General features: G+C 37.5%; 16 protein-coding genes, 1 long non-coding RNA gene and 1 pseudogene across 22 annotated transcripts in view; 7 read left to right on the forward strand and 11 right to left on the reverse strand.

The window, feature by feature from the left end:
- Positions 1–4,550: 4,550 nt before the first annotated feature.
- Positions 4,551–14,139, forward strand: LOC129360057 (inhibitor of nuclear factor kappa-B kinase subunit alpha-like; annotated as a pseudogene).
- Positions 14,140–15,034: 895 nt separating this feature from the next.
- erlin1 (ER lipid raft associated 1) lies at positions 15,035–22,241 on the forward strand. Of its 2 annotated transcripts, none has more exons than XM_055030171.1 (12): positions 15,035–15,105; positions 15,942–16,070; positions 16,743–16,824; positions 17,116–17,162; positions 17,274–17,335; positions 17,432–17,557; positions 17,676–17,749; positions 17,917–17,975; positions 18,098–18,189; positions 18,273–18,362; positions 18,437–18,516; positions 19,449–22,241. In XM_055030171.1, the coding sequence occupies exons 2-12, from the start codon at positions 15,958–15,960 to the stop codon at positions 19,626–19,628; spliced, it is 1,005 nt and encodes a 334-aa protein (XP_054886146.1). In that variant the 5' UTR covers positions 15,035–15,105; positions 15,942–15,957; the 3' UTR covers positions 19,629–22,241. The 2 variants fall into 2 exon arrangements, with proteins under 2 accessions (XP_054886146.1, XP_054886145.1); XM_055030170.1 differs by having other exon boundaries at positions 15,040–15,127.
- A 611-nt stretch (positions 22,242–22,852) lies between these two features.
- Positions 22,853–25,976, reverse strand: LOC129360096 (sperm flagellar protein 1-like). Its single transcript, XM_055030190.1, has 6 exons — positions 25,794–25,976; positions 25,576–25,687; positions 24,434–24,567; positions 23,536–23,608; positions 23,314–23,419; positions 22,853–23,014 (listed from the first exon to the last, which is right to left on the reverse strand). Exons 1-6 carry the CDS (start codon positions 25,918–25,920, stop codon positions 22,895–22,897), a joined length of 672 nt encoding a protein of 223 aa, XP_054886165.1. The 5' UTR covers positions 25,921–25,976; the 3' UTR covers positions 22,853–22,894.
- A 10,519-nt stretch (positions 25,977–36,495) lies between these two features.
- LOC129360094 (sperm flagellar protein 1-like) lies at positions 36,496–40,722 on the reverse strand. The gene is made up of 7 exons (XM_055030188.1): positions 40,542–40,722; positions 40,310–40,421; positions 39,516–39,660; positions 39,381–39,414; positions 37,427–37,505; positions 37,205–37,310; positions 36,496–36,812 (listed from the first exon to the last, which is right to left on the reverse strand). The coding sequence occupies exons 1-7, from the start codon at positions 40,666–40,668 to the stop codon at positions 36,696–36,698; spliced, it is 720 nt and encodes a 239-aa protein (XP_054886163.1). The 5' UTR covers positions 40,669–40,722; the 3' UTR covers positions 36,496–36,695.
- A 74-nt stretch (positions 40,723–40,796) lies between these two features.
- On the reverse strand, positions 40,797–50,816 carry adam8a (ADAM metallopeptidase domain 8a). The gene is made up of 25 exons (XM_055030127.1): positions 50,752–50,816; positions 50,459–50,571; positions 50,289–50,362; positions 50,081–50,159; positions 49,495–49,571; positions 48,588–48,804; positions 48,153–48,230; positions 47,982–48,050; positions 47,494–47,663; positions 47,314–47,395; positions 47,037–47,179; positions 46,657–46,834; positions 46,483–46,572; positions 46,116–46,311; positions 45,938–46,019; positions 45,674–45,854; positions 45,503–45,589; positions 44,619–44,703; positions 44,211–44,322; positions 43,929–44,127; positions 43,694–43,741; positions 42,897–42,953; positions 42,727–42,777; positions 42,552–42,638; positions 40,797–42,232 (listed from the first exon to the last, which is right to left on the reverse strand). The coding sequence occupies exons 1-25, from the start codon at positions 50,795–50,797 to the stop codon at positions 42,188–42,190; spliced, it is 2,646 nt and encodes an 881-aa protein (XP_054886102.1). The 5' UTR covers positions 50,798–50,816; the 3' UTR covers positions 40,797–42,187.
- An 829-nt stretch (positions 50,817–51,645) lies between these two features.
- On the forward strand, positions 51,646–54,980 carry znf511 (zinc finger protein 511). Its single transcript, XM_055030183.1, has 6 exons — positions 51,646–51,923; positions 52,002–52,075; positions 52,701–52,902; positions 53,001–53,125; positions 54,394–54,606; positions 54,795–54,980. Exons 1-6 carry the CDS (start codon positions 51,747–51,749, stop codon positions 54,865–54,867), a joined length of 864 nt encoding a protein of 287 aa, XP_054886158.1. The 5' UTR covers positions 51,646–51,746; the 3' UTR covers positions 54,868–54,980.
- Positions 54,981–57,336: 2,356 nt separating this feature from the next.
- msx3 (muscle segment homeobox 3) lies at positions 57,337–58,993 on the reverse strand. Its single transcript, XM_055030186.1, has 2 exons — positions 58,539–58,993; positions 57,337–57,891 (listed from the first exon to the last, which is right to left on the reverse strand). Exons 1-2 carry the CDS (start codon positions 58,885–58,887, stop codon positions 57,497–57,499), a joined length of 744 nt encoding a protein of 247 aa, XP_054886161.1. The 5' UTR covers positions 58,888–58,993; the 3' UTR covers positions 57,337–57,496.
- A 16,096-nt stretch (positions 58,994–75,089) lies between these two features.
- Positions 75,090–76,177, forward strand: si:ch211-217g15.3 (uncharacterized protein LOC368914 homolog). Its single transcript, XM_055030191.1, has 4 exons — positions 75,090–75,187; positions 75,279–75,333; positions 75,431–75,468; positions 75,551–76,177. Exons 1-4 carry the CDS (start codon positions 75,180–75,182, stop codon positions 76,098–76,100), a joined length of 651 nt encoding a protein of 216 aa, XP_054886166.1. The 5' UTR covers positions 75,090–75,179; the 3' UTR covers positions 76,101–76,177.
- A 247-nt stretch (positions 76,178–76,424) lies between these two features.
- fuom (fucose mutarotase) lies at positions 76,425–78,050 on the reverse strand. Of its 2 annotated transcripts, XM_055030197.1 has the most exons (6): positions 77,899–78,050; positions 77,699–77,767; positions 77,548–77,618; positions 77,069–77,167; positions 76,924–76,997; positions 76,425–76,573 (listed from the first exon to the last, which is right to left on the reverse strand). In XM_055030197.1, exons 1-6 carry the CDS (start codon positions 77,981–77,983, stop codon positions 76,507–76,509), a joined length of 465 nt encoding a protein of 154 aa, XP_054886172.1. In that variant the 5' UTR covers positions 77,984–78,050; the 3' UTR covers positions 76,425–76,506. The 2 variants fall into 2 exon arrangements, with proteins under 2 accessions (XP_054886172.1, XP_054886173.1); XM_055030198.1 differs by lacking the exons at positions 76,425–76,573; positions 77,069–77,167 and having other exon boundaries at positions 76,613–76,997.
- Positions 78,051–80,447: 2,397 nt separating this feature from the next.
- echs1 (enoyl CoA hydratase, short chain, 1, mitochondrial) lies at positions 80,448–84,657 on the reverse strand. The gene is made up of 8 exons (XM_055030182.1): positions 84,503–84,657; positions 83,496–83,693; positions 83,278–83,405; positions 82,709–82,808; positions 82,529–82,633; positions 81,107–81,226; positions 80,960–81,027; positions 80,448–80,871 (listed from the first exon to the last, which is right to left on the reverse strand). The coding sequence occupies exons 1-8, from the start codon at positions 84,591–84,593 to the stop codon at positions 80,806–80,808; spliced, it is 876 nt and encodes a 291-aa protein (XP_054886157.1). The 5' UTR covers positions 84,594–84,657; the 3' UTR covers positions 80,448–80,805.
- An 814-nt stretch (positions 84,658–85,471) lies between these two features.
- On the forward strand, positions 85,472–87,531 carry sprn (shadow of prion protein). The gene is made up of 2 exons (XM_055030196.1): positions 85,472–85,640; positions 86,274–87,531. The coding sequence occupies exon 2, from the start codon at positions 86,274–86,276 to the stop codon at positions 86,739–86,741; it is 468 nt and encodes a 155-aa protein (XP_054886171.1). The 5' UTR covers positions 85,472–85,640; the 3' UTR covers positions 86,742–87,531.
- A 38-nt stretch (positions 87,532–87,569) lies between these two features.
- mtg1 (mitochondrial ribosome-associated GTPase 1) lies at positions 87,570–91,455 on the reverse strand. 2 transcript variants are annotated; one of them, XM_055030178.1, is made up of 11 exons: positions 91,239–91,455; positions 91,025–91,091; positions 90,503–90,605; positions 90,313–90,399; positions 90,168–90,224; positions 89,491–89,581; positions 89,336–89,397; positions 89,150–89,246; positions 88,996–89,077; positions 88,805–88,917; positions 87,570–87,793 (listed from the first exon to the last, which is right to left on the reverse strand). In XM_055030178.1, the coding sequence occupies exons 1-11, from the start codon at positions 91,339–91,341 to the stop codon at positions 87,696–87,698; spliced, it is 960 nt and encodes a 319-aa protein (XP_054886153.1). In that variant the 5' UTR covers positions 91,342–91,455; the 3' UTR covers positions 87,570–87,695. The 2 variants fall into 2 exon arrangements, with proteins under 2 accessions (XP_054886153.1, XP_054886154.1); XM_055030179.1 differs by having other exon boundaries at positions 91,192–91,293.
- A 337-nt stretch (positions 91,456–91,792) lies between these two features.
- On the reverse strand, positions 91,793–98,675 carry LOC129360064 (peroxisomal N(1)-acetyl-spermine/spermidine oxidase-like). Its single transcript, XM_055030140.1, has 10 exons — positions 98,456–98,675; positions 95,850–96,026; positions 95,523–95,653; positions 95,207–95,394; positions 94,623–94,801; positions 94,314–94,483; positions 94,103–94,188; positions 93,901–94,013; positions 93,503–93,657; positions 91,793–92,847 (listed from the first exon to the last, which is right to left on the reverse strand). The coding sequence occupies exons 1-10, from the start codon at positions 98,607–98,609 to the stop codon at positions 92,695–92,697; spliced, it is 1,506 nt and encodes a 501-aa protein (XP_054886115.1). The 5' UTR covers positions 98,610–98,675; the 3' UTR covers positions 91,793–92,694.
- A 1,159-nt stretch (positions 98,676–99,834) lies between these two features.
- Positions 99,835–103,931, reverse strand: LOC129360065 (peroxisomal N(1)-acetyl-spermine/spermidine oxidase-like). Its single transcript, XM_055030142.1, has 10 exons — positions 103,477–103,931; positions 103,011–103,187; positions 102,760–102,890; positions 102,441–102,628; positions 101,815–101,996; positions 101,352–101,521; positions 101,107–101,192; positions 100,885–100,997; positions 100,250–100,401; positions 99,835–100,124 (listed from the first exon to the last, which is right to left on the reverse strand). Exons 1-10 carry the CDS (start codon positions 103,628–103,630, stop codon positions 99,975–99,977), a joined length of 1,503 nt encoding a protein of 500 aa, XP_054886117.1. The 5' UTR covers positions 103,631–103,931; the 3' UTR covers positions 99,835–99,974.
- Positions 103,932–105,735: 1,804 nt separating this feature from the next.
- On the reverse strand, positions 105,736–135,420 carry rassf4a (Ras association domain family member 4a). 3 transcript variants are annotated; one of them, XM_055030174.1, is made up of 11 exons: positions 135,402–135,420; positions 118,813–118,870; positions 118,601–118,676; positions 110,133–110,239; positions 109,451–109,530; positions 108,389–108,558; positions 107,882–107,983; positions 107,756–107,807; positions 107,550–107,671; positions 106,340–106,437; positions 105,736–106,132 (listed from the first exon to the last, which is right to left on the reverse strand). In XM_055030174.1, the coding sequence occupies exons 2-11, from the start codon at positions 118,863–118,865 to the stop codon at positions 106,063–106,065; spliced, it is 930 nt and encodes a 309-aa protein (XP_054886149.1). In that variant the 5' UTR covers positions 118,866–118,870; positions 135,402–135,420; the 3' UTR covers positions 105,736–106,062. The 3 variants fall into 3 exon arrangements, with proteins under 3 accessions (XP_054886149.1, XP_054886148.1, XP_054886147.1); XM_055030173.1 differs by lacking the exon at positions 135,402–135,420 and adding an exon at positions 129,973–130,057; XM_055030172.1 differs by lacking the exon at positions 135,402–135,420 and having other exon boundaries at positions 118,813–118,913.
- On the forward strand, positions 112,146–113,022 carry LOC129360106 (uncharacterized). Its single transcript, XR_008605978.1, has 2 exons — positions 112,146–112,231; positions 112,420–113,022. It is a non-coding gene; the product is annotated as an uncharacterized LOC129360106 (long non-coding RNA).
- Positions 120,555–122,017, forward strand: LOC129360103 (C-X-C motif chemokine 10-like). The gene is made up of 4 exons (XM_055030199.1): positions 120,555–120,681; positions 120,833–120,962; positions 121,060–121,143; positions 121,499–122,017. The coding sequence occupies exons 1-4, from the start codon at positions 120,615–120,617 to the stop codon at positions 121,626–121,628; spliced, it is 411 nt and encodes a 136-aa protein (XP_054886174.1). The 5' UTR covers positions 120,555–120,614; the 3' UTR covers positions 121,629–122,017.
- The window catches only part of tmem72 (transmembrane protein 72), a 7,049-nt gene continuing 664 nt past the window's right edge, over positions 132,587–138,971 (reverse strand). The window contains exons 2-5 of the mRNA XM_055030185.1: positions 135,935–136,001; positions 135,402–135,473; positions 133,959–134,098; positions 132,587–133,221 (exon numbers count right to left, since the gene is read on the reverse strand). Of these exons, the coding sequence (XP_054886160.1) occupies positions 132,800–133,221; positions 133,959–134,098; positions 135,402–135,473; positions 135,935–136,001 (701 nt within the window). The 3' untranslated portion in view covers positions 132,587–132,799. The remainder of the gene's footprint in view (positions 133,222–133,958; positions 134,099–135,401; positions 135,474–135,934; positions 136,002–138,971) is intronic.

A 138,971-nucleotide genomic window follows, 5' to 3' on the forward strand; every position in this document is an offset into this window, starting at 1 on the left:
GAAAAAAATGTACAGAATTAGAATAGTGACAGAAAACTGCAAAATATTCTGGGTAAAAGTATGAATCCAACTTCTATAGTTAACCCTTCCTACGCAAAAGAGAGAGAGAGAGAAAAAAAATCCTATTTATAAATAGTTATCTCTTATCATCTGCAAACATCATTTTCACACTTTTTAAAAGGTGATGATGACTACAGCCATCGCTTTAGAAACTGTTAGTAGAGCAGGTCAGTGAACTACTTTTAACAAGTAATTTTATTCCGTGTCACATTATGAATAAGCTCACATAATTCAGCTGCTCTGTTTGCTCGTGAGAGAGATCTAGCTGCTTCTCCTTTTCAGGAAAATGAAATAGTGAGAAAACTGGGTGCTTTGTGGATCAGTGGTTGGCTGCAGTTCTCAACCCAGTGGTCCCAGGTTGAATTCCCAGCTCTGTCACTTTCTGCATGTCTTCCTCTTCTCTCTGTGCTCTACCTACTGTCAGCTATTATTGAAAAAGGCAATTAATGCCACCAAAATATTAAAAATGGCTTGAAGGCATCCTGCAAACCTAGAGTCACACCATTCCTGGCAAGAGGAATGGACGAAAACTGCCATAGCTCCCGTCAGATTAATTTTTTTTATGCGATAAAATATTTTACCAAATCTGATTTTGATTATATTTTATCTAAACGCAAAAATGATCCCTAGTGAACATTCTATTGTGAATATAGCTAACAGCAATAGTTAACAACATAAAAACAAAGTGAACAACCCATGACCTCATTTTACATCCTGTAAACAAGTAGGTGAAAGAACTGGACTATACAGGCAGAAAGGCCAGTTCGTCAAACATAGTTCGTCTAATTGAGGTTCACGAAAGAATCTTCATAAAAAGCTATGAAAAACACTTTTTGCCTACGTTGCATCACTCTAGTCAGCGAGGAGAACAAGGAGGTAGAGATCCAGCAGGTTACCAGCATTTGCAAAGCAAGTAACCAGACAAATGTTACATTACGTCTCAGATTTTCTTATATTATACAGCATTACAAAGATGCATTTTCAGACTTCTATAAGTTGATCAGTGTCTTTGATGTTTCGGTTTATCAGTGAGCTGTGAATAGTTTCTCTTTTTGTCTTGCTGGAAAAAAGCTTTATGAGAAACGGTGCAGCACCCACTCAAGACAAAATTTTGACCACAACAACAACCACATTTTCCAGTTGTGAACACTGTCGGTTACTAAAGGTATGTTGAATGTGTCGTAGAGAAACAGCTATCAACAGCAAGCTCTCTCACCTCCCTCATCTGCAGAAAAAGGCAATGTGGTTTGAAAATATATTCCACCTAATACCACAAAAATGTAAGTAAACAAATATAAAGAAAGCAATATAAGATAAAATAACAAAATCTATTGTTGTTCTTGCATTTAGCAAATATCAATAATTTTGGGTTTACTAACTGTTTTGACACAATAAAAGGTTAGTCTGATTTAATGCCAGATGGTGATTATAAAAGGTTGTTTCTTTTTAACAGGAAATGTCAATTTCTTGTTCCCACACATGCAAAAGCACTCGTATTTCACCTTTTTACTGCTGAATGCTGCAAATCTGTCTTTTTTAAAAATAAAAAAAACCTATTATGTTCTGAACTTCCTTAAGCAGTGCTGGAACAAAACATCTAGAAGCTGGAAACAGAAGGGTTTTTTTGTCCATCGCCATCACACACACAACCTCCATGCTCTTGTTTAATCTTCAATATATGATGTAGCATATTAAATATGAATTATTTTGTAGGATTTTTTTTAGTTTAAGTTATTACACACAAATAAACTGCACTGACTTATTATTTGTAATATTTGTGGCCATAAAATAATTAAACATGAAGTTAGTTTGATAAGTTTGGAAAACAATTGCACAATTTCATCATATTCAAAGTTGTAATGAAACCTCAGATCACTTTTTTTTAAGTAAATACTAATTGCATCAACATCACAGATGCTTTGCATAACATTTGTATTCATCATAACGAAGAAAGCAGCTGGAGTTTGTTGCACCAGCTGCTAGAACAGAACCATAGTCGAGTCATCACAGTTCGTGAATGACTGCATATTCTTGAAAAGTGCAAAGAGCTTATAGTTTAGTTTATCATTGTGAAATTTGAAGTTCCTGTGGCAGCTATAAATGTAACACATCCATTGCACATAAACTTGAAGTCTGGCTTACACAACAAAATGACGTTATTTCAGTTTAGTATTACCATTAACTTCTGCTCCTTTTTATGTTAATGGCATCGCATTTCTTTATGGACTTTTGGGAAGTAAAGTTTAATTTAATTTAATCCAACGTCCAGACATAGTCAGGTGTGTACTTTATTGTAGTTTTTTCCCCTTGTTTTTAATTACCAAGTTCGTATCAAGTTAGTTTCATATTTTTTCTTCAATTTTTTTTTCTCCATTTTTTTCTCCGAAGAGTTTTTAGCGGCACTCGTGGCTCGCATTTTTTGACAGTAGACTGACAGGAAAGAGGGCAAGGAGAGGGGGGAAGACATGCGGCAAAGGTCGCCGGGCCCGGGAGTTGAACCCGAGACGTCCGCGTCAAGGACTGAGGCCTCCAAACGTGGGGCGTCTTATAAGACTTACTAGAAGTTTATTTATGCAGCTATTTCTTCTCCAGTGTTGGAAACTACTTTGCTATCAATCTTAAAGCATTAAGCTGATGATCCAGGCAATCTTTAGGGGTGTTGAAGATACCTATACATTTCAGTATTTTTTTTTTTTTTTTGCGCCACCACAGCACACCCCATTTTCTTCTATTTTTGATGTTCTTTTTGCCGTTTAATTATAACACATGTATAAAGTATGTATTTATCTGTGAAGACCTACTAAGCTCCCAAATTGTTATTTGTTTGAGGTGCTGTCAGGCTGATGCTACAAACACTCACAAACTGAACCTTTTTTCCTCCGAGATTGAATTAGAATTAGACTCAAATTCATACTGTTCAATAAAATATTTACCTGAGTACTTGCAGCCATGAATGCATGTGGCCAAAAGCACTTGTCTCTGATTCACCCACATTTGCCTTTTGAGAAATTTCCAATGAAGTAAAGCTGATTGTAGGTATGTTACTGTCAGTAAATGAACTGTTTCTATTTCGTTTTCAGTTTCTGGACCTGTTATTGCGTTACCCACCAAAGCCACGTTTATTTCCTATTGTGGTTTGTTGTCTTGAGAATTTTCCTGTCAGTGACATGGCTGGGGCTTATTTGAAACGTCAGACAAAACTGTTTTTAAATTTACCGTTATATGAGTAACCTAATAAAATCCACTTTATACTCTGTTAGTTGATATTTGAATTGCCTTTACAGTTAAAACTGGACATTTACATATACTGAAAATGAACACCTCTTTTTCTCACTGAAGTTAAATCAGTTAAATGTTTCATGCCAATATGTCATAAAACTTGGAATGTTTTTTTTTTCCGTTTTTTACAGGCAACTTTTTAAAAATTATCCTAACAATATTAATCTTTTCTGCTCAGGTATTTATTAAATCATTCAGACCACGATTTCTCATGACTACCACCAGAAGTCAATGAACCACTAGTCGACTATAGCTATATTTATTGTTACATTTACTTGAGTAACTTTTTAGGGGGGAAATAAATTAGTAGTTTTACTGCACCATAATTTTGACTTTTGATTGAGTAATAATATTAAGTATCAACACTCATACTTTTAAATGTCTGCCCACTTTACTGAATGAAAAGCCAAAAATGCACCAAACAAACAAACTCACCTACAGTTTGTGTTGAAGTGAAACTATTTCTTTACACAAACTTCTATGTTGCAATGTCATTGTCTGTTAACCATTTTAAAGTCAAGTGGACATACATTAAAGATTATATGTTGTCACTGAAAGTACTTTAATCTGTAAGTATTGGTTTGATAAGTTAAGAAAATAAAGTTCTATATTTACTTAAATTTATTCTGAAACTATGTGATTTGTATTTTTTTAGGTCTTCAAAGTTCCTAAATCTTTACATAGTTTCACAGTTTTGTCTTTCTGATCACATAATTTTCATATGAAATATTAAAATACAAATTTTAATATCTGACTAAACGTTAATGGTCAGAACTCAAGTAATTGCCTTTTTACCAAATACTTTTATACTGTTACTTGATTAATTTCTCGGATGGCCACTTTTTGCTTTTAAGTGACTAAAACTTTGAGTACAAATTTGGGGTTTGTAATGACACAAAACGCGTAATTTGGCGCCATCTAGTGGCGGTGCCAGACTTCTTCGTCTTTGTAATTGCTGGGGAATTTCCTAACTTTTGGTGGTAACAAAAAAGTTTGTTCAAAAGTAGCAACAAAAAGTTACTTCTTTTGTAGTTTATGTACACTTTTTTATGCGGTTCTAACTTGAATGTGAGACAAAAGAGAATAAGAAACCTCAACAATTAACACAAAAATCACGCGTGTCAAATGAAGCGCCATGAAAATGTCACGTTTTTTCAGCGGTGTGAAACACGCATGCGCAGAGCTCCACTCCTTACTTTCACTTTATCGCTGACGTTGGAGTCAGTGAAGTCACTCTCTGTGAATTCCCACCACCAACAACAACAAACTATATACGCAAACCTCACCTTAGAGTCATGCTAATCTGGTGAAGTTGTCATTGGGCCGGGCCACCGTCTTCTTACACAGACACTGAAATGAGCAGGACCGTAAACAACATGGTTAGCTAACTGACGAGACAATGTTCTGACAGAAACAACAAACTGTTTTTGGCGACTGGCGACTCTGACCGCAAGGAAAGGTGAGTTTACAAGGTTTGTGGCGCCACGGTTACCTTTAAAAGGCCTATTGTTTGATATAATTAAGGTTTTTAAACTTTATGGAGATGGAGTGCTACAATAACAGCTGACCAAAATAGCTTTTAGCCCCAGAAACACCAAGTCTGAGGTGGCATCCTTTTATAAGGCGTAATATCTTTATTATGTTGTTATTTTCATGTGGAATATGGTGGAGCGGTCTTTGTACAAATGTTTTTTTTTCTTAGTTTTGACAAGTAATATATGCTGTACAAGACAACCTATTGAATATTGTACGACTTAAACCATAAATTTGTTTCACACCTCAATAAATTAAACGTCATTGAAAAGTGAATTAATTTCAATAGTTTGACAAGATGAAGAAAACTCAGATTTCTTAGTTTATTTACACACAGACTGTTGGTTTAAATTGTTATGGCTCACAGCTGTTTCTCAAAAAATTAGAATATTTTTTAAACTAAAATGCTGGCTTTTGTATGTCCACATATAGTAAATACACCACGTGTTTGGTGTTCCTTTTGCATAAAACACTTAAACTAAGGGGCGTGGCATGAAGAAGACACACCTCCTAGGTTACTTAAATAAAATAAAATGAAGTTAGTTTTAGACATAATGTGAAGAGGCAAGTTGTTACAGCATTTAGACGCAGCTGCAACAAATCTGATCACCAAATCGCCATGAACATTTGGGAGTGTATAGCGTTATGGATGATTTAGCTTACTAAAACACTGAAACAGCTTCACACTATAGTAGTCCCACAGTGTCGGGGCTTGCAATACCTTATCTGGTTTTTAATGTTTACAGTTGAATTGTTTGCACACCATGGAGCGTCCTACCCTGAAAAAGAGCCCAACATGCATCAATTGGACAAATAAAGAAAGACTCGGGGTGGGAGGCTTTGGGCATGTCTACCTGTACCAACACAATGTAAGTTTTAAACAAGCCATCTGTTGTCCCGAAGAAAATAAAGTCCAGACTGATCAAACTTTACTCTCATATTCTCGGAGCAGGAGTCGGGAGAGAAGATTGCTGTGAAACTTTGCCGCCTGGACCTGAGTGTGAAGAATAAAGAACGGTGGAGCAGGGAGATTCAAATCATGAGGAAGTAAGAGTTTTATTGGATGATTGCATTGATCATATAGTCTTTTAACAATTTACACCCCACATCGCAAACTTGCCAAAAATAAAAAAAACAACATATTTGTTGCAATTTTTGTTTTACAGGCTGAACCATGTGAATATTGTTCAGGCCAGAGAAGTACCAGAAGATGTGACCTCCATCGCTCTCAACGACCTACCTCTGCTCGCCATGGAGTACTGTGCTAAAGGAGATCTACGCAAGGTACCAAAGGCTTGTTTCAAAAAGAATCTGAATAAGTATTTTTGAACTTTGGAGCTTAACAGATCAAGTGATTTTATTTAGGTGTTGAATAAACCAGAAAATTGTTGTGGACTGAAGGAGAGTGAAGTCCTGTCTCTTCTCAGTGACATTGGTAAAGTTTTCATCTGCCTTCACTTTGATTAAAAGTTCACTTAAATTACATATGTATGTAAACTGACTTTATTTTGTGAAAACAGGCTCTGGTATCCAGTATCTCCATGAAAATAAGATTATTCACAGAGACCTAAAACCAGAGAACATTGTTCTGCAAGAGATTGATGGAAAGGTCTGTAATTTCTATTTTCTTACATGTATTTTGCCAGTGTAGTGTAATGTTACTCCTTTGTTCAATGTTTAACTGTATAAATGTGGCTTTCTGCTCTGAAGCTTGTCCATAAAATCATAGACCTAGGATATGCAAAAGATCTGGATCAAGGAAGTCTTTGTACATCCTTTGTTGGGACTCTTCAATACCTGGTAAGTAAGTGTTGCATCAGTGACTGATGTCTTCTCAGATAATAGTCAGAAATCTTAAGCTTAACCTCTTGTGTATGTGTGGCAGGCTCCAGAGTTGTTTGAGAGTAAGCCATACACTGTGACGGTGGATTACTGGAGTTTTGGGACGGTTATTTTTGAATGCATTTGCGGTTTTCGACCCTTTCTGCACAACATGCAGCCAGTACAGTGGTAAGTCAATGATACATAATCGTTATATACTAGGAATTTTAAGAGTCTCCCAGGTTAGGTAGAATTGTTGATTTCCAGCAACTCATCAATTTTGGTAAAAATGTAATGATGTCCACCGTATTATCCTGTGTAACCAACCAAAGGTCAAAGTTGGCTGTTCAAATGATTGGGAAGTTGAGTGGAATATTCTCCAAGCTGCTTAGACTCTGCTGAGAAACACGACAAACCTTCAGGTTGTTACATATCATCTGTAACAATTTTGAACTACCTGTATGACCTGTTTATGGTCTCCTCCTGCTGCCAGAAGTGACACTGTCTCCAACCAAATGCATGTTTCACAATGATGTTTTTGTTGGAGAACCGAAAGGTTTGTGGCATCAAATAAAATGCAAATAAGAGGTTAAAAAATTTACAAATGATGAGTTTTGAGGTCTTTTTTGACATGAGTGAAACAGATCTGATAATTATTCAGCAGGAACATTGCAAGAATTGATTAACTAAGAAACCCAAATAGTAGTAGTTAGTAGTAGTTAGTTAGTAATGGTGACAGCTGTGTGTAATGGTGGCAGCTGTGCCGACTTTTAGAGCTTGTGACAAATTGAAGCTTTCAGAAAGACGATAAAGTGATTGAAGATAAGGGAGACAGCACTGCATATGAATCATAGAAAGGCTCCTTTTGAACATTTTGAGGAATTTAGGATCTTTTTTTGATTTGCATATTTTCTTTTTTTTTTTTTTTTAGGATAAACAAAGTCAAGAACAAAGGTCCTAAAGACATTATGGCGGTAGAGGACATGAATGGAGAAATTCGGTTCTCAGCACATCTGTCATATCCCAACAACCTCAGCAAGTAAAGACAGAAATTTACTTTTTTCCGATCGACCAGTGAAGATTGCCTCATTGTGAGAAACTAGTCTCCAAAATATGTGTATATGTGTTTTGTCTGTGTACCAGGCCGCTACTGGAGCCAATTGAGTGTCTCCTGCAGATGCTCCTACTCTGGGATCCTGCTTTCCGTGGTGGAGGTCCGGATCCAAAAACAAACAAGCCACGATGTTTCACCTTACTGGACAATATTCTCAACATGAAGGTTGAAAACATTCATTGTATTTTTGCCTGAAAGCTTTTTCTAAACTACAGCCAAGCAAATCTCTAGCTAGTAACATTCTGCCTGTGCTGTTTCAGATTATGCATGTCTTGGACATGACATCAGCCCAGCTGCACTCGATGGTTTTGGGTGTGGAGGAGAGTTTTCTCTGCCTGCAGCGTCGTCTAGAGGCTCAGACTCAGGCACACATCTCTCCTGAGAGTCAGGAGTTGCTGCTGGAGACAGGAAACACCCTTGACCCACGGTGGGCGCCCATGCAGTGTCTGCCAGACGGTTTGGTATGTGACACAAATAAGTCATACAGTAGTTGCTTATGCTGCGTGGCAAACAGTGTCTACTCTCTTTAGGCACATGTTTGTTGTTAAAATTGTCCTGTTCTTTGTCTTTGATTTGAAGCAGTGAATTTATATTTGTTTATGTGGAACTTTGTGTTTCTGAAAAGGAACAAAGTGTGTGATTAGTTTGCAACAACAAACAAAGCAGTGTATATGAAGTAAGCATGGAAATCATGGTGTAATGGTACCCACATGTACCAAATAAATGCAGTGTTGTTTTATACCTGAACATATGCAGATTGTTTCTACTAACTTTAAAAAGTGACATCGAAACATACCAGACAGGACAGTTCCGAAACTCTATTGTTGGGAACATTAAGGTTTCCATTCATTCATGAAAAAAATCTTTATAACTGTTAAAACATAGTTGTACACATCTGAAGGAGACACTCAATTGGCTCCAGCAGCTTGTTCTGCACTTAACTGAATGGCTCACTTCCAGGAATGTCATCCTGAATGTTAGCATTCCTGGTATCAGCTGGAGTCCAAATCCAGCTGACTGCAGCATTGAACCAGTCCAAAATGCTACACAGCACATCAGATTCAATCATGACCACTCTCTCTGACCAGAGGAGAATCCCCAACTGCTGCCCTTTTATGGAGCATTCAAGTATAGCTCGTGCACTAAATTGTCTCTATATCAAAACAACTCCAAGGTGATTTTATTCTCAAATGTCCGCATTGTCTTTACTTCAAAATTCCATCCATTTGCCCCTCCTTCTGTTTAATTCTACAATCGCCACTTTTTATTTGTCTATCTTGGTTGAATCAAACTAAAGTAAATACCAAACTGATTTTGTTGTTGTTCATTTAGTTTTTTTTTTTTTTTTTTTTTTTTTTTTGTGGAATTTTACAACCCTAATGGAAACTATAGACTACAATTTGTTTTCTTTCAGACTATCTGGCCAGTGTAATTTTTTGAAAAATAAATGACCTCTGCATTATGTGGGCAATGTACTTTTAAATTCTATTACTTTCTCAAAAACTAGGAATAGACTTGCACCTAATGTCAGTGTCTTTATTTTGTTTTTTTTTTTAAAAAAAAAAAATTATTTGTTGGTACTTTTAGCGCGGCTGGGACGCCTCCATAGTGTTCCTGTTTGATAAGAGCCTTACCAAGTACTCAGGACCCCTGACTGCCAGACCCCTGCCAGACAGTGTTAACTTTATCGGTAAGACATTTTACTCTACTCGACGGAATTTCTTTTTCTTGTTTTTTTTAACTTTTGGAAAATTTTGACATTTAAATTTTAGAAATTGTTTATATTTTATTGCGTAAATCTGCAAGATTTTGACCTTTTATAAGGCGCTCTTCAGACATGGCATGAACACATGTTTTGACTGATTTAGATGATGGTAGTCAAGCCTCCCTTGTCACACACGTTATTATAATCTGACCTGAATGATCAGATCCATTTTCCTGCTTTACTTGCAAATAAACCCACAGTCACTCCATACAGGGAGCAGTAACAACAACATTGCATTTGCATTTCAGGTTTTCCAGAACAGTGAAACATCAGACTCCTGCAAGCTGCTCTAGACATTTATTATTCACTGGTTAAAATACAAGAAAGTTGAATGGAAATGAAAGCCTTGATGACATATAACTTTGGATTATTGAGCTCTTAAAGAAACTGAAATCATTCAAAGAATTGTATATCTTGTATCACTTTTCTATTTATCTGTTGATCTACTTCTTTCTTCACTTCTGGGTAGTTACCTTTGACCAATGGCGTAGTGACATTTTTATAACGATGTTTTTTTATGTCTACTATAATCTAGAGTTATAGTTTTATTTCTCTGATATGGCCAAAAAAACACAAGCAATGCCTGGACCTTATATAGTTTTGTTGGCAAGCAGCCCACCACCTGCCCTTCTAATTCTTCTCCAACAAGTCATGCTGTGATTTTGAGTTTTTTTCAATGACAAAATTCAAAGAATAAGACAAGCAATGTGTGATTCAGAAAATGCAAATATTTCTTGCATTTTTGCAAGAAATATGAAAGAAATATGTGCAAGTCAGAAGTGGGAAGCATTTTATCTGATTTGATGTCTCAGTCAGATAAAATGTTTGGAGTGCTTTCACACTTTGGTTTAGTTCTTGATGGATTCAATTGGATTACCCAGGATGGTAGTACCATGTTTGAATCGGATCTGTGAATACTGACTGCTCTGGTTCCTTTTATTTATTTATAATACATTCTTTAAATGCCACCTTCATAATAATTAGGTGTCATTTATGTTTTTATGCCTTCTGTTTTATGCTCAGTCAGGGAAACAAAGACACAGCTGCCCCTGTCTCCTCTTAGAAAGGTGTGGGGAGAAGCCCTCAGCTACATATGTGGTCTTAAGGAGGACTACCTGCGGCTGTACCAGGGGCAGAGAGCTGCAATGTAAGTGCCTCAAAATGCCGTAGACACACTAACTCATTCAAACTTACCTCCTGTATTATTTCTATGTCTGCAGGCTAAGTCTGCTGCGTTACAACTCCACCTTGACGCAGTACAAGCACCGCCTCTTCTCCTACTCACAACAGCTCCACGCTAAGCTAGCTATCTTTAAGACCAGCATCCAGCAGGATCTCGAACAATACACCAAGCAGAGCAACAGCGGCATCTGTCAGTAGTGATTCATTTCTTCCTGTGATACGCAAAGTTGTTTTTCTGAAAACTCAAGTGAACTTCCTGCTTCTGTGTGTTTATTATGTTCAGCTTCAGAGAAGATGCAGCGGGCATGGCAAGAAAATGAACAGAAGGCTGATGGGTTTACACAGGTATGGAATCTGTAAACACAACACAGTGCTTTGAAGAAAATAAAAAAATCTGTGCTAAGGGATATTTTGTGCTGTAGGTTGCAAATGTGTCGGGTCTTGACGAAGAGATATTGGCGCTACATTCTGAAATTGTGGAGTTGCAGCGGAGTCCGTTTGCCAGGAGACAAGGAGATGTGATGGAGAAGTTGTCAGTAGCTTTCTTTTAAGTTATTTTTTACAAGTGTCCATGTGTTTCTGAAATAGTGTCTATCTTCTCTGTCAATTGACTTTAATTGCTTAATACAGTAATTATGCCAAATAAAAACTTTGAAAGCTATAAAAATGTTAGACAAATGTCAACCCTAACACAAAAATTATAAAGGTGGTGCTCACTTGTTTATTGTTTGTCTCTTTTCCAGTGAAGAAAAGGCTGTTGAACTCTACAAGCAACTGAAAACTAAATGCAAAAGTTAGTACAAAAATTACAGATTCAAAACATAAAATTTCAGCTACCTGGAATTGAAAATAATAGAATAGAATTTAATGAAATAATGCTTCATCATGATCTATTTATTAGACATAAATCGACATAGTAGTTATTTCACTTTATTTTTAACATTATGTTTTATGGATTACTAAAAACCAAAATTACATTAAGACTACAGAAAAAAGAATTTTTAAATCAAAACTGTCAACTTACTTAAAGTGTCCATGTATACAAAATATCTATTCTATACTTGATAAAAGCTCTTTTTAATTCAGCTTCAGTGGTTAAAGAATATCCACTGAAGTGTTATCCTAACTTTTTCTGCCACAGTTTTTCCTTCCACTCAACTTTCTATTAATGTCTAAATTTTCTTGTGGATGGTGTCCATTACTTGCTGATGGATAGCTGTTTTCCCTATGATTGTGTAAGCAATAACATGACAATGACATAAGAGTTTTTAATCTTTTTCCCATTGGTTTTATGTAATTTTGGTTTTTAATTATATTTAAGTGATTAACCTCAAATTTACACTTTAAATTTATACTCTGCAACTGTGAGTAATTCCTTTTTATAATGTATCTGACTTTTTGAACTGAATTACTGAAATAACTAACATGTTTCCTGCAGGTAACGACCCTCCACATGGCTACAGTGATAGCTCAGACATGGTGCGGACAATACTTCAAACGGTTCAGAATCAGGACAGAGTTTTAAAAGACCTCTACACTCATCTAAGGTGATTTACTCATTAGGTACACATACAAACTAGTAAATCTCAGTGCAGCTGGATATGCATTTTATTGCGTTTCTGTCTGTGTGGGGCCACTTGATTTTGTAGTGCGATCCTGATGTGTAAGCAGCGCATCGTGGATTTGTTCCCTAAACTAGAAAAGGCTGTTGTGAACATCAAAGCTGCAGAAACTGAAGTGATGCAAATGCAAACAAAGAGACAGAAAGAGTTCTGGTTCCTTCTCAAGATTGCCTGTGTAAGTATGTCAGAAATGCTCAATAAATATTGCTAAAGCTCTGTGATATGAAATCTAGTCATCATACAATCATGGAGCTTTGTACCTTACAAAGTGTGTGATTTTGTCTGCAGGCTCAGAGCAACTCTCAGCTGTCGTCACTAAAACAAAACAGCCGAGTGACGGGTAAGATTTGTGTGAATTTACATGCTTCCCTTTGTCTTTCACTTTGCTATTGGTGCATCTGAATTTCCACAATGAGGAACAATAAAGGATATTTCTATTTCTATACTGTGCAAAGACAAATGGCCAGAGGTCCCTCCCTCTGTTCATTCAACCTTGTGAAAATGTTACAGGAAGAGAATAAGTGCTGCTCTTGTAGCTAAAGTCTTTGCACAATTTTCCCTTTTGAATAAATGTATTTGTTTGATTTTTAGAAAGTATTAGTAATAATATGATACTATAGCAAATGATTTGTTTAATAAGTGTGGAATATTGCATCCTGTGAAAAAACTAAATCTTTGATGTGCTGTTGTGTTTTTCTTTCTTTTTCTTTGTCTTGCTTTTCTTCTTTCACTAATATCAGTATAACCACATACACAGCAGGGGATCTGGTCTTATAATTGTTACGTTGTTGGAAAAAGAGTGCCCTGCAAATTTAGTCTCATGTCTTTTTCAGTGAAACGGTTCAACAACTTCTGGATGAAAATCAGCGCTACCTGAATCATTTTACATCCCTGATGCAAGATGCCACCCAAGAATTGAAGCAAAGTGTTATGGTCAGTACGAAGTGGCTAATCGTTATGCTAACTGATGTGTAAAAGTAGTGCAGGTAGGGAAGTGAGCCGATTAAGTAAGTTAGGCACACAACTCCTGATTTCTGTCTGAGTAAATTTTTTACAAAAAAAAGGGTGTCTGAGCTTAGATTTATTTATTTTTTAATTGCTGTAGGGGATTGAACAGATTTCTTTGTTTTTCTACACTTTTACTTCTCAATGCAAAAAGACACCTTTCTCATTTAATGCAGTAAAAATTATCAACCTTTTATACGTATATTTTGGTAAAACTTAAATTTGAAGTAATGAAAATGTAGACGTCTGACTCTGGAAACCAGTGTTAACATAAGTGAAAGGTTTTGGTAAGTGCTGTATGAATAGTGTTTTTTTTCTCTTTCTCCACAGGATCAGGACTGGAGCTGGGTTGAGCTTGGAGCAAACAAAGTGGATTCTCAGTAGCTCTAAGAGCTTTCAGAAAATGCATACTTTGATATGCCTTTCCTGGGGCTAAACTATCTGACATCTTTCTGTTTTGAGTTGTGTAATTACCGTAAATAATAATATAATAACAATAATATATGCAACATCATGACAAAGTAAGCTATGCATGTTTTAGGTTCATATATTACAGAATGTTAACAAATGTTTTCAGCTAGAACGTTTATTTTTTTCGAAATTAATTGGAGTTAGGCACTGTTTTGATAAAACTGCACGGTGAAATGTGAAGAAAGTTTTATAAATGTTAAAAACATGCAATAATTCACCTTATTTTCTTTATTGCTTATCTCTCTTTTTAACTGTATATGCAAACCAATTAAAAGCTGCTGACAATATTTTCAGAAAGTTATTCATATACTAAAAGGAGATGAAAGAACAGAGCTAGAAAATTCAAGATCCTATATTAAAAGAATGAGTATAATATGAGACATAACCATCTCATGAGAAATCATGTGAAATACCTTTCTGAGCTGCAAAGGGTTGAGATTGCGGAACGAGTGTGAGGGGCAGCAAACAGTTATAGACTACAATAGAATGGAAATATTCTTTATCGTCCCACAGTGGGCAAATTCAAGTGTACAAGCAGCAGACTAAGGTAAATGGGAGCATTCATATTCACAAAGACAAACAATATAAAATCAAGCGTAAACGACTGTACAGTGTGGACAAATTTACAATATAAAAAAATATTACTGTGCAATTATTAAAAACAAAATAGTCTGATTAAAAGAAATGTGCAAATGAGTTGAATAATTTAAAGAATGAACTATGTAGAAAAAATTAAAATGGGGCACCCAGCTGATTATTATGCATGAAAAAAAAAGTTCCACATATTACTTAAATTAGTAGTTTTGAATCAGGCAGAAAATAAAAACAAGAAAAGATTAAAGTCGTTAGTCCTTTAAATAGTCACTAACGATTTGAACTTTTTGACTTGCTGTTTAGCACTCAAATCCAAGCGAAAGAAAATTGGCTGGTCCTCATAACCATACATCTTCAAAGCATCATCAACGATTACTCTTATCTCCACTGAAAAACAAAAAGAAAAACATTTCCGAGGATGAAAAAAATAACACTCTTTCTGGAGCTAAAAGGTTAACTGTTGACGTTTAGTTTTACCCAATACAAGAATATCCAGTTCGAAGCCAAAGGACCCGGTTCTTTAAGGTGATTTGGGCCCAGATATCCGGATCTCAGAAGGGATTCGGAATTCCCAGCCCAGCCCAAGAGCGCTGACAGAAAGCTGCGGGAGGAGGAGGCGGTGTGAGGGGGGGATGGGTCGCTGAAAGATAAAACCAGAGGTGTGGACGGTTCGATATTGTGGTAAATTTATGTCAATAGCCAGCCGTTTACTTTGTCGCTTACATGATTATGTTTATGTTCCAGCAGTGTAGAAGCTGAGGTAGTTTATTAGCTTTCTGCTAAAGTTAGCGTTACGCTCTATATGCTGACAGTTGCTGTCTTCCGAAGAGATAACGAGAGCTAGCTAGCTGAGTCTGCCTTTCAGGCTAGCCTGGTCAAACTAATGCTCAGTCAGCGTCTCTTATCGGCTGTGGTGACTACTCTGACTGATGCATAGGTGTAGTAAAAATGTGCTCTCCTGTTATTTCAAATTATATTTAACTATTTCACTGTTCTACTCATTCTGCAAGCTAATAATTTCTTGTTAGCGTTAGCCTAGCCTTACCTAAACTCACCTGATGTGACAATAGGACGCATTATACTTGCTGGGTGAACTATTGTGCAGTGTCGGATCTCAAAATTGCAAATGAGGGACATTATAGGCCCGTTTTTACGTCTTTTTAAATTAAACTGTGGGCTTCATCTACAAATAACATCTATGTTTTACCGTTTTCTTTATCATCCAGGTCTCATGGCTCAAATATTTCTTCTGCAGCTTTTTGTTGCCTTGTGTATTAAAGAGAATGTGTTGCTTACAGGTCATAAACTGCATCAAAACCTTTTTAAAATCAAGACTTTCAGTATTACTTTCAGCAATAGTTGACCAAGAAATGGGAAGTGGCTGGAAGCTTGTCTGCAGACAGTTTCTGTGTATCTGAACGCATCTTTTATTTTTGGTTTGATGTTGAGTGATACACAAACAGTTAACTGTTTATGCTTCTTTCTTTTCCTGAAGGTGACAGCAAGTGAGGATGACGATGCCGCATGTAGGGGCAGTATTTGCAACAATGGCCGGGATGATGGCCATCCTTTTGCACTCCTCTATTCACAAGATAGAGGAAGGACACCTTGCTGTTTACTACAGGTATTGTTGTATGTAATAATATGGCTTTATTTGACACTTTAAAATGTTAAAGTAGATAGTATCACAAGACTTTGCATTCTAGTGCTACAAGATTATTTAGAATAAATAAGTTGTCATATTTAAGAGGGAAAAAAGCACTGATTTGCTGTTGGATTATTAAATCAGTAATTCTAAAAGATACAACTTTTTCAATCATTTATGATAATTTGTTTTGGGAGGCTGTGTGTGTGTGTGTGTGTGTGGGGAGGAGAACACTTTGTATACAACTCTTGATCAGGATTTAACTGTTATTTCAGAACTGATTAATTAGTGATTACATCTTCTGCTGGTGATTGGTGCAATTCAACAATATCTGTGTCTGTTCCCTGTTTATCTTTACTGTAATTAAGAGATTTCTGATGATTGCAAGCAGGAATGATCGAGGGTTTAAAAGGGTTGAACATCTTACCCTGCAAATAAAAACCATAGTGTCTTTCTGGTACTAAGAAAAAGCGTTAACTTTTAGACTTCATTCTGTGACGACAGTCACATAGTGTCTCCCTGGTAGTTTAGACCAAACTGCCTCCAAAATTTAAGTCAAAACTCTAGTTACACACACTCTGTATCTGTGTGTTTGTGTGAATGTCGTTCTTCATCTATTCTGACCAAAGCATTTGTTTATATTTGTTTCAGGGGTGGCGCATTGCTGACCTCTCCCAATGGCCCAGGATATCACATTATGCTGCCTTTCATCACCACATATAGAGCAGTGCAGGTAATTTCTGCATTTATTTTTTATTTTTCATTTAAATGGAGGGGTTGAAAAGGTCTTGCGTCCTTCAGCGATGATTATGATTTATGTTGTCATCACAGAGCCACAAGATAAAATATTATATTTCTGACAAATCATAATTCCAAGGACATGAATGAACTCATGCCTTTTACATATTTAACAACATTACATTGTTGTTTTAGTTAACATGTTTCAACACTAGTGTCACTTTGCAATAATTTGGGCTTTTATTAAGCTATTATAAAAATGTGTATTATTGGGTCTCTGTTTCAGACCACGCTTCAGACCGATGAGATCAAGAATGTGCCTTGTGGAACAAGGTATGCCCACACCTACTGATGCAATATCTTTTTTGGACACAGACCCACATCCAGAAAATTATTTTATCAAAAATGTATATATTTTTTGTTCTGTCCTCTTTCTCTAAACAGTGGAGGCGTGATGATTTATTTTGACAGGATAGAAGTGGTTAACATGTTGGTCCCTTCAGCAGGTAAAACATGTTCAAATTTCTTCTAACATGAACATTCACTTGACTATCCTTAGTCTGCATAGTTTTTGCTATAATGGTCCGAATCTGTGTTTTCAGTGGTGGATATTGTTAGGAACTACACAGCTGATTATGACAAAACTCTAATTTTCAACAAGATCCATCATGAACTGAACCAGTTCTGCAGCGTGCACACTCTGCAGGAGGTCTACATTGAGTTGTTTGGTGAGAAATTTGACTTTGCTTTGATGTAGTTTTTAGTTGTTATTGTATTTTTTCTCCCTAAACCCTTCAAGTGATATTGATTGCATGTTGACACAATTTGCCTTTTTGTGTCTCGCAGATATTATAGATGAGAATCTGAAGACTGCATTACAGAAGGATCTTAATGCGATGGCACCTGGACTAACAATTCAGGTATTTCAAACGAAAATCTTGAACTGTGATTTCTTCATTTCTCTACTTCATGTCACAAAGTTGGTAAATGATTAATCATTGAACTTTGACTATACTATAAAATTAATAAATTTTGTATCAAAGCATATTGTTTTTCATTCCTCTTTACGTTCACTTGTTGGTTCAAGGCAGTTCGTGTTACCAAGCCAAAGATTCCAGAATCTATCAGGAGGAACTTTGAACTCATGTGAGTTTATAATCCTTTAGTGCACATTTTTTTAAAATATATTTTTAATCCATCCTCTCGGTTGAAAGATGGCAAAACACTTTCCAAAACTTTTTTTTCTTTTGTTTTGTGTGTATGTACAGGGAGGCTGAAAAGACCCGCCTTTTAATAACAGTGCAGACTCAGAAAGTGGTAGAAAAAGAAGCAGAGACTGAAAGGAAGAAAGCCATTATTGGTAAATCTGTTGTTTTAGTGTCTGTGAATCTGCTAATGTCTTGGAGCACAGTTAACTGTTTCCTTCCCTGTTTTACCCAACAGAGGCTCAAAAGGTTGCTCAAGTAGCAGAGATCCAGTACAAGCAGAAAGTCATGGAGAAAGAGACGGAGAAGAAGATTTCTGAAATAGAAGGTTAGCATCGCGTGTTGAGATTCTCAGACGTTTCTGTGACATCCTCGATGGTTTTGAAACTGTTTCTGTTTTAGACGCTGCTTTCCTGGCAAGGGAGAAGGCGAAGGCTGATGCAGAATACTACACTGCTGCCAAATCTGCAGAATCTAACAGGGTAAGAAGATGAATAAATCACTTCTACAGTGGGATCCCAATGGAGTACAATATCATTGAATAGCTCATTTTGTCACTAATAAAACAAAAAAAAAGAAAAACTATGGATAATGTAGGTTCAGTGAAATATCTCTGTTATTTCTTGCCTCCCTAAAACTCGTAGGTTCAATCCAGTTCATTTTCTTGTAAATAAACTTTACAAAAACTGATTCGGTCATATATTCCAATTGATGGGCTTTTGCTTCTCAATCATCTTCAGACTGATTATCCCTGATGCTTCTCCACCTTTTTCTACTTTTCCTTCCACTCAACTCTCCAGTCACATGCCTGCATACAGTCAGGGTTAGGCTTTTGCATTCCTGTTCAAAAGATAATACATTTTTATTGATCTCAAGTATTATTCTCCTGAGATTGAATTTTGGATTTTTACTAGTCATGAGCCATAATCATAAAAAAAGAACATATGCTCTAAATATATCATGATGTGTAAAGAAAATGTATATTTTCTATTTCTTTTTTTCAAATTAAGTTAAATGTTTAATTCATTTAATTAATGAAAGACTTATTTGATTTGTCAATAAGCACAAAGCTGCAGGCAGGATTCAGTTTAGTCTCTCTGACTGTCAGAATATTTAAAGTCTGCATATTATATTTGATAAATGAGGCCAGATGGCAATTTATGCTTCATATACTCCTCCTACCTTTGGCTTTTTTTATCCTCTAGAAATGTAACGTTTTGATTACCCATAAAAATATCCTCCTCAGCTTGAGTCAGATCCTGGACATGTTATTAACTCCTCCCACCCTCTCAAGTTGTTCCAACACCTGGATTGGGTTTATTTTCAGCCTGGATTGTCGTGCTAAGAGACACGCTAGTATTTTCATGAGTGATTTGCATTAATAATGAGCTGTTTTTCTTCTAAATCTTTGCAGCTGAAATTGACACCGGAATACCTGGAGCTCATGAAGTACCAGGCCATAGCGGGTAACAGTAAGATCTACTTTGGCCAGGACATTCCTAACATGTTTGTGGAGGGGACGAACGGCGCTGCTAGACCCGTGCCCTCGCCTTCTTTACCCATCGCTGAACCGGAACTGAGTAAAGCGAAGTAAAAGTCACAGTGAGTCCACAGCTGAGCCTCTGCACAGGGCAGGACGACCTGATGCAAAGCGGTCTTGTCACTGAACATGTGTTGCTTTGCTGCTAGTTTGGTGAACAGCACACTTCAGTCTTAAATCTACATGGTAGAGAGAGAGAAAGTGAAAAGTCAGAGTTTGGGACACACAGTGTGAGTCTTACCAGGAAACGGAACGATGCCGACTTTACGTCTGGGAAGGTGACAGAAAGTACTTACACCTGCTTTTTTTCCTTTTTTTTTTAATTAAATCATTGCAGCGTTTAACTTTGCTTTTGGAGCCGTTTTCATTCCTTATGTGCAGCAGCTATGATTTGTGATCGCCATGAGTTACTGTTTTTCTAACCTCTGGTTTAACTACATTGAAACTTGACTGGTGACACTAATTAAGTTGGATGGAGACGTTTCTAAGTAATTAAAGTCATCTGTGCCATTTGTTTTTCTTTTAACAAGTTAGTGGTTGGCTGTCCTCTCTTAGTCCACGCCTGAGAACAATTGATTAACACCTCATGCTGCTCCTGGTGACGTTTTGGCACTTAGGCTGGTTGAATGCAAATGTTTCAACATTAAAGACACAATGAAAATAATCCCAGCTGTTAATCTTCCTTTCACTCAGAGATCTGGAAGTTTTGTGGAGCAGAGTGGATAAATAAGATTGTTGGCTGTTTGCTTTATTTTTATGGATGATTTTAATTTGTAATCTGTTGGTTTGCTGACTTTCTGTGACACTTACTGTGAAGGAAAAGGGACATAACTCATATTTTTTGTCTCATAAAACTAAATTAAGATGCTTGACATGGAGTAAATCAGTAAAGGTGGGGGAATTTCTTTTGTCAGGCTGTCGGCATGTTGGTATGGTTTTGATTAACAGGGCTATGCATGTTTTTTTTGTTTTGTTTTTTAATTCAGATAAATAAAACCCATGATTGTCTCCTTACACAGCTTGTTCAGATATGATTAAATGTAAATTCTCAGGACGTTTTAGTTTATTCTAATTATTGTTTGACTTATTATTGAGCAATGCTTTGCTTTTACGTCAAAAATAAAAAAGAAAGTAAACAAAAAATTGTTTTCAAGCCTAAACTGAACGAATGATGATGGTTTGATTGCACCGAACACCTTTTTGTATGCAGTCAACTCACAGTAGCTGTCTATATTGTGAGGATAAGCTTTTGTTGAGGTTGAAGTAAATCTTCCAATTTTGTCATTGTTTACTTTTTCTACTCTTAAAATTTGACTGGAAACTTCTGATAATTTGCTAATGACTGTAATGTTGATGGGTTTTCAGGGTTTAATGGCAACACGCATCTGATTAGTAATAAGCGGTTAAACATACAGTTGTGCTCAAAATATCAGCAGTGGGTTTAAAACGGAAAGTTTTTAACCTTTGCTTTCTATATATCTGAATTATTATTTTTGATGTCAATTATTGAGGACAAAAATAATCAAACTTGCTATGTCTACAGAAATTGAGGATAAGGGAATATTAGGATATTCAAACTCAAACATGTGATGCATAAACTGAAGAAAATTCTTGAGCTTTCAGCTCTTTGACTCGCTGGAATAATATTTAGTTGTTTATCATGTTCCTAAGTGCTTCACATCTGTAGCATGGAGTCTACTTCTGGTTCCTGTGATCACGTTTTCCAGCCTCCATCTTAGATCAGTGTTTGGTGGTTAACTGCTTTGTCTCTTTGTCCACATCTTTTTGGTTTTGGGTTCAATTATAAAGCATTTAAGATCATTTCAGCAAAGCAGCCACCATTTAACACGGTTTCCTTTTTTCCAAGTCAACTTTTTAATCAAAATACCATGAAAATATTTCTGTTGTACTCAGGTTCCATTGACCAATACATCATACCTACAAATTGAAAGCTCGCTAGGGCCTCTCTCTTAATTAATGACTCAGTAACATGAACATTCATGGCTGTTGTCACTGTTGGTTTTCTATTATTCCACTACACCTGCCAGCAAATTATTGGCTTTCACCTAGAACAGTGATTGATCTTTTAGCACTGCTATTATTTTCAACACAACTGTGTTTGTTCAGTTTTATTGTAATTTAATTTCAAACTAATCCCAGGAATAAGTATTTCAAGATAAAGGCTGATATTGCAAGTTGGTGCTAGAATTTAATGGGTTTTTGGGTTTTTTAATGCTTTTCTTTCATTTTAGGCTTCTTTAACTTTAATCATCTTTTGCGATACAGAATTCAAGCCTTAATTATTAAAGGGGGTCACTCCCAGAGATGCACTCACAGACTGAAACATTTAGTAGTCCCATAAACTAAAAAGAGGCACAACCTGGATTCTAGTAGACAAACGCAGCATGCAGTGGACACTACTAATGCTCGTTTGCCTGACCTCTACGCTCTGCATTGCTTTGGTGATGGGTTCAAATGTTGATGCAAAAGGAGGGGTATGAATCACTTATGAAATTTATTTTTTGTTAATATTTTGTACAATCCATGAAATCGAAACATTGTCTTCTTGTTTTAAAAGGTTTTTATGCAAACATGTTTTCCAGTTTTGACAATGTTCTTATGTAAAAAAACAAAAAAAAAGATAATAAAACCTATTTTGGTACCTCTCCTGTGTGGTGTAATGTGTGAGTGTGTGGGTTGGTTGATGGGTGGGTGGTCAGTGTGTAGTACTCCTCAGTGCCAGCAGATGGTGAGTTTACAGTGTGCTGAACAAAGGCAGCCAGCCGTATACATGTTGCTTATAAAGGAAAGCTTTAGCAAGTAGAGGAAGTTGGTGAGAAACAGTCCAACTTTGGGGTTACTGTGTATAAAAATATGCAATATTTGAAAGGATGCAGAAGTTGAATATATTTGAGAAATAAACACTGAAACTTCATATCCTCTTTTATAATCAGAATTACATAAACAAAACCATGATTTATTCTAGAATCTTTTTTTGTCCAATTTCTCAGTGCTGCATGTTGTCTGACTGAACTTTATGGTAAAATAAGTCACCAAGCCTGTTATATTAGCTAGCTTCAGTTTATGTCATTGGCCAGTAAGTCCCTATATTTATAATAGGGCAAATAACTATTGCATATATCTGTTGACTGATATATTTTCAAAAAAAAAAAGAAAAATCAGAATTTAGAGCCAAATATGTTTATAATATAGAATTAAAGAAAGGATGGACATGCAGTTGTTCTTCAATAATTACATCATTAAAACAAATACGGATGTGGCAAAAGAAACAGGCTTTTATTTGCTAAGCCGGTGGCTACTTATGGGCTAGCGAGCCGTAGTTTAGTTTTGTACATCCCTGAAAGACATGTCAGATGTTCAATGCGCTTGTCCTTCAATTGAATCAGCTCCTCCAACTTGCTCACTTTCACCTGAAGGTTCTAAGTACGAGAAAACAGAGAATGTCAGACTGGAGGTAGTTTCCCTAAGGAGACATGAACTTGAAAGGGAAGTTGGAAATGTAGGACAGCTTTATGGTTTTTTTCCCCCTTTTTTAAACAGATGAGGCAAAAGAAGAAAAAAAAATATCGCCACTGAGCCGGTGGTGACTCATGGACTGCTGCTGACCCAGGCTATGACAGGCTCACACACACATCCACGCACTTGTGCTGCAACACGAGCAAGCTTCCCCTCACACAGAGCATTGTAAAGGAAGATGGATGTTTGTGCATGAGTGTACCTTCAGAATATCCTGAAGTTCCTGGACCTGAAGTTCTTTTTCCAGTATGATTTGCCGGGTTACTGAAAGGCTCATGTCTGTGAAAAATGTCACTTGTTGCGGATTCCTTTGTGAATTAAAAATGAACAAGTCAAATGTTGGTTCATTCTAATCGTCATTACAAGTAGAGCAACTGATTTTTGAAACTTTTAGTTTCAATTCAAAGTAACAGTTTTCCCATACACTGTTGGCTCTGCAATCTTCATCTCTGCCAGTTCAGCCACAAGTTTTGCTTCAGCCTCTTGAATTTCTACATCTAACAAAACAAACAACAAAAGAGGAGACATTTTCAGAGATTGAATCTAACAAATCTGGTGAGCTTAATAACTGAAAGTAAAGAAGTTAGCAAATAAGCGAGGAATACAAAATGAGACAGACAATGTCAGAAAAGAGGACAGAAAGAGAAAATCTGTTTTTCAGTCAACAGTGCTGAGCTCTCACTGCTGGATAAGGACCATCTGAAAGTTGGGAGCTGATAAGGAGACCTGAGCCCCCCTTGCTGATAGAGGATGGGTGCAGATGAAAGACTAAAGCAAGAGAGTACAAAAGACTAGTGAGGAGCTGTTTGTTTTATCAGAATATTAAGTTAAGTGGTTGGATTTGAATTGTCATGGGAAAAAAAATACTAAAAATCCAGTGTGTTTATTTTCTATAATTTTCTATTTCCTTTTTATGACCCTATGGGTCAAAATATGGTCTTTATTACATATTTTATTTCCGCTTGAGTTTATAAAATAAAATTCTAACAATTTTAGCAATTTATTCTGACAATGTCCAAACAAATATTGAGCAGTAACCTCCTAAGTCAAAGTAAGAGCAAAAATGTTTTATTTTGTTCGGGTCCAGCTGCTTTCTCTCTCAGGTACCTTTTATCATTTCCTCTTCTCAGATGTAAAATCTCTGAGCATGACTTTTGATAGGGGTTTTAAATCTGATAAGTAGGTGGCCTCTGTCATGATGTCAAGCTTTTACCAACTCAGACTCAGGATATCTCTCTCTGTCAGTGATCTGGAGAGAGTATGCCACGCTTTTACATCTTTAGAGCCTGAATACATAGAGTGTAGAAGATTTAACATAGTACCTGAAAATGACAGTTTCTTCTCTAACTTCTCCTTGAGGAAAAACATCACTGGCAGTATCGCCCCAGGAGTGCTTGAAACAATCTTCTCCACCGCTTCCTCTGAGACATAAAACTCCAGCTTGGAAAACACCCTCCTGACCATACGGAGAAACATAAGTTTCTACTACAAAAAAAATAAGTAAAAAGCAAACGACATGCAATTTACTAATGAGCCCACAGGGACAACTATGTTTACAGTCGGGTCTCATAAATTTGTACTTGGCTGTGTGTAACTCCAGTTGCCAGGATGTGGGTTAGTGAGTGCATGTCGGTGTTTTCTGATGACTTGATAAAAAGACCCAGAAAAAAATATCAATCTTAATATTTGCATATTAATATACAAATATTAATATTCATATTAACGCATATGAATATGCATTTTCAGTTAGACTGATTTTGTAACTGAAAACCAGTCCAATAACTCAATCGTTCTGTCTTTTTTTATAATTTGTAAAAAGGAAAAACTTGTTTTTTCACTTTTGAAGATATTTCTATGGGCTCTTTTAAAACATATTTAAAATTTATATTCATTCTTAATATTTTGGATTTGATCAGAGTGAGCAATTTAATGGATGATTAATAAATTCGGGCTTCATGACAAAGCCCCATTTGTTTTAGTGACTAGTCCTCAGGCTAAACAAGACGACAACTTCACATTTCTATTATGCGCAGTGAGAAAAAAGTAAAGAATTTTTAAAAAACAACGAAAAAAAAACGTGATTGACTTGTTTTTTTTTTTTGTTTATTTGTTTTTTTTAATAACCACTTATAAGGAAAAACCCTTTTTTGTCCTGCAATGACAAGCCTGAAGGTGCTGGATTTCCTAAAAGCTAATGGGACAACTATAACTGTGTGCTTTGGTTAGCATGGGAAGATTTTGCTTTTTAGCATCAAACACACAATTATAATAACAAGAATAAATGATGGGTAATCTATGGTGCTGCGAGCCAATTGTTCTGTGAATCGTGTCACTGTGAATAGCACCATAAACACAAACATTAGTTTTTAATATTAATTCTTTCACCAGGGCCCTGATAGAAGAATACCAGAAATAATTCCCAGGAATCAGATGTAATGAAATACAAAGCTACAGCTTGTCTTACTTGTTAAGAAGGTTCCAGTTGCTGATTTTCTGCTGTGTATTGCAGGAAGTAATGTAGTTGTGAATGTCAACAATCTTTGGGAAGTAATGCTTAACAATCTCCGCAACCATCACTGCAGGAGGGTCCAGCATGTAGACACACAGAGTAGCCAAATAAATAAAACACAAGCTGACATGAACAAACTGAGTAAACATTTACAGACACAAGACAAGATCTACCTCCATCACTAAAGTCCCTGTTGATGTGCTTTGTGTGCCTGGATAAAGGTAATTTATCTACCCATGCAAGCGTGTCCCGCTCTTCCTCCTCACTAAGTAAACTCTCCATTACCAGAACAATACACATCCCTCAGCATAAAACAATTAGCTCCATAGCTTTCCGCTATCATGTTTGTTTCAGAGGTTGCTAGGTAACCACTTTGAACCAAAACAAATGGCTTCTGAATGAAAACACGAAGGAATAAATAGTTTGATTGATTTATTTCAACAGAATACAAATGAAGGCACAATCTTTCCATCACCATGTTTGCAGACACTATATGTAAGAATTACAATCATGACGCAAGATATATCTGTTAATTTTGATTAAAAAAAAAGAGAAACTGTAATTATTATGAAATGCTGTCCAATGGATAAAGTGCCGATTATAGACTTAGACTTAGACTTGACTTTATTGATCCCTTGGGAAGACTCCCTCAGGAAATTATAGTTACCAGCAGCTCACAGGCAAAAATGTGGCACACAGTAAGCATACGCAAAAGAATACAAAAAAATACAAATTAAATAAAAGGTACACAGTAAATATAATAAGAATATAAATACAAAACAAAGAATATAAATACAACACAAAAGGAAATTATAGCAATTTGGTGGATAGATTGACCAGTGATATGGTCTTGCACTGTATGGTTAGGCCTGATAAATATGGAGTTCACATTTGTAGAAAAACTACTCCTTCTTCCCTCTTCCCTGTGTCACCTCCCACCCCCCAGTGAGGAGTTGTACAGTCTGAAGGCGTGGGGGACAAAGGAGTTCTTGAATTTATTGGTCTGGCACTTGGGAAGCAGCAGTCTGTCACTAAACAGGCTCCTCTGGCTGCTGATGACGGCGTGTAGAGGGTGGCTGCTATCGTCCATAATGTTCAGCAGTTTGTTCAGTGTCCTCGCCTCTGCCACCGTCACCAGAGAGTCCAGCTTCATGCCGATCACAGAGCCGGCACGCCTGATCAGTTTGTCCAGTCTGGACGTGTCCATCTTGGATGTGCTGCCTCCCCAGCACAACACGGTGTAGAAGAGGACACTGGCGATCACAGACTGGTAGAACATCCACAGCAGTTTGCTGCAGATGTTGAAGGACCGCAGTCTCCTCAGGAAGTACATCCTGCTGCACCTTCCCGTACAGGTGGCTGGTGTGTTTTGACCAATCCAGTTTACTGTCCAGCCACAGCCCGAGGTACTTGTAGTAGTCCACGACCTCAACCTCCGTTCCCTCTAGTACGACTGGTCTTGGCTTTGGTCTGGACCTCCCAAAGTCTATAACCAGCTCCTTCATCTTAGAGGTGTTGAGTTCCAGGTGGTTTGTGTGGCACCAGAGAGCAAAGCCCCCACCAGACAGCGATACTCCTCCTCTCTGTCGTCCCTGATACATCCGACTATGGCTGTGTCATCAGCATACTTCTGTATGTGACACAGCTCTGAGTTGTAGTGGAAGTCAGAGGAGTACAGGGTGAAGAGAAGAGGGGCCAGCACTGTGCCCTGAGGGGCTCCTGTGCTGCTGACCACAGTGTCAGACACGGTGTCCTTCAGCCTGACATACTGCGGCCTGTTGGTGAGGTAACTATGGATCCAGGTGACCAGGTGCTGGTCCACTCCCATGCTGTTTAGTTTGTCCTGGAGCAGAAGGGGCTGGATTGTATTGAAGGCACTGGAGAAGTCCAAGAAAAGGATCCTCACTGTGTCCCTGCCCTTGTCCAGGTGGGAGTGGGCCCGGTGCAGCAGGTAGAGGATGGCATCCTCCACACCAACATCTGCCTGGTAGGCGAATTGCAGGAGGTCCTGAGCATGTTCCACTGGTTCATTACAGAGCAGCTTGTGGAGCCATAACGCCTCTGCTACTGATTCTGTAATATAAAGCCCACATGATAGACACAAATACCAGGATGTAATGTCAAAAGATCATAAAACACAACAAATGAAAATAAAACAAAAAAGGAAAAACACTTAGCATTCCTTGGGTAGCCACACACCAACCACTCTAAGTAATAAAAACATAAATAGACATTAAAGTGACCATTCAAAATATAAAACAACCATGAAAGCCCACAAACAGGATCAAAAGTACAAAAAGATTACAAAATTACCAATAAATTGGTTAACAGTGGGCCAAATTAAACAATTCCATAAAAATATAAAACATAAAAAACAGTAGGAAGAAGAAGAAGAAGAAAAAAACACGTAAAAATTAAAAACAAAATGATGTAAACGTCTGCTTGATGTAAAATCTGCCAGAGGAGTTTTGACAGGTTTTATTGTTCTCTTCAGCCAGCGTGTCTCTGTGATTCATATTATTATTGAAATGAAGTATAAAAGTACCAGAACCAAATTATAAATGACAACCAATTTAGTACTCAGAGGAGTGTTTACATTCTTTGTAACATTTCCTCTCAGTTTAGATCATGTACCAGAATTGCAGTCATGTACATGAAACGAGGAATCTGATCATTTATTTCCCTGTATGTTTTCATAAAAATCTTATAAGATCCCTCATTATCTCCAGAGATGGTTGCAACAGTATTTAGATTTTTTGTTCTCTCACTATGGAGCTTAACGTCTTGTCCAAGCTAGTTTTCATTTGCATAAAAAGAAAAAATAAGAAAATGGGGGGAAACATAAATACATAAACAAACGAATGAGTTAATTTCATACGGAGACATGTAAAATTAAGCATTGTCATGTCGCAGGATGTCTTGGGAGTCCATTCTTCACGTTGAATTGGACACACTGACCAATGTGCCACAGTTGCTCAGTGAAATCTGCCCTTCCTTAAGCAGACATCTGGTGCTGCTAAGACCTAAAAACAACATTTTACTTACTTCATTCCTGAGCACAACCCAATGCTGGCAGAGGAGTCCTCCACTCCTACAACATGCCCATGGTAGTAGCAGTGGACCTAAAAATTAATTGAGTTCCTATTAATGTTGAAGAATTATTGAATTTTTACAAATAAACTCTGCTCGAAAGTGTGATTTTATTCCACGTAAATGAGGCACGGCATTGGCTATGATAGGAAATGTACAAATATTTCAGTTGATGAGAAACGTACACGTCATCCGATTTCTTTGTAATAATAAAGATGATTGTGATAGAAGGTTTGGGATGTACAGACCAGTGTGGCCTAGAATTGTAAGAAACAGGATCTGCCTTTGAGAAAAAGGCTTTCTCTGATATGTAGCAGAGACAAGCTGTGACAGAATTCAGTGCCAGGCCAAACTCTCTCTCTCTCTTTCTGTAAAGTGTTCATAATTTTCTGCTGCTTATTAATCCAAGCCAAAAATAAGCACTAAGTCCTATAATTCAAGTTCACCAAATAAAGTCCTATAAAGTGCTTATAGGACTATTTGCACTTCACCAAATAAAATGCAAATAACAAACAGGAAATGGACAAACCTCATGGTTGGAGGTAGTTGAAAACTTGGGTTCCCTGATCAGAATTGTAGGTCACAGTAAAACTTTTCCCAACAAGACCCCTGAAAAGGAGGTAATATATAAAAGATTAATAAATTAATAATAATAGATTTAAGAAGAAGAACAGCCACAACAACAAAACAATTATAGACTTAGAGAGAGTTAAAGTATTCTTACTTGTTATTCTCAAATAAAGGAAGAAAGAATAAAAGACACAAAGAGCAAAAGAAACAAAGAAAGACATTTTGCTTACCGCATGAGGAGATGAAAATCCATATAAAATATCCAGAATGTGTCATGTTGCTCTGTTAGACGGACTCTGTCATTGTCAGCTTCCAAGCCCAGAGGAAAACGTCTTCAGTTCTCCGCCCATTTGATATGTAATATCCTGGAAATTAACATCTCAAACTGACCTCCCAGGTCAGCCAAAAGAATTGTGCCATGTTTCTTTTTTTCTCCCGAGTATCTTCTATTATTTTGACACGAAAAAGTAAACACAATTACCAACATGTTTTAGTTGCATTGCAAAAACAGTCACATTAACAAACGAATCATTCATACTGTCGTCAAAGTGGCCTCTCAGTTATTTCATTATTCAGAGTTTTTATTTTATTTTTGGGTTTTTTATTTTATTTTCGGGGGCAGATTGAAACAAAAGTTTCTTGATTGAAGCATTCAGTTGTTTCATTCAGTCACATTCCTGAAATACCTTGTTATTTTGTCGCCATCTTGTGGTGTAAAGTCAAAACGCCTGACTGGCGCAATGAAGGAAAATCATGCTTGAAGAGAAACTAATAATTAACTGGTCAAGAAACAAGATACTTCAGGAGCTTCACAAACCAGATGTAAATAGAAAAGGCAAAATAAAAGTAATTTTGTGTTAAATTATGGATTCAGTCAGGCAGCAAAAACCACATGATGTTTTACCATGTGTTCGTTTTTTGTTTACAATGGTGTTACAAAAGACAGATAACTTTCCAAATGATAAGAAAAAAAAGATGACTGTTCTAAATTGTAGAAATGTAGACAGCAATTCCACGTAACATTCATGTGACTGAATGAAAAGCGGTTTTGTTTCCAGTTTGACCAGCTATAATGGTCAATCTGTGTTTTCAGTGGTGGATATTGTTAGGAACTACACAGCTGATTATGACAAAAACTCTAATTTTCAACAAGATCCATCATAAACTGAACCAGTTCTGCAGCGTGCACACTCTGCAGGAGATCTACATTGAGTTGTTTGGTAAGAAATTGACTTTGCTTTACTATAGTTTTTAGTTGTTGTTGTAGTTTTTTTTCCTAAACCTTTCAAGTGGTATTGATTGCATGTTGACACAATTTGTTTTTGTGTCTCACAGATATATAGATGAGAATCTGAAGACTGCATTACAGAAGGATCTTAATGCGATGGCACCTGGACTAAAGTCTGCATATTATATTTGATAAATGAGGCCAGATGGCAATTTATAGGAAAAAAAAATCCTCCTCCCTTTGACTTTTTTTTTTTTAATCCTCCATTAATGCAACGTTTTGATGACCCATAAAAATATCCTCCTCAGCTGAGTCAGATTCTGAACCTGTTATTAACTCTTCCCTCCCTCTCAAGTAGTTCCAACACCTGGATTGGGTTTATTTTCAGCCACAGCGGGTAACATAAGATCTACTTTGGCCAGGACATTCCTAACATGTTTGTGGAGGGGACGAACGGCGCTGCTAGACCCGTGCCCTCGCCTTCTTTACCCATCGCTGAACCGGAACTGAGTAAAGCGAAGTAAAAGTCACAGTGAGTCCACAGCTGAGCCTCTGCACAGGGCAGGACGACCTGATGCAAAGCGGTCTTGTCACTAAACATGCGTTGCTTTGCTGCTAGTTTGGTGAACAGCACACTTCAGTCTTAAATCTACATGGTAGAGAGAGAGAAAGTGAAAAGTCAGAGTTTGGGACACACAGTGTGAGTCTTACCAGGAAACGGAACGATGCCGACTTTACGTCTGGGAAGGTGACAGAAAGTACTTACACCTGCTTTTTTTCCTTTTTTTTTTTAATTAAATCATTGCAGCGTTTAACTTTGCTTTTGGAGCCGTTTTCATTACTTATGTGCAGCAGCTGTGATTTGTGATCGCCATGAGTTACTGTTTTTCTAACCTCTGGTTTAACTACATTGAAACTTGACTGGTGACACTAATTAAGTTGGATGGAGACGTTTCTAAGTAATTAAAGTCATCTGTGCCATTTGTTTTTCTTTTAACAAGTTAGTGGTTGGCTATCCTCTCTTAGTCCACGCCTGAGAACAATTGATTAACACCTCATGCTCCTGGTGACGTTTTGGCACTTAGGCTGGTTGAATGCAAATGTTTCAACATTAAAGACACAATGAAAATAATCCCAGCTGTTAATCTTCCTTTCACTCAGAGATCTGGAAGTTTTGTGGAGCAGAGTAGTGGATAAATAAGATTGTTGGCTGTTTGCTTTATTTTTATGGATGATTTTAATTTGTAATCTGTTGGTTTGCTGACTTTCTGTGACACTTACTGTGAAGGAAAAGGGACATAACTCATATTTTTTGTCTCATAAAACTAAATTAAGATGCTTGACATGGAGTAAATCAGTAAAGGTGGGGGAATTTCTTTTGTCAGGCTGTCGGCATGTTGGTATGGTTTTGATTAACAGGGCTATGCATGTTTTTTTTGTTTTGTTTTTTTAATTCAAATAAATAAAACCCATGATTGTCTCCTTACACAGCTTGTTCAGATATGATTAAATGATTGGTTCAAATGTTAATGCAAAAGGAAGAAGGGTGATTCACGTTTGAAATTTTAGAAAATATTTTGTTCAATTATTTCTATTTTGTGAAATTGAAACATTGTCTTCTTGTTGTGAAAGACTTTTATGCAAACATGTTTTCCAGTTTTGACAATGTTCTTATGTAAAAAAAAAAAAAAAAAAAAAAGATAAAACCTATTTTGGTACCTCTCCTGTGTGGTGTAATGTGTGAGTGTGTGGGTTGGTTGATGGGTGGGTGGTCAGTGTGTAGTACTCCTCAGTGCCAGCAGATGGTGAGTTTGCAGTGTGCTGAACAAAGGCAGCCAGCCGTATACATGTTGCTTATAAAGGAAAGCTTTAGCAAGTAGAGGAAGTCGGTGAGAAACAGTCCAACTTTGGGGGTTACTGTGTATAAAAATATGCAATATTTGAAAGGATGCAGAAGTTGAAATATTTGAGAAATAAACACTGAAACTTCATATCCTCTTTTATAATCAGAATTACATAAACAAAACCATGATTTATTCTAGAATCTTTTTTTGTCCAATTTCTCAGTGCTGCATGTTGTCTGACTGAACTTTATGGTAAAATAAGTCACCAAGCCTGTTATATTAGCTAGCTTCAGTTTATGTCATTGGCCAGTAAATCCTGTTTAAAACACAAAAAAGTCTTCATTTTGAGATCTTTAGTAGTTCTTTAAGCTTTTTAAAAGTTTGCTGATTATTAGCTCCTTTTTGATCCCGTTTCATTTTCCTACATCAGCTTCTTTGGAATCCAGTTATTCGTTTTAAAAGCTTTCGCAGAGGCACAGTGCATTCCTATTTAACTAAATCTGTAAGATACCAAAGATGAGTTTGATTATTAATTAGCATCTTGCATCGCAGTTCTTAAAAAGTTGTCAAATACCGGCTTGGTAAGCAGTGTGTCTCCACTAATTTGTGGAGGACAAAATGCAAAGAACATGAGTATTAACAGTGTCCAACAGTCACGTTTTAAGGATCTGTAAATAAAAACGGACTCATCTTTTAACGTGTGGCCTATGTGTTATTTTTCTTAAGCATCTGTATATTGAGTTGCATCTGGGGAGAAAAACAGCTTAGCCATGATTTTCATAAAGACCAACTGGCAGAAAAATCTCTTACTCATCTATAATAAAACATGAAGATAAAAGATCCCTAAGTGTTATTGCTTGTTGCTGCATCATCGAGAAAAAACTGACCGTATGCTGTTTTTGCATATAAAAACCGCAAAAGGTGTATGTGTGCATAAACAGTTTAACTGTCAAACTGGGATGTTAATGTACTGTAACAAATGACACCAGGATAACTATTTTGGGACCCTGCACAACTTATCTGAAAAACAGATATAGAAAACTGATTTAGAGAAAAATGAAAAAAAAAAGAGGCTGCAATGATCAGGCTGCATATGCATCCTTAAAGCTGCATTGAATCATTCTTTGATTTAACGTCACACACACGCAGTCGTGTTTTCATTGTGGGGACTTTACATTGACTTCCATTCATTTTCTACACCCTAACTCTAACCCTAAACCTAACCATCACAGACCCATACCCCTAGCCAAAAACCATTTCCCCTCATGGGGACCAAGAAAAATGTGCAGTGGTCCTCACAACCCCACACTGTAGACAGAAATAGTCACACGACTAACATACACACATGACCACATATATATATGTATGGAAGTCACATAAAAGCTTAAACAATGTTATGTTGTCAAAAACTTGCATCTTAGTATCCACTGAAATTTTACTGTCACACAGTACACTTTACTGTGACTCATCATGTACAGATATAGTTTATAAAACAGACAAGTATTTTGAACAGCTTGATGAGTGATGGCTTCCTCTCGGGCCCTCTGGAGGTCTCTGGCATCCTATGACAATCAAATCATAAGTCCTCGCTTCCTCAGGGATTGTGGTTAAGTCTTGTTTGCCCCCTATGTCATTTTCCTGAGAGAAATCCAGGCTGTAAGTAAATATGAATGAATTTCCTTTTTGGTTCATTGCTCCACTGAAGGTTTGTTTGTTTGTCCGACAGGCTGTGCTAACTCATTTGGGTGGTCTTCTTATTTGGTATCTGTGTTTTTCTCTCGGGGCTGTGAGGGGTTGTTTCAGCTTCCTGTCTGACCTGTCACTTTTCTTTCCTTCCTTTTGTCCCGGATCTACCCAAGTCATATCCTATAAGATAGAAAAAAAAACCTTGGCGCTTTCCAGCATGCCCTTCCCCAGTTACATGAGGGTGCGGCCCCTCATCTTAGATCAAATCCAGCCCCGAGAAAGCAGCGTGAATCATTCGCAGTAAACTCTACTTTCAATGGTTGGTCTGTTTTCTCACATTCTTCTCCTGTGTGTGTTGTTGCTTTTTCCCAGCATCCCTCACTGATGGAGCTCCTTTTTGTTCCTGTGATAATTATCAAAACATTACTCAAGACTGCTCTATAATTTACTGTTGTGTGTGTCTGATTCTTATCTAAGCCCCCCTCCTTACTCTCCAACACTGTGAACATGTGTACGCCTTACTTGGAGAAATGTCAATTCAGACAAACCATGTATTGTAAACTGGAAAACCCGATTAAAGCTACTAGCTCATCTTTGTCAACCTGTCAAACTAACTGCAGCTGCAATCTAAATTTGTCAGCTTTAGTATATGACCTCCCAAAAAAACAAACCTCCAAATAAATGTGTCTCTGGTGACATCACATGACGCATTAGACAATAGATCAGATATCTTCTGTGAATATCCATTTGTAGATTTGAATTCTAACCCTAAGCAGCCTCCTGCAAGATTGTGATTCACATGTTTTAGAAAAAAATAGTAGAAGATACCTCATATAATTTTATCAACAGTAGGAATATTTCTTCTGATTCTGTTGCAAATATAAGCACTTCTATCTTGATTGTCTTTTTATTTTAAAATTTTGTCTAGCTAGCAAACAAAAATTTGATATTCATTTTGTTTTTACTTCAGAACATGGGAGAATCTCTGATGGACCATCGTGTGATGTTTACTGATACCAACAAATCAGATTGATTATTATATGCTTTCTGTAATGACACTGATTCAAACACACACAAATCAGAAATAATAGTTATGTATTAGACTAACTTACATAAATAGTAAAATGGCTTTTATGGTATTATAGCTCAGAAGCTAACCCGACTTTCCAGTATAATGTCAATTGGAAAAAATCCATCAGAAAAGAAGATAAACCATATTTTTTAATTGAAAGAACTGTTTGTTTTTAGACTGCAGGATGAAGAACACTTGACCATATTTGGTCATCTCTGATCAATGAACTGATTCATTCTTTAAGTTCATCACTGAGCTGTAAAAAGGATGTCAATAAGAACTGTGTTCTATCTTTGGATCATTTTCACACTTAGATACTGTTTTCTCAAAATTGACAGTTTAGTTTGAAAGTGACTCATACAAACCTACAGCTAAAGATATTTAAGATCAAATGAGACACGTCATTCACATCTACCAACCTGGAAAAGATTGCTATGACTCTTCGTAATAAGGACCGCCTCAAACAAATGGAGAAAACATAGAGTATTGAACTTTCTGAAGACTGATCAGGAGCTCACAAAACAACACAGAATTGGTTTTGGTGTTGTATTATTTGTCTTATAAGTGCTTTATAAGGCAAATAAAACACTTATTTGCCTTACTCAAGCTCAGTGTGCATAATTCAACAATAAGATGAAGACTAAAAAAATGGCATTTATGGGAGATTTCCAAAACCACTGCTGACCAAGAAGAACAGAAAGGCTTGACTCAGTTTCTCCAAAACATCTACATTTCCATAAAAAAGAACAGATGATACTTTCAATCAGAAAATCTTGGGGGAGAATGTCCAGCCATCAGTTTGTGACCATTAGCTTAAGAAAATCAGTGGTCTGCACAATGGTCCAAAGCTGATCAGAAAGTATTAGTCTGAATGGCACAAAAACATTCAGACAAAATAAAAATGTTGGATTTAAAGTTGCCTAGTCAAAGTTCAGACTTAAATCTGGTGGAGATGTTGTGACAAGACCTTTTTGAAATTGCCCCTCGGAGAGAAAATAGAGTTATTCAAATTAAATTGACCTTAAATTTAGGTTTTATGTCCAAAACTCTCAAGAATGCAGAAATAATGGGTCTGCAGCAACATAATATGATTAATTGCCAGTTACATAAAACGTTCTGGTATGTAAACTTTAGGACGGCTAGTCAGATCATTTGAATATTTTTTTCTTTAAGACATTAAATAATTTTTTGGAAACTTCATTTTGAATTTCTAAGGTTATCGTTGTCTCATACTGAAATGGTAATGGCAAGAAAAGAAATGAAAGTAAAGACATTACAATAGGGCAAATCATTTTTGCCTATATCTAATAACATATTTTCAAAAAAATAATTTATCATAATTTAGAGCCAAATGTGTTCACAAGAAAATGGAATAAAAGGAAGGATGGTCATGTAGTTGTACTTTATTAATTACATCTGAAAACAAATCAAATAACATATTGATACTATCTCATCTTCAGTATTTTAGGTATATGTTCAAGAAAAAATAAAACTGTAGTGACTGAACTCCAAGGTCTTCGCCTTCTATTCAACAAGAATAGAAGACGGCAAAATCCCAGACCTGTGTGAGAATGTGAGTTGCTTTTTAACCAGGTAGATGTAGTTTAGTTTTGTACACCTCTGGAAGACATGTCAGATGTTCAATGCGCTTGTCCTTCAATTGAATCAACTCCTCCAACTTGCTCACTTTCACCTGAAGGATCTAAGTACGAGAAAACAGAGAGAGAGAGACAATGTCAGTCTGGAGGCAGTTTACCAAAAGAGGCATGAACTAGAAAGAGAAGTTGGAAATGTAGGTCATCATTCTGCTTCCACCTCCCCCCCCTTTTAAACAAATGTGGCAAGAGAGAAAAAAAAATTATATCCGCTGAGCCGGTGGTGATTCATGGATTGCTGCTGACCCAGGGTATGACACATCATACACACACACACACACACACACACACACACTCACACACACACACACACACACACACTTGTGCAGCAACATGAGCAAGCTTCCCCTCACACAGAGCATTATAAAGGAAGATGGATGTTTGCGCAGATGTTTCACCAGTCAGCAGTGTGAATTGAAGTGAGCTTGCATGAGTGTACCTTCAGAATATCCTGAAGTTCCTGGACCTGAAGTTCTTTTTCCAGCATGATTTGCCGCATTGTTAAACGGCTCATCTCTGGGAAAACCATCAGTTGTTGCGGTTTCCTTTGTGAATTAAAAATGAACAAGTAAAATTTTGGTTTATTCTAATCATCATTACAAGTAGAGCAACTGATTTTTAAAACTAAAACTATTAGGTTTAATTCAAAGTAACAATTTACCCATAATCTGTTGGCTCTGCAATCTTCAACTCTGCCAGTTGAGCCACAATTTTTGCTTCAGCCTGTTGAATCTCTACATCTAACAAAACATAAACAACAAAAGCAAATAAATTTTAAGAGATTCAATTCGACAAATCTGGTGAACTTAATAACTGAAAGTAAAGAGGTTAGCAAATAAATGAGGAACACAAAAGGAGACAGACAATGCCAGAAAAGAGGACAGAAAGAGAAAATCAGACTTTCAGTCAGCAGTGCTGAGCTCTCACTGCTGGATAAGGACCATCTGAAAGTTGGGAGCTGATAAGGAGACCTGAGCCCCCCTTGCTGATAGAGGATGGGTGCAGATGAAAGAGGAAATCGAGAGAGCACAAAAGAGAGAGGGCAGTGGTCTGAGGTCAGCTTCACAGAGTGAGCTTACTCACACAGTGAGGAAACGGAAGAGATGCATATCCCCAATTCACACCCTCGTGCTGTGGCGTTTTCTAATCAGACTCAGGTCTGATGTCTTCAAACGAGGCGGTTGCTATATGAGGAGGATGTCCAGTGATCTCAGGATTGGCAACACATTAAGTGTAAAGATCACGATAGTGCTCGAAACAGCAGTGATGGAAGTTGGTAAAGAGTTTGTAGAAACAGAAAGGCCATTTGTAAAACAGACTGAACTGATGTGTCAAGTCAACAATAAAAACCTCTTAAAATATAGAATTTTCTCAATCTTGATTTCTTTTTGTTTTCATATCTATTATTTTTAAATCATGTTTCCCTTCTCTTTCCATATTTTTCATTATTTTCAGAATTTTTTTTAGGAAATACTTTCTGTTGCAAAATTTTTTCTTACTTTATTTCACAGGGTGATATGCGATCACTAGTGACAACAGACAAGTGAGGAGCTGTTTGTTTTATCAGAATGTTAAGTTGAGTGTAAACTACAGCAGAAGATTTATGGCCAAGCTTGGTTGTTGCACATTAGTCAATGTTTTTTTTAATTGTCATGTAAAGTAAAAACACTACAAATTCATAGTGTGCTCATAATATGGTCTTTTTCACATATTCTATTATAAAATATCATCCTGACAATTTTAGCAATTTATTCTGACAATGTCAAACAAATTTTGAGCAGTAACCTCTTAAGTTAAAGTAAAACCAACATTTTTTAAAATTTTGTTCAGGTCCAGCTATGTTTTCTCTCAGGTACATTTTATCATTTTCTCTGTCATTATGTCAGGTTTTTACCAACTCAGACCCAAAGGTCAAATGTTATCTCTCTCAAAGTTCTGGAGTGAGCATGTCATGATTTGACATCTTCAGAGCCTGAACACATATAATAAACATTTACTTTACACAGAGTGAAATAGATGTTACTGATGTTTATTTTTAAAAAATGTCTTGTTAGTTTAAAACCTGTAAAACAAAACCTGTCAGTTTGACCGGCAAGTGATGTTATTCTTTACTTGTTATATCTTTAAAAGTAAATTTGTTTTTTTTTTCTACTTCATTTAGCCTCATCATTTGTGAAGAGTAAACATTCCAGGTAACAATCATTGCTTTGTTTGCAGTTGTATCGTTTCCTTTTATTGACTTGTTCAGTCGTTTGGTCAAATTCCATTGTTTTTACAAGAGCTCCATAAATAATCCTCGAGTTAAGCTGAGTACAGCGCCACTTTAGAAAGTCTGAAGCTACACTTTTCAGACCAACAAGACTAAAATAGAAACATTTCGGGCAATGTCATCTAACATTTTCCACAACATACCCCATTAAAGTCTGAAATCCTGCATGTCTGGCATTGAGGAAGTCAGCACAGTCATCACAATTTGCTTGAAATCAGCACTTTAGCTTGTGTAAATAAATTTTTGTCATCAACCTTATGATAGTTTTGTCATTTTTCACTGCCTTGTGATGAATCGCTCCCATGAAAACCACATTAATGATGGAATAGAAGATTTGACATAGTACCTGAAAACGGTTTCTCCTGGATCCGAAAGTAAGGCTACATAGGAAGGAGATAAAAAAAAAAACAGTCAGACCACAGAAATTTATATTCGTTTTTGGACAAAATGTGACTTAAAATTTTTATTTGCAAATACTAACTCGTGTTCGTGTTGCTTGCGCCAGTTTCTTCTCTATCTTCTCCTTGAGGAAAAACATCACTGGCAGTATCGCCCCAGGAATGCTTGAAACAATCTTCTCCACCGCTTCCTCTGAGACATAAAACTCCAGCTTGGAAAACACCCTCCTGACCATACGGAGAAACATAAGTTTCTACTACAAAAAAATAAGTAAAAAGCAAACGACATGCAATTTACTATGAGCCCACAGGGACAACTATGTTTACAGTCGGGTCTCATAAATTTGTACTTGGCTGTGTGTAACTCCAGTTACCAGGATGTGGGTTAGTGAGTGCATGTCGGTGTTTTCTGATGACTTGATGAAAAGACCCAGAAAAAAATATCAATCTTAATATTTGCATTGCATAGAAAACCAGTCCACTAACTGAAGATCAATCGCTGTCTTTTTTTATAATTTGTAAAAATAGTAAAAACGTGTTTTTTCACTTTTGAAGACATTTCTATGAGCTCTTTTAAAACATATTTAAAATTTTATATTCATTCTTAATGTTTTGGATTTGATCATAGTGGCAATGAACAATTTAATCGATGATCAATAAATTTGGGGATCATATACATGACAAAGCCCCATTTTTTTTAGTAACTTGCCCAGCGGAGAAAAAAACTAAACTCAAAAACATGATTGATTATTATTTGTATTACTACTACTACATATTTTGCTTTAGTCATTCTTTCACCAGGGCCCTGATAGAAGAATACCAGAAATAATTCCCAGGAATCAGATGTAATGAAATACAAAGCTACAGCTTGTCTTACTTGTTGAGAAGGTTCCAGTTGCTGATTTTCTGCTGCCTTTTGCAGGAAGTAATGTAGTTGTGAATGTCAACAATCTTTGGGAAGTAATGCTTAACAATCTCCGCAACCATCACTGCAGGAGGGTCCAGAGTACACACACACAGAGTAGCCAAATAAATAAAACACAAGCTGACATGAACAAACTGAGTAAACAATCATTGAGTAGCATTTACAGACACAAGACAAGATCTACCTCCATCACTAAAGTCCCTGTTGATGTGCTTTTTGAGCCTGGAGAAAGGTATTTTATCTACCCATTCAAGCGTGTCCCGCTCTTCCTCCTCGCTAAGTACACGATCCATTCTCAGAACAATACACATGTCTGAACGTAAAACAATTAGCTCGATAGCTGCCTGCTGCCGTGTTTGTTTCAGAGGTTGCTAGGTAACCACTTTTGAACCAAAACAAATGGCTTCTGAATGAAAACACGAAGGAATAAATAGTTTGATTGATTTATTTCAACAGAATACAAATGAAGGCACAATCTTTCCATCACCATGTTTGCAGACAATATATGTAAGAATTACAATCATGACGCAAGATATATCTGTTAATTTTGATTAAAAAAAAAGAAAAAAAGAGAGAAACTGTAATTATTATGAAATGCTATCCAATGGATAAAGTGCCAATGATAGTGCTGACTGGTTCATTACAGAGCAGCTTGTGGAGCCATAACGTCTCTGCTACTGATTCTGTAATATAAAGCCCACATGATAGACACAAATACCAGGATGTAATGTCAAAAGAAGATCATAAAACACAACAAATGAAAATAAAACAAAAAAGGAAAAACACTCAGCATTCCTTGGGTCGCCACACACCAACCACTCTAAGTAATAAAAACATAAATAGACATTAAAGTGACCATTCAAAATATAAAACAACCATGAAAGCCCACAAACAGGATCAAAAGTACAAAAAGATTACAAAATTACCAATAAATTGGTTAACAGTGGGCCAAATTAAACAATTCCATAAAAATATAAAACATAAAAACAGTAGGAAGAAGGAAAAAAACACAAGTACAAATTAAAAACAAAATGATGTAAACGTCTGCTTGATGTAAAATCTGCCAGAGGAGTTTTGACAGGTTTTATTGTTCTCTTCAGCCAGCGTGTCTCTGTGATTCATATTATTATTGAAATGAAGTATAAAAGTACCAGAACCAAATTTGAAATTACCAATTTAGTACTCAGAGGAGTGTTTACATTCTTTGTAACATTTCCTCTCAGTTTAGATCAGAAATGCAGTAACGTACATAAAACATGAGGAATCTGCTTATTTATTTCCCTGTAGATACAATTTTTAAAAATATATAATCTTAGAACATCCCTCATTATCTTCAGAGATGGTTGCAGCAGTATTTTGATTTTTTTATCCTCTAACTATGCAGGTTAACATCTTATCCAAGCTTCTGAAAACAGATTATGTGCAACCATGCTCAGGAAATCTAGTCTCATCCAAGGTATGTGTAAACAAAGACGTTGATAGTGCAGGCGACTTACAAAAGCCCGGAAAAACCCAACACAGTAAATAATTTCCCTGTGATACTAAATCAATCATCATAGCAGCAGCGCCATTTGTCATCCATTAAGCACTTAAGCTAAGTTTTGTCAAACATTGCTTCAGGTACACCAGCTGAAGGCTGACACGAGCAGGACGCAGATAACACGTCTTCCACGGGGTGACTGTAACATTCCTGGTTTCATTGCAGATCTCCCTGTGGGTCTTTTTCCCACATGTAAAACAGATGAACGTCTCCAAAGAGGATCTTATTGGTCCCTCAGCGTCTCTGCCAGAGAATGGCAGTATTTACAACAGTGTGAATCATTCCCACTGTCATCTCGGCCTGCTGGGGGGCATCAACTGAGCTCTCATACCAACCTGAAAAAAAAAAAAAAAGAAACATGAATAAACAGTTAACACACTCAGCTTAGATAAGCGGCCTTCAGTGTTCTTTATCCAAACATGTCCTCCTGTTTAATTCACGGAGCAGCAGTCCCAGTTATTAAGCCCCGAGACGACTCCAACAGTGAGCCGCTGCTTATTCATTACACTGCTATGCTGGGGCAATGCCAAAAGCCACAGATCTCTATATAAACGTGAATGCCTTTTATAACATTTAGGGATGTCTGGATGGCAGCAGCAGCTATGTCAGAGGTTGGAAAGTCTTAATCATTCTGTCTGCTTTGTGAGTACATACCAGCTGAGAATGTGGCAGGGCAGACTGGACTGGAGAGGGCTTCGGCTTCGGCTTCAGCGGAGGCATTGGAGGTTTCGGCTTCATGTTCTTAGCGGCAGAATATTAATTATTAAAACAAAATACAAGGACAATGAAATTCATGAATGTAAATAAGAGGACTTGCAACATCACTTACTGGTTTTGACGCAAGCGGGGGTAGTGGTCGAGAAGGAGGCAGCGGCTTATTCTGTCAAAACAACAACAAAAGAGAACCTCAGGAAACTGAAACTATTGACGCACTCATTTTTGTGGGCAATCAGTTTTATTTGGCAATTAATACTTCAAAATGCTATTGTGTTGATTCACCTCAGAATAAATTGGCAACTTTGAAACATTTGGTGGCTGCATAAATGTCCTTGCAACCTATAAAAGAAACATTTATTTAACTCTTGCATCACCAAAGGGGGAGAAAATATCATTTGTTATACATCAGAACAATCATGGCTTTGCAGTTTTTAAGGTATTTAAATAAAAAAAAAATCAAGTGTCCAACATTATCTAGTTAAATTTATTTAAAACAGAAATGCATTAAATATTTGCAAAATTCTAACATTCTAATAGTTTCAGTAGCAATAATGATAGATAGATACTATTTTGATTTGTTAGGTTGCAGGATATAATAATATTGAATTTTATCAGATTGATTTTCATATTTCTCTATGAAAAGAGATTAACTTTTAATATGACTTTCATTCTTAATTGGTGCAAGTTAAGCAACCTGACTTGAACTAAATATGAATTAAATACACACATTGTGAAAATGTTCTTCCTTTTTTGTCATTCTGCACTCTGTAAATTAACACTAGCAGTGAATAAGGGGCTAATATGAGCTGGCAAATTAGTTGGGTTATTTGTCAAGGTGGTGTGCAGATTAACACGTTTGTCATGATTTTTCAACTTTTAAAAATCAGAATTACTTTAAAGAGAATGAAACATGATACTGTTATTTTAGTTTCTGCAACATCCTCACCATCTCATTTGAATGATTTTAAACAGCAGGAATAACACATAATTTTAGCCATTTGGCGTATATTGGTGCAGAAACCGACCCCATGACTATAATTGACAAAACACAGAAGAACAAAAAGAGAAACTCAGATTACCTGGTGAACCTTTGATAAATGAGATGCAATTGGTTCCTTTTCTGGAGGCTGAAAATGGAAGAAAGAGAAGTAAAAACCATTATTATTTTTCCCTTTGGCCTCAGTTGGCAGCCTTAAATTTATACCCATAACCACTAATGGTAATATTCAGTGTGATGTATCATAGACGATGTAAGTCAAAACACATGCAGTCTCGGGGTGTAACTGCAGCTGGGTGTTGAGGCTTTGGGCTTACCGCTGGAGCTGCCCTGCAGGGCTTCAGAGTTCCAGTCTGTGGTTTGACAGCAGCGGAGAACAGAGGTTTACAGGGCTGAGAAACAGACGACTCCACAAATGTAGGCTGGCTGATGTGAGTGGACGCGAGGCGAGAGCTGCCTCTCCTGGTGCTTGACTGAAACACTGGGTTGGATTGTCCTGAGGTCACAGGAAGAAACCTATAAAGAAAACAGAAATGAGAACAAATTAAAGACGTAAGTGTTAAGTAAAGCTGACTTAAAGAGGTGAACTGCTGTCTCACCTTTTTGTCGGTGTCCTATTTCTGATGAAGCACGTCAGACTCCCAATAAGAATGACCAGCAGGAGAATTAAGCCAATGCTCACTGACACAATGACAATAGCCAGGCCTGACTCTAGACACACACACACACACACACACATCAATACACAACCGGTATGATGACGTATGAGAAACAACATACATCATCTATCCTTGAGACAAAAATTCAAAGTAATGTCATTTGTGTGGACTAATGGGGGAAATTAAATTAATTCACCATTTATTTTGCTCATGAGCACAGACAGACTGTTTTAGAGTCTATGAATATTAAATCATGTAGGAAACAGTCATGTGTAAATCAAAGTTCTAAAAAGGTCAAGCATTTAAAGAGGCATATTCACATGGGATTGAAAAACGTAATAACAATACCTTCAGTCAGCTCTGACTGCTGTACAGCACAGAAAGGTGGAGCCCAGCCTGGATCGCAGTGACATTTATTCTCATGGTTGCATACCTATGAGAGATCCCACAGTTAGCTGCGTAGCTATGCTCCCACTTTAGAGGGCATAATACCTCGTTGATGTACTAAGGCAGGAGCCAAAAGAAATTTTTAACATGCATGGCTTTATTTTTTTTACAACAAATATCAACTATCCAAGAAATATGTGTGATAATTGCCTGTGTGTCTTCCTGGAAAAACACACAGGCAGATATGAATCTTAGATTTAAAGGAAAGTTCACCAGCAGAAAATCTTGTCATTTATAAAATGCAAACATCTTATTAGAAGATGACTATTTATATGCAGGTCCAAAGAGTTTAAGGGTTGTGTCTTGGGAACACCAGTCAGATTGCTGTAGTGCAGTTAAACCCTCAGGAGGTAAACACAGACTAGTTCTGTGGAGAAAACTGAGACTTGCATAATAACTCCAAGGCGCCATAATATTAAGTTTTTACGAGAAATGTCTGGCACTCAGTTGCATCTGAGAGACAATGCTGGTCAAATTTGTAATACAAATTGCAATGTCTAACATAACTGCTGCCAGAAAGTTTTACATGCATGGCTTTTAAATTCCTACACAGGGTGCCACTTTGTTAAGTCTCCCAGCTACTGCAATCAAAAACCAGTGCCCACTCCCCTTCTCTGAACTAATCACTACATAAACCCGATTGATTGGACCTGCAGGCTTTGCTTTCACTATGTTTGTTCTCTGTGCTGTGCACTGATGGCTGAGTTACAAAGGAAACCCTGGGAAAATGACAGATAGTGTGGCACTGTGATATATGACCTTGACAGTTTCACATAGGCACTCACCCCATGGTTGTTACATTTGGACGAGCAGTCATTTGTTCCATATGCTTTAATGCTTTTGATATCTTCACATTTTTGATTGTAGCATACCTGATAGAAACATTACAAAGACATTAGGTCCCATGGGTTTGTAATGACAGGGATTTTGGTTATTTTAACCATAAAAACAATTACCATGTTGTTGCCACACTTGGTACCAGTAGGCACCATGCCCAGATCGGACGGGTAGTTGTCTTCAGGGTTCATGGTTGCCTCACTGCAATTTATTCTGTTTCCTACAATGTAAAGGGACTTCCTGGATGTTATGGGAAAGTCCCATCCTCCAGAACAGAAAAGCTTTCCACAAGACTGATCTCTGAAACCCCAAAGCAACCACAATAAATACTCAAAAAAGAATTGCATAAAACATTTTCTTCAATGTGGCTTTTAGTTACATACCGACTGGAACATTTTTGATTGAACAGTGTCCTTCTGCAGGTTCCATACTGATAGAAGCAAGCATCTACGGCGACTTCAGCATCTAAACAGATCCATGAAAATGCAGACAGTAAAGGAACTGTTAAAATATTGAGAAGAAGGAACTCAGAAAACAAACTAATAGTTAGAAGTATTCGACCTGGTCCCCAAAGTCTTTTGCAGTGATCTTGCCGAGATGGACACTGCCCGTTGTAGCAGTATCCTCTTCCACGGTTGCACAGCTGGCCGTTTTGGGTAAATGCATCAGTGGGACAGGCAGCAGAAAGGCCCGTGCAGTATTCTACCAGGTCACAGTCTCCGGCTTTTGGGCGGCAGATGCTGCCTGTCGGCTTCAGCTATAGTGAGGATAGAAACACAGATGGTGAAATACTGACTAGTCAAATACTTCCACTCACACAAAACCTGCCAGACGGAATAGTCATCCTGTGTCTAGATATACAGTTACATAATTAGCATCAGTCTGACTCCTCATCTAGCGAGTAGTAGGCTCAGTGAGTAGTACTTACTTGGCATTTGTGGCAGCACTGTCCTTCTGCACACTGAGCTCCTGTGTTCAGTTTGCAGGTTGTTGCGTTGCAGCAGGGATTCTTGCATTCCTGTCGAGACAAAAACTCCAAATCAGCTTCCTGTGTGTGCTTTCATGCAAGACGCAAACATCTACCATTTGAGCGTGAACAAACCTCCACAGTGCCACAGTCACACTCCTCTCCAGGCTCTAAGAAGGCATTTCCACATACTGGGCCTCCATAGATGCGATCGGTGGAAGGAATATTAAGCAGACAAGCAGGATTGATCTCCTCCAGGAACCTGCTGAGCTGCTGTTGACTGCAGCTGCTGAACTGCTTGGGATACACGAGGCTATGGAAAGAGAAATTAAATATAAAAATCAATAGAAATTTTTTTTATTGAAGATATTGGGTGTAAAGCGAAACTAGTTTTACCTGCTTAACTTTTCATTTACTTAAAAAAATCACTATGTGGACTTGAATTATCACATAAAATCCCATTTAAAAAAGTTAAGGGGACATGAATTATTTTGCTAGGCTTGTTTTTAGCTTACCCAACACTTTCAGCCATGATGCAGCCTTTCTTTGATGCCAGGGAGCCGCAGACACAGTTCTCTGTGTCATGGGACAAACCTAGATTGTGACCCATCTCATGTGCAATGGTGGAGGCAACTCCAATTGAATTGGTGTTGTGATCCTGTGAAGACATATGTAGACATATGACATATATGTAGCACTGATACCATAGAATTCTTTATCATAGTCACTTAATTTTCCTTTTTTTTTTTTTTTACAAAATTAATTCTTTTTCAGCATGTTATAATTTGTTACCTCATTGACAGCTCCAGAGTTCGAAGTGCACATTGCATTAGTGTTAGCTAATCCGACAGTGGAGCCCTCAAAGTCTACACCCCTGATCGAAGAAGCGGGGAGGGGTGATATTTAGGAAAACAATCTTGCAGTGTGAACATCAGTTCTTTTCAGGAGAATTTTAAATTCATAGAATCTTACGTGATGAACTGTGCGTTGTCGTGTTTGGTCCTTGGCAGGAGGTGCCGCCGACGCCACTCAAGAAATCGACCAAGAGTGACCTCGGGGTTGGTGCTGACCTCGATCTCATCTTTGTATGACCACACATGCAGGCCGACCAACATCACCCGAACACCCACGGGGCGATACAACTGCAACAACAGAGTAGCATTTACAGTGATTCACAAATCACTGTGAGTTTTACCAAATGTGAACGTGTGTCCAAACACTTAATGCAACGAGTTGCAGAAGTAACAAAAAGTCGCTGCTGAGGGGATATGTGTGAATGTTTTCAACTTGGGTGAGAAGACTCACAGTTAATGGTAGTGAGAGAACTTTTTATGTTTTAGTTACTAATTAATAAAACACGAGAACATTTTCCTGCACGTTCTCCAAAACTAAAAGTGGAGATACATGAAAGACCGACACTTTTTATCTCTCTGTCTGAAGCTACAGTGAAACAAACATACCTTGTCCACGTGGTTTGCTACTTCAAACACTCTGGCCTCCACTGCCTTTGTGCTACCAAACTTCTTGTACTAGAAGAAAAATTCAAACACGTTTTGCAAACAATTATCTCCTTCCATATTTTCACCAATAGAAATCTTTAATATTGAGTCAAAGAATAAAATTAATCTAACCTCTGTATTGTCCACCACTACTGCCAGTTCCACAGTCCTGGGTTTGCCTCTATGGTCTTTGGTTTGGGCTCTGCTTTTCTAAGTGACGTAAAACATAGAAGACATGAACAAAGCAATGATAATTGTAATAATGTGTGCATTTAATTGCTTATTTAACTTTTATTTTCTCCATATTTATAGTTAATAAAACAACAGACTTTTGGGGCAAATGCAGAAAAAGCCAAAAGTTATTTATTTATTTTTGGTTAGATTTCTGTAGGTAGGATAATTTTTTGGGTTTCAGATCATTTTATCTGCATGTGTTTTATTGAATGTTACTTGTAATATTTTTTTATGTGCTTGAAAGATGTACAAAGCCTGAAAACTGTCTGCACCATGAATTATTAGCTTTGTAAATACACATAATCTGTGAATGTGTTTGTGCCGTGTCCTCACCAGACTGCCAAGCTGGAATAGTCCAGACGGACGAGCTCCATGGTCATAGAAAGTGGTTGTGTTTCCATGGGAACAGGAGCTCCTCTTCCTCCTCAGGTGTTTGTAGTTGTAAACGGCATGCAGATCGTCGTCACTGTGAGCTCCGTCCTGCTGTCCCGTCGTCTCGCCAGGCAGGGGTTCAATGAGGTACATCTGGTCTTGGAGAGCAATGAACCCTCTGTAGATGAGAGCAAGAAGGATGAAGTACTGTAAATCTAACTCGACATGACTGAAATAATGCATTGTGATGTGACAGCCGTTGCTTAGATTTTTTTCTACAGGCCTAATGAGATCCCAGAAAAAGCACTTTGTCTGTCTTTACAGAGCACAGAGTGCTGCAGACTTGGCTGTCCCCCACCTGTTGTGCTGCCGATAAGCTCGCTAATGGAAGGCTATTATTTTTTCTCTTCTCCATTCAGAAAAGACCAACTCGGTTGTTTGCTAATAATTTTGGTGTTTGTATAAGAGTTAAGGTGTAGAAACTGAAGGAATCCCACTCATCACATTAGTTAAAGTATTTATGACAAAACCAAAACATTAGAAGCTTTTTTTCAAGCTTTAAAAAAAAGTTTTATATTTATAGCTCTAATTTTTTATTGTTTTTATTGTGTGCCCATATCGAGTTTCCATTTGCATAAAAAATAAGAAAATGGGGGGAACAACATTAATGTATTAAACAAACGAATGAGTTAATCTCATATGGAGACATGTAAAATTAAGCATCGTCATGTCGCAGGATGTCTTGGGAGTCCATTCTTCACGTTGAATTGGACACACTGACCAATGTGCCACAGTTGCTCAGTGAAATCTGCCCTTCCTTAAGCAGACATCTGGTGCTGCTAAGACCTAAAAACAACATTTTACTTACTTCATTCCTGAGCACAACCCAATGCTGGCAGAGGAGTCCTCCACTCCTACAACATGCCCATGGTAGTAGCAGTGGACCTAAAAATTAATTGAGTTCCTATTAATGTTGAAAAATTATTGAATTTTTAAAAATAAACTCTGCTCAAACTTTTATTCCACGTAAATGAGGCATAGCATTGGGTAAGACAGGAAATGTACAAATATGTCAATTCCTTTTCTTAAAATATACCTCTTCCTCACAATGCGGAACTTTGATGATGAGAAACGTACACGTCATCCGATTTCTTTGTAATAATAAAGATGATTGTGATAGAAGGTTTGGGATGTACAGACCAGTGTGGCCTAGAATTGTAAGAACAGGATCTGCCTTTGAGAAAAAGGCTTTCTCTGATATGTAGCAGAGACAAGCTGTGACAGAATTCAGTGCCAGGCCAAACTCTCTCTCTCTCTCTTTCTGTAAAGTGTTTCATAATTTTCTGCTGCTTATTAAGCCAAGCCAAAATAAGCACTTTGTCCTATAAAGTGCTTATAGAACTACTTGCATTTTACCAAATAAAATGCAAATAGCAAACAGGAAATGGACAAACCTCATGGTTGGAGGTAGTTGAAACTTGGGTCCCCTGATCAGAATTGTAGGTCACAGTAAAACTTTTCCCAACAAGATCCCTGAAAAGAAGGATATAAATATAAAAATTAATAAATTAATAATAATAGATTATTAATAAAAAATAAAACAATAAAAAAATAAAACAAGAATAACTATGTTACACTTAGAAAGATTTAAAGTATTCTTACTTGTTCTTCTCCAGGTGCAGAGTGTGGTTGTTCCCAGCAATACTAACAGAGTATTGAACTACATCTGGGTATTTCTTCATAAAATCACACAAAGTGAAGAAACAGTGTGTTTAGCGCAAGATGAGAACTTTTTAAAAGGTAGTTGTTGGGTGGGATGTAAAGTTTGTTACCTTGTGTGCAGCAGCAACATCGTTTGGAAGAGGCATGCTCTGCAACCTCTGGGGTGTCGCTGTTTGGTACTTTATCACATGAGGCAAATTCTTCACATTACCGGCAATTATACCTATGAGTGTCAGAGATGGTTTTTACAGATTTATAGCGGAAGAAAAGAAAGAACGAAAAATAGAAAGGAAGGAGGAAGAAAGAAAAAAAATAAGGGAAGAAAGAAAGGAAAGGAGAAGACAAGAAAGACAGAATAAAAGACACAAAGAGCAAAAGAAACAAAGAAAGACATTTTGCTTACCGCATGAGGAGATGAAAATCCATATAAAATATCCAGAATGTGTCATGTTGCTCTGTTAGACGGACTCTGTCATTGTCAGCTTCCAAGCCCAGAGGAAACGTCTTCAGTTCTCCGCCCATTTGATATGTAATATCCTGGAAATTAACATCTCAAACTGACCTCCCAGGTCAGCCAAAAGAATTGTGCCATGTTTCTTTTTTTCTCCCGAGTATCTTCTATTATTTTGACACGAAAAAGTAAACACAATTACCAACATGTTTTAGTTGCATTGCAAAAACAGTCACATTAACAAACGAAGCATTCATACTGTCGTCAAAGTGGCCTCTCGGTTATTTTATTATTCAGAGTTTTTATTTTATTTTTGGGTTTTTTTATTTTATTTTCGGGGGCAGATTGAAACACAAAAGTTTCTTGGTTGAAGCATTCAGTTGTTTCATTCAGTCACATTCCTGAAATACCTTGTTATTTTGTCGCCATCTTGTGGTGTAAAGTCAAAACGCCTGACTGGCGCAATGAAGAAAAATCATGCTTGAAGAGAAACTAATAAATAAGCTGGTCAAGAAAAAAGATACTTCAGGAACTTCACAAACCAGATGTAAATAGAAAAGGCAAAATAAAAGTAATTTTGTGTTAAATTATGGATTCAGTCAGGCAGCAAAAACCACATGATGTTTTACCATGTGCTCGTTTTTTGTTTACAGTGGTATTACAAAAGACAGATAACTTTCCAAATAGTACGAAACAAAAGCTGACTGTTCTAAATTGTAGAAATGTAGACAGCAATTCCACGTAACATTCATGTGACTGAATGAAAAGCGGTTTTGTTTCCAGTTCTGACATCAGTTTGACCAGCAGGTGGCGGTAAAAAAAAAATGTTCCTGTCAACTCGGTACCTGCTTGAGTGACGTCATCTCCCCGCGCCAAATTCTAACCAAAACAAACGCAGAAAACCGTTCGGCTGCCAAGGATTCAACAAAGTTAAGCAGACGTCTGTCATGTACATGATGCTGCAACCAGACTTGGTCCAGTTTATGGCGATGGGAGGAAGTCAAACTCATAACGGCGACGAAGAAGAGGGTTTTAGACGAGCGGCGGAGTTGCAGGAGGAGGGAAACCCATTCACCTTTAATCCGCAGCTCCTCCGTCTGCACAGAGACCATGAGCTGTTTGAGGTAACAACTTCACACGGACGACAAAAAGCGTTTGTAGGAACATTAGTTACCATCTGTAATGTAAACCTTTATTAACAGGATGGAGATGTTTTCAGACACATGTATCTGCAGGACCTGTTCAGCTCAGAGGCAGAGGAGCAGCCAGCGCCCAGGTAAGCTACAGACAAAACTCTGGACAGGACAGCTGTGACAAGAAACCTCTGGTATTGATGGAAATCCTGCGTTTCACAAACTTTACCCCGTCAGTTGAACTGGTAGCAGTTTGGTTTGACTCTAGATTACTGTGAATAGTGATCAGATCAGGACAGCAGCATGATTGCTTTGAAAAATAGTGCTGCTTGGAATAGTTTTTCTTTTACTAGCTTTGGTTACTTCCAATGAACCATATTGTGTCACCATCGCTTTGCAGCCTTTCACAGGCAAATATATTATTAGAAAAAATGTTGCCAAAGAAATCAAAACTGGTGCCACAAATGTCCCCCAATACAAAATCAATGAATTAATTGCCACCAGTGCAGAGCTCGCTGGGGAATGGCAGTAGGCAAGTAAGTGAGGCAAAGACTTTTAGATGTTGGCCTAATTTCAAAAAGGGGAACAAAGGAGCAACTTCAGTAGACAATCTGAAATTTTCTTAAATTTAGCACCCATCAGACTGGGATGCTACCTCTGGAAGAAAAAGCAGCACAGGGAAGAACAGGTTGCCTTGATGGTGGCTCAAGTAGTTCTTACTCAAACTGTCTGTGATATTTTCCCTCTTCCTCCTGATCTCTTCCTCAGTTTTTCAGAGTTTGGCTGTCACATCTCTGGCTGTCGATCCGTCTTCAGCACACTGGATGAGTACGAGCACCACTACAATTCCCTGCACCGACACGTTTGCTGCTCCTGCCGCCGCTCCCTGCCCAGCGCCCGGCTCCTGGACATTCACATTCAGGAGTGGCACGACTCACTTTTCACCATCCTCGCCCAAAAACAAGACATGGTGAGCCCTGGATAATTTGTTGGCCAAAGAATTAAACAACTGATTTATTTTAAGCAATATTAAATTATCCTTTTACTTGGACCCTTGATTGTTTTCAGTATTTGTGCCTTGTGGAAGGCTGTGGACAGAAGTTTAGAACAAGTCAGCAAAGGAAGGACCACCTGATAAGACTTCACAAGTATCCACCGGACTTCAGATTTGACAAAAACAGAAAAGAAAAAGGGTAATACTGTACATCCTATAGCATGTCCACGAGATGGCGATAAAATGTTCATATGCTCACTCAGCAGGTTTCAACCATTTTTTTCTCACAGTCTAATATCAAATCAAACTAAAATGTTCCTGTATTAGGTCAGGTACGATTATTGTTTCTTGAGAGTTTGATATTTTATTTGAAATTCAGAAGTTTTCATACAATACTTAGAGTTTGGTGAAAGTACATTTTAAATTGTCAAAAACTTTGTAGCATATTTCCACAAACTTCTTTCAATAGTTTTCTGTGATTTTCAATAAATTTCTGGGATCTTTGGCCCATTTCTCCCAATAAAACTGGTCTAATCGAGTAAGGAATGCTCCAAGACTTGCTTACACACACCTGTTCAGTACAGCTCACAGAAGTTCTGTAGGAATACAGGACTAAAATGATGAAAGTTTGACTTGAACCTGAAGAGAAATATTGGCATTGAAAAATGTAACTACATTTTTTTGTCACTCATTTGTATTGGAAGTGAAACAAAAATTGATAGTGAACAAAGATTCATATAAACGCATATTTATTTTAATATATTTAAAATAGATACATTGAAATAAATAACTCATGTGAAAACTCATATGCTAACAATTTTTCACACTGACTGTTTTTTCAGTGCTCCTGCTTTTCAGTTTCACTTGTCTGTCACTGATTTGGCATCTGGGTGGCACTCGAGGGGCGGAGCTTCAGAGTCATATATCATTTCCATATATATTATATGCCATCCAGTGGAATACCAAAGAAAGATAACAAGGTTACTTACCTGTATTTTAGAGGATCTATCTGAACTGGAAGTAGCCATTGAATACGTTTTACCCTGAGAGTGACAGTAGCACTTCTGTCAGCCTCTATAATGTATGCAAATGATATGCAGTTCTGAAGCCCCGCCCATCAAGCGTCTGTAGATGCCAAAACAGGGACAGAGAATTGGAACATAAAAACAGCAGCACTGAAAAAACTGTCAGTGATATCTTGCCTGATTTTGTTAGATATTTCCATAACATCATCCAAAGGTAGCTGGATGATGTGTTGCTATTAAATACACCCAGAGGTGTGTCTCCATTTAGATTTTAAAAAATCCTAGTCAACTTAAAACAGGAAAAGTTACATCTGATGTAATATCAGTGACAAAAGAATTTCCGGTATTCCCTTATATATTATTTTAAATACAGACTCAAGAGTCATCCACATTTTTGAAATAATTCAGTGTCCTTATTTTTGAATTGATGTTTTTCTGTTAGAACCAGAGAAGCAAGCAGAGAGCAGAGGACAGACACGGCCATGGAGGCAGCAGACGATGTTTGTCGGTCGGAGGGTGTGTGTGAGGTTATGTGCAGCGTTGAGTCCACCCAGCTTGAGCAGGAGGAGTCCATGGAGACGCATGCAAGCAGTGAGGAAGCTGCTCAGACCCCAGAAACAAACACAGAGCAACTGAAACCACAATACTCCTATAGGTTAGTGTTTTTTAAAACACTAAATTGTGCAAAATTTATTTTAGGTTTGTTTGTTGAAGAGAACCTTTTTTCTGCTAAAGATAAACATTTGACCTGTATGTATTTAAGTCATATTAAAATGAGTTTTGTGAAGCATTTTCTGCAGAAAGTCTGACTGTAATTCAAAGGGTTTGTTTTGTTTTTCACAGGGTGCCTAAAACTGTGTGTTTTGGTCACGGCTCAGTCCGAGGCTTTAGAGGCCAGAGGGGCAGAAGGAAATGAAACAGCATCTGACCAACCCAATGCTGGCTCTCTGGGTTTTAGGATTAAAATGTGATGCACTTTGTTGTTGGTAATTCAATTCAATAAAAGTTCTTTTTTGCATTTTCAGATGAGATGCGAGATGATTAGCATGCTTCCTGTTGGAAAATGTGCTAAAAGGATGCAGTGAAGCTCTGCACTTTTATATTAAAGATGTGTTTGATTTAACAGAAGTGATAAGAAATTAGAAGAACATTAGCATTTTTTAATAATAAACTTTAATACAAATTGTGTTTTCAGTCTTATAAAATACACTGTCCATTAATAACTGCAAGTGGGATTGATGGATGCAAAAAAGAAACCCGGAATAATTGTACATATATTTCATAAACTAAAATGGAAGTTCTTAAATCAACTTTTTAGAAAAATAAAACATGAGGAAAACGTATGATTTCAGTTGTATTGCTGAAACAGACGGGGATTTATTGGTTATAATTTCACCTCAGAATAGCTTGTGGTTGTGTGAAATAACAGCAATTAATTAAGGAACATTTTGCTGTGAAAACCAGGAAAACACTCATAACAGTCAGCTAACAAACAAACTTTATGGAAAATCAATCAAACTCCCTTTAGATATCAATATCCCAGTCAGTTTTTCAGCTTGTTTTGCTATTTTGTATTTTTTTTTCATTATTAAATCAAGATAAAATCTAAATCCAAAACACAAGCTGTCACACATCACATAAGTGTAACACACCTGATCCAAAAGCTCCTAAGTGAGTAAATTTCTGTGTTTCTATTCTGTGTTGCATGGTTTTACTTGTAGTCTGTTTAGCAGCAGCAGCAGATTGTTTCAGGTGTGTTTAAAAACAAACAAACAGGAATTGTTCCCAAATAGTGAAAAGTAAGAAAGCAGCCCTTCTGTTTGGCATTGAGAAAGAGAAGTTATTGATTTATTAATAAGTTATTGATTTATTAATACGTTATTGATTTATTATTGATTTAAAGATTAACGTTGAAACCCTTTCAACTCAAGTGCAACTTTAATTATTCAGTCAAATATGTCAAAAGTTACAAACCTGTGACAGTATGTACTAATACCAGCTGTTCAGCTTTGTTACTTGTGTATTATTAAGTCAATTAGGTCCTCTATTATATATATAATCCTGGTGGACACACTTCTTCTGCCTGGAACTAATATTTATATTTTGGAGCAGCCAAACTCCAAAACATCCATATTTTAGAGCCAGAAGTTTGAATCTGACAGAGAAACTCAGAGGATTTACCAAAGATGAATCCTCATAAGATCAATAGAAACAACCAAGAAACTGGTCAACAGCTACAGGAAGGGTTTGACACGATGATGCCAGTACAGATTATTGAAGCGACTATAAATAATTTTCAATTAGGCATCTTTTTATAAGAGTTATATTAAATTGTTACTCCTTTTATTCTGTTTTATCGTCTAAAGTTATAATTGTCTCATTTCCAATCAGGAGGAAACTTTTTGGATGAATTGAATTGATTTTAAATAATCTGGCAAAGAGTTTGAATAATTTTGGGCCTAACAGCAGTGTTTAAAAATGTCGATCATCTTTCAAGATGCAAAAGAATCCATATCAATTTAAAATGATTCAATTTATTTAAAAAGAACAAAACTGGATCTATTGATGGCTGCAACTGGTTTGGTGTCAGATTTGTTTAGTCAACTTTTAGAGTCTTTGAATTAAGGAAAAGGAGGATGAAATGTTCTGGCCTTCACTTCTTACACAGCTTTAAAAATGAATACTTAGCACTTCCATTTCTTCAATCCACAGTTCAGTAATATTTTCACACAGTACTGGAAAGATTTGGACCCTACTTGCAAATTTTCTTTTCGTTTTATTCTTGAAATTAAACTACATTGGTCGTGGTGCCTTTAAATAGTTTATGAGCCATAAAGCACATCTACACTGAGGAGTCAGTTTTAGTCACTCTGTTTCAGGGTTACTTCCATGTCATTTGTTAATCATAACGAGGGCAAATAAGACAGCGAAGTTTTTTCAAAAGAAGGAAACGTGGTACTTTGTTACGGCCTCAGGAAAAAAAAAAAACATTTTCTAAAGCTCTGCAACGTCGAAACATGCGAGTCTGAATACCTTTCAAAAATATTCTCAATCCAGAACAAGTTGGCCTTTCAAAATAAAAAAGAAGTTACTGCATCTAATGGAATTAAACTGTAGTAAGTTTACAATACAGCGGAGTGCGATTTGATTTTTATCTTTTGCGTAAAATGTGCGCAAAAGTCCACTAAGAAAAACAAGTTTGCTGGCCTAAAAATAATTCATCTTTTTATAAACGTCATCTGGGCTGATCTCTTTAAAATCAATTACTCCATCAAATTTGTCAAAGAAATAAAATTGTTTGTAAAAAAATATATATATGTGTGTGTGTGTGTGTGTGTGTGTGTGTGTGTAAAAATATTTCTTACACCAACTACAACGATATAAATGTCATTGAACTTACAAGAACTGTAAAAAAAAAGAAGAAGAAGAAAAGAAAAAGAAAAACCCAGATTTATCGGGAGGGATGTTTTTTGTGACATTTGTTATTTTCTTTCTAAAAACGTATTTGATCACCGCTTTTCCAACGCAGCGCTCCTGGATATTAGTTAAGACAAGTAATACATCCCGTAAGGCCTGCTGAGGAGTCCGGGGACGGGGAAAGCAGGCCGAGCTCCGTACAGAGGCGCTGCGCCCAGGGGCGCGCTCAGCGGGAAGGGGAAGGCGAACGCCGGCAGCAGCGGCTTTGCGGCCAGCTTGATCTTCTCCAGCTCGGCCTCCTGCAGTCTCTTGGCTTTGGCTCGGCGGTTCTGAAACCAGATTTTGACCTGGGTCTCTGTGAGGTTCAGGGAGCTGGAGAACTCTGCTCTCTCCGCGATGGACAGGTACTGTTTCTGACGGAACTTCCTCTCCAGAGAGAGCAGCTGGGACGTGGTGAAGGGGGTCCTGGGTTTCCTGTTGTTCTTGTGTTTCCGCAGGTTGCACGTAGTTGGGCTGGGGATTCCTGGAAGCAGATTGAGCAAGTGAGAAACTGCATGCTCGTTGTGGCAGCTGCGTTCAAGATGAATCATGGTCTGTTTGGTTTTTCCATATAGACAAAACTAATGTTTTTTTGTTGTTGTTGTTTATAATGTAATGTGAGCAAACGGCAAAATCTGCAATCACATTTTGTAGATTTTAAACCGTAGCCTATCAGTGGCCTGCCAATATGTGAGTGTGGCCCCACTTATGATTTTTTTTTTCAGGTAAAGCTTGAGTACAGAGTTGTTCTGCACCAAAAATACACAAAATGTAAAATAACATGAGTCCAGTAACATTTGGCGCACAATATCAAGCCAATTTACGTCTCATGTTTCCTTTTTTTATGGTTACTTGTACTGAGCCGAAAACGTCAAAAGGAAATAAAAACTTTCTTGAAGACAGAAAACGTGACATTTTGTTTTGAATCTCTTCTGAGACCAGTATCACTATAATTGATTATAAAATCGTAAAGTATGTATGACAGTAAATATCTCTAGAGTTCCATTTAGACATTTTTTTAATTGTCCAGTGATTTTGGTGAAGTATCACCAAAATGCATAATTTGTGTAATAATGTTGACACAAATTATTATTAATAGTAGTAACAATAATGATAATATCTCCATCTCACTTGTGTGTGCATGGTATGGATCCTGGAGCCAGGTCCTCTCCTTGTCACTAAGGTCCACCGCCTCCAGTTTGGACCCACAGATCCCTCTCGGTGACGCACACTCGGTCTCCTCCGTGCGGGCGCAGCCTGACTTAAGGTCAGAGGAGCGGGAGCTGCTGCCCGGAGACGTCCTGTCCGATATGAGGGATTCCACACTGAAAGGCAGCTCGAAACCTTTGGTTTTACAGCTCCTTCTGGGTGCCATGTCCGGCTCCTCGGCTCCAGTTTCTCCAGTGGCTTTATCCTGACGCGATGTGTCCAAGGCCGGTGATCCTTGCGCAGGATTCATTACGCACGACTGCGGTGCCATGCAACCACCTTCCCCCGCCGTTCTTCCCCGCTGCTTTTTTAATGTTTGCGTGTGTTCACTTGATGAAGATCAGTATCATCATCGCTGTGGTTCCGCTGACGCTGCGCATCGGCTGGCAAGCCGAGTTTTACGCACAGGCTCGCATTTTCTTCAGTGAAGAGCCAGAAGTTTCTCTCGCATCTCACCGCGGACGAATCAGACATTAAGAGTCTTCCACGTGACCCCGCTGGTGCGCGCTCTGATAGGACAGATGAATGATGAGGTTGGCTTACTGATGATGGTGGGCATTGACAGTTGTAAACTTGTAAACGACGGCAGATAACTAATTCAAGGAACGTGGCGCAGATGTAAACTTTCCATGATTTACTAGAGACCTAAGCAGCTCAGACCTGCAGTTTTTATTGTGCGTCTTATTTTTGTTTTTATTCTTTGAGATCACAGCGCTTTGTGATCTCATTTCTGTGAAAATGATTTTTTTAAGTAATCTTTACTGACTTTTATTTTTCTCCACTTTTTGGTGGTCAAATATTCCTGGACGAAATCCAGTTTGCATTATATTAACAAAAGTAGACATTGTGAAGGCAGGGCTGTTTCTCTTGACTTACTTATTTGTTTCTGGAGTTTAACATTTAAGAGAGTGGCTTAACCCATGAAATGGATTTTTATTTTTTTATTTTTTATTTTTTTCAGCGCAACTTGATTTGCCAGAATGTTTTACTTTACTTTGGCAGTCAGTTGTGAGCGTTTCAGACCTGCGTGGGGTCCAAAGTCGGGCTGTTTACATAAACCAATGCAACAATTATGGTTTGAAAGCCTATTAAATTCACTCGAAACTGCATGAAAACAACAACTGTTTAATTAACTGCGCCGATCCGCAGTGCGTGCGCATGCAGTAAACTAACAGAATGTTAACTCAAGTCTTCACTCTACAGTGAGCGCTGAAGATGCCAATAGAACCACACCGTCTGCAAAAAGCAAATATGAGAATGTCTGAAACCAAACATCCTTCTCTGAGGATGTTTGGTTCTAAAAGGATCTAAACCTTTAGATCCTGTCCACAAACACCACAAGCAATAGGCAGCCCTTTCTCAGTTATTCAAAATAAAATAATCTGATGAGTTTGTGTAGAGCTCTTGTTTAAACTGTTTAAATCTGAGCTGTAGAGCATAAAGTAGTGACATAGCTTGTTGAAAGCTGTTGTAGAACACAGTGGTCCTGGTTCATTAAAGCAGCATAGCTGTTCAAGCTGTGATTTACGGCTCTCAATGTATTTCCAAGAGTGATTGTCACTGTAAATTTTCATATTGTGGCCTCTAATTTAATTGCCTATGCCCATATATTCAGCCTGTTGTGCTCATTGTCTGCAGCCCCCTTTGAGAGTCTCTAAAGGGCCTTATTGAAGAGGCTCGTCCAAATTAGTTTTGTTCTGGAGCTCCTCGCATCAAGTCCAATAACTCCCATTGAAACCAAATATGTGAGGCTTTTTGACACTGCTGCCGGACAGGCCTGAAGCAACACACTGACTTTCTGTCTGTCTCCGTCTTATAGGACAATTGGTTAAATGGAGTTAACCGTTTCCCTCCCTGAGGTATGTTCCTGCTTTGATCCTGCTGTGCCTGGCGCCTGTCTGCTCAGGCTCCCCCCTCTCGCTCTTTGTGTGACAGTGATAGATTGCTGGGTAACCATACAAGCTTTGAATGACTGTAATTTAGGGCAACATTACATTCTCATCTACTTACAGCCAATATTATCACTCTGAGATGAAAGAAGGTGCATGGCTGTCTATAGTCTTTTTCTTTTTCTTCTATTGTTGGAAAAAAAATGGGTATTTTTATTTCTTTGCTGACATTTTACATTCAGACATCTTCAGCATTGATTGCCTGTGTAGTTTTATAATATGTTTCCTTATGTTTGTTATTAAGAGTACAATACCCTTTTGATTTTGCAGTTTATTTGTGATTGTTCTCTTACATCCTATTTCCTGCTTTTATGCAAAAAGTCCAAAACGTTTCTTCCCTTTGCATAAAAACGTCAACACACTCCTAAACCTATCAGCCTTGCCCCAAAGGAGAAAAGCTTAAGAGTTAATTGAGGTTTTCAAAAATGCATTTTCTTTCCAAGCAGGCATGTTGAAGCAGGTTCTATATGTTTCGGTTTACAGATCTTTGACTTCTAAACCTGTATTAAAAGCATCCAGTAATATGTGAAGGTGGTTGAATTTTATTAAAATGACTTTTCTTCCACTTATCAACTATGAATTAGGTTGCAAAAAACAACACATACCATCTATTACAAATGTAAAGACAAATATTACAAAATATCACTAAAAAATATTTTTCGCACAATACATGTTATTAGTTATGGTCCACACACAACCATAGGGAAGGCTGCTGATGTATCTATTAGTCCAGCAGATAGTCACAGGTTCCCCCGCAAGGAAGCTAAGCTACTAAAACTCATTGTTAAAGAAACTAGCTGTTCACAGACTGCTGTGCTGAAAAAGATTAATGGAAAATTGAATGGGAGGAAAAGCTGTTGAAGAAATATGTCTCACTCTTCCTTTCTTCTGTCATTTAAAAAACTGACAAGAATCACATGACAACTTTCCTGGAACAAACTGGGGTCATGCTTTGTGCTAAGCATACTGGTTTCCACTTCTTGCATTCGTCTCGTAGGTTTGAAAGATTGATGCGGTGTTGCACAGGCTCCAAGAATATTAAAGTGAAGCAGGTCTTGCCTCCCGTTCAGTTTCTCTCAGGCCAATCAGCCAGAGAACAATTGGCGACCCTGAAGCCTCCCCTGTGATGTTCCTCCTTATCTGAAGGAAAAGTTGAAGGAAACTACATCAACATGTCAGTTTCAGTTGCTATTAACTCTGACTTCACTCAGGTTCGTCTAACCTGGTGAACCATTATGACAAAGATGCTATTTAACCTTCCTCTCTTGGTTATCATGGCGTACATTTGTCAAACTGTCACAGACAAATATTACAAAATATCACTAAAAAATATTTTTAGCACAAAAGTATGTGCCACGTTGTTTTCATGGTACAGAGTACACTGCCTTGTGAAGTTCTTCATACCACTTGAAAGTTAGCACATAGTCTCACAATACAAACGCAAAGCTGAATTTATATTATTTGGACTTTGTGAGATAAACCAACACAAAATAATTCATAGTTGATAAGTGGAAGAAAAAATTAGAAATAATGACTGTTTTTATATCTATGTATCAATCTGATTCAATCTCTTTTAATGTAACATTCCTAAATGAACAAAGACAAACCTACTGATGTCTGGCAATCAACATAAACTGTCAGGCTGAGCAAAGAGCAGGAATCTGAGAAACAGTCAAGGGGTTAAAAGTAGCTCTGGAGGAGTTGCACAGATCCAGAGCTCAGGTGGATAGCATAACTTATAAGGTTTTGCCACAAGAGAGCACAGCAAACATGCTGAAGATTCACCCAAAGTTGACATGGCCTGCATGCAATGTGTGACATAAAAGCAAGTGTAAAACATCACCATCAACACATTCGGAAACATGATGTTGGTTTGGTTTCCCTCTGCAGGGAGAGAGAAATCAGGGAGAATCGATGGGATCAGATCAGAATTTGTTGAAGTCTGCTGACGTAGGAGGCGGTAACTCACCCAGAGTGCTACTCATGCAAGTAACGCCACTGCAATGGAGACTCGCATGGCAGATAAGGCTTGAAATTATTGTAATTAGCTGACAGGCTGCTGATTGGTTAAGTGCTTTTCATTTACCTACTATATGTTAGCATGACTTTTAGAGAACAGTGCTGACAGGTGAGCTGAGAGTGGTTTATTGTCCCTCTGTGTGTTTTGTATGTCTTAGTTTGGATTTGGTTACAAACGGGTGAGTTCCACATGGCGTCTGATGGAGATGAGCTTGCTCTGACAGACGGGGAACACTGCACTGAGCCTTGCCCATGGTGCCAGGCGCTAACAGACAAGTGCAGATACATGGATGGCATATTGTTGTGGTTTGGGAGAAAATGGATTAGGACAAAGGGAATCGGACACCCTCTCTGGACTCAGAGAGAGATGGGTGTTATAGCGAGCTCAGTGATGGTGCTGACAGCAAGGGAGTCATTATACTCCCTGCGCTCTGTGATAATGATGATGAGGAGGATGATGATGTTGGAAAATAACCCAGGAAGACAGGTTGGGAATGCTGGGTTATGATGCAGCACTGATCATGCTGATTTAGTTCCCATTTGAATGAAAGTCGTAGCAAAGAGAGCAGGAAATGATGATGGATTCACAGAGACAAGAGAAAGTTGAAAACTGTCTCATGATGATATACTTAGATTGAACAAATTTAGCTAAAGAAGTCTAGATACTTTAGACCTTTTAGAGTTATATTTAGTGATATAATGTTCTGGTAATGTAACAGGTTTTTCAGCGACTTAATTGTTAAGACCCTGCTATATTTTTGTGCTAAATGTTGCCACAAGAGAGCACAGATCTGAATTTACTTGAGAATATGTGAAAAAACTTGAAAGGGGATTCTCAAAAATGCTCTCCGTGTAATCAGATTGAACTTGAACTATTTTTATAAATAATATCGAGCAAAAATATAATTATTTTGATTAGCAAAGCTGTTGCTTCTGCAGAGAAAGGCTAGTGCTGCAAAATATTAGTGTATGCAAACTTTTTAGAAGATTTTGAAGATCACTTTTGCTCAACTTCACAATTAACTTGGCGTTACTCTATCAAATTCAATTCCAACAAAATGCATCAAAGTTTCTTTTTGCAACATCATAAAATGGGGAAGAAGTAGTGTGGATACTTTTACATGGGTTTAAAGGCTGATTCAGTCCTAAAAACTAGTTTCAAAAACAAGTTCAGTTTGGCACCACAGGAACTGCTGTGAGGAAGGATCACAAATTTGTAATGCATCAACTTACTTCACCTACGGTGTACATTTATTATTTTTTTCAAAGTCACATGTATAAATGTTACACAGGAGAACCTCTAAAATGTGTGCCAGTACTCAGCACCAAGATCTAAGATCCTGAGTGTTATTTGCTAAACACTGCAAATAAATAGGTCATTAATAGCCATAAATTATTTGACTACACTTTGAAGGTTGTGGTTTGTTTTGATCTATCCACAGAAGTAGCTGCCAGTGCCGACAATGTCCCCCGCCCCCAACATATTTCCTAATCTGTTCTGACTCACACTTGCTTCAAAAGATGTTCCAGGCACGTTGATTATGTCTGTAAATTATGGTTTCATCTATCAGAGCCTCAGATAATGTTCACCACATTAGAAGAAGTCAAAACTGGAACAAATTGGAGTTTCATGCTTTACTCTGGGACATTGTTGTTGTTCCTCTAAATGGTGGGAATTGCCCATTGGATTTATTTCCTCTCGGTGATAATGAGGTCATATGCCTGTTCAAACTTTAGGAAATAACTGTACTTTTGTTCAACTCTGATGTTGAAGGTCTTGTGTAAATATCTTACTTAATTTTAAAATATTGAGGAACCAGCTTCATTTTGGGAGTTTCTAATTACATTGAGAGGCTGAACAAATATGTTGAGATTACAATAGATTTCACGTCGTCTCATGAAGCCCCGAAAGGAATAGGAGGGTGCAGCCGAGGTCCCTGAATAAACAGCCATTAAATCCCTCCTGTACCACTATGAGGAAAATCTCCAGTCTTTGCATTAAAGCAACCAAAACACAAAGCCAGAACACAAAGAGAGGTTAAAGAACAAGGGAGAGTGAGATGTTTGCCCACCTTACATTTCCTTCACCTTTTTAGGCCTAGAAGATCTGTGTAAACTGGAAAAAAACTGAAGTAGATGCGTGAAGCAGGAGAAGGGGGTGGGAGGGAAGGGAGGGTAAAGTAGATGAAGGAGAAGATGAAAGCTTTGTTGTGTTGATGCCTAATGAGCTGGAAAACACAATTGAACTTCTCTGACTGTGGAAATTGCTGTGAGGGCATCGTAAATTAGCACCAGTATAGGTGCTGGCCCGCTGATAGAAAGAGGGCTTTGTGTGGCGAGGACATCCTCAGAGGCCCAAAGCTGCTGAAATCTTCAGCGTTTTCATAGCGAGATCTGTCACTAAAGTTTACCAGTCATTCTTAGATGTGGTCAAATAGTGTTAAAGAGTTAGCTTGTTTCTCTGCTCTTAAATCTCACCTGATCCCCATCAGCGTAGAGGCCTTATTATTCTTAACAGTAAAGCCACGAAACGGCTAAAAAAGGCAAAGATGTGTCTAATTCTCCTCTGATATTCGGACAACTCCAAAGGATGGCTTTGCAGGCTTGGCACATGCCTTCTGTTACTAAGTGGCTTCATATTGAAAGGCTCTGCGGCCGCTATTCTCTCTCCCACCGGGTGCCAGCCTCTCTGCCCTGGCAGCTGCTGGGCTTCAGAATGGAACCATAGTTTCAACTCTGCAGGTGAGCTGCACAGCCAAAACAGGGCCCCTCTAAGGCCTTTTCAGAGTCTCAATAGGAAACTGACTTTGGGAGAGAGGAGCGGGCACACAATGGCCGCCTTCTCTGGACACAGAGAAGATGGAGATGAGCTATTGGGCTTGTGCTTTAGTGTTGCTTATAGCCATGTCGGGGAGAGGTGAGAAGTGAAGAGAGGAAAGGATGAGTCCCCCCTTTTTGGGTCTCTGAAGGCGTGGCTCCTTCTGCTGCTGTGTCCTGACACCCCTGCACGTCGAAACCAGATGAAGCACAGTGTTTTCTTCCATGTCCAGGAGGACACTGTTAAATGCACAATCCTCTTAATCGCTCTTAATGGAATCACACAAAATTCTAAAAGAAGGGTATAAGATGTAAAATTAACTTTTTTGAAGCTTTATATCATGTTATTTTGGTTTTCCCTCATCATCATTTGATGATGATGAGAGTGTTGCTATGATTCTTTAATGCATGTCTGAGGAATAATCTCCCATGTCAGCTGCTAGGAGGTGCCTAAACCCTTGCTCTCACAAGGTGCCATCTTCACAGAGCACCCCTCCCCTGCAGCTAGTTCCTACAGACTAGCTGCAGCAGTAATCAGCAAACACTTGTTTGAAATGCGGGTCGATTGATCTTATCATACAAACTACTTCTCAGGTCCCAAGAACAGCTGTAAACAGCATAGAGGAAGAGCATTGTTGTGATGACGTGCTGAAGGCTTAGTGTTGGAAAGAAATGGAGCTTCTTAGAGACGGTAGCCTAATTTCAAGGCATCAAATTGAGAAGTCAAATTTCTTTGAAGTCATTGTTCAAAGACAATGTCCATTGTTATATACAGCATTTTTGTAACAACTGAAAACAGCACAGTTACTTAACTGTGCTAATAAAATACAGGTCAATAAGACATACTGATGAATCTGCAGAGATTTTGTCTTTTTTCTTTTGCAAGCAAAGCAATGAACAGTTTTTATTTTGATCATTTCCATGGCAATATGAAGAGTTTTGAGTTATTTTACAGGATAATTCTGACCTTAACTGTAATAAAAGATGGGGAACCGTTACGGCCACTAATTAAAAGAAGTCGATGTTGTGTCATCCTATTTTAGTCATATGACATAGAAAAGCTAGCTGCCTACATGTCCCAGGGGAATTTTACGCAACAAAATCAATGGAAAGGAAAATCTAATTGTCCCTTGAATTAGATTTAGTATGTTGTAAAACTGTAAGAAATAGCAAGTACTGCTTTCCTCATAACTCTTTAATTCTTTATCCACAAATTCAGTGGGAAAGTGATAACTTTTCTGCTGTTTCACACGGACAATCATGGGACTGGGTTTTCAAACATTTGTTACAGTCACAGTCAGAAGTTCATTAGCACATACCACCAGATGAGAGTCACAACATTTTGGGGATTTTATTGATGCATAATCTTTTCCACGGTGGACATAGAGCATATCATTTTAGTCTCTCCCAATCGGAGAAGTCCTGGGACAGAGCCATGTGAACACCTGGGGGTCTTTCAGAATGAGCTGGAAAGGGTTGATGAGGAAAGCAATGTCTGGCTTTCCCATGATGGCTTGTGGCGAACTGCAAACAGACCTTTTCATTACTTTCTCTCAACAGTGGCTTTATTTTTTACCACTCTATCATAAAATCCAGACGTGTGGAGTGCACAACTAATAGTTGTGTTGTCAACAGATTCTCCCACAAGAGTTGTGGATTTCTGCAGCTCCCCAGGCTCCTCCTGGCTGCCTCTGTCATCAATGCGACCCTTACCCAGCCAGTTCAGATGGATGGTCGTGTCTTGTTAGGTTTTTAGTTGGATTGTGCTCTTTCTATTTCTGGAAAATGGTTTGAGCAGTGATCTCTGGAATGTTTGAAACTTTCAACATTGTTTTAGTTTAAACTTCTCCACAGTCAAGTCCTCAATCTGTCGACTGTGTTTCTTGGTCTTCATGACGCTGTTTGTTCACAAATGTTCCCTAATAAACATCTGAGGCCTTCACAGACAATCTGGATTAATAAGACTGGTTGCACACAATTGGACTTTAGTTATTCTGGGGTGACCTTACAAGCCAATTGGTTTCACTGCAATATAAATCAAGGCATCAAGAACTCTCTAAATATGAAGACACGCTCAATTTCTTGGATGTTTCTGTACAAAAAAAAGAAAAAAAAAGAGACTTCAGAGTCATACACCCTTCTCCCTTCGCCTTACAATTATTTGCTAATTGTAGAATGTTTGAATAAAATGTATTGAAGTTTAAAGAGACAAAACAAGAAAGATTTGTGCGAGTGTCAGCTTTAAGAGGAGGTTGACTCCAATAAGTGAAATTAAATGTGTTCAAATCAGGACTCCACTTTTATCCTGATGCAGTAATGTCGATTGTTTTTGAAAATTGTGTAAATTCCCATCAAATGTAAGAATAACAATTGTTATATTCACTATAACTTTCAATCCTCTGCCAAATATTTTTATATAGTAGACTTTTATTATTTACATTTCTGAAGCAGCTAAAAAAACAGCAAGTTCAGAGAGATTATTGCACCTTTAGCTCTCTAATATCATCATGTTGGTGAAAAAGATGTTATCAGTCCCTGTCTCATTTTTCCTCTCTCCTCCCTGCTTCTCTCCTCTTCTTTAATCAGTTCCACTCTGTTATTGCTGGCCTGAGGCTGCTTGCCTCTTTGCTAAACTGATTTCATAAGCCTGACACCAAAGCCGGCTCAGATGTCCATTAGACCTTTTAAATACTGTGCAGCTGACCTCGCCCTCATTAAGGAATCACTGACATGATGCTGTTGGCACCTTCTGAAGCCAGGAGTTGTTTTTCCTTCTGAACGTAGCTGACCACCTCCGAAAGGTCAAGTGAGCTGTTGTTGAAGAGCAGGGCGGCTGACCATAAAGGGCGCTTTCAAATCCCGCAAAGACAGTTCAACGCGAGTTCTCGGCGGAGACGTACTCATAAAGCAACATGCTTCATGTTTCAGCGAGGGCTTCGGGAGAAAGAAGCATTTCCTGTCATGAGCCCGGCTGGGAGTGATTAAGAGAGGTTGGTAAAATCCTGCTCTGGCATGCGTTTCCTCAGGGAAGTTCACAGGGCTATGTAAACCAACAATGTAACAGTAACCCTGGCAGTAACCCTGCTCAATCAGATTCATCTTGTGCTGGCGTATTTACAGCGAGCAGCACACTAAGCATCATCATTGTGTCGGTTTAATTCGTGCTGACTTTCAAATTTCAATCTTTTCCGTTGTAAAAATAAAGTCGACGATAACTGCTGAAGCACATTGGAGTAAGCACACGCACAAGGAGGAGTTTAAAAGTTTATATGACTCTGTTGAAAATCCATGCTAACTTATTTTAAGCCATATTAGTGGAACATTTATGTACAATTCAACAAAAAGCAAAACTATCTGCTATGGAAAATAAAAAATGAATGCTCAACATTAAACTGAAGTTTTATTGAGTTTTGATTCATTCTGTTTATAGTCCATCAGCGAGCCCAAACTTGGTTTGGTAAAAATTTCCCCTGTCTACTTTAAAGAAGTTCTTTAACTTTCCAAATAAGGGGGAAATCCCTCAAATTCTCAGTCAAATTGAATTCTGGTCTCTTCTCAGTCTCTTTCACCATCTTTTTGAGTGATTTGGATTTACAGCTGGACCACTGCAATGGCAAGCAAGCTGTTTATGCTCCATCTTCTGCTTTCAAGCAAAAATCTGAAGGTTTAAGTTCAAAACCTACTGAGTTTCTGCTCCATTCATAGTTCTTCTGAAGAAATTTACCCAGGAGCATGATGCTGTTTCACTGTGGGTTTTGGTTTCATCAGACTAGAACACATTCCCTCACAAGGTTTGAATTGTTTCTCTGGGAGAAAAAAGCTTCCCGTCTTATACCTCAGTCCAGTCACGTGGAGTTATTTGGGGAAAGCTCCTGTTTCTCATAAATTATTTATGTTCTCAAACTACAAAGAAAAAGCCATAATAAGTCAATTTTAACCACATAAAATGGACATGCAAAATCTAAACATGTCATTTTATCAGACAAGTTTCATCACTTTAATGCAAAGTGTGACTTTATCTGACTTTAAGTCTTAGAGAATAATTTATTCCTAATTTCTCTTTAATTTGATTGCACATCTTAGATTTGGATTTCTGTTCTTCTTTACAGGCTTTTTAATTTCAGCTTTATTTTAAAAAATGTTTTAGCATGAATAGTGTGGTATTGTTTCCACACTAGTCCATATGATAGCACATTTGCAGGTGATAAAAGAACTGCACTGAATCCTAAATTGAATGTCAATTTGTATATTCATCTCTTTGTATATTACTTCTACTGACTTTAATGGTTTTTAATTTTATAGAATACAAATGCAGTTGTAAATATACAACAGAATTTTAGTATTCAAATTTACTCTAATAAAGAAAACTAAATAGGGCAAGACATTACATTCTTGCCACATTAGCACCTGTTTATCTTCACGTCTCATACATAAATCTGTTGTTTGCAACTCAGTAACTCTTGTCCTCTGTGTTCACAAGAGTGGTGAAGTACCATTGGAATTTCAAAGCTAAAGATAGCCCTCTTGAAGAGGTTAAAAAAAATCATTTAACCAATTTAATATTCTTTGCCAGTAAAGAGTTTGTATTTTGCATTTTCATATTTGCAACAATGGTGTTTGAAATGTGAAGCAAAAACTTCTCCTCATGTCCTCCCTCCTTGGCTAATGTTGTTTTGTTGTAGTTCTCTTAAAAGAGAGCATAAACTGACCAGGTTTGTGTAAAATGTTGTCTGTATTGAAAGCAGAAGGAGGCACATGTTTTTTCAATAAGGATGAAAGAACCTTGTTCTTGTAACTCAATCTTTCTGTAGCAGACAGCTTTTCATTAAGGAACAGCAGGGTCCTCTCTTTAAACCAGGAGCATCAGGATAGATGGAGCCTTGACACGCAAACAGACACCGACGCACACTCAGAGCGTGACAAACACACCCTGAGGATCTATGGATTCGGTGAGTCCAGAGGAGTTGGAGAAGTGGAAAAACACGTGTCCCACCTGTATGCATGCCTAGCACCTGTTCTTGCTCAGTATTTCTTTTTTGTAATATGCTCCCCTCTGGGTTCATCCAGCTGAGGCTCTGTGATGAATTTTGTGATGCTGGGGGTCAAATGTGAAAGGTTAGGGGTACTCCAGCTGGCATCCAGGGCTTCTTCAGACTCCTTTCAGTGTCTGATGAAGGAGGAAGAGTGAAGTAAAGTTGTCTTTGCCTTTGTGCATCTTCAAGGCCTTTTTGCCAGCATGAGTCATTTCAAAATATGATCTAGAGGAAAGTCACTGAGGTCTGTGAAGTAACTCTCCTCAAAATGCAGATTCACCTGTTTTACCAATCAATCAATCAAGTTTATTTTCATAGCTCTTTTCAGCAACAAGACAGCTCAAAGCGCTTGGCATCATGAAAACATAACGTCAAAAGCACATCATGCAGTCAGCTATTGGGAAAATCAGTAACAGACATTGCCATTGTTACCAAGAAAAACAGCGAGGAAATATTATTTACCTTATAAAAAAACTGGGTATTATTTAGAGGTGTCAGAGTGAAAGGGGGCTGAATTAAATTGCACACCACACTTTAGAGTTTTATTTGGAAAATTAATCAAATAAAATGGAAAATTATGTGTAATTTTCCTTTCACTGCATTATTGTGCACCACTTTATGTTCTACTATTATACATAAATACTTTTGCTTGACACTTTTACTCAAATCTCAACTATGAGGCTTTGTTACCTGTGGGAACACAACAGTGTAATGTGAGAAAATCCACACACCCTGCAGCCATATATTTTAAAGCGCTTTAAGAAAGCAAATGTTACTTTTCCATTATTATGCACCAATAGAAGAATTAATTCTCCATAATAAAGTTTGTTCCTGATAGCATGCTAAACCCTAAAAGAACAGTGCTGTATCACATTATGAAATACACATAATCAAGTAATTTTTCTAGGAATTTATATTTAACTGTGCAACATCTGTATTTGCCATGGGATTTATTATTTCTCTCTATTCAGTTATTTGGATTCAGTTCTGTCCTGAATATCGATACCAATCATCTCAGAGTAGCTTGTATGGTTCCCATAAGCACACATTTGTTCACTTTACTGGTTTATTTACTGTGTAAAACTTAAATTATGCATGAGTCAGTTCATTAGATGCACCTGTTTATTTACTTGTAAACACACTGATTATTCAATCAGTCAAATAGCAACAGCTCAGCTTCAGACATCTGAACGTGATAAAGATGACTTGTGTTTTTGCTGTTAAAGGTCAGATGGCCTACACCAGCAGAAGATTGTCTGTTAGTAAAGAACTGGAAAACAAGGCTGCATTTCACAGAGACCCATGAAAATCAAACAAGGGGGAAAAAATGAAGGAAAAAAAAGTTGCCTGGTCCAAATAATCTTAATTTCATTTTCAGGCAAGGCTCTGAGCTCTAAGTGGCCAACCGATCTGCGTTTCAGTGTAGAAGTGTGTCTGTGCTTGTGAGTGTGAATGTGGCACTAGTGTAAAGCGTTTAGAGCGGTCAGCATGACTGAAAAAGCAGTATATAAGTTCAGTCCATTTATCTTTTGGAGACCCTTGTTACCATCTGAACATGTTTTAAACACCACATCCTACCTAAGCATTGTTGATCATCATGCTTTTTCTTATATGAGCACAGAGAAGAATCTTTCGACAACTACTTTCTGCCAGAAACAGAACAAAACTCAAATCAGACCAAAATGGTTTCTAGACAATGAAACGTCTTCACTGTACTTCAACGGCCTCCGCAGTCACCAGATCTTAACCCAACACATCATTTTCACGTTCATTTTCAACATGAATGTGAAGATGACAAATCTGCAGCAACCGTGTCATGATGTGAAGCCAATATAAAACAAAATACGTGAGAAATTTATCTGACACAATTTTCTGTTCTCAAATTTATGTTTCATCAAATGAAAGCAGTTCTCAATGCGAAATGGATCCAACCTCCGCCTTGAGGTGCCTGGTGAGTGTAGGTGACCACAATATTTAAAAAATAATATGTTTTATCTTTAAAGTTGTGTTTTGATTTGTCAAATTTAACTAAGTGTTGACACAAATTTTAAACAGCATAAATTATTAAGCTGTTTACATGATAAATTTGACATGAAATACAAGGGCAAGAAACTATTAGGTATAAGAGGCTAAAATGCTAAAAGCATTCTATAGGTGTCTATACAAACATGTGATTAAAGTCGAGGTTTTGTGAAAAAAACAGGCTGTGGTTTCCCTTGTTTTTCCAGTGGTTGGTAGATCCTTTAAATTACTGAAGAGAGCCACATGTGCCGCTTATTGGCATGAAGTGTGTTTGATTTAATAGAGTTTTCCAAAACATTAGCTCTCCTCAAGTGGAAAATCTTTTTAATGAGAAGTGCACAAAACATGGTAAATAGCCATTAGACTTACTTTAACAGCTCCCACATGTTTACTGTGTTTATGAGGGGTGTGACTGAGAGAGGAGAAGGTTGTTTGACTCGTTTCTGTATGGGGGAAGAAACTGAGAAAGACCACCTGAGCTTTTCCTTCTCAATGTATCTTTAATGTGCTATTTCCATGGGTGAAACACACAGAGTCAAAGCTGTGTAAAGGATTACCTGCAGCGAACAAAAAGATGAACCGTCTTATGCGTCTCCCTCCAACAAATAATCTCGACTACCCTGTCATCAGCCTCCTGTGTCTGTCTGCTGTAGAGCGCTGCTGCCCCTGATCCATCTCCTATTGTTACCTAATTATATGAAGTCATCAGACGGCTCCAGATCTCAGACTATCTGTGTAATCACACTGCTATTTTACGCACCCCGAGTCCCTCACAGAAACACATTTTTCATTAAAATTCAAAATGTTAAAAGCTGTAGAATTGTTCAGATTTATTATCTCTGCTCTTCCACGGAGGTCCTTCCTTCACACTCTTTAATTATAACTCTAAACTCCATTAGATGTCTGATGTGTGTTTAATGAATGTTGGTGAGGCATCCGTTAAGTTAATTGCAGATCATTGAGATAATTTCAGTTATTTAGAAAACCCGCAGCTTTTCCAACTGTTATGAGGGTGGGGGTGGGATTTGACTGCAGACTGAGTGAGCAGGCAGAGCTGTGGTTAGCCACAAATAGAGCCCTGTGCTGCGGGACAACCTTTATGGGATTTACTGACAGTAATGATGCTCATGATGAGGTGTCAGATTATTGTTTTAGAAAGCTGAAGCTCCTTTTATGTTTTTCCTTCTCTTTTATGACAAACAGCCTTACAAACTGTGCCGAGGTTTAGCGTGGAGCCTCCTGTCTCCGGCTGACTGCCACCTGTTAAATAATATGTTCTCTATTTGTTGCTTTACCAACAGAGACGGCTTTGTTACAATGAAACGTGACAGCTGCATTTATAAACGCTGTGCTATTATTAACTACACAGCACAGCTAATATCCTATACTTTAACTACAGTTCAAAGATAATAAAAAGGTATTTTTATTTCCTGTATCACAGTCACACATAAAACGTTTTGTGTCTGTACATGAGATACAGTAAACATATACTCAGGGGCGGTTCTAGACAGGGGCCAGCTGGGGCCCCTGCCCATGCAGAACTAGACCTGGCCCCTCGACTGAAGACACAATACTAAATAAATTTCTTAGAATGACATGTACTGGCACAAAAAACATAACTAATTCTTTGGACTAATTAATTTGTTTACCTTCACTTTAAAAATTAATTTGAAATGAAGCTGTTGCCCTTCAGTTTCAGCTGTATTGATATGGAATCAGTTTTCATCTTCCACATCAGGGGTCAGCCACCTGTAGCTCTCATGAACCATCAACGAGGGATGAATGCCAGTTTCCATCGCTCCAACATCATCAGGCAATGATTTGTGACCCACAACTGGATGCCAATGAAGCTCCTTTCACCGCACTCCTCATTCCTCGACCCCATTGCGGAATTTTTCAAAGTATGGTGGTGGAAAGTAAAGGAAGATTGCACTGCAATTCCTGCAACCTTTATTGTACAGTTTTCCTTCAGGAGATTGTCTTATGTTCACATTTCTACTTTTCTTTTCTTTTCTTTTCTTTGTACAGTGCAAAAGTTCTTTACTAAATTGAAATATACTTTATTAACTACAAAGAGAAATAAAATGTCATTAAAATGTATTCAAAGAAGTAATGTAGATAGTGATGACTGTGGGCAGGAATAATATCCTGTAGCAGTCTGTAATACAGCAAATCTGAAGAAGCCTCTGACTGAGGACGCCATGTTGTTATATAACAGTCTAATGAATAGGATGATCAAGGTGATCCATAATGTTTTTAGTATTCCTACGAAACAATATATATTGGACTCAAAGGTCATGAGCAGTGATGAGGACATATTTATTATTTGTACATGTGTGCATAATAAAACTAGCTGATATAAAATGAGCTGTCATCACAATTCTCCTGATAAGGAAGCCTAGTCATAATACATCATGTCTTTTATAAGATAAAATACTGCAGACATGCATTATTGCTATTCTGGATGGAAAAAATAACAATACAAAGCTTGAAACTGATCAGTGGTTTTCATTACTGTTGTTAAAAGCTGTTTTAGGTGCATGACAGAGACCAGATGAACAATGATGAATTACTCACAAATGCCCTCACTGAGTTAAACATAATACAAAGGTCAAGCAAACACAGCAGGTTTTATTGGTGGGACTTTGCTCGTTTTTTTTTTCCACAGCAGGTGAACGCAGGGAGTATTCCTCATTGCATAGCTGACAGCGGAAGCAGACACCATGATTCGGTAAGTATGTTACAAATCTCTTGAAAATATTCCTGGCTTTTACTTGAACTATACTGAAATTTGAATTAATCGACAGTCTTTTCACACGCAGGGTTTCCATCATAGTCAGCGTTTTGCTGATGCTAAGCGTCAGTGCAAAGCCCTGGGTATGTGAACGTACTGTTTAGGTTCAGATTGAATCATGCAAACGTTAAAAGCTTTTTGCTTTGGTGATAGATGTTTAATACTTGCTCTCCTCTTCAGAATAAACCTTCAGACAAACACTTGGAGCAAAGGGTTGTGTAAGTTGGCATCTTCAACCAAAAGCACAAAGCACAGTGGCCTCTTCAGATGAAGGCTGACACTGCATGTTCCTTATTACAGGCTCATTGATGACAAAGGGAAGCTGTCCTGGGGAGCAGAGGTGGAGCCTCCAGAGGACATGGACAGGATCGAGTATGAGGTCGACCCTAGTATGAGGATCTGGAACAGCATGAAGGCCAGCGGACAGGAGAAACACTACCTGAAGCCTGAGGAAGATCTGGATATGATTTATCATCCTTCAACAGTCGAGCTCCAAGCTCACATCAGAGAGTTTGGATACAAAGCTGAAGAGAAGGAAGATGATCAGCATTCGCCTGCACAGATGGACCAGGTAGTTTACCTGCAGCCTGAGGAAGACATGGATGACGTTTACCACAAAGAGCCCCTCTTACCCGCCCTTCAACGAGATGTGGCTGAAGCTGCTGCTCCTGTTGACATTCCCTCTCAAAGAAAGTACACTGAGCCAGAGGAAGATCTCGATGAGCTTTACCATAAAAGGTTTGACAAGCCAGTCCTTCAACAAATGGTAGCTGAGGCTCCTGTCGACATTCCCTCTCAGAGGAAGTACACCGAGCCAGAGGAAGATCTGGATGGACTCTACCACCAGTGATCCAGGCTTAGCATTTGTTTAACATAAGAGATGCAAATGTATAATTTGATTCTATTAAACTGCTTTACATGCATGAATCAATTGCTATCTACTTTACATTTCATGTTGATAGAAGCGTTCTATGCATTCATGAGAGACTTCAGGTTTTATTTGATGAAGGCAAGGAGTGAAGGCGCAGAGGAGAAATAGGGTCATATGTGCTGCACATGAGGGCAATTAAAACATATTTTTCATATTAATTGCAGAACAATAAAGTATGATGTTTTTTGAGCTTTGAATAAAAACTCAACCCAAAATAACCATGTATATATATATATATATCTTTTTATTTAAACAGTAATTTATTAAATTTGTCTCATATTACTGAAAAAAAAAAATTGGAATCTCTGGCAAAACTATGTTTCCTTCACTGCAGCATCTCAGCAGGAATGACTCCCTTCTTCAATATTAAGTTTCCATAAAGAGCAGTTTCCCTGAGCAAAACAAAACACAGAAACATACAAAACAATTATAAAAAAAATAAAAAATTGGGTGTATTTGGAGTTGAAGGTCAAAATCTGAAATAATGAAATAATTAAAGAAGTAAGTACGAATGGGAAGAGAAAAAATGGAGTCCCTGAGTTTTCCCACAAAATTTATTTCGAATGTTCATGTTTGTTTAAGATGTATTTTACAGTTTCAGAAAAAAATCATTATTTTTAATAAAAAACACAGTGAAGACTTTGAAGAATTGAACAAATCTAAAACAAGCAGGACACCAGATTTTCTGGACTGCACTTGGACACCCACCGCCACATTTAAGTCAAAGCAGAAAAATACGCACCCTGTCGCCACGACAGCGTAGGCCCTTTTAGCTCGTTCGTAGAAATTAAATCTTTCCATTTTCTCCAGAGAGCCCTGCATGTGAACAACAATCAGTAAAAACTTATTTTGTTTTAGGTTCAGCCCGTACGTAATTAGTGTCGTACCTGTGAGCCTGCCTGGCAGAGGAGCAGTATGTAAGTGTCCCACACCGGGACAGATAAACGTCTCTGTTTGTCACTGTCTACCAGATCCATGACTGCTGCCTGTCGGCAACAAATTTAACATGTGATACTCTTGAAGATACATCTGCTCTCTTCGCTATTTCTGCATTTGATATGTTTCAGCCTTATTCCAAAATGAGTTTAATTCAAAAAGTCCCTCTAAATCGTAGAGAAAATACCACCAAAAAATGTCACAATGTCAAATGTTTCTATGTAATTCAACAAAATTTTAAGACTTAAAAAAAAAGTAATTAAAGGTGGAAAAAACTTTACCACTTATATATGTGACTTCTTTGGGGAAAAAAATTATATATATATATATATATATATATATATATATATATATATATATATATATATATATATATATATATATATATATATAAAACTCTGATTTTCACATGCATGTGTGGGCCCTGTACCGGTCTGTCCACGTAGGTGTCCAAGGGCAACAGCGTTAAAATCGCCTCTAAAAGTTGTGGGATTCCCAGACCTGTAACCAGAATGAGTCAAAGTCAAAACAACAGTGTAGTAACACGCTCTGTCTGGTCCAATGTTTTCATTTCACCATACCATCAGCTCTGATCTCTTTTGGACCACAGGCACAAATAGAAGAGGCAGGAAAATTTGCATCTGCAAGGACTGAGGATGATAAAACATGAAATTAGTTTCACTGCTGACACAAATGAGCTTTCTGACCTTTTACAGTTCAAACACCACAGGCTGCAACCACCGCAGGACATGAATGACACCAGTAGAGCTGTGGATCATACCCAGTTCATCCCCATGGCCCATTTTGGCCAGCGCATACAGCAGCTCGGGTGATAAAATAGAGGGGATCCCCTTCAGAACCACCATCCTGCAAGCCGAACAGCTCAGAATTCACAGGAGCAGAAATCGAGGCGAACCGAGAGGATTTCCCTATATCCACTTCCGTTTTGTTTAGCTTTGCAGCACCTACTGGCCAGAAAATGAACTACAAGCAAATATATATATATATATATATATATATATATATATATATATATTTTTTTTTTTTTTTTTTTTTTGTCTGGAGCCTCTTTAGTCAGCAGAAGGATGTTTAGTTTTTAAAAGTTTTTAAAACAAAATATTATTTTATTTCTATAAAACATCTCACACACTGAATTAGTGAAAAACAGAATTTATTTTTCTAAAAATATGCAGTTTAAGATTATATTTAAATGCCGAGCTCACAAATAGCCAAGGAAAAATAACATTACATGCTCATGAAAACACAAAAACCAAGTATGGATCTTTTTCCAGGTCCAACAGGAGCAGGAAAAAATCTAAAGTAGCCTTAAATGAAACTGTTAGCAAATTTCACACAAAGGTTTTTCTAAGTGTGTTTATTACTGTTGCATTTGTTAACAAGTCCTGAGCCAACTCAGGTTTTCCTGAGACAGTTGCAACATTTGCTTATACTATGGTTCAGAACTAATGAGAACTACTTTCACATAAATCCAATTAAAATATATAAAAGTTTTTGCCTCAAATAATTTAAGCTGCAATGTTGTGAAGTAGTAACTACAATGGTTGTTCATTCATGATTCAGTTTTTCTCAGTTGAACTGAAAAATATAGATAACAAAAATATGCACATTTCTAATGTTTTTTTATATGTTCAGATGTTTCATGAATAGCTATATCTCTTCTATTTTGTGGTCTTTTTGCAGCAAAGCAAATCAACAGACTGAACCTTCTTTTGGAAAAATAATTGTGTATTTTTCACTATGGCTTGTAGTTTGAACACTGACCTATTCGTGTCCATAGAAGCTCAAATAGAGCCAGCAATGCGACTAAATCTCACAGCTGCTGTGTTATTTTGGGGAAATAAAAGTGACTTTGGGGGAAGTGATTTGAGGCTGCTGAGCAGAAAAAAAAGAACCTTGCAGGAGTCAGGCCTGTCTGCCAAATCTGAAAGCCTCTTCTCCTTCTACAGACCCATGCTGTTCTCGCTTTATTTCGGCTTCTTTAAATGAGTTTATCACGCTATGAGGGTTTGCGCTGCCAAATTGCAACGTTTTGCCCCCTTTGTGTGCACGGAGAGCCTCATTTAAGTCTACATTTATTATTTTGACCTTTCGGCAGCCTCAAAGAGGAGCTCCTTTTCTGCTCCTCTCAGTGTTCTTTTGTGCTTTCCTGCAGAGTGAGAAGACAAGTTTTTTTTCTCTCTTCCTTTTAAATGTTTTGTTAGAGGTGCTGACAAGTAAGCAAGATCCAGGGGAATATTGAATAATAACAATAAAAAAAAAAAAAAATTACGCTATTGCCTTGTGAAGATTTGAAGTTCTGCCGTGTGAAGATCAGAGAAAGAAAAGATACCTCCTGATGATTGGAGCAGCAGCAGAAAGCACACTTTAACCAAATTGGTTCTGGTGGTTCTCTTTGAAGATCAGTGGTTCTGCATTTACAGCGCAATGGAGCTTTTTTATTTACAACAATGTGTATGTTATTCAAACGTATCTGAGTAGATTGTCAGTTACTTTATTTCAGTAATTCAATTCAAAAAGTGAAACTCAGGCATATTGTTAAATGTTTATTTCTGATTATTTTTGATGCCAATGGCTTCCAGCTAATAAAAACCTAATGGACAGTTTCTCAAAAAAACATTTTAATATGACAATTTTTTCCCATGTTTTCTTCCCACTAAGCATTTAATACTATGTTTGAATATTCTGTCCATTGTTTGGATGTTGGACATAATCAGCTGTGATGGAAAAACACAAGGGAAAAGAATATATTATCAGGTTGTCTACTCCTGTTTATGTTTTGAGATTATGGGATGGCTTGGTGCTTATTGCGATCCACCCTGGACAAGTCGCCAGTCCGTTGTACAGCAACAAATCTAATACAAATTCACTCGTTGTTTATGACGCTGCTTTCATAAGTTGTGACCTAAATCAGGGATGTCCAAAATGTATCCTGCAGGTTTTATTCCTCTCTGTGGCTCAACACCCTGGTAACAACCTTGTGAGCATGTCTAAGCTCTGCAGAGACCTGCTAATGGACCATCATTTGATTCAGGTGTGTGAACCACAGAGAACTAAAACATGCAGGACACTGGTCCTTCAGGATTGACTTTGAACATCCCTGACCAAAACAAAGTGCTTTTCTAAGCAGAGAAATAAAATTCACAATTCCCATTTAGCTTCCACGTAAAGCCTTTAAACAGCTCCACCTCGTGGTCTAGAGTAGACAATGCAAAAATCACATGCTACTTTTCCAACACAGCTAAGGTCATACTAATGAAAACTATGGAACACCACCTTAACATCTTAAGTTTCAAGAATCCCCACACAAAATTTAGTGTCAAAAATTGTTATATAGCTTTATTTGAAAAATGCACACACAATAAACTGCTACAAACAGTTGAAAAATGAAAAGGCAGAATTAGTAGAAATTATTCATCGAGGTTCATCCTTCCTGTACACACAGACTACATATCAGTTTTCAAATCACCACCACAGTCAAGTCTCCTGATTCAAAACAGCACTTTGTTAGCTCTTGGCCCCAGCAGGCTATGATGGGACACGGTTCACTTCACTGTTTATAATTTTCAGCTGGTTTTCAATCCGGATCTCTGTGTTACACAATGAATTACCAGTGAGGGGAGTGATCAACTCATTTCCAAAACCCAACAATCTTCTTTGAACTTTTTAGTTACTGGTCCTGGAAATTGGCTTTTCTTTTCTCCACAAATGCTGTCATGCCTTCCTTACGGTCATCCTGCAGATAAAATCGGATTTAAACATCAATGATCAGCTGTTAAGAGTAATCGCTAGCAGTGGATCACCAAACAGGCTTTTCTACTTACCGTTGCAAAGGTAGCATGGAACAAACGCTTTTCCAAGCGATTTCCTTCAGCCAAAGTCAGTTCATAAGCTGCAGTTTAACAAATGACCAAGTTAAACAAAGTTGATGATTCAGACTTTCATTGGTAATAAATAAATTCTGCATATACCTGCATTCACAGCTTCTTTAGCCATGGCACTGACCAGTTTGGAATTGGCAGCAATTTTCTCCCCACATTTAACAGCCTCAGATATGAGCTGGTCCGCAGGATAAATTTTACTCACTAAACCTGAAAACACAAAAAAATGAACGACAGAATGTGCTTCATTGCACGTCTGATAAGATACATTGCATCACATATGGCTTTCTGTGGGTCATTCAGATTAATAAACAAATTATTAAATAATCAGAAGTTACAATAGCTGATTTAGCTTCTATATAATTACAATTGCTCTCTATATATGCTTCTATTTTAAAGGTAATCCAATTTTATAGAATAGAATAAACACCCAAATTAAGAGAAAGAATTGTCTTTTTTATTTTTCTTGATCACTTTTCTAGAAGGAACACAAAAACACATTTTAATTAAACTCTAGTGAAGCAAAAACTATTTTTTCTGTTGTTTTAATTGTACATGTCGTTTTAATTGTACATGTCTCTGCGGCATGTTCAGATGATCATCAGGTAAAGTTTAGAGGTGCATAATTTGATGCCTAAATAGAGATAATCTTGTAATCCTTTATTTAACTGTTGGATTTAATGCTTGAATTTATATCCAAAAAGCCAAGATGCTTTTTTCTTTTATATACTCTCTATATATTCACACGCTAGTGAATTATAACCACGGACATTCACATAAATGAACAGAGATCAGAAGATCTTTTCTGCAGAGGTTGTTCAAACTACCGAAGGTAATTTTTGATGTTTGCATTGTTTTACTTTACTCACATAGCTAAATTCATTCCACAAAAACAAACAAACAGACAAAAAAAATACTACAAAGCTCCTTCACATCTGATGTTCCTCTGGCATGACTCTTTGTCTTCAGGTTCTTGCATTGATATTCAGACAGATTCAAGTCAGAGAAGCCAGTTTTTTTTTTTTTTACTACCACTGAAGGATGTATAACTTGACAGTTTTTACACATCCAAACACACTTAAGCCAAATTTCACAGTGGGTGTAAGGCCTTCCTATTTTTTCTTCAAATATAAGGAATGTCTCTATGACAAAAGAGCTCTAGTTTCTTCTATTCTGAGCCAAAGCTTGCTTCCAGTAAGCAGAATATTTTTCCAGTCTGTCCTTGACATACTTCAGTCTGGCTTAAATGTGTGTCTGGTCTTCAACCTTGTATTCTACTCTTGTGTAGAGCTGTAGTTATAATTTTCTACAAAGGGAGTTCAGATCCTAACTTGGATGAGTCCTTCAGTAATGTTGTACTCTTTTTCTCAAGTTTAAGCTGGTGTGTTTTAGTCCCTGGGTAAAAGTGAATAGACAGATTTGATGCCAAATAAAACCAGAAACCGATGTAGATCAAGTAAAGCCTGATCATTGCATCTTTTTCATAAAGTTACTATTTACTGTTGCCATTACCTGACTGTTTGGCCTCCTGAGCATTAATCCTGTCTCCTGTCAGTACCATCTCCATTGCCAGGGATTTGCCAACAGCACGAGTCAGACGCTGGGTGCCTCCCGCCCCTGCAGGTAAAACAGTCATGTAGAGTCAAAGCAACAGCTCTGTAAGATCGACGTAGGACAGAAAGAAGTCTTTACCTGGGATGGTCCCCAGCAGGATCTCTGGTTGGCCAAACTGCGCCTTCTCTCCAGCGTAGATGATGTCACACATCATGGCTAGCTCACAGCCTCCACCCAGCTGCAACAGAATCAGAACAAGGAAAACAATCAGGCTGTACGTGTGCAGTTTTCTTGGAAACATGTTAATTTAACAAGGTATGAATGCATGTCTGCTGGTTTTAAGGTATATTCAACAGCAGGAGTGTGCCGTTATACATAGAACAATAACAGAAATGTGATATGTAGATAAAATAATGTTGCACTCCATAAGTGTGAAGAAGACTTCTAAAGGTGCTTTTCCACTGACAAGTGTTGCACCAACAGGTTAATGTGTGATTTGGATCTACCCAAGGTAGTGAGCTTCTCCATTATACAAGGATTTCATGACAGTTAAGGCCTCATGGCTAAGCAGCATTAAAAGGTGTTTGTTTGTTTTAAAATGTTAAGTTTCTGTTTTTTTCATTTGGTTGGATTTCATGTGCTAGATTCTTCTGGAGAAAGATTTTTTTAAAAAAGAGAGAGAAAATAAAAAGCTTTGTGATACTTACAGCAAATCCATTAACAGCTGCGATTACAGGTTTCCTCACTGTGGACACTCTGTTCCAGTGAGCCAGAAAGTTCCCACTATAACATTCCTGAAAAGTTCGATTCTGCATCTCTTTAATATCTGCTCCAGCTGAAAAAACACAACAGCAGAGTTCACCAGTAAAACAATCACTTAAATAATCCAAACAACCTGCCGATATAACAACATGTGATGCCATACCAGCAAAGGCTCTCTCGCTGCCAGTGATGACGACAGCTCCAACGTCTTTGTCAGCTTCAAAGGCGTCCAGCGCCTGCTGCAGCTCCTTCATGAGACCGTCACAGAGAGCGTTGAGAGCCTTTGGTCGGTTCAGCTGAATGAAGCCTACATTGTTCTTGTCACCTCGCTTTTCCACCAAAATATACTCGTACTGACCACCTGCATGAAGAAGAAACTACCTTTACGATCACGATGCACACTTTGCAGAGTTAACTGGCACTTTCATGTATATGTTGGAAGCCACTCATTCTTTTTCTGTAAGTACACTGATGCTTGAATTGTTTAGTCAGTCCATCCACCAAGGAGAAAAGGTCAAATTAAAATAATTAAGAAACTGAATTAGAACATTCATCAAACTCTGGTGGATAGTCATTTGTTTTATTGTGTAATGCAACCAGTTGGTGCACAGATCAGAAAGTCACCCTCAGATAAAATGTATTAGAATTAGAAAACAAAAGCAAGAAAAATCCAATAAAACAAATGTTTGAAGAAATCTTATCTGGAGCAAGCCAGCAGCTCTTATAGCTCACATTTGACAAGTTAGATGTATTCAGAAAATCAGAACAAAAAGTTGCAGGGTCTGCGCTACCTTTTAGTAAGTTTGGAAAAATAAAAGAGGAGCATATGATCAAGTCAACATTTGAAAATGTGTTTTTTTTTCTTAAAAGTGAACAAAATCTTGGTTTAAATCAGTGCATTCATGTTTTAATGTAAAGAACAAACAAAACAACAAGAATCTAAGTGATCTACTGACAGTTGCAGCAGCAACATCAAAGTTCTAAAAATATACTTTACAAGCTCAGATAACCTCGTCCCTTTATAAATAAATGTCATAAAATGCAGCGGCAAGGTTAAAGATCCGTTTATCTGCTGCACACTTGGACAGCATCCAGATATCTTGACATTGCATTATTGCAACCAAATGTTTGTTCGCCCCGCGGACCCGCGGCTGCTCTCTGACCACACACCTGAGCTGCAGAGGCGGCTGGCGGACAGCAGGGCCGGCGCTGCTCTGGAGGACTTCAGGAGCAAAGCCGCGTTTCTGCACAAAAAGGCCATGACAGCAGCGACACGAAGAACTTTGATGCAGGCTGGTTAGTGGGACCTTCCTCTTCCAATTTCTTCTTTGGTGCTTTTTTTTTTGTGGCGGCAGGCTAAAAGAACAAAAAGGCTTCACCGCCATCTAGTGTCTCTGGAAAGACATGCAAGTTATTCATTTATGAAATTCTTCACCTCACTTAGAAAATGGTTTTCATTGTGATGTTAACTATACATTCAAACATCAAGCATGAAATAGATAAATTTACTTTCATTATATGTAATTATTAGCTAAAATAATAATAATAAAGTTATCTAATCACACTGTACATAATAATAATAATAATAATAATAATAATAATAATAATAATAATATAATAATAATAATAATAATAATAATAACCATCTTACATGAAAAAAAAAACGTAGAGGTTATGATTGCAAATATTGTATATGTGAAGAGAAGTTGGAAAATGTGACCGTGTGTCTCCAGCTTAAGTCAATAGCTCAGGATAAATTAAGACACTCAAATTAGACATTAGAAGACAAGACAGTTTTATTGGCGCTTTTTAGGTCAATTCAAAGTGTTTTACATGAATAAAAAATTGGGGTGTTCCCATAATTCTACATCAAAGGCATCTGTAAACAATGTTTCAGCACCTTTGCAGTTTTAGAAGGTATTTTCCAGATGAGTGGAGCTATAAAAGAAGCTTGGGAATGTTTTAAGACTCGTCTTAGTGTATCAACACAGTGGAGGAGCTGGTGCAGTTTGTGAATAGTGCAGTGGAACATCGATGTCTCCAGAGCATGATTTAAAAAAAAAAATTAGCTTCAAAAAAATAAAAATGAAAATAACTATGAACTAAATAATAAAGAAATAAACAACTGGATATAAAATTAATAAATGAAAGGAACAGATAAAACATTTCTTTCTTTTTAATAATCTGATGCGCCTTTAAGAGCGCGCCGCGCGTTCTCGGCATCGTCTGGGCAAGCGCGCCCCTCCATCAGAGACAATCCGCTGGATCTTCCTCCGTGGGCCACATCAGCAAGGATAACAGCGATAAGGTGAGCATGAATTTATATGTTGTTTATGCAAAATCCCCCTGAGTGAGGCGGCATCATTTTTAAACGTGAATCGTTCAGGCAGCAGAGCATTATCTAGGCTAATTAACGAGGCGGGCTGAGCATCATATGCAAATGAATAGTAACAATGTAACAATGCAATGAAATGCCTCTGTTCCCCTTATTGCATTTAATTATCAACAAACGTTTATTCTCCAACTTTATTTGCCCACTTAATTGTAGTTACACATTTATATACTAAAACGCAGACATGCCTTTGAAATGAGGGCCTATTATCAGAGATAGTGTTTTATCCATAATTGCCCACTGGAAGGTCTTCTACTCCATGCATCGACAATTTTGGTGTTCGAAATGAATAAATGTTTTATTCCATTTCATATAATTCCCTTACGAGCATGTTGTGCAACATGGACATCAGTCTTTGCTGAGAACATGTTCAGCAGCACTGAGCACATCACAACACCTCAGATCTCATCATCACTGATCCACCCTGAGCTCAGTGCAGCGCAAATATCACGATGGGCTGGAGGTGTTTTTCATCTGCACCACACAACATAAAACAAACAATGTTCGGTTATATCACTCCTGTGGGCCATATTTCGTCTTCTTGCATAGATGTCTGGAACGAAGCAGCTGGTTGCGACGTGCTGGACCTGCCTGCTGCTCTCCGCTTTCCTGTGGGAGCCTGCGCTCTGCAAAGGAGGTCGCGGAGGCTCTCGGGGCTCCTCTCGCGGATCCCCCGCGCGCAGCTCCACGGCGGGGACCTACCGGGGAGGCGGAGCCTACGGCGGAACGCGCTCTCGGTTCAGGGTCGCTGGCCGGACGTCCCCGGTGAGGGTGGCGAGCGCTGCAGCGGCCGGAGCCGCGGTGGCCCTATCGGCGGACAAATGGTACGCGTCCGCCTACCGCCGCAGCAACACGGACAGCTCGGAGGAGGAGCTGGATTACTACAACAGGACCAATTACTTTGACGCATTAATGTCGAGCTCGTCTCAGAATGGATCCTTTCTCTCTAATGTCGTCAATGTTATTATCGCAACATTTTCCGCAAAGTATGGACTGGCGCTGGACTTTATACAGTAGATACACTTCCATCATTTTAGGATAAATTCCTGATCTTAAGCCCAGATTAGAAGGACTGTCACGAATTCATCATTGTGCTGTATGTATTTACAGTGATTTTATACTAGTGGACACAACATTACCAGCATTGTATTCCCTCTCACTATTTACCTTAAAAACATATGCACCATGCAAAATGTTATGTCTGAAAAACACAAAGAGCCAAATGCAACTGTTTTCATACAGTTGTAACTATACTGCCGATATTTTTACAAATGTAAATTTTTATTGCAAAGCTCTCGACACCTCACCAACAGATTTATGGGTCGTTTAAACAGACTTTGATCCAAAAATTGTTGGCACATGAACAGCAGACCGAGATCAAGTTGGAACCGACATAATTCTGTCTGAAATTAAAGCTGCTGATCTTGTCCTTGCGTACAGATCGAACTTTTAATATTTATTGATTTCCTGAAAAAACATAATTTCCCCACAATGTTTTGGTTCATCTTCTTATTATCTTATGTCCTAGATAAGCATTTTCTCCAATTTCCTTCTTCCATGTTCTTTTATAGCATCTTGGGTTTTGAGATCTGTCACAAACATCAACAAGTCTCGCTCTTTATATTTACTCCTTTCTCTTGTTTCCTTCTTGTGTTCATCCTCCCAAAGGGTCTCTCTCAGGAGCAACAGACTGTTCCATAGCTATAAGTGCACTCAATTACACTCTGCAACTCTTGTGTGCATATTAAATAAATGGTTTGTAATCACTGTCTCTCTGCTAATAAATAAACTGTTTTAACCATATTAACCTCCTGCCTTCTGTCTTATAGTGAACTTTCCAGGATATATCAGTTAAATACTTTTATTCACAAATAGTATGTGGAGGTTGATCTCTACAAAACATCAAAGGAGACATAAGCAGTCCTCTTTTGTTGACATTTAAGAGGTGAATAAATCTAAAAATGTGTCAGGTCAGTCCAAGAGTACTTGTCCCAGTTCTCCTTTTCTGAATGCTCTGATGAAATTGTAAGCTGCTGCCGTGTAGTTTGGGATGGTGACAGTGATGTTTCCTAAAGCAGACAGAAAAAACCAAATACATTTTCTAAAAAGACATCAAATAGTAGTATTTCTGTTGAATGAAGTGACAAGTTGAAGCCCTAGCCATTGTATGTTGTTTTTCTTAACATTTTAATGTAAAAGTGTAAGGAAAGTAGCATAACATCACTCTGTAAAGTCGTTTAGTGGGAAATTAATGTAAAAAACTGTTTATTTTTTAGTTTAAATGTAGCAACAATACTGGGACTTTAATTGGTACCATTTGTCTTGGTCAGATGAATCTAATACTAAGCTTTGTTAGAACTAAATACTCATTGTTTACTATAAAACAAGGAACAACTATGTGGAAACGTACAACAGGGCCACTGTTAAGCACAGTGGAGAATCTGTGATGCTGTGGGCCTGTTTCACATCCTTAATGCTGTGGAATGGCATAATGAACCACTGCAAAGGGAAATCTGGCAGATGGCAGAAAACAGAAAAACGGGTCATCATTAAGTCCATCAGCATCTTAAGGGGAACAGAAGCTACAGAGACTCCGGGCCGGGTAGAGAGACTCTCCAAAGAGAAAGGATCCATCGCTCTGTCTCCCTGAACCTTTTTTAAATGTTGATAAACAAGTTCTGTCCTGTTGGGAAAATGTGGTTGCCAAACATATTCACAGCACTAACAGGTGTGACACTGTTGATTTTGGAATAATTTCCGAATGTGAGAATAAGTGCACTCAAAATTTTCATAAAAACTCTTAAAGCACAGAAAAACATTACAAATAATATAAGAACTGTTATGGACGTAAAAGACTTCAGGCTTTCACATGTTAGCTTTGTACTCTATTGGTGCTGATCAGTAGATTTTATCATCTTAGTTAGAAAGCTGTTGGCCATGGTTTCATCTTTACTGTGCAGACAACAACATTATCTCAATATTAGACTCAGCATAAAAGCAAACAACTTCCACAAGTGAATATATTATATTAATAACAACTGGATGTGCCGTGTGAAAGTGTAAGACTTGCAATTCCTCACCTATTCCAGTGATGGCTTTGACTCGCTGAGTCTTTCCGAGTTTCACAGCAATACGTTTGAGGACGTGCTGGATGTCGTCACTTGGCTCTTGGAGGTCATACTTCTCTACATATCTGCATACACACAACCAAACAGTGAAGAATACGACAGGCATGACTTAAAGACAACGCTCGAGCAAATCAAATTCATACCCAAACCTCCTGAGTCGGTTCAAAGAAAAGAGCAGGTAGTCTGCAATAACATCTTCCCCCACCAAATGGTCCAGGATAGTTCCTGAGGTCGCAGATAAAACATTTGTTTAGAATAACAAATGTTGGACCTAAATCTGAACTGTGTTCGACTCACCACATAAAGCCAACTTCATGCCCGTCTCCACGCTCTCGATCTTAGGGGGTAACACGCCGGGTGTGTCCAGCAGGTACATTAACGGTCTCTCAGAAACCTGAGAACTAGGACTTGTTTAAAAATTGCACGGCTATCAGTGCACAAAGACAATAAAGTCACAGAATGAAACACGTTTTCCACTCACACCTGTATTTTAGTCAGGACGGCTTTAGTTATCCCTGGCTCTGCACCCACTCGCGATGCACGGCCTGAAATTCGCATAATTTCTTAGCCACTGCTAAGAAGCCAAAATAACTGAGAGATATGATTTAATTTCACAAGCTATTAATTATTATTCTTACCTTTTTTAACATTTGTTCTTCTCATTGCATTAATAAGTGACGACTTCCCCACGTTGGGCACTCCGATCACCATGATACAGTAATCTCTATTCTGAAATCATTGCATGAAGAGTGAAAGATCACTTAAATGGTTAGTAACTGAAAAAAACAATCAAAATTACATACACTATTGTCAAACTATGTTGATATAATGTAAAATTTATGAACTCATGCTGTTACTGCTTAGATTTGCATTTATCTATACATTCTGTGAGAAGTGATTTTACAATATCATGAACTTATCAATAGAGAAAAACAGATTCAGAGTTTTTTGTGTCTTGCATAAGTATTCATACCTCTCAAACTTTCCCACATTTTGCCTGAAATAAAAACTTATCTTGCACTTGAGTAATCATCACAAAGTAGTGTACAATTGTGAAGTGGACGGAAACAAATGTTTTCAAAGCCTTGTTCAAGAAAAAATATATATCTCAATTTGTGAGTTTGCAGTCAGCCTCCTACACCTTAAGCACTCTTCTTTGTAAAATAGCTCAAGCTCACTCAGGTTGGTGAGAGAGTTCTCACCGACATCATTAAGTTGTGCCATCGATTCACAATTGAATTTGGTCTACTGAGGGACCACTTCAACAAATAAATTGAAACCCAAATGAAAACATGTGTCAATGGAGTGTGCCAACCTCCTCTCTGTTAAAACGGTCACTGGTCTTAATCAATTCCATCACCACTGGCACCAACTACAGAAAAATAAGAGAGGAAGAATTGCACTAATGGCATTTAATTAACTTCAATAAGCTACTTGTTTACAGTGAAGTTAGTCTTTACCTTTTTGACGTTGTCATCTCTTTGCTTTAAACAGTCCGTAAAGAGAACATTCTTCACCCCATCATTTTCTAGTTTCTTCAAGATTTTCTGCAGTTTGAATGTGAAGACAAAATAAAGATCTTGTTAGAGATCTTGATAATTGTTTAAAAGTGTATTTTTCTATATAAAAGGTAAGGTAAAGTCCTTTTACCTGCTTATTGGATAGATCAGCAAGGTCCATCTTGTTCAGAACAAGGAGATGTGGCCTTACATTCAATGAGTCCTGAAATATGGGGTTTCTTCCAGACAAGGGGATTTGGTCATGATTAAGAAAAATAGTACAAACAAAAGTAAACCTATAAAGCATGGCTACATTTCCTTTTGTTTCCCACTGACAGAATATAAAAAGAAATAAAAAAAACATTTGCACAAAGTGGAGATCCAGAGGTATATCACAAATTGTCAGCTTTGACTCAGGAATTAACAAATATTGGCAAACGTGTGCATGAAATGCAATCACTATAATCCAAAGCTCGATGAATCCCTCAATGTTCAACCCAAGGTTAGGTTATGAAACAATATCCCAAGCTTTGAGCATTTTATAGAGCTCTGTTCACTCAATCATACAAAAACTGGAGCATGTATGGCACAATATCTCTAATGGCACAGTCACAATGTGGACTTATTTAAATCAAAGCAAAAGCCTAATTCACAATGAGATGTTTTAAAGGATATTCTGGCATCATGGATTTCTAGGATGCAGTCAACGTTCTTGAGGTTGGCTTTCATCTGCTTCAACCCTGCAACCAGCACACCGTTTTACAACAAATAGCAAAAAATAATAATAATGAAGTAAAAATAAACAAATAATATTTAATGTAAGGAAATTTAAACAACTACCATGCTATTTGTATGAGCCTGGAGATAACTATAGAAGAGGATGTCACCTTTCGCCATGTGTCCTGGGAACCAGTGAGCCACATCCCGGCCTCCAAAGTCAAACACTGTCCTGAATCTGTCGACATTTCTGAGAGTCTGGCAGAGTTTCATCTCCACAAACCAGATAGTCTAAGCTAACATACGTAGCCTAAACTAGCCACTTGTACGTAAATGTGTCTACTAATTAAAACACCCCCAATGTCCAATGTGTTACACTGTTTACATACCGACTCGAATATTTTCCATACGACAACGTTCCGCAGCGCTTCAATGACGCAATACCGCCCTCTGCAGGCTGACAACAACGGAACTTCTTGAGCGGAAAAAGAAGGCAGAATAGGATACATTTATGATCTAAAGATTATTTGTTTACCTACGTTAAACAAACGTCAGGAGATTTCGCCACTTATGCCTTTTCAAAACAACGAAACAAAACAAAAACACAATCAACAAACGTCAAATGAGATCTTTCCCCTGGGGATCACTGTGAATAAAGATGTTGTATGCTCAAAAAAAGGCAGAGTTTAAAGAATAAAGAAAAAATGAATATGGACAGGTCAGATATGTTAGAAATTTATATTTTCTTGTGGAAGGGTAAGATTACTGATATGCCAAATAAATCACACAAATTTTAATAATAATGACAATACAAGTGAGAGATAATCAAACATTTTTTACAGTACGGATTTGGCAACTTCAGCTTTTAAGCCATACAATACTTCACATAAAATAATGACAAATGTAAAATGTATTCACAGTTAATTAATCCATAAATAGCAATTTGATTGTTACAGACAGTGACAAGAAAATTATTTAGAAATTAATATGCATTTTTTAAAAAGTAGTTCATAATTAATATGGCACATGTACTATTGCTATTCAAAATGTACAAAAAGGTCCATATGGCTATAAGTGTACAGAAACATTTATTTAATTGGAATAGGTGTTCCCATGAGGCTCATTTCTCAGACTAAAACGTTTTAAAAATAACCTTTAAGCAGATAGTAGACACATTTTTCATAAAACCCACATTTGTGTATAAAAGATGTTTTTATGGGTCCAATTAATTATTAGAATCTCAAATGTTGCCCTTTCATTAAATGGAAAATCCTCACAACTACTTGAAAATATTAGCTGGTAGGCAATTAAGCAATATATTGTGTTTCACTTTGTGAACTGCGTTACAGAAAAACATTAACTTTTCAATAATATTAAAATTTACTGAGATGCACCTGTATGTAAGTGGCATCTTTAAAGCTCTGGATTAATACATCTTCTACTCCACAAATCATTAGCTCACTAGAGCTTTTCCAAATTTTAAGTAATCAATTTTAAATGACTTAGAGTCTAAATTATCTATAAAACACCATGATTTGTAATTTATGTATAATATTTTTTATAGAAGTAAACCTTAAATTGCATCCGTTTGCAAAATCTTTTTATTTTAGCAAATGAGTGGCTCTTTTAAAGCTTTGACATTCGGCGCCTGGAGGAATTATTGGAGGAGAAGTGGGAGATGAGTCTCTCAGCTTCTCTCCAGCCACTGAGAAGCGCTCCATGGACGGTGGAAAAGTAGTAGAGATGAGTGGCTTCTCCAGCGAACAACACCTGCAGGGGCTAGAAAGAATTTTAAAAGTTAGAAAAAAGACTCAAAAATAAAATTATACAGTCTAGCTAAAAAACTGTAAAGATTCGATCTGTGAGAACATAATAAAAAAACACTTGATTAGGTGGAGAAGAGCACAGGCATGAACTTGACATCTTACATCACTTTATTAACATGATAATAATAAGTTAAGGTAATGTTTGCCTGCATATCAACTCATCAGTATCCTGGACTGTTCTTGAGATGTTTTAATTCTGTCCTCTGTGAAACATTGCGTCATTTGATAACATTTTGATTTATGCAAATCTCTCCTTAAGAGCCAACTCTGATCAATAAAGGCCTGAATGTTGAACAGGCCAAACAATACTTTGTTTTCATTTCTGCTTCTTCCTCTTTCTCAGGTCCTTTTGCCAATTTTTAAATAGAAATGATCATTATTTATTGGACATATTTCAACATTGGTGAAGCTTTTCTTAGTGAATCTTCAAAAAAGGTGAATGGACAGGATTTAATGGATATGATTTAAAAAAAATCACTAAGTGCAGATATTTTTTCCTCCAGCTTTTAGAAATCTTGAATCTAAAGCCTTGTATCAAATTACTTTTTCAAATGAGCATATGTCAGATGATATGTGACTGTCTACGTCTTCAATCTACATGCACATACTCGGCCTTTCGATGCACTGGGTGGCAAAGGCTCCATCATGTTCTCCAGATCCTGTTGTGAGCAGCCCTTTGCCAAGTAGCTGTAAGACCCGTTTGTCCAGGGGTCATGGAACCATTGGGAGCGCAGGATCCTCCGTGGAGTGATGGAAGGATTCCCTGAAGACAAACATTAGATCCAAACATACTGAAGGGTCCTGATAACTGAAACTGTATATAGAGATACAAGACTGAGCGGTTCTACTAGAACGGCATCAACGTAATGCTACACAGAAAATGTTTGGAAGACTTTTTCATCACACAATAGAAAGAATAAAAAAAGACTCACTAATAGGAGCTAAAATATAATAACTCAGTTTCAAATGAGATCCCTCTTGGCATTCTTTATTCTTCAAAACTCACCTGTGAATCTGCGGACAAGTTTTGTGACAGCATCCATGACCTCTGGCTCAGGCAGTGTCTCCATGTACTCAGACTCATGCCCTGCGATCCACCCACAGAGAAGATGACCATACCTAAAGGACATAGCAAGAAAACGCATATATTACCAAACATGAAATTCAGCACAAGCTGAACAGTGTCAGAGTTATTTGTATCTGAAGACCTTTCAGCGGGTTTGAGTACAGTGAAGCCGAAGAGCTTCTTTATCCAGGAGCTCTTCACATCTGGGACCTGATCCACCAACCCATCCTGACGCAAAGCAGAAGAGAATACAAACATGGAACATAAAGTCATGAGTTAAAGTTTTAATTGACATGTAATTCCACTGAAGAATGAAATGTCTGTAGGACAACTGTTGCAGATTTTTGTCTCACCTCATCCTCCCACACCAGCTGAATGACATCACAGTCAGCATCCCACCACGGCTCGTCAAACTCCGCAAATATTTTGTTGTTGGTTCCAAAGCCGAGCCTCTGGACGGAGTGCAGCTTGTGAAGAGGTAGAGGAGGGTGGAACAGACGTGAAAGGTGTCTCTTTAAGTATCCTAATAAAACAGAAGTTTAAGGCATTTTTTAGCATATTTAGTGTTTTATTTCCAGCTACGATTGGTAAACTGAGCTGGTGGGACTGCAGAGAATACAATAATAAATGTTTATAGGACTAATATGCTTGAGAGAAATTACCTAAAGACACTGTTACGATAACATGATCTGCGTTGAACCTTTCCCCGTCCTCACACTGCACCGTTACTGAGTTTTGTTTCTCGGTGTTGCTCCAGTAGATACTCCGCACAGGTCGATTGTACTTTACTATATCATCAGGGAGCTCTGACATCAAGTGTGCAATCAGACCTTCATAGCCACTATTCAAAAAAGGAAGAAAAATAAAAGTAAAATGTATAAATTCTGCCCTGAGTCAGAATGTTTCTGATTATTAAGCAATAAAATTGCATAAATTATTAAACTAACTTTTGCTGAAAGCCCAGCAGTGCTGACCAAACACTTGGGTAGGTTTGGTTTAAAACAAATGTTGAGAAGCACATCCTTTCTGCTATTAGTTAAAGGACTTGTGATGCTGTGGACTTTTTTTCTCTTATAAAAACCATGGGAACTTTGTACAAATCTTCTGTGAGACTATGCTACTTCCAGAAATAATTACAGTTTTTTTTATTATTATTATTATTATTTCTAAGAGATAGGCCAACAAATGTGGACAGCACTGTATGTGAGATTGTTCCACTACAACTACACAAAGTCAGAGTACATACCCTGGGAATGTACAGTCCAATCCAGGAAAGGTCTTGTATTGACCAAAGGCCCCCAGACCAACCTCATCTAAACTATGTGATCCATTTACACAGCATTCTCTTTTCAGCATGCCGCTGATCGTACACAGCTGAAGGGATCTGGTGGCTGAGTCGATGTCTTTCCACTTTTCCACACATCGTTGTCTCACCTCCACACAGCAACAGAAGAAAAAAAGAGTCATCTCAGACAATGCAGTCAGTCACGGTGGTTGGAAACCTATCTCGGAAAACTGTATCTCATAGATGAACAGCTAACAGTTTTTGGTGAGAAACAAACCTCTGAGCGTATAAAATCTCCCACACTGGCATAGGGTTCTCCCAACTGATTCTGAAACTGTGTACTTTCATTCAGCAGCACGGTAAACATCTCCAGAGCTGGATAGATGTCCTTCTCATTCAGCTTCCGACCTGCACACATGACAGAAAGTAAAGAAATATTAAATTCTCCAGTTAATTCCAGGCATGCCACAGTATATAATCACTGATCTGCTCTTTCATAAAGTAAGAAAAACAGATAGTGTTTTTTGGTTCAGAGATAGATTTGTTTAATTTTTCAAACTAACATAATAGATCCAGTAAGTGAGCTGTGTGAGACTCAGACTACCTGAACTGCTGAAGATGTTGGTAACCCAGGGTGCTTCTCCTCCCAGGTCGAAGGCCTGGTTTTCTTGGGTCAGAGCCGCTGGGTCCAAGAGCCCATAATGACGGGCCAGACAAAAAACTGGGTTTTCCTCAGAGGGTCCATGGATCCAGTTTGCCCCAATCTCAATAATTTTATCACCTACACGGGACACATATCAACAATCATTGCAAAACTGGAACGTTTTTCTTCCCATTAACTGTACTTCAACAAAAAAAGTTATACCAGTTAAATTTGTGTTGAATATTAGACTGATCAGGGAAATCGTACTAAATCGTTGCTTGCTTTGGCCATAATATTTATGTTTTTCCATAACAGAAAATATAATCTGTCTACTCATAATTTTATACATAATACCTCAACTACACTTTCTTCTCTATGACAGTAAGCTTTAGCACACATTTTACTAATTATGTTTTAATTAGTTATATGCTCTTTTTCATTTCTGAAATGTTTGCACAGCTATTGTGTAAATTCATCTGGGTAGACCACTGTATTTCTAGTTCTAAGGATTAGATTAAAACTCTTGACCTCCTTCCACAAAGTAATAACAAGGTCTTTAGATAAGATTTTATTGTTCCGGAGTGCACAGAGCCTTTGGTGTCTTTTTCAGTGCCAAGCACAGCACAGCAATGTAAATGCAAAGGTTATGGCTTATCAAATCTAGGAACGATCTTCATGTTTTACAGATAAGCAGTATGGAATACGAAGAAACAGAAAAAAACAGGAAGCAGGTGGATCTGAATCCCTTTCATGTTGCTCTCTTTCAGATCTGACTCAGACATTCAAATGCACAGAATATTTGCATACACGTCTTTTCTAGAGCTGAAACGATGAATCAATTTTTGAAATAATAGCCAACTAAGTGAAAAATTAATTACTCAATCAAAAGGTGTGCCTGGCACACCTCTTATTTAAGCAATGCAAGTGGGTTCGGTGTTAAACATGGGATGAAAATGTTTCACTAAAGCCAAACCAGGGTTTAGTGAAACTATGACTGTGACCACAAATTTCTTCAAGAGACCATGAGGTCGATCGCAGCTTTACTGATGCTGTGGATAAAATGTGTGTGCCATACCTCACACCAAACAAGCAACATTTCTGAGGGATGATTATGAAAGATTTAAGCACTTTATACTCAAGAAGGCAAACACTCCAGATACAATAGGAAACAACCATGGATTAATTGGAATGCATAACTAACCTGAACTATCCTCATAAACTGTCCCCACCAGACACACACCCTTATCCCATTAGGGTCAGGAGGGGTGATGGTGCCTATCTCCTGCTGTCGACAGGCGAGAGGCCGGGTACATTCTGCACGGGTCGCCAGTTAGCCTAAACTATACATTTCTGATAATTTAGGGCTCTCCAGCATTTTCCTTATTTGGTTTTAACTGCGGTTAATTTCTTGCTTGACCTGCGATGTTTTTATTTTGAAGGGAGAGTTTCCTGTTTAACTGTTGCGCAAAGGCAGCTTAACAGCAATCAAAAGACGAGTTGTCAGGGATGAAATGTATCTTGTTATACACAAGACACATTTTACCTGCCTCTATGGACATCTGATAGAGGGACATGGTCTGTTTATGACGTAAATAAGTACATATTTTAAATATTGGGTGACATCTGTGCATTTGTTTAACTATATGCCAAAACTAAAGTTCTAAACGTATTTTGAGTTAACACGTTGTATTGCAAAAGTACACTAGTGAATTGTCATCCTTCATTTGGGGGCGTATTCTACTACTTATATGGCTTTACTTGATTACATCTCCTTTGCTTTGTCAGCCATTTATCCCTTCAACACATACATGTAATTGTTTATTAAAGACTTTCCTGTCAAACTTACATCAACAGTCGGGCTCAGAAACACAGTTGAACAGCAGCAGCAGTGCCCTCATGGATAAGGTTAATAATTGCATAGACTCAGGCTGACATGTTAAGATAATACAGGGACTTGACTGAATACCAAGATGAATCAGTGGGACTTAAATGCAGGGTGATAAAAAGAAGACAAACACAGGATGATAAAAGAAAAAGTAATAAATAAACAAACAAAAAGAATCACTGAGATGACACGTCACATCAGCGTGGACCGAACAGATAAGGCACCAGGGTTAACTTAGCCTGGCTGTTAGCCTGGTCTGGAGCAGGCTAGCTGCACAGCATAAATTGCCATGGTAACTTATGTGCTACTGGTTTTGGGAAACCGAATCGATCCCGATGTATTGCACCTTGCGTGTCATTAAACCTTCCCCCTCTAATAAAAAAACAACTGATGAAAAAGTATATCGCGACATCTCAATTTTTAACCTGAGCGGATCCTTTAAAAGTCTAAGCATATTTGTACCAATGATAACAACCTGTGGTTTTAAATTTCTGCGTGGTAGGCTACTTCCAGCTGCCAGAGTTTGACAAAGCCTCCTAACCTGCCTCGGTTGTGAAGACATTTACATTTTCCTACTGAAATATGTTCATCTGATTTAAAAGGAATCGTCAGGATCAGACACTGTGAAAACTAGGATGTGGTTGATCAGTTAGAAAGTTGTCTCTGAGCCCATCAGACTCACCAAGTCTGGCAGTTTTAATTCGTCCTCCACTTCTTCCAGTCGCTTCAAGTATGTGGACATTAGAGAACCCAGAATTAACCAGCCTGTGAGCCGCAGCGATCCCCGCTATCCCACTGCCGACGACAATAATGTTTACGTTCCTGTTTCCAGCCATAGCTGCAGCACACTTGCTCTGGATAACGTTCTCCTGCTACTTCCTCATGGCAAGACTGAAGACGGAAATATCTACTTTCAAAATAAAAGCTTTTTCAAAAATACTTCCGTCAGTAAATAAATTATACTCATATTAAATTTAGAAAATTAAATATATATTTACCACGTGCATGTATATGACTCACTAATTAAACAACCTAGCAAAAATACGTAGCTAAGTTTTTATTGGCCTATATACATAAGCTAATAAATTATATATAGATATATAATAATGCTTGAAGACATTAGTCTGCAAATATTACTCTTCACTTAGTGAATTGGGTTACTGAAATAAGTACATTTTCAATTATGTTCTAATTTACTCGATATGACTAAACCATATTCAGTATAAAAGAAAAAATCTTATTTTTAATTAATAGGTCTAAAATATTTATCTTACTAAATTTAATATTTATGACAAATATGCATAAAATCTGTATACATGTAAAAAAATACTTTCTACTTTTAACTTTCTATATTAATAGTTATCTTTTTATTTTTATGTGTTTTCATTTATTCAGCTCAACTACTGATTTGTTTCACTGTGACTTTTTGTAGGTATGCATGTACAATAACATCCACATTACACTTGCTCTTTGATGCATTCCCAAAAATGATGCAATCACAGTATTACATAAACTGCTCAGGTAGTATATTCAGGCTTGTCAATCTGCAAATTTATTTTACTGAATGGTTCTAAAGTATGGTATTAAAAATTACCACGATTCTGTTCAATTTCCCAAAACATTCAATGTAGGTATGAAGAAAACATTTGGGTTCTTTTTGTTCATCCAAGTCCAGATTGAAGTATGTTATTTGTTATTTCGTCAGGCCCTTCTCTCAAGTCCAACATTGGTGTTTGCAAACTTGGACACAGTGAAAACCTACCTGGAGTGATATTATTTTTTACCTTCCACCTCTGAAACACTGTTCTACGTCCCTGCCAGAGAAAAACAGGAACAGAAACTAAAAACTAACTACAATAGTCTCATATCATTAAACCCACTGACCCCAAATTTATCCACTGAATCCACAATTACAGAGTACTTGTTACTTGCTGCATATATTTCAGGTTAATTAACTGCATGTTTTTGACTTAGCCTCTGCTTATCCTCTTTCTATATCTAGTTTGTGTACCTTGCACCAGAGTTTCCAGCTATCGTAAGGGACACTTATAAAAACATACATTTATGACAACCCAGGAGTTTAATGTATTCTGAGAAATAGCTCACATATTCTTTGTTCGATGATAAAGATGTTCCATAGGTGGTGTCACCTGATTAGAAGGACAACAATTATAATTTCATGCTGAGGGGGGGTTTAATTTTTAACTTTTCTGGTCTGGATGGAAGGGACTGGTTTTAGAGTAGTGAGAGATGAGTCTGTCAGCTTCTCTCCAGCCAGAGAGAAGTGCTCCATGGAGGGTTGAGTAGTAGCACGGATGAGTGGCCTCTCCAGCAAACATCACCTGCAGGGGCTGAAGCATAACCATAAAGTCCATAAATGACAAGAGCTTTACAGATTATCTCGTTTTTTTTGCATGTGCACAGTCAAGACAAATGAAAGGTTGTGTCTAAATTAAAAAAAAAATTATTTGTGAACCTGCTGCTTTCCTCTCGTTGGCAAGGGCTCCATCATATTCTTAAAATTCTGCACTGAGCAACCGATTGCTGGGTGGCAGTAGGATCCCAACGTCCAGGGATCATGAAACCACCGGGTGCACTCGATTCTCGTAGGTGTGATGGTAAGGTCTCCTAAATACAGTCAATTATATTAAAAACTGACTATTTACAAACATAGAGTTGTACTTTTGATTAAAAACATAGTAACACTGAGCTCCAGGAAAAAATAAAATAGGAAAGTGTGGGAAAAATACTAGCTACATGCTTTTCAAATTAATAATGAACTCCCTTATTAATTTATTTTTGAGTATTACAGTCTGAAAAGTTAGCTAAATTCTTGTGAAATACTTGAAAGTCAGCTTTGGCTCAGTCGTGACAAGTGGTCATCATACATGTAGCATGTCTGTCAAAATGCTACAGTTACAGAAAACAATTGATCATAGTGGTACAAAAAAGTCCTTTTTAATTAATTGAGAATACCATGTATGCATAAATCTACAGGGTAATCATAATTAGATTATCTAAGCCGCTTTACACAAAAAAAGTTTTATAAATTCCTGTTATGAAAACAAGAAAACACCTGTTGCTATTTTTTTTTTCTGATGTAAGGATCACCTGTGAATCTATGGATGAGCTCTGTGATCGAACGCCTAACTTCCTGCTCAGGAAGTGTTTCCATATGCTCCGCCTCATGTCCAGAAATCCAACCGCAGAGAACATGGCTTCCCCTTTGGGGTTCATAGTCAACATGAAGATAGAATGTTCACTGCTTTGTGTGCCAACATTAAATTTCAATTAAAATCTTTTTGAGAAAAATACTGTGATGTTGTTGCTGACCTTTCAGAGGATTTCACCACATTAAATGATGAGATCTTCCTAACCCAGTTTTTGCTTATATCTGACACATGGTCTGAAATGTCCTCCTGCAAAAGAAAAAAATATCAACAGGATTGACGTAAGACCTGTTTTTTGGTTCAGAAGTGTTTTAGAATAATAAGCAAGAATTTTTTATGCTGCAGAATTCATCTTGATTTAGGCTCTTTAGAAAAATCTCTATATTTGTGAAGAGCGGTTTTACAAACCTCATCATCCCACACCAGATAAATGATCTCACAATCAGCATCCCACCAGGGGGATTCAAACTCAACATGGATTTTGTCACATGTTCCAAATCCTATTTTCTGAATGGACTTCAGCTTCTGGGCGGGAAGAGGAGGTGAAAACAGAGTTGAGTGGTGTTTCTTCAGGTATCCTGGATGAAAACAAAATAAAAATAAAACATTTCATGCTTTTATGAGCTTTATGGGAGAAAAAAAATCAGCTTAATAGTCAAAAAGCTTAAAATCTGTAAACTGCAAGAGGCTGTCTATGTCAAACTCACTTCCTCTATTTGTACTTGTTAACATTTATGTGTTGTAGCAACAATCATTTGCTGCATCACATTTTCATTCAGCTGGATTTGTAAGACATAGGTAAAAATCACCTAAATCATCCTTGCAGATAAAGCCTTTAAGCCGCAAAGGTCAAAATAGCCTAAAAGCCCACCTAGAGACACGGTGACAATAACATGATCAGCATCAATCTTTTCCCCATCCTCACACTCCACCGTCACAGCATTCACTCCACTCTCTCTGCAGCTCCAGTGAACACAGCGTACAGGCCGACTGTACGACACCAAGTCGGTGGGGAGCTCTGACATCAAGTTGCTGATTAAGCCCTCAGAACCACTGCCAGACAAAAGCATAAATATGATAAGTCAGATTACTTTACAGGTAGGGAAAAATAACATAAAAACTGTTTGAACAGTAGGTATTTGCAGACTGCACTTTGTGCAACTCTGTATTTATTGGGGATTACATGTATTTCTGACGAGTAAAAAGGAATTAAGTGAATTAAACTGCTCTTTCTTAGTTTTAAAAAAATTCTATTAATTTCACTTCTTTTGTCATTTCTTCTATTTAGTTTTGTATCCTGCAGTATTCAGAAATTGATCAATCCTAATTTGCAGAGATGAAAATTGCAAATAAAAGTGGTTGTATTTCAGAAATAAAACAATTTTGTTAGTCATATTTTATTTTTACATTTCAGCAAAACATCCTGGAGTATAAATTCAACGACATTCCCTCCCTCACTCTGGTGACAGCTATTTCTGGTTTAATATGTGTGCAAACCTTGGGAATGTGCAGTCCACTCCTTTTATACTCAGGTACATAGAAAATCCAACCAGATCTAAGTCCTCCAGTGAGTGAGTGGCACTTGCACAACATTCCTCCTTCAGCATAGTACTGATGGCACCCAGCAGCACCTGCCTGGTGTGCTTATCTTTATCTTTCCACCTCCTGGATGTTCGCCTTCGAACCTGCATGAAAGGCAAACATAACAAACAAACAAAAAAAAAAAAAACATCAGAGCACCTACATCTCTGTTTTTCCTTGCTTTGGTGAAAAAAAGGAGATATTTCTTGATTTTTCTTCCTAAATGAAAATGTACCTCAGATCTCACAAAATCTCCAACACTTGGCCAGGATCGTTGTTTGTGGCTCTTGGACTGTGGAGTATTTTCCAAGATTACATGAAACAACTCTAGTGCAGGATTCATGTCTTCAGGATTCACCTTCTGACCTGAATAAACATATATATATGTTTTTCTTAAATTAATTAATTCATTCATTTTTGTCACGAGAACTACAACATTCATTTTCATTTTGACTGGGAATGCAACGTGTTTGCTAATCCTCTCACCTGAACTGGTAAACCAGTTGGGAACCAGAGGAGGATATTCACCAACATCCACGGCTTGGTTCTCTGGCATGAGGGTTTTAGGATCCAGGAGGTTATAGTCACGGGCCAGACAAAACACTGGGTTCTCTTCAGACGGACCGTGGATAAAAGCTGCACCGATTTCTATCATGGTATTACCTGTGGAGCAACACAAAAAATGCAGATGGATTCAAATTAAAGTGTTAAAACAACGTTGTTTCAAATGATTAAAAATGGCTATTCCCTACCTGGAAATTGAAATATAATCATATGCACAATTACTCTAATTAAAACAACAACAAAATAATAATAATAGCCTAATAATAATAATAATAAAATAATAAAGACCTTTTAAAAAATAATGTCTATGGGTGATCTGATTTTACGGTTTGCAAATCTCCTAACCAAATTGCAGACATAAGGAAAGGTCTTGAGTTTGGTTTTTTACCCAGTCTGCCAGTTTTAATTCGTCCTCCGCTTCTTCCAGTCGCTTCCAGGATCCGGACATTAGTGAATCCAGATTTAAGCAGCCTGTGAGCCGCTGCGATCCCAGCCATCCCGCAGCCTATTATCACTATTTTTGCGTCCACATTCTCAGCCATGTCCGGTTCAGTGCGTCAGATGAACTTCTGTAAAGAGTTTTCTCCTTTTTATTCCACACTTCCGCTTCCCCGTTCGTAAAGACCCACGGCTTTCTCGGCTTTACGAGCTGTTGAGTGAAGATAAAGTCTGGCTTTCTTGGAAAGTGAGCCTGAAGGGAGGGGATGAAGGACACACCTGAGCTGCACCTTTTTTGACCTGAGGCTGCACCGGTAGTTAGACATGACCCATATCCACAGAAACCTCCCTTTATGCCATAGAAAATAGTCCGAATGCCTTCTGGTCTGGTTACAGTACAACACGTGACTTCTTGAATCAGTGGCGGAGCTAGACTTTTTTTTTCAAGGGGTGGCCAAAGGGTGAGCAAGGCTTTATCAGAGGGGTCCATATACAAATGGACCGTTCCATGGAACGAAAGGAAAAAATATTTGTTTCCTTTCGTTCAAAATTAATTAATATAACTAGTTAGGTTATAATTCAAAGCTTTCATATGACATAGCCTACTTACATTTCAGTCATTATAAAACTTAACGGTTTTTCACATATTCTTACCACACACATTTCAAGCAAGAGCTGGGAGATATAAAACATTAGAGGGCAGCATGTGCACTAAAACATATGTTAAAAGAATCGGTCTAAAACGCAATCTACCAGCACTAGCATGGCTAATATAATAAACGAGGCACCACGCAGCGGTGCACAACCATTTTTTTTTCTTTTTAGAAATGTATGACAAGTGCCGCCTCTCATTAGGAAGGTAACAGCGGTTACCGCTGAGCGGTAAAATGTAAATACCTGCAAAACTCCTCGACGGCGTAAAACTAAAGCCGTTGATGTGTTTTTGAACAAGCAGGACCCACATGTCAGTTTAACCAATGAACAGCGTCGGGCATCGAGCTGCCTTCAGGGACAGTCGGAAATTATAGTTTTCCTGGCAAATCTTTGCCGATCTCATAAGTATTATATTTTAAAATTACCATTTCCAGTGGGGTGGCACTAGGGGTGGCCAGGGGTCTGTTGGGGGTGGCAAGTGCCACCCCGGCAACCCCTCTGGCTCCGCCACTGTCTTGAATCCCCAAATCCTGGAGATTGCGAACAATTATGCTATAAGGGAACCCAGAATTACAGATTTTTTTGTAATATTATTTTTCTGGAAGAAGAAGAAGAAAAAAACTAATTGCAAATGAAATTATTTCAAACAGGCTCCATCTTCATGTATTTACAGAAAACATGAATAAATAACATAACTTGATATAATTTAGAACTTTATCATTAACTTGTGCTAACAAATTAGCAGCCAAATGACTGACGTCATCTTCTGAGATATAAAAGTGCTGTCTTATCTGATCCCGTTAGATTCATTGAGTTATACTGACATCTAGTGGACGCTAACAGAGCAGAATGTTGTAATACCAAGTGATATGTCTTTAAATATTAATCTTTTTAAATTTTTGAAATTAATTTAGTAATTCACAGGCTTTACATTATTGGGAGAAATACTACTCCATTGCAATTCAACTTATTTCTCTAATGAAGTCACCAAATTATGTCAGTTCTTACACTTCATCTCCCATCCTGAACAAGCAGAGGGCAACTATGGAGAGGAAAAGAAAATCCTAAATGGGAAGAAAAAACTTGTGTCCAAACCAAGCCCAAAGTTCTTTTTTTTATTTGTATGTTTTCAAATGAATTGCTTTTTTTGTCTCATCTTGTTCAGATATTGTGTAAAGTTTTGCCTAGAGAGCGGCTTTATTTTTCACGAGTAATTCATTAAAACTGTGTTAATGTCAGTACAACAATAATCTAATTACAACAAAGGTCACTTGATTGTGACATCATCGAATAATAAATAGCATTTCCACATGGGAAACTGTGGGAAAAGGGAACTGGCCTCCTCTCAGAATACTTCCATTGTGTAATGTTGATACACACATGTACATCCCATGGGAACTAGCTGGCAAGCAAGGCCACTCAGAAAAACAATGCTAATCTCTTAGTGGAAGTCAGGGAAATAATAAAAAAAGGATTTGGTTTTTGCTCTTACATTCTTTTGGATTGAAACTTGATGGGATTATTGTTTTGGTGCCAGTAGAGATCCAGGCATCAGCACAACAAACAGGATAATTTATTACAATTTTAATCATTACAAAATCAGGGTATAAATATGTGCAGAAAGAACTTTATCCAAAATGTGTAAATATTAAAATTACACATACAAAGTGTGATAATGCATCAATAATAAATGATACAAACTAGATCAGACAAAATGACAAGTATAGTTTTCAATAAAAGCACTTGTTCAACTTTACATTCATTGCAGTATTGGGTAATGGCCCCATAGTAAATCAACAGTCATTAGTGTATCTCCCAAGCCTTGTATACACACACCCACCCGCCCACAGACCCAATTACATTAGGTCATACAAACAGAAAGTCATACTCGGTCACTGCTGTGACCTCTGCCTTCGAGCTGATGGAGTATCATAGATCTCAGAGCACTGTACCTGCAGGAGAGGAAAAGCACAAATAATGTCACATACAAAGACGTACAGCAGCAAATTAATGGATTCATTAAATAGGTTTAATGTATTATTAAAATTCAAGAATATAGCTGGAGAAAAACTAAAATTAGCTCAAAGTCCCTTCATAATGAAACATACTACTTGGAGTGGAGGGCTTTATTTTTTCCTGCTGAGTAACTATTTACTTACTTCTTTGTCAGTTTAACTATTTCACGTTCCTCTTCCTCTTTGAGTTTCTCTACAAAGCTGTCTAAAACCGGAATTTCAAATTTGATGTACTGAGCAACCTATCAGGAGAAAGAGAAAAAAAGTCAAATGAAAATGTAAATTCATTTTAGCACATGAAAAGGCAATGACCGAAAGCTTTATTTGTACCTTACTTTGACTGTATACGTAGAGTTGTTCTGAGAAAATGTAAATTTCTATCCCAGTTTAATTTATTTTGCAGTCTCAAACAAATCTTTGTTTTTGAAGATTGCCCTGAATTTTTTGTCCTGTCATTGTCCTGCTAAATACTGAACCTCAATCCCAGTGCTTTGTGGCCTCTAACACTTTTTCTTCCACTATTTCCCAGTTACTTTCCCCTTCTATTTTCCAATCTACTTTGACCAGGTTTCCTGCTCTTGTTCATGCTGGAAGAACACATCCTGACAGCATGATGCAGCCGCCAACATGTTTCTCACTGGGAATGGTGCACAGCTTTTTTCCCACATCACATCATATTTGGCATGTAGTTGAAATATTTTGAAGAAACCTCTTTCATGTGTTTAATGTGTCCTATAAACGGCATGAGGTAAACTATAGAGGTTTTATATTTTTGTGATTGTTCACTAATTATTTGACTTTTCAAGGTAACTGGCATTTTAGGACTTTAGGGATGTTTTTCAGGGGGTATTGTGAAAGAAAAATCCTTGAAATCATGAATTCTTTTTATACCACTTCACAATTATGTGATCATTTACGTTGACTTTAAAACATTTCCCATTAAATTGCACATAAGTTTCCCAACATTCTAAGTCTGCCCTATGAATACTGTACTTAATTTAGGCATCAAAATATAGGAAAAAATTTATCACTTTCTTCTGTTCAATAATTATAAGCTACTTTGTGTTTGTCGATTAGATAAAATGAGAATAAAAGCATGGAAACTTGTGGTTTTAACTTTGTGAAATAGGGAAAAGATCAAATAATAATAAAGATTTGGAAAGCACCAATTACATCAAGCAGCATCACAGTCGATATTCAGTCATCTTAGTCTATTGTTAAATTTGTCCCAAAACATGATCTGATATATCAGCTTCCTAAATTCAGCCCAACTATCCTTCATCGGCCCATTAAGAACTATCAAAATATTAGTTTCAGAGAACAAAATCACATGGTGAGTGAGACGAAGACTCACATCGTATGTCACTTCCTCTCCCAGATCTGCTTCTGTGATAAAGATTTTGGAGATTTTCTCACAGGGCCCGTAGAGCACACGAGTGACCAGAGGGTGTTCATCGTTCTTCAGTCGTGTCCTTTCTACCAGATCAGCACAAAAAAGTAAACTGCTAACAAACAAAAACAAGACCTATATCTACACAACCATAGCAAATACAAACTCACCTCCAGACTCATGCACCATATAAAGGACAAAGTCTTCACAGTTGTTTTCAACCTAAAATAAGACAAATAGTAAGTGTTTCAAGTTTAACTTATAAGAAAAATCTGAAGCCAGCAGCTTGTGCTCACCCTAAACTTGTGCAGCAGCAGGTTGAGGACTTGTCCGGTTGTCATTGAGCTGTTCACCCGAACATTAGTGACTGAACCATAAGCTGGAGTGAAAACAGATGTCTAAATGAAGAAAAACAGATAAATCAGTATGTTTGAGCAAAGCACATTTTGTTTTAGTACAGAACCTCTCATACACTTGAAAAGTTGAGTGTGTGTTCCTGGACATGAACATGTCGGACATTTTGGCCAGGAAAGCAACGGGAGAAAGGAAATCCTTTCATCTGCAGCTGGACTCTGTTCAACATCAACATCAGCTCATGCTGAATCAAGCAGAAACTAATGCGGGTAACTTTGCCTTAAGGTTGTTTTCTGTGGCACATAATGAAATCAGCCCACAGCAGGCCATTGTGAAACTCAGCAGAAGTACAGTCAGAGGAAATCACCGCCCCTCTGCACCTGGGGATACGTCAACAAGGGGATTTGTTAAAGTGTTATAGCTGATTGAGAGTGTTCTGTTTATTGTACCTTGTGGTTGTAGAAGTGGCCGTTGATCGAGAACCTATGTGTGCGAAGGCGCTGCAGGTCTCCGGCAGTGTGTGTGTTTGACCTCCTCTGAACTCGCATGAAGGAAGCGTCACTCCTGGTCCTCAGCAGCTGGGGGGAGTCCTCTTCCTCTTGACCCCCAACATCACCGTCTAAAGCAAGAAATAAATTACGTTTACACATTTTTAATAAAATGCTGTTCCGATGTTCCCTCTGCACTCTGCATGACACTGTATGAAAAAGGAAAGGGAATTTCTCAAATAAATATTAGCAAGTGGAATTATTTAGACTCTAAATATTCAGCAATGGTTAAACACTAACAATATTAACATTTTTGTAAGAAAGAATAATATAAGATAGTCCCTTTACTTTGTTTTATTACCTGTCTCATTTCCAATTCTCAGAGACAAACGTGAATTGAATTAAATCCTTTTAAAACTAAATCTGTCAGAAATATGAATCACGCTGAGGCTTAGCTGTATCAATTTAAGTTAGAAACTGCCATGAAGTTTTTGTTGAGAAAGTTTCTGCTTTGGAGCAAGAGTTTGTTTCCAACTTTCATAAGCATAAAAGACAGCACTGATGTCAAAGTTAAACTTGCTAGCATGCATGGAAGATTAACAGCAAGCGGCCAAGAATCTTAACCCTAAATTACAGACTGTCTCTGCTGTTTTAGTCATGAATGCTTCCCTCTTAAAAAAGGATCAACAAACACAACTAATTTGGTACCCTTTTATGTGTTAATTACAAATCATGACTAATACGTGTTTTTACTGTTTCATTCAGAAAGTTGAAACATCACTCCTGCCAGTGATGGAAATAAATAGTGCATCTGTTTATTTATAGTGTTGTTGATCTGATCTGGTGTAGCTGCCATATGAGGAAACTATAACACGTGAGACAAGCTTTCCACAAGACCTGCTGAACAAAGCACCTGCGAGGGTTTAATCTCTCACAACGTGTAATCTGCATTAATTCAGGAGATCTCGTGTGCGTGTTTGTGTTGGGAGGGGTGGAGGAATGACTGCACGTGTTTGCGTTCACCAGCTGGCTTAGGTTCTCCGTTCAGTGAGTTATTGTTGGACTCTGCTGCTGCCTGCTTTGCCACATTAGATATTTCATTCCTGAAAGAAAAAAAAAACGTTCATTTATTATTTTCTCTTAATTTTATGACTGTTTGGCTTTTCCTGGAGTGGAAAAGTAACAGTAGAAGACAAGCCACTCCAGGAATATTGATTCAACACGTTTTTCCTCACTTCAAATAAGTGAACACTGAAAGGACATGTCAGTTTCTTATACCCTTCTTAGATGTTCACTGAGTCTAAAACACATCTGAAAACTGTTCTTATTTCATTATGTCTAACAAAAAAGTCCACATATATATTCAAATTAAATTGCATTATTTTTTAAAAGACCAACAATTTTAATCTTATATGTTAAGAATTTGTTTACTTGTATTTATTCACTATACTTAATGGGAAAAATATTGTTAATCAGATTATGATTATCAAAGCTTCTATAACCTGGATAGTGGCCAGATAGTTTCATCTGCAAGGCTATTTTCTCAAGAAAGTGAAAAGCTACAAATGAAAAAAAGCAATACACTGGTATAACTTTGCAACTTTATTGCTAACAATGACTTTCAGGTTTTTACAAGAGAGTATTGCTCTCACATGACCTTCTCTTCTCAGTTGAGTCCATTAAAGTATGAATCAGGCAGCTTAACCTGTTGAGACGAAATCTTTCGTTGTCATCAAACATCTGAAGTCTTATTGGTCGGCGCAGACCCCAGTAAATGTTTAGCAGCCCCTCTAGGATGAGCTGTCCATCCTCCTGCACAAAGAGAACCACACAGAACAATAATAATCAACAGAAATGTTCACAGAGGAAATCCTGCTTGGCTGACGGCCACAGCCGCTCAGTTTCAGGTGTACGTGCTGGAACAGTCGCGTTCAGTTGCACAGGGAAGTCTGGAAAACTGGAGAAAGTCAGTCAGGTTGGGCTGTCCCTTTTTTCCACAGTGGAGGAGTAAAGTCATGTCCGAGGCGACATCAGAAAAGAGCGAGTGCTGTAGGTCACGTAGACGCAGTGTGAGGCTTTTAATCTAACATAAATGAGAAGAACTTTAGAGAACAAAAATATTTCTGAATGACCTTTGCTTTAGGGAAAACTGTTATAATTTACATCTATAAGTGTAACATATGTAGGAGAAATAGTAATGAAAGTCTTTTGACCTCAATAGTTTGATCAGCAGCTAATTATGCAAATTTTTCATAAAAACAGGAAGTAAATGATACTGTAGCTGTGAATATTAGAATTACAGACTAAGAAGGCTCTCTGTTTCCCCAGTTTGAAAATATTTGTTATGTAACCACCATTTCTAAGTCATTACCCGCAATACAACATGGGTCTTTCAACATAGGTTTTACTTGTTTCAATCAGATTGTCACAGAGATTTTAACACCAAAGTAAAAAGGATAAGACAAATTTTTGTTTTTATAAGTTAAAAGGTCAGTCAGGTCAGCTGATGCAAGGTTCGAGTTTCTGCTTTGCCTCTGGGTTAAATTCTACTCTACAGAAAATAAAACGCCGGAAACATCGAGAAAACAGCAAACGGGATAAATAATTCAAGAAATGTTCAAAAAGCTTGGTCAAAATGCAGTAAAGCTTTTGCTTTGATAATTTACTTTAGAAAGTAAACATACAGAAATAAAGGTAAACACTGGGTAAACTTTACAACTGCATACATAATTTTTGTTACATTACCACCACAAACTTCCAGGTATGACTTTAATGTGACAGACCCACAAAAATAGAATATAATTGTGAAGTGGAAATTATTATACAGGGTTCTTGATTTTTTTTTTTACAAGTATAATCTTGGGGATATGGCAGTTCATGTCATAAAGTATTCTGCTAAATGTTTCACTGAGCCACTCCAAGAATCAGCCCCACTCAATGTTTGAGCATTTAGGTTTCTATCTTTTTAGCTGGTTTCTTCTGCTGCCTGTTGTTCCTTGTTCTCCTGAGATTTTTCTTCTGTGTCTCAGTTTTATTTTTATTTTTATTTTTTTAAATTCTGAATTTTTATTATTCATTAAATGCCACTTAAAATTTCCCCAAAAGAAAAATGTTGATATAAAGTACCCCTCAATCTTTATATTGAGGGGTATATCAATATATCAACATGTCCACTGTTTCCACTGTAGTGGAAACAGTGGATTTCTGTTTCCACTACCAGTCAGCACACAAAGCTCAAGTACATAAAAGCACATCTTTCATATTTCTAAATAAACAAGAAACATCTTCTTGCCTGAATGCCTCATGACTGACACATTTTTCCATTTAACTGGTCTGTCATAGTTTTATAACAAGATTAAATTTGTAGTTGCCTAGTGGAAAAATATTCCATTCAGCATATAAACATTGTTTTTGACTTCATTTTAGACTGAACAGCGTTAAGAAAGTTACCTCCAAGCAAAACACTGGAAAAATACATTTCTGTGTGTGTATGTGTGGTAACTCCAGGGCTTCATTGTTTCTGCTATGTAAACACAGAGCACAGCTGCAGTACTGGACTCTGGTAACCCGCCACTCCTGAGTTTCCTGAGCATGCACAGACACACCCTCAAATGTGCACGCTCGCACCGATTCACATAGATGTAAGGTCAGCGAAGCTATTTTTGGATAAGGCGGTTAATCACTGTGTTGCAGCCAGCCTATAAAGCCTGGACGCATGCTCAAGTCCTCTCATACTCTGCTGCACGGATTAGACGGCGCTAAGTTTCTCTCAGCGTTCAAAGAGCCCAAACTGAAACACTGAAGGTGAGAAGGATTCGTCTTTTCTTTCTTTGTTTTATATGAGACTATCAAATTTTTACAATTTCAGAAAATAGGAAAGTAGTACTCCAGTGTTTTACCAGCATATTTAAGTTTTTTATGAATAAATTAGAATAACACTATCACAATTTTAATAATCTCTAATAAGTTTGTGTTTCTTCTTATTCCTGCAGCATGAAAAACAAGAGGCTGCTAATGTCTCTGCCTCTACTACCTACAATTACTGAGACACTAGAGGACCTGCCTGTCCATCCCTCCTCCTTGCAACAATCCCAGGGATCCCACTCTCTGGACGACTACATGTCAAGCATCCAAGCTCTTGCGCGGCCTGTCGAGGGCACGAGTTACGGCCCCGTCAGACTCCAGAGGTCCCCCCGGCAGCATCAGCGCTCAAAAACTGCCCGTGTGTCTTCACGCACACCAAGGACTTCCAGAGTAGCCAGTCTGCCCTCGCACAGCACAGAGGAGTTTTCCCTCAGGATGAGCAGAGAACGAGACAGCAGGGGCAAAGACCCCATGGACTGGCTTTTTGGACAAATAAGGACTTGAAGAGAGATGCTGTTATTGTCGGACATCATGTGGGTACTTTGCTGGAGTGAGGAAATAAGTTCGGAGGAACCTCAGGATGAACTGCTCCGCCATGGCTCATGATAATAGTGCAAATGTAACTTATATATTTATATTTTTATTTAGTAAAGACTCTTTGTGGTCTAAGTGTTTACAGAGTTTAATATTTTGTTAAGATGTAAGACGTGGTTTCTAATAAAATGCTGAAATATCACAATTTTCTTTCTGTTTTTTTTCAAGCAATTTATATCATTCTGACCTTTTTGTGCAGTATAAAAGAATTATCCGGGGAAGTTAATGAACAATTATCAGGGGAAGTTAATGGACAAAAACAAAACATATTAAAACAATAAAAATTCCCTTCATATCCTCTGAGCTCGGGTCCTCTACCAGAAGTCTGGTAGCTTGAGGGTCCTGCAGTATCTTGGCTGTGCCAAGGACTGCACATTTCTGGACTGAGATGTCTGATGTTGTTCCTGGGATCTGTTATCGCCATTGCTTCAGTTTGGGGGTTACTGCCCCCAAACTGAAGGGGGAAGTCACCCCCTAGTATAATTTACTATGTTTTAAAACTATTGAAAGCATAACTATTAAAACTGTAAGTTAAAAAATGTAAACGTCTTTAGTATTTTTTAGTGACATTTGCTTCTACTCCAACATGTACACTGTTATTGTTATGATTACATTTTCAGCTTCACGTTGATTTTTTTCTTTTTTTTTAAACATTTTTAGCAATGACTTTACCGCCATCTAGTGGTGGAGTTCAAACTTGAAGCCAGATATACTACACATAGCCACAAGGGGGCGCTTCATGGTTGCGCACATGATAATTTGGTTTTGGGTCACTACAATAAAGAGTTCAAGGTAAACAGTCACTTCTGTGTTTTATTGAGCGGTGAGTCAGAGAAGCGATGAATTATCTTCATTCAGTTTCAAGAGAGGTTGTAAATATAAGTATAATACAAGACACAAAGGAAGGAAGCACATGTTCTACATTTACTTAAACAGCTTTAAGATACACTGCTTCATGTTAGCTGAAATCATTTAAGGCAATTAGCTTTCAGTTTTAGAGATTCTGCACATTGTTGGGTCTTAGAATTAAGAATCAGTTTTCCTTTCACTAAACTTACATATCTTTTGTCAACAATCAAATAATTGTATTACTAATTCAGTGTGAAATTAAATTAAAATCAAATGTTGTCAAAATACTGAATGTGTAATAAATCCTGACCGTGGAACTTTGTATGCTGACGGGTCAAACTAAAGAACACTTTCAAAAATACAGTTAATTCAAGAACATTCTGAAAAGTCATACATGTTAGAGCTCGCTTCCTTCTCAAAGAGGTTTGGTTCATTTACTTTAACTGACATCTGTAAAGTCAGTCCTACTAACATGCCCACTCTGAAATGACTAACGCACATCACCTGACCTGATTATGATCTAATCTTGACTATAACTTTCAAATCTTCCTGTCTAAGCCTACCTCTAATTTTCACACACAACCTGTTTACATCAGACTGCTCTGTTTGGCAAAGAGGACTGACGCTGCATGTTTGCAACATCTAAGCCCATTCATATAGTGTATATGTTTACTAGAAATTTCCGAAATGAGTTTCCAAACTTTGGCTTTTGGGCAGCATACATGCATAACCAAAGAATGTTACTGCTGAGCAATGGTTTGACCTTCATAACCACAAAATATCCAGTGACTAAGTCCCCAGTAGCCTTGGGTCAGCTGAGTCTGCAGCTGAGATGCCCCACATAAATGTACAGAATCTGGTCTAAATATCTAGTCTAGACGTCAGCAAAGTATATTAGGGATCATACATGCAATTTTATTTATTTATTTTTTAATCAAAGTGTACAGCAGGACCCAAGAAGTTTTATTTTAGTTTAGTATTTCAAATGACATTTTTTTTCTGATTATATTTTACAGCTCATAAAACTACAAAATTTGAAGATTTGCATATACATAAAACAATAAAAAATAATTTTAGCTACTTAAATGTTATGTTGTGGAGTTGCAACAATATATCAATGTGAACAACCAGCTTCTTTAAAAGCATGTTGTGCTTAAGCACATTAATGGAAAGTTGAGTGGACAGAAACTGAAAACATTGCACAAGCCATAGGGTGGTGGTTCCCAAAGTGTGGGGCGCGGCCCCTGGGGGGTTGGTGTCATGCCTTTGCGGGACACATCAATGTGCGGCAATGTCCACATGGATGAATTTTTTCATTCATGTGGATGAATGAAAAAAACACTTACACAAAGGTGTTTCACTTTAAAGATGGTTTGTGGTGTGTTTTGATGCAACCTGAGGTGTGAAATAAACTTCAGTGGAGTTTGAAATATGTGTGCAGTTTTATCTCTGGTTGAACGATGTGTGTGCCCAGTTGATTTTTTTTTTTTCTCTTTGTCTTTTTTGGGGAGGATTTTATTGTAATTCATAGGGAGGCCTTTGGGAAACTTTGGAAACCACTGACATGGAGACAACTGCAGACCTGAAGTGTTCTGTAAGTTGTGTATTTCATTAGGGAAATTAATATCCCAGAATCTGAAGGAAGAGTGAAGAGACATGTCATCATCAACATGATGATGACATGTCGTTACTAAGTCCAAATTTAGTGCAGTCGTCTACCATAAAATGATTAGAAGATTCATTTAAAAAAATGCAGTGTGGACTTCCTTAGCGCCTCACAGAGCCCCACAGAGATCAGCTCCATGCCATGCTGCACTGATGCAGAAGTTTATGCAAAACTAATCCCAAACAAATACAAATACTCTTCAATGTATATGATTATACATTGTAGAGTACGTGGAAATACTTTTTAGAATGCCAACAGTTATGTATAAATATCCTCTTTGTTGGTCTTCATAGTCACATTTTTCGAGAAACCTTTTTATATTTGAAATAGCTATTGGTCACAGTCATTAAAATTAAGAGAAATAAATACTTCATATCACTCCATGTGTAAGAGATCTATTTTTTTATTGAACTACTGAAATAAGTTAAGCTATTTGATGCTATTCTAATTCCTGAACTTAATTGAATGAATCCCAGAATTCATCCATACAACAGCTCATATGTTTTCTTTGTGAATATTAAATCGTTAGCACAATTTTCTGAACAAACAAAAACAAACTTGTTCTCATGTTTATATAAATCATATCATGGTCAAGTGATTTTTTTCCATAAACATTTTCTCATAAAGAGCAAATTGACTAACCTATAAGGGTTATTAGGTTCAATGTGTTTGAAAATGCTTGAACTATCCCACCTTTCTTCATTTTTTTGCCCTAAAAGCGAGCCTGTTTTCAGAGATTTTGAGGAAGTTTTCCTTTAGGGTTTAACTGCTTTTTCCACTCATTTTCATTCCAGTCTCAAACAGGAATATTTTACTTATGACTCATTGAGCCAGGAAAAGCCTCTTAAACCCAAAGGATGCATCTGTGTTGACATACAACAGTCAATTTAACAGAGAACCTATTCTTCATTGAAACTTTAGGCACTCTGTTGCCAATATGTGACAACAATGCACAAACACGTGCATCTCCGGACACCAAAGACAAGAAATTATTTTCTTTGTCTTGTGGTTACTAGCAGGGCTGTACATGCCAAGTAGGTCAGCACTGTCTGACAAAGCTAAACACACATAATCTGTAGAATCAGAGTGGACAAGTCTGTACAGTCATCACAAAGAGATGCAAGTTCAGGAATCTAACGATGACTGATTATTTGACTCCTGCATATTTACAGATTACCCTCAGTTAAACTTGTGACTAATTTATTCTGTTTAAAACAAACAAACAAAAAATACTGAAAAAAAGTAAGATTGTATGAATAAAACAAATACTGGAATTGCATGGAGTATGAATATTATTAAGATGAGTTATTTAAATAATAATTCCCAAGCTAACAGTGCTTGTCCAGTTTAACTTTTTTTTTTTTTTACCTTGAACCATTAAACTGTCTCTTTTCAGTTGTATGTGTAACTCTGATCTAAAGATTCTGAGATGTTTCTTCTCTATCCATCTTTTTTTGGACTATAATGACTATAAAATGTTATGCTTTTCAGCCATAAAGCTACAACTGCTTGACCTTCCACTGCCACTCTGACTTAGAGTTACCAATAATGATTTTTTTTCTAAGATTAAACTCTGTAAATGATCCACATTTCTGACTGGTTTTAGTTTTTTGTACAACTAAAGATAAATGCTTAAACATTTCAAATACAAGCAAAGCCTAAGTAAAAAACAAACAAAAAAAATATTACTTTAGCTAAAAGATTTCCCACCTCTTGTCTGGAAAGTACAACCTGTCAGCCAAGGGTGCTTTAGAGGTATAATTTTTCTAAATGTTTTTACAGAAAAACCTGGCAGATGCAGTGGGGAGAAAATCCTGCTGAAAGGGAAAATTTTGTCAAATACCTTATTGTTCTGCTCTCATTAGGATTATTAGCTTGTAGTCACCTCTTGTTTATAAGAGGAATTTTGAATGCTCGTTGGTTATGTCTACCAGCACAAAATATTGATATTTTCTACTTATTGACCTGCTACTTAATACGCATTAAAATCACTGAAACCCTCTGTATTCTGAGCTCTTACATAAACCTACGACAGAACAAACTCAGCCATCTTTAGGGCTTCAGATACAAGATATTCAGGACTAAGTAGCAGCTGCATTTATGTATTTATATAAGTATTACATCTATATTTAATGCATATTTGTCTGTGTTTTTGCTGTCTTGGCAAACATAATGGTATCTTTCTTAATGTAAAAACAGTTTTTTATAAAAAGAAAAAAATTGTTGTGTCATCATCTGCCCCAGTATGTCTTGTGTGATTACATTATAAAATAAAAGTAGTTCACAGCTAAATCACTGAAGAACCTATGTTTTAGAACTGAAAGTATCCATTAATCTTACAGTGCAGTTCAGTTAAGTTACATAAACACACTTTTCCTTTCATTTTTTTTCATCTGCATAGCTGAAAGATGACATAGTGCTGTTTTTTGACATCAAAGCAGGGCTTACAGGGCTGAGTCAACCTTGGCTGGATCATTTTCTATTCATTTGAAATGAGGAGAAATTTGGTAACGTTTTATCTTACATAATATTAGAGTTTTGAAGGCATATAAACTGGTGTTTCCTTTGTGGCTGATATTGCAGAAATGTTTTTGTAGCAGTGCTTTCCTCTGCCCATCGTGTGCAGCTGTGGGGGATTTCCCCAGAAAGTGACAATGCTATTTTTCTGTTTATTTCTTTGTGAGGCTGTGGGTCTGACTAGGGAATAAAAATGAGGGACACATCTTGACCACTGTGCCCTGCCCTTGTACTGTATAGAGACTGACAAATATGCATGCTCTCGCTGGAAAACCTGAACACAAAGGGGAACTCCAAACCACAAAACCCTTAGGATAATTATCAAATAAATGACCGAACCGCTATACAGAAAAAGAGCTTACTGTGGAAATGATTTCTCTAAGAATTTTCAACTGAAAGAGAGGCCTGCCCTTCTCATTCTCAATTTTGAGGAACACAGGGGCTTCTTTTTGGTTTCTTGCTCACTTGCCATATTGGGAAGCAAGTCAGGAATCTTGAAGGGCTTTGTTTCAACATTCAGAGATAATCTAGTGTGAGGATTTTTTTGCTTTTCATATCTGTCAGGAAATCAAATTGCTATGCTTCAACATGTGCGAAGCCTTTCACAATAAGGCACAGCAGTTTGCATCAGCTATTTCGTTCTTCCTTTCATTTCCAGCAGCAATGCAGCATCTCATACTTACCTCACGAGTCCGCAGCTGAAAGTTTTTTCCCTCATGATAGCAGTTGTAGGTTCTCAGCAGTGACAGGATGTCAGACCTGAATATGAACACAAAGGCTGGATTAGTGCTAACAATTCACCCACAATGCAGGTATTGCTGGCGATAAATGAAACGTATCATGTCTAATCAACACACTGACTTTGGTTTATTGTCTGTGTTCACTAAGCACTTACTTTGGTATGAGCTTCTCTTCGCTGAGCTTTACAGAGGTCTGACGTTCACACATTCTCACTGGAGAAAACGAGACAAAACTGTTTATATAGTCTCTGTTCATAATCCCAAACAACAATTTAAAATTAAAGATTTGCTGAGAAAAAGGCACAATGTCACCTTATGCGAGTCATTTATAATGGCAGCAAAGAAAATCAATGTAGTTCCTAATAAATTTCTTCACACCTACTACACTTTTCGTACTTTATCACATTACAATCTCAAATACTTAAATTTGTCTCTAGGGGTTTGTATTATGAACCAAAGCAAACTAGGAACATATGAATATGAATGAAAATGATGTGTTACTACATTCTTTAAAAAGAAAAAAAGTAAAAGTGCGGGCTGGCTTTGCATCCAGACACCTTGAAATTCATCCAATTAAATCCCAATGCACCCATTTATTCTTCAGGTCAACAAATTAAGAAGCAAACTCTCAATGTTTAATTTCAATAAAAGCTGCTTTGTGAGGCCTGGGAGTTTTGTGAGAGAATACTGGAAAACCAAAAAGTATTTTGAAGACCAAGGAACACAGAAGCAAGGTGAGGGATGATTAGGACAAGTTTAAAACAGAACTTCTGATCAGTCCCTTAAGTGAAAAGGAAATAATATCATACAACTGAAAACCCAATGTGCACACTAACTCTAGAGGAGCTTCAGAAATCCACAGCTCATTTCAATCCCACTGTGAAATGGAGTAGTGGCAGCATCATGCTGTGGGAATCTTTTTCTACCACAGGAAATTCATTCATTTGTTCAGAAGAACAGATGAATGGACCTCAATACAGAACAATACTGATCTAGATTAAAGCATTTTCATGAGTCAGAATGGCCAAGTCAAAGTCCAGACCTATTTCCAGTTGACAACTTGCCAAAATTTCTGTTCATAGATCGTCTATCCTGCCTGAGCTGTATTTGCAAAGAAAGAGCAAACATTTTCAAACATGTAGGTACAAACCTGCTACAGACATATAAAACACCTGCAGCTGTAAAAGCAATGTTAAGTGTTTCTATAGACTCAGAATGATGAATACATGTGCAAGACAACTTTGTTTGATTTTTATTCATTGAAAAAGAAAACTAAACCATAAAATACCCCCTTTGCACTTCACATTTACGCAGCACTTTGTGTTGGTCTAGCACAAAGAAATCTATAAAAAAAAATCAACCCACACAATGTGATAAAACGGTAAAAAGTTAAAGGATATTTAACTTTATGACTTGAGTGGAACCTTTCCTTACAAACAAAACTTCTGGAAGCCCTTGCTTTAGGGCTTCATGTAAGGACACTGAATTAGGAGAAATCACATGGGGTTGTTGACACCAAGCCAAGAGAGGGGGAAAAAAAAAGTATTATCTTGTGCTAGGGTTACAGAGAGTCTGAGGAGGAATGTCTTTGTCTCATTCAGGGACAAAATCTGCCTCAGCTTCCAAAATAATAATGAAATGTAAAATAGACTTTAGTTCTCTGGAACTTTAACAAAAATACACACATAAACAAAATCCAGAGAATTTGGGTTTAATTTTCTTGTTGTTGCGCAGTAGAAGATAAGGAAAGTCCATTAACTACTGATTAATTAAAAATATCACATGACACATCCCGAGGAAAGCTGTGCTTTATCCATGTATCCTAGTTTTAGGAACAAAACGAGGGAATTTCCTAGTTTGGAAAACCCATTTTTTGAGTGGAGTGGTGGGGGGGAGGAGCATGCTGGTATAAAACTCCAAAACGGAGCTCAGTGGAAACGCTAGTCTTGTCTCCAGCATGGCACTTAATCTTCAGGCTGTCTGTCGGTTCGCTCTCCTGAGCTTCTGCTGTCTACTAACTGCAGGTAAGAACATGTTTATACAACAATTCTTAATGAAGCCAAAGTACATTATAGCTTTCTTCTGCAAAAAGAAAAAAAAAAGAAAAGAAATCTGGGTGAACGAGGACTGTGCCTTCGTGGATTAACCTTTAATCTTGTTTTTGTGTCTGTGCAGTGCGAGAGGCAGATGGCACATACGTCCCCGGAAGATGTTTATGTCCACAGACTACAAACGGGATCAGGGGGCAACTAACAGACCTTAAGGTTTACCTTACAAGTGCCACCTGTAGCAACGTTACAGTCATGTGAGTTCCAGACACTGCGGCCTGCCATACAGCAGCCAACCTTGAAATATATTAAAAGTTGTAGTAAATGTGTTTTATTTTTTCCTGTGCTTTTCAGAGTGACACTGAAGAGAAACAACTCAAATGTTTGCTTAAATCCCGAAGCACCAATGGGGAAACAGCTGATTCGATGCTGGAAAAGGTAAGAAACTTAACAAAACACTTATTTCCAGAGTGTCCCCAGCAGTAATAATTAAAAATACTGCATCTTTAAGGGTTTATTAAGAAAATCAGTATAAAGTACAACTTCTAAATACAGTAAGTGAACCATTTAATGCTTCAGCTTAGCGGTAAATAGACACTAAGCTGGAACAAGGTGGGATCCGATTTCACATAAATCACTCCTACCTGTATTTGATTGTTGTCAAGCTGGTTTTTGTAAATACAGAGCACCTAGTTTAGCACCTTGTTGATCTTTCCTACAGATCATGTTGAAGTGTTTATTTTCCCATTCAAATGTGTGACATTACTTCTAATGCTTTTTACTTCCTTCTCAGAGCTCAGACGTTGGGCAGCAATGTGAAAGTGTGTCTGCGGAGGAGGAGACGGCGTGGTGGGCGCGGGCCGAGGCCCCAGCAGAAGGCAAGGAGGCACACCAGAAGAACATCATCCTCACAATCCAAATAGTTCTGCAAGTTCACAAACAGTGTGAAGCTACTGTGTGGAGCGAAGCGTGTACAGACTGATGGCGGCTGCATTGCAGGCTGTTTTTTGTGACTGCAGTACAACAGTGCCTGTTTTAAACACTTGTTTTTAATCTGTAATAGTAAAGCTCATCATCATGCTCCCTTTAGTTTTTTATCTAAGCTGAAAATATGTATTAGTTGGCAGCAGGGGGCTTTGCCCCCCAATGAGACTGACTTTATTTCTATGAACAAAGTGACAGGTTTCACTTTGAAGCATTGAAAAAGGAACTGTTTATATGTAGTTACAAACAGCTGGGAAAAGTGTGTGCCATGTATTTATTTTTATATATAACTTTTTGAAGTGGTTTTCTAAATAAATATGAAATAACAGATCTGGTGTCATTTGATTTTTTTAGGCTCAAGCTTTGATAGTGCATCACAGTTAAAGGAAGGGGAGGATAAGTCTTTCCTTAACAGGACATGAGGGGTCAGTGAGACCCTGGCCTCACTGACCAGGATGTGAGTCAGCAGCTGCAAGAAAAACAAACTAATCTGTCTTAAAATAGCTGTACAATAATGTGTATTTAAGCTGTAACAAAAGAAACTATATTAAGTCAATTCACAGTAGAATATGAGTAAAGCATCACTGTCAGATTGATCTAAAGATGTAAAGCAAAGGTTTTACAGCACAGATCAGAGTACAGTAATTATGTTTTATAATTTTATTGTTGGTTGTGCACAACAGACATTCCTGTTTGAATGAGCCACTGGATGTTGTATTAACTCATAAATATGCTGCCTGAGTGGTCTTGTGAAAGTATTTCATAAGCTACACCCAGGAACAGCCACAAGAAAGGGCCTGCAAAAATAACAGAGTTATCCTTCAGCCCAACATTTAATAACAGATGCACGCTCCAACCTGCTCTGCTCCAATCTCAGAAAATAAGAAGAAATCCTAACGGCTTTCATATAAACTCTTGCGAAATCATCATGTGATCGCTTTCCCACAAAACGGCTGACAGAACATGGCTGTGAAATAGAAACTGAAAGTAAATTTTACAACAGGATAGGCATTGTTAAAGGGTAATAGAATGCAGGTGGGATTTTCCATAACTGCTCTGTCTCCATAACTGAGTGAAAGTCAAATATTATGGTGGTCTGATTAAACGTTAACCTGCAAAAACAGCAAAATAACAGTAGAAAGTTACAAAGATACACATAGGTTTTAATCTATAAAAATTTATTTTGGCTGAATGATCCATATCAAGTCACAAAGGTTTATTGTAGCCATGAGCAATATTCTGGCAAATGTCTGGCAGAAAATTGGATCACATGCAGAGTGATTTTAACTAATTGGTTTCTTGGCCTGCACCCAGCTTTTAAGGATGCTTTAAAGTTGTTGCCAACTTAAGGTTAGCGCCATTCCAGAGACTTGATATTATCCTGGTTTATTTACTCCAAAATGGTTCGGTTGAGTGTTTGGCATAATTAAGAAAATAAATAAGCTGGTACAATGTGCTGGTACACTGAGCTGATACTAGGATTGAAAGCTTTACTTTGACTCCTCCAAAAATCATTCTCGTTTTTGTGGGCAAACAGCTCAATGCTGTCTTATTTGATGGTAAAAACTTTCCCCCAACATTTGGCTTGTATAGAGAGCAAATCCAACTTTCCATCTGTCTTGCAGCTGTTGATTTTGGAAGAGACTTCATTCTTAATCCAATGAAAAGCAAAACTTTCTTCCTAATTATGATGTTACTGCTGACTTTTTCACACTGTATTATTACAAACAGCAAATCTGATTAAATGACATTTATTTATTGTCCAGTCTTAATTCAGATGGACCTTCTGACTGACTGACTTGCATTTCTGATTAAAATCACTTAACAACCTACTATAAGAAAAAGATATTTTCTGCAAATATTTTTGGTTCAATGATTTCTAATTTCCTTTTCTTCATAAAAGGCTGCCTTTGAAAACACATTCCACATTGGTTGGGCTGCACTGCGCAATCATCAGAATCCACTCCCCTATCAAACATTAATAGAGATACTGCAGGAGAACCGAGAAGACAAACACTGACTCATCCCGCCTACCACCTGTTAGACCGGCTGCCCCCGGCAGGCGCTACTGGCCTATTACAACCAGTACAAACAGACTTTGGGACAGTTACTTCTCATAAGCCACAACATCACCCTGAGTGCACACATGCACTGTCCAGTCCAACCCCCATTTCTCTTTTACCCTCACCATTGTCACCTGCAAAAGGCAATGAATAATCTTAAAATGAAAGCATTCTATTTCTTTTTCTAACTATTTAATTTTGTAAACAAATTAAATCATCAATAATTGTATTTGAATTTGAAAACATTGTGTATCTCATAATCTGCATTTGAAAGAGAACATCCTGCATAGACTATTGCAGACATTTAAACCCACAAAATCGTAAAGCTGAGCGTAATTATATTTGCCACTTGGCCTGTGATCAACCTTTAATAACACACAATCTTTAGACAAACCCTCCCACAACCAACATGAGCTTTTCAGAGTAAAAGAAGTGTCCCATTGATGAGGTGCAGCAGAGACAGGGAGTGGTGCTGAAAAGGACTTCAGGATAATTTCCAGAATATACACTCTGCTCAAAACAGGAGAGAACATGCAACCAATCAGCTTTTCAAAAATATTGACGAAGATACATTTCTAACTGAGAAACTTGCTCCCACATGCAAGAATGGTTTGTAGAAAACCCTCTGCTGCAGGGCAGCAACAATAAGAAACATCACCCACACAAAAGATTATGTTTTTATTTGCACATATATGTGCATGTAACGCACAATGTATCAAAATGTATTGTTATTGTCTCATCAGTATATGCAATTTTCATTTTGTAAAGAACTACCTGGAGAATAAGTAGTTATTTACTGTCTAAATAGCATTTATTTATAATACACACACACCCACACAGATATATATATATATATATATATATATATATATATATATATATATATATATATATATATATATATATATATATATATATATATATATATATATATATATATATATATATATATATATACTTCCTCCAAAACTGGTTGTGCAATGGCACTGAAAGAGTTCAGCATTGTCTTCATCTGATCAGCCAAAGCTCTTCAAGTCTTTTACTAACTTGTTTTATATATATATATATATATATATATATATATATATATATATATATATATATATATATATATATATATATATATATATATATATATCAGTACCATGAAGTCAGGCTCTCTATCCTGTCCAATTTTACTGTTAAAATGGGGGTATTATGTAAACTTGCCAGTTTGAGCTCAGTCATCTTATAATGTTATTCTCTAATAAAAAAAGGAGCGTTGAATGATACTTGAATCTCCCATTCAAGTATCATTCAGAGGTGCCAAGATGTTTGCTCTCACAAAGTGACGCACATTTCTTAAAAGTTCCTCACTGGAGCTTCAGTCCCCAGTTGAGAATCCCCTCGTTTAGCACATCTCTCCCTCACAACTCCTCCAGACTAGCAGCAGCAGAAATGAGCAAAAACCTGGTGGAACAATGTATCTGCTGAGCTCATCATACGAACTACTCCTAGTTCCTAGAACTAGTCCGATGCGCCCTATAGGACGGTTATACAAGGCTTAATGGAGGGGCATTGATGAAAGTGGAGTGTCAGAAAAAGTAGGAGCTTCTTAAAGAGACAGAGACCCAATTTTAAGGCGTTTAACTGAGGAGCCAAATTATTTTTACGTGTCTTTGATATATACAACATTTTATAACAACTAAAGGTGACATAGTTACTTGATTGTGCTGTAACATATGACGTGCCTAGAAAATACACAATAACCCTGTCTTTAACATGTTTCTGTAAGATTGTACATTGCAATCAAGAGTGTCCTAATACATTTCTTCATAAATCAGTCAGTATGCTGCATAATATGACAGTTCACACAACAATGTTCCCACTTCACTTTGGCTTAGTGTTTTGATGGAGTCATGCATGCAACCATGCTTCCTCCAAAGCTGGTTGTGCAATGGCACTGAAAGAGTTCAGCATTGTCTTCATCTGATCAGCCAAAGCTCTTCAAGTCTTTTACTAACTTGTTTTAGTATTGTGCAACAAAGTTTAAACAGGTTTCAACATATACTTTCTTCATTGTTTCTAACTGCAGCAAGTGTGCATTGAGGTGACTGCAGTTGAGCGCATTACTTGTTGCTGTCATTAGAAAATCTGTACTTGCTACCTAAAGACCTTTGTGAACCTCAATGTGAGAGAGTGAGTGAACTTTGCTCTAGGAGAGGCACCTGGTCAAGGCTGGTAAAATGATCTTTTCATTTTCAGATTATGGCCTCAGCTGCTCATAACGAAACATTCGCAAGTAAAATGTAGCTATAGACATTGCTATTAGTATCTTTTGTAATAGTAACATTTTCTGAACGTTTCACTGATTTTGCATTGGTTAATGGTAAATCTTTTATAGGCCATCAGTTAATATTAACTCTGCTGACAAGGATTTGCACATAGCAGAAAGAAACATTAAACATTGACAGATTTCTTATCACAATATGCATTTCTCAAACCACTGACTCACACATTAGCATTTGTGGTTAAGGAGTTGAAAACTTCTGATATATTTAACACTGTGATGCTGATGATCCAATGGTGTCACCTAGTGTTTGCAGCAAGAATTGCACCTTTTTGTCACACATGACCCACTAGGCAACGTTTAATATAATCTGATCGCAAGATTTAAAAGGCAAAGCCAGTTGAATGGAAGAATATGACTTACTTAACCTTCTGTGACCAATAACTTCACACATCTTTCCTAACAAGAATTCATTTCATTTCTGTGTGGTATAGGAATACAGTAAAAGTAAGAGGAAGTGCTGTTAATTTAATGGTGTCAAGTTATTTTTTTAATAAAAGTGCTAATAATAAATACTTTTCACATGTTTCAGTGTGAGCCATTAAAAACTCCTTCAAAACAAATGACAGAGTTTATTCTAGAAGCAGATGTATGAGCCAGAGCACAGATTGGTTAAGGGAAAAAAAAAAAAAAAAAAAAACAGAAGAAAAAACTGCTTACATTAGCAGTAGCAGCTGCCACAAAAATCAGGAAACAGATAATACTGTCTGGGTTTGAGAAGTGATGTGTAGAAAGTCTGGTGATAACTCACCTAAAACACAGAGTATGAAAAAAATGAGATATTCTTTCCTTTCATACTGATGTTTTACTTTTTACTAAAACAATATACACCATGGGCATTTTGTGTAAAAATCCCAAACAGAGGCCACATCAGCACCTCTGATGACCTCTGTTCCTTTCCAGTACCAACCAGCCGGAGAACTGAGACAGGATATCCATAAAAGGATGTCCAGATTGTTTCTAATACATATTTATACACACTGAAAGATGCATCAATTTTCCATAACCTCCGGGATTCCAGTCTGTCACCATTATGATAAATTATTTAACCTTCACACGTGTCTGCACAGAAGATGGACTAAGCTTGATGTGTACAGTGCTTTACAAAAGTATTCATAGGACTTGAAGCTAAACATTTTTGCTTCAAGAGTAATGTTAATCTATACGTTTTTAAAGAAGGCCACACAATACAGTTCCTTAACATCAGAAAAACTATGCATATTTTTGCCTTTAGTATGGAGCTTTTATTGTAATTTAGATGCCTTTTTTTCTGGGATTGCTGCCAGAGTCAACAAAATATTAAATGGTGTCTAAAACTATTAAAATGAGTTTTTTAATCTTAGATAAACAAACTGCCCCTGAATATTAGTAGGCAAACACCAAATGTTTCATCCATTTCAATGTAAAGCTGCTTTGTGGAGGTCTTACAGTTTTGCTACAGAACATTAGAGGACAAACTAACACTGTATATCAACCTTAACCAATAGAAACAAGCTGAACACCAATGATAGGAAGAGCAAAGGAAATAAATACAGGGCAATTCTTTTGAGAGGAGGTTTACCTCGCAGGAATATAACAAACCTAAACAAACACAAATCAGTGGTTATTAACCTTTTTATAATAAAACTACCGCAGGAAATAACTGAGGTTTCTTAGTTGTGTTATTTTTCAGAGACAGTGCAGAAGGTTATGCGCAAGTATAACACATGGCTGCCCCATGTTAAAAACATATTGATCATTGCACTAATAAACATTTCTGATAGATATGTCATCAAAACTTTCACACAAACTGTAATGTATAATTTCCGCAGATACCTGCAGTGTTTAAAAATAGGGTAAAATGTAAAGAGAGTATTCACAGTTTTTATGGCCTATTGCAATTTATAGTTAGCTTGTCAGTGAGGACAGCAGCTAGCATATTGCACTAGGGAATTGAGAACATCAGACTCTCATGTTGGGTTTGGGTTGGGTTCAACCTCAGAAGTGATTGTGGAGTAAACATCACACCTGATTCTGAAAATTAACTGTTTGAAATTTACTGTCACACTGTGCAATGTGTCCAATCTAATGAGGGTTTTGGGACAATCATTGATTGAGGAATAAAATTTTATGTGAACTTTGAAGCAGCACACAAAAAGGGCATCACAGTTTGTCTTTTCTATGAAAACGTCCCCCCTTGCATATTGACAAGATCAATATGACATTATTACAGATATTTTATTGAGTAGGTTTTATCCTACTTGGTTTTGTCTTGCTTCTGAATCATATGGTCAAACTTAAGCAACTTCATGAAGTGGCCAGAGAACATGTTTGATCAAATTCATCTTTATCCAAAGTCTCTGCATGCCAAACAGTTGGAGTCTTCTCTTAACAGCCCTGTGTTAAGAGAAGACTCCCAAACATGATGTAGAGAATTTCTATCTTTTTCGTTGAGGATTGACGTCTCTATACAGGACAAAGTGATAGAGAAACAGATTTGGTCCACCTGGCATTGTTTATCTAAAAAAGTATTGTGCATATATCTACATTTTTTATTCAGTTTATTTATTTAATTATGTATTTCTAACAAAATCTTGCAAATCTATTTCTTGTAGTCCTTTGCACCACTTTTTAGTGTATTTTGTAGCTGAAAGGTTTTACATGCTGTTGTTTGTACTGTCTGTTTAGTTTTTCTCTCTATTTTCCCCATGTGAATATTATCTATTGTCTGATTTGCAAATGTGATCTTATAGATAGATGCCCATTTAACTGTTGAAATGAACAGCCACATCCTCTTGTACTTGGTTATTTACTGTTCATTTAGTGCTAAATGTAAGTTCTCTAAATTTTCTCATCTGTACTTCTCTTTTTCTTAGTTTCAATTTGACTCCAAAATACATTTTACTTGAACAACTCATCTGTTTGGCAATTTGTTCAAAATTAAAGTTAATGGTTGATGTCAGTATTTCCTATGGGCACGAAAGTCAACTGGTGGTACTCCTATTACTGATTTATGGACTTGGATCAAAGCGTGTGCATGTGTCAGGATGCTCCAGCTAAAGTCCACAAAATTGAGATTTTGTGGCAGACACCAGCTTCAAAGCTGCTCAGATGCTCTCCTTTCAGTCTGGGGTATCGGTTAAATTTACAGATATCAGAGAAAAGGGGGATGAATACAAATACATATTAACTTCATATTGTTTTTTGTTTTTTCAATCAACCTCACAGTTATTCGTTGTTTTACTCCATCAAATTCAATCTCGACAAAATGCATCTGAGCTTCTGACTGAAACGTGACATAGTGTGAATTAGCGCTATTACCAACGCTATTTGTTGTTCTGTCTGTATGAAAGTGATGCTCAGCTCTACAAAAACAGGATCTTCCTTGTGAGCCGTCTCTGTCCCAATGTGTGTGTGTTCTCCCGGTGGACAAAGAACCCTCATTGCAGCCTGTGATTGGTTTGATCATCCCGAAATCCGCATCTAATTATCGCACCTCCAGCGGCCAACAGCGCCAGAAGACAAGAAACGTCCAAAAAAAGAAAAAAAAAAGAAAAAAAAAGAACTCCAGATTGCATCCAAAGATTGTGCAAAAAAAAAAATGCAAAACGATTGTAGCATAAAAACCCACATCAGAATAAATGTGGGTGAGGAGATGCACCTTCAGATGACTTGACGTGGTCATTTCTAGTCACTGCACAATTAACATGAGAGCAAAGCGAGCAGGAGCTCACTAAAGTTACATTAAAACCACTCCCTTCTGTATTTATATTTTCAGCACAAAAAGTGGAAATTTACCGCAATCCAACTTCCGAAGTAACATTATTTTTAATTTTTTTCATAACCTCAGTAAACTCCCCCGCCTCTTCATCTTGCTGTGAAAGCCCCGAAATGAATGATATTGTTTCCTACCATATCAGAGTGCGACCCCGTCCTCTTCCGTGAGTCTGCCAGCGATGTATTCTCCTTATCTTTTCTAGTGTTATGCCTTTTTGCCCGAGCGGTATTCTGAGAGGGGATACAAAGCGGACAAGGAACAGAGCCAATAGCAGCAGGCATCGCCTCTCCTCAGCCAATCACCGTTCAGTGTGGGCGGGACCTCATTGACGGTACTCTAAAAGCCATGCAGCGAAAACGCTTCAGTATCTGACCGTTGTCTCAGTAAAATACATTATCACTGAGAACTTATTCATTTAAAAAAAATGAAATGTTGCATAGATTCATTAAACACAACTTGGATGAAGAGAGTTCAGACTTCTAAATAATTAAAATAATAAAAATAAAAAAATGACAATTAGAAAAATACATATGATCAAAAAGGTTTGAAGCGGAAATGTTGTTCATACAGTTAGGGAGAAGATTGTTCATTTTAAAGGTGTCTAGCCCGTGACATCCTTCTCTAGGAAGATAAGTCGCTAAAGAAGCTTGTCTCAATATAAAGTGATGTATCAGAGCATATTATGGGAAAGTTAAGTGGAAAGAAAACAGTTTTTTTTTAGTTTTCTGTGACGTGGATTGCTCACTACACCAAGAGCCATCACATGTAGATATATAGTACGTCATATTTTCTGACAATAAATCAGAGAAAAATACCATAAGTGTTTTAATGGTCTATGAAGTAAAAATGACAGAACTTATGCTCAGAAGTCCAAAATCCTTTTTTAAAATTTATTTTATTTTATATATTTTTTTTAAATAAAAACATATAAAAATAAAGATTCCTGTGCCTGAAGGTTCTGAGGAAGGATGCTCCAAGTTGCTAAAGATTGAAGTTTCCACAGTCATTGATAATTTCAAGAGCTTTGCAGCGCGACAAGATTATTAAAATGAGTAGAAATAAGGGGCACCAGGTGGTTCAGTGGACCAGTGCGCCATATGCAGAGCATACAGTCTCAACAGGCTGTCCCAGCTGCATGTTCTCTTCTTCTCTGTTTGACCTGCTTCCTGACAAGCTGCTAATGAATAGACTAGTCAAAGAACTGAAACCCCCCCCCCCAACAAAACAATATAATTTATATCTTTAAGTGCATTCCTCCTTAGGTAATGAATGTACTTTGTGAGTACTACTCACAGAAATTAACTTCTCAATGACCCTCTATAGATAGAGTACTCTAACTTTCCACTTGTCCCAGTGCACAAGTTTTTATTATAATTTATAATGATCCTCATGTTAAACTGATTACTAAACAAACAAAATACCCACACAACTTGAGTTAGTGCATATTATTCTCTCTCTGCACAGCAGAGCTGAAGTTCCTGCAGCCTGGGAAGATTTATTTCACCCATCCTGTTTTTGAGTCTGGATCTGCCATCTCGGGAACTATATCAGGGTGGAAACAAGAGCTGAAGGAAGTCTCTCTAACCCTGCGTCTGAATGGGAGCTATGATTTACCATGCACAAAGGAAGTGAGCTGTTCCAACAGCTGACCAACTTCCCTCTTAGAAAACAGTTCTGTAAAAAAATAAAAAATAAAAAAATGGGGAAAAGATGGTGGAGTGCTTCTGAAAATATGCAGCCTGATTATTATGGGGTCACTCTGCTGCTAATTTACCAGAAATCTTTGTAAGGGTAATAACAGAACTCAGGATGTGGGCCAGTGAGTGAATTCAGCATGCTCCAAACAAAGACTCTCTGTCTTTTTTTATAACTCACCAGAACATCTCATCTCGCCTGACTTGATTCACATGTTAAGACACAAAGCAATCAAACAAAGCAACAGAGGGAAGTAGCTGCAGGGGATGTGATTTGTTTCACTTGTTTAAGCTTTGGGATATTTCTGTGTGTTTTCACGTGTTTGACACCAGATATATCTGTGAAGAGCATTTTTTGTTTCTTTTGATGAATGAGGTGCTGTGTTCTTTTTGATTCCCTCTGCTGAGAGATCGCTGTTTTCAGTCGTACATGTTTCACACCTGCAGCTGAGTGAACAAAGGACCAGGAGGTTTGGGGTGCATTCTTTGGCAGCACTATTGATTCACAACCTGAACAAAGAGGGGGACATGCATCTTTCACACCCTGATAAAAACCAGGAGAAAACAAATCATTTTCTTATCACCCAGGCCCACACAAATATGTTAATTTTATGATTCATGCAGCTATGTTACGATCTCTAGACCACAATAGTAGCCACAGTAGCAAGAGCTACTATTAATCCATATTGTGGCGAGACACAGGCCTGTGGTAGTGGTTGTGCAGCCTATCTTACATTTCTCTAATCACCATAATAACATGGGCTCCCCTCCCAGAGCTCCGTCTCCATGGTCACCGCTCACACATGACATACACACAATGAGGAGGCTTGAATGTGACTAACACATGCGTCCACACATGTCTGCTCCTTCGTTTACACACTTCTGCATATTTTCTTTTTCCTCTGAATGAAGAAATCAGCTGATCTAATTTGTGAGCTTATGAATAATGCATGCATCAGTAACTGCATTTGTCCACCTTAGCATCTGCTCTTCAATCAACGCTGGCTTAGCAAAAACAGGCAATCAGACTAAAAGCTACCACGTGCTCGTTCAGAAAAAAATGGTTTTATTTTATTTTTTTATTGCTTTTGCAGTGATATTTTAGACATTTTTAAAGGGAAAAAATAAAGAGATTTGTACATTTCTTGCGAACGGCAACAATCAGTAGATCAGAGCAACACCATGCTTGTTTGGCTATTTTCCATTTTTGCACCAAGTCTGAATATATATGCATGCTTCGCAATTTGCAAAAAGGAACATCACTTGTTCAGTCGGTGATCATAGGTGCAGTGTCTGAGGTGGTGTCTGGTTCAGACTCATTCATCTCCTCCATCTCCCTTTCGACAGGCTCCTCCCTCTCTCTGAACCAAAGCATCTCTTTCCACCTTCTCCTCCTTTCTGTGTGAGCAGGTGCTACTGTTTGCACTTGCTCCAGCATGGCCTGGACGCTCTCTGCTCTCTGTTGTGGCTCAAAGCTGCAATCTGGGTCTGTGAGAGTCATTTCCTCTCCCTTTCTTCCTGTCACTGCCTGGAAGAACGAGGATGTGCCGTTGGAGCCAGATCTTTTTGTTACGCAGATAGTTGTTAGGCTTTGGTCACTGTTGCTCTCTGGTGAACTCTTGGGAGACTTGGTCTTTGCTTTCTTGCTTAGTATGAAGTTGAAAAATGCTGTTACCAAAAGCATTGATCCTGCAGTCAAAAATTACATGCCTTTATTTATGGTTGCCAACAGAATACTGCATGCCTTGCAAAATATTCACACCCCTAAACATTTTTTGTAAATGTTGTCACATTACAACCACAAACTTCAAGGTATTCTTTGGACAAAATAAAGCTCAGAATTCCATACTAATCCAAAAGGACAAGTTTTCAAAAGATTAGATAGAAGGAGAAAAAATACAAAGCATTCCTCAAAAAAACCTGTTAGAAGATGAAAGACATCTGAGACTGGGAAGGAGGCTCACATTCCAGCATATTCATGGGACACAATGGCTCAACCTACCTCAGTTTGTGCAATTTGCAAAGAACAATAGGTAGCAATTTCTATACTTAGATTTGTTGGAATTTAATATCTCCTAAAAGACCAGTAATGGGGCTAAATTGAAATGATTGAATTACAAATATTCTAAAATCATGTTTTTTAGTTTCATTTCACATTCATCCCTTATTTTGTCTGTTATCTAAGCTATCAAGAGAAGATACTGTTGCTTCTGGTCGTAACAAAATGTGAAAAAGTTCAAGAAGTGCAAATACATTTGCAAGGCACTTTTATTTTCATGGTGAAAATAAATTATGCTTGTAAAAGCGTGCAGATTTTTTCTTATTGCATCAGATTCAGGCATCCCATACTCACCCAAATACTAAGCCATCAGGTTTTAGAGCAAAAGTATTTACAGCCGTTAATGCTGCACAAGCTATTTTTTTACCTGGGATGATTGCGTGCCAAACCAACACAGGGTGCAAGAAGCAGACCACTGACATGATGGAGTAGTAGAGGAATTTATGAAAGCCTCCAACACGAGCCATCTTCCCCCACAAGACAAATACTTGCCAGTTTGGAGGACAGCTGAAGATTTAAAGGGAAAATTATGAGAACAGCAGCTGGAAAGTACAGTCTACAAGGAGTTTTACATTTAGCATTCTTTCTTAAAAATCTGAGACAATTAGAACAGAGAAAGAAAGACAAGTCTGCCCTCTCATGGACATTCAAGTTAGGTAATAAACTAGAATGTGTGCTGCAGCGATGCTTGGATTTTGCGAAGCGTATTAGCAGACAGTGTCTTACATGCAGTGAGAGTAAACAGCACGTACTTGGAGAATCAGTGTGACATTCTTATTTGTTCTTGGGACGGATCCTAATAGAAAATATTCTCAAGTAAAAGAATATAACCTTCAATGACACAAGCAGTTTGAATAAATGCTATGTTTAAACAGTAGGCATTTGTATGAATGTCCACTGTTTTTTCTGCTCTTGTTAACGTTCTCGTATTTGCCACATCCAGTTAGCGATGAGTAATTTGCAGCTGCATGGGAGATGCTAATGCATTCTAACACTAATCAGCCTCGTCTTGCAAGGAGATGGTCTAAATCCACAGCTACAACGATCCTGGTTAAACTGAGAATGTGAAACTGGTCTTTTTTCACATTCTTAGCTGGGGGGAGATAAATGATAATTTGTAAGACAGATCATAACAAGAATTGTTAGATGTGAACTCAAAACATTAGAATTAAGGCATTTAATTGGCGGCAAAAATGATTAAAACTCTCAATCAAAAGTGAACAATATAAAAACAAATAGTATAACTGTGGTCACTTTAAGTGCGAGAAGGAGAGTTTTGTTCATAATATAATTTGTCTCACAGCTGTGTGGTTTATGGTGCATTCAATTTGCCCTAAACATTCACAATTTCAAAGTTCAAAGCTGTTTAAACAAACAAACTAACACCCTGCAGTTGGGGTCTCAAAATAACCCAGAGTTTAATTGAAAATGGCTGCTTTGCATAAAAAAAAAAAAAAAACAAACAACAAAAAAAAACCCATTTAATTTAACCAGTGTGAACTGCATATTTGCACTTCTGGTGGTTTTTATGTCACTAAATTAGAATCAAACATGACATAAAGCAGGAAACATGGTGTTTCAGTTGGAGGGAGAGATGCTGTTATTAGCAGGCACTGCCAATATTACTCATTCATTCACACATTCATTTTTAAAACGCTTTAAAACAGAAGGGAACCAAAGTGATATATAAAAAAAAATACAAGATGACCATCCAAAACCCAACTTATGGGACAAATTTAACTGGACATTACAATTATGTTCCTTATTCAAAAGTTCCAAACCAAAATTTTTCGGATGGTTGTGTACTTACGGCATACACATGGACAGTAGGGAATCCAGAAAGTATGCCAACTCAAACATCATGATGCCGACAGAGGATGTTCTGCCGAAAGGGAGAAGCATGTAAACAAACAGAATGTCAGTGATGCAACAATTTTTATGTGCTATAAACTCCATATAAATAACTTGGGTTTGCATTTTTGCAGACACTATAAAATTATATTTTGTGTGGAGATAGCTTATGGTGTGTAAAACCAAAATAAACTGTCTCTGTCCCAGGAGAGATGTTTTCCTCCGGTTTTGTGGGAGTTTGGCTTTGATACAATAATATTAGGAGGAGTAGGAGGACAGCTTCCCCTTCTGCACTCTGCCCCTCCGTTTAGCCTTTTGACTCCTGCAAGTGTTATCATTATAAAACAGATTATAACCTGAAGTCATGTTTTGAAAGCCCACAGACCACTTTTATTTTTTGATATGTTACAAAGAAGAGGTAAAAAAGAAGAACAGAATTAAGTTTTGCAGAAATTGTGGAGCATGAAGTAGCTTAAAAATGTAAGCACTTACATCAGGTAGATGCCAAGGCTGTTGAATTCTCCCTGTTGTACTGTCTCTACTCCCACAGCACACAACACTGAACAATAAAAGGATAAATGAGTTGCTTAGTGTTGGAGTAATGAGCAGATTCCGTCCACCAGATGTCAGAGTCAGATCATTGTTTGCTCGGGGTTCTGCTGGACTAGGATTAACACCTCAAACTAAGATAAATATGTTTAATATTTTCACAAGCGGACGTTGTTCTCAGTTTTTCCCACCATATTTTACCCCACACTGCTTTTCTGTATTTCTCACAGTCTTTCTTGAGGCTCTTCTGTTCTTCTTTTACACATTTGTGTATAAGTAGCAGAACATAAAAACTAATCTAAACTTTGCCTTACAGCCTATTTTTTATTTTATTTTAACCCCCTCATGCAGAGCCAACTTAAAATCATCCATTAAATTAAGTACCAGTAATTTTTGTAATTGTTACCATTTATTCTCTCATTGACACAGAACTCTGATAATAGCTTGCTCATTATTGGAGTTACACTCAAGCATTGGTGTCAACAGATGACTTCACAATGAGTCAATAATGACAAGTCCAGCGTCACCAAGCCAGTTTGCCCAATTTTCTAGAAAAAGAATGCTGCACCATGCCAAAAGTCTGCACGTTAAATTATATTTGTGCTCTCATAACAACATCCAGATGTCTGCGATTCAAACCAGCTTGTACACAATCATGGTTAGAAAAAAGTCTTGGACAATTCATTGGTTTGTAATCACACTGATTCATAAAATCTTGGTTTGTAAACATCAAGAGATGTTGGCTCCTCAGCGATGCTAACAATATCATCCATTTCGACATTCTTGCAAATACGTTGGAGCAATGCTATCTGGAATCACATATTTCAAAATGAACTTTGGAAGAAAAGGTAAATGATGGACATTGGTCTTAAATTGCCAAAGAGGTAAAAAAAAAATCATAATTTGCTCATGTAAGATCTTTAGAAAGTTTTCTAACTCAAAACTTCTGTATAATTAATTTTGAAGTAGAAAAAGAAGAAAATACATATGTAACACCAAGCATCAGCTTGTTCAAAAACGACATGAAAATGGCTGAATTTCTGTAAGATTTTATACAGACTTACTTTGCAAACTGTTTTAAAAATATTACAAATTTTGCATGTAAAAGTTCACTTGTAATCCTAACTGATCAAACCCAGAGTGAAACGAAGTCTACTTACGTAAATCATCTATTTATGCAATGCATGTCTTATTTCAATTGAAGATATCAGTAAGAAAGACAAAAATAGCCTTGAATTAAAGTTGGAGCATAAACCTTCTAAAAGGCAGAAAAAGCCCACATAAAATGAGAGAAATTCCTTCCTGGTTTAAAGGAGTGTTTACAAGCTGTGATACTTGCCAAAGGGGTTGTTTCTGAACATTGACCATGTCCAGTGGCAACTAAGATTTTGTTCCAGATCTAACACTAATAAAAAAAAGAACTATATTAGCATATTGGGGAAATACTACATGTTTCTTTTTTGCCTTTAAAAACCATCTTTCTTTTTCTAGCTGCTTTTTTTATAATAATGCAAAAATGTTACTCATTAATTCTTTCAGGCCACTTCACTCACAACTCCAAATGGATATCCCACAAATTTGATTACTGACTAAAACATCTTTGAAATGACTGTGAAACCTTTGTGCAATAACCTGTATTTTCCCTATGAGATAAGTTCGGTAATGCAACAATCGCTGTTTGACATATGGAAGCAATTTCTTTGGCTGGTGTACTCCAAAATCCAGAGATGCAATCTTTGCTGGAGGGAAGCTATGGGAATGTGACTTAAACATGTTCTGGTAGCTTGGATAGTGAAAGGGGAATTAACGCTGCATATAGCTCAGCTGGATATTAACATACATGCGCACCCTGCATAAACGTCTGCAGCGAACACACACAGAGGCCAAAGGAGTGACTCAGACGTGGAGACGCGTGAACAGGCAGCCGCTCAGACAGAGGCACATGCACACACAAACCAAAAGCATACATACATGTGTTTTTACACATAAAAACCCAAAAAAACAATGCACTGTTGTGGGCGTAAATGTACAACAGCTTGTTCAGTTAAGCCCTATAACCCAGCTGGATATGAGTCTTATAGCTGGTATGATGTGAGGCACATGTCTCCAAGTTAATGTTCATTGTCTGCAGCTGTCTGAATTTAAGAAGAGGGGTCCCATGTTTTTCAAGGAGGAACTTGAGAGCTGCTCCTTCCATGTAGGTTTAATGTGCTGAGGGTAATCGTGTGTCTGAGGAAACCACAGGAGGAGGAACAATGATAGCTTACCATCAAGTGTGCCTTTATGTGTACTTACAGTATATCAACAGAGTGGTTTCAGGACTACAGCTGACCTTTGTTGAAATATGATCTTTTATTGTAGTACAATGTCTTGCAAAAATATGCTCACACCTTGAACTTATCACATTGTCCTTGCATTTTAGCCAGAAACGTCAACGTATAAAAGAATTTAATGTGATTTATAAACTTTAGAAAGTTGAAGAAGTCTTCTACGACAAATCTGATTTTCTACAAATCCAGAGCAGATAAGTACTTAGCATATTTATGAATCTCAGCACCTGTTAGATGGAGATCTGGCCAGGTGTTAACCTCTGAGAGCAGGAAGTTAATTGGGAGGAGCTTTGGACTTTGGATAATGATAGTTGACTCTGCTAAGTTTTCTGTTAAGATTGCCCTGCATATACTCCACTTCATCTTCCAATAATCTACCCTCATTTGCTTTCATTTCTTTTGCTTAAAAAAGCATCATAACAACATGCTGTGCTTCCATCATCATAAAATGCGTTCAGAAGAGTTATGTAGAGTTGCCTTTCCTCCACAGATAGAGTTTTGCAGTTAATCAGAAACATCTTGTCTGACCAGAACATCTTGTGGCCGTCTTTCATCTTAGACCTTTTAGACACTTTACTGTGAAACTCCTGGCTTCTTCTCCAAATAATGCTGTCCGTAACTGAGGTGGCATAACCATTTTTCCAGCATGT

Source organism: Poeciliopsis prolifica, unplaced genomic scaffold (assembly GCF_027474105.1).
Source record: "Poeciliopsis prolifica strain line A6 unplaced genomic scaffold, Auburn_PproV2 SCAFFOLD005, whole genome shotgun sequence".
In the NCBI taxonomy this organism is placed as follows: Eukaryota; Metazoa; Chordata; class Actinopteri; order Cyprinodontiformes; family Poeciliidae; genus Poeciliopsis; species Poeciliopsis prolifica.

Bases quoted from the DNA above. Each gene is read 5' to 3' on its own strand.
- erlin1 (XM_055030171.1), top strand. From the start codon at position 15,958: ATGACGATGCCGCATGTAGGGGCAGTATTTGCAACAATGGCCGGGATG. The intron at 17,163-17,273 runs GTATGCCCACAC...TTCTCTAAACAG, and splicing joins AATGTGCCTTGTGGAACAAG to TGGAGGCGTGATGATTTATT. The intron at 17,336-17,431 runs GTAAAACATGTT...CTGTGTTTTCAG, and splicing joins CATGTTGGTCCCTTCAGCAG to TGGTGGATATTGTTAGGAAC.
- LOC129360096 (XM_055030190.1), bottom strand. From the start codon at position 25,920: ATGTGTATTGTTCTGGTAATGGAGAGTTTACTTAGTGAGGAGGAAGAG. The intron at 23,420-23,535 runs GTATGGGAAAAC...TAATTCACAAAG, and splicing joins AAGATTGCAGAGCCAACAGT to GAATCCGCAACAAGTGACAT. The intron at 23,015-23,313 runs GTACACTCATGC...TCTCGTACTTAG, and splicing joins AACTTCAGGATATTCTGAAG to AACCTTCAGGTGAAAGTGAG.
- LOC129360094 (XM_055030188.1), bottom strand. From the start codon at position 40,668: ATGTGTATTGTTCTGAGAATGGATCGTGTACTTAGCGAGGAGGAAGAG. The intron at 39,661-40,309 runs GTAAGACAAGCT...CCGTATGGTCAG, and splicing joins AACTGGAACCTTCTCAACAA to GAGGGTGTTTTCCAAGCTGG. The intron at 39,415-39,515 runs GTTAGTATTTGC...CTTCCTATGTAG, and splicing joins CGCAAGCAACACGAACACGA to CCTTACTTTCGGATCCAGGA.
- adam8a (XM_055030127.1), bottom strand. From the start codon at position 50,797: ATGACACATTCTGGATATTTTATATGGATTTTCATCTCCTCATGCG. The intron at 45,590-45,673 runs GTAATTGTTTTT...TGTTTCTATCAG, and splicing joins CCAAGTGTGGCAACAACATG to GTATGCTACAATCAAAAATG. The intron at 42,233-42,551 runs GTATGTACTCAC...TTTTTTTTTCAG, and splicing joins CCCTGCCACATTCTCAGCTG to GTTGGTATGAGAGCTCAGTT.
- znf511 (XM_055030183.1), top strand. From the start codon at position 51,747: ATGTACATGATGCTGCAACCAGACTTGGTCCAGTTTATGGCGATGGGA. The intron at 52,076-52,700 runs GTAAGCTACAGA...TCTCTTCCTCAG, and splicing joins GAGGAGCAGCCAGCGCCCAG to TTTTTCAGAGTTTGGCTGTC. The intron at 54,607-54,794 runs GTTAGTGTTTTT...TGTTTTTCACAG, and splicing joins AAACCACAATACTCCTATAG to GGTGCCTAAAACTGTGTGTT.
- msx3 (XM_055030186.1), bottom strand. From the start codon at position 58,887: ATGGCACCGCAGTCGTGCGTAATGAATCCTGCGCAAGGATCACCGGCC. The intron at 57,892-58,538 runs GTGAGATGGAGA...ATCTGCTTCCAG, and splicing joins TCCATACCATGCACACACAA to GAATCCCCAGCCCAACTACG.
- si:ch211-217g15.3 (XM_055030191.1), top strand. The intron at 75,334-75,430 runs GTATGTGAACGT...TCTCCTCTTCAG, and splicing joins GCGTCAGTGCAAAGCCCTGG to AATAAACCTTCAGACAAACA. The intron at 75,469-75,550 runs GTAAGTTGGCAT...TCCTTATTACAG, and splicing joins CACTTGGAGCAAAGGGTTGT to GCTCATTGATGACAAAGGGA.
- fuom (XM_055030197.1), bottom strand. From the start codon at position 77,983: ATGGTGGTTCTGAAGGGGATCCCCTCTATTTTATCACCCGAGCTGCTG. The intron at 77,168-77,547 runs GTACAGGGCCCA...TGTTGCCGACAG, and splicing joins ACACCTACGTGGACAGACCG to GCAGCAGTCATGGATCTGGT. The intron at 76,574-76,923 runs GTGCGTATTTTT...TGTTTTGCTCAG, and splicing joins TACGCTGTCGTGGCGACAGG to GGAAACTGCTCTTTATGGAA.
- echs1 (XM_055030182.1), bottom strand. From the start codon at position 84,593: ATGGCCTTTTTGTGCAGAAACGCGGCTTTGCTCCTGAAGTCCTCCAGA. The intron at 82,809-83,277 runs GTAAGTATCACA...ATTCTGTTGCAG, and splicing joins CAGCTGTTAATGGATTTGCT to CTGGGTGGAGGCTGTGAGCT. The intron at 80,872-80,959 runs GTAAGTAGAAAA...TTTTATCTGCAG, and splicing joins TCCATGCTACCTTTGCAACG to GATGACCGTAAGGAAGGCAT.
- sprn (XM_055030196.1), top strand. From the start codon at position 86,274: ATGTCTGGAACGAAGCAGCTGGTTGCGACGTGCTGGACCTGCCTGCTG.
- mtg1 (XM_055030178.1), bottom strand. From the start codon at position 91,341: ATGAAACTCTGCCAGACTCTCAGAAATGTCGACAGATTCAGGACAGTG. The intron at 91,092-91,238 runs GTGACATCCTCT...TGCTGGTTGCAG, and splicing joins CCCAGGACACATGGCGAAAG to GGTTGAAGCAGATGAAAGCC. The intron at 88,918-88,995 runs GTATGAATTTGA...GTGTGTATGCAG, and splicing joins AACCGACTCAGGAGGTTTGG to ATATGTAGAGAAGTATGACC.
- LOC129360064 (XM_055030140.1), bottom strand. From the start codon at position 98,609: ATGGCTGGAAACAGGAACGTAAACATTATTGTCGTCGGCAGTGGGATA. The intron at 94,802-95,206 runs GTATGTACTCTG...TTTTTTGAATAG, and splicing joins TTGGACTGTACATTCCCAGG to TGGCTATGAAGGTCTGATTG. The intron at 92,848-93,502 runs GTATGTGCATGT...AATTCTTTCTAG, and splicing joins CCAGTGCATCGAAAGGCCGA to CCCCTGCAGGTGTTGTTCGC.
- LOC129360065 (XM_055030142.1), bottom strand. From the start codon at position 103,630: ATGGCTGAGAATGTGGACGCAAAAATAGTGATAATAGGCTGCGGGATG. The intron at 103,188-103,476 runs GTAAAAAACCAA...GTTGCTCCACAG, and splicing joins AATTAAAACTGGCAGACTGG to GTAATACCATGATAGAAATC. The intron at 101,997-102,440 runs GTTTGCACACAT...TTTGTCTGGCAG, and splicing joins GTGGACTGCACATTCCCAAG to TGGTTCTGAGGGCTTAATCA.
- rassf4a (XM_055030172.1), bottom strand. From the start codon at position 118,913: ATGAACAGAGACTATATAAACAGTTTTGTCTCGTTTTCTCCAGTGAGA. The intron at 107,672-107,755 runs GTGAGTTTGTAT...CTGATCTGGTAG, and splicing joins TATGGTGCATGAGTCTGGAG to AAAGGACACGACTGAAGAAC. The intron at 106,438-107,549 runs GTGAGTCTTCGT...TTCTCCTGATAG, and splicing joins GAGAGGAAGTGACATACGAT to GTTGCTCAGTACATCAAATT.
- LOC129360103 (XM_055030199.1), top strand. From the start codon at position 120,615: ATGGCACTTAATCTTCAGGCTGTCTGTCGGTTCGCTCTCCTGAGCTTC. The intron at 120,682-120,832 runs GTAAGAACATGT...GTGTCTGTGCAG, and splicing joins CTGCTGTCTACTAACTGCAG to TGCGAGAGGCAGATGGCACA. The intron at 121,144-121,498 runs GTAAGAAACTTA...CTTCCTTCTCAG, and splicing joins CTGATTCGATGCTGGAAAAG to AGCTCAGACGTTGGGCAGCA.